Source organism: Pteropus medius, unplaced genomic scaffold (assembly GCF_902729225.1).
Source record: "Pteropus medius unplaced genomic scaffold, Ma_sr-lr_union100, whole genome shotgun sequence".
Lineage (NCBI taxonomy): Eukaryota > Metazoa > Chordata > Mammalia > Chiroptera > Pteropodidae > Pteropus > Pteropus medius.
In genome coordinates, this window is record NW_024351730.1 from 10974844 (window position 1) to 11119022 (window position 144179).

Below are 144179 nucleotides of genomic sequence, written 5' to 3' on the forward strand. Positions count from 1 at the left end.
AATGAGATCCCTGAGTTCTCTTTGCCCTTCCCTCTGGAGCAAAGTGGAGAGAGGGGCCAGAGAAACAGCCAGGAGCCAGGGCTCTGTAGACTACTCTGAGGACCTGTCAGGCAAGAAGCTGATGAGGGCACTCTCTCTTCAGACCCTCTGCTGAATTTTCCAAGATGTAGGAGGTCTTCATATTTCAAGATCTTCCTTTAATAGCCTTCATCAGCCAACTGAGATGTTCAATGGCGAAGTGTCTGTATTTTCTTTTACTCATTTCTCTGTTTAATCTGCACAGTTTTAAAATATATATATTTTATTTGGTAAGAATAATTACTATGAGATCTAGCCTCTCAAAAATTTTTATGTGGACAATACATTATTGTTGGCTATAGGTACAATGTTTTACACCAGATCTCTAGAGCTTACTCATCTTCTTTGACTGAAAATGTAAGCCCGTCATTTTTAACTCCCCATCTCACCTCCCCTCAGCCCCAGGCAGCACTAATCCACTGTAGGAGTCTACAAATTTAACTATTTTGGATACCTCATATAAGTGGAAGTAATTGCAGTATTTGTCTTCCTGTGACTGGCTTATTTCACTCAGCATGAAATCCTCAGGGTTTATTCGTGCCGTTGCGTATGGCACAATTTCCTTTTTTTAAAGGACTGAATAGTATTCCCTTGTATGAATATATCACGTTTTTCTTTATCCATTCATCTGTTGATGAAGATTTAGGTTGTTTCCACATCTTGGCTGTATAACACCAAAAGCACAGATAACGAAAAAAAAAAAAAATAACAAGTGGAACCAAAAAACTCCTGCACAGCAAAGGGAATGATCAGTGGAATGAAAGGCAAGTTACAGAATGGGAGAAAATATTTACAAACCATTTATCTGATAAGGATTAATAACCCAAATATAAGAGACTCCTACAACTCCACAGTAAAACAACAGCTACAAACCTAGTCTACATAGTTTTGATACACACGGATGGAGCAGCTGTTGTAGGTGGGAGAGTCTGTAAGACTGACTAGAGGAAAATTGTAGGCAGCACTAGTACACACTGCAGAATCACAGCTAAGGGCAGCCGACTGGGATTTTGTAGCATCTACATTTACCAAGACAAATATAAGAAGTTGGCTGAACAATGGCTATTTCAAGCCTCTCACTGGGCCATTTTCTGCAGCGAAGTTCTAAGTCCTTCTGGGGAATGGTAGACCTCGGCCAAGTAACTTCTCAAAGAAAGGAAAGTCACAGCCTAAGAATCAGACGCGTTCTTACACAGCCAGGATAAGACTTCTTTAAGTTATTTGCAGTTGTCCAGCTCCTTGGAAGTTTTTTGTGTTAAAAAAAAAAACAAAACCCCCATGCTTCTATTCCAAAAGAAAAAATTCTTTATGACAAGATAAAATGAGTTATAGCTTAAAGGGGCGGTGGGGGGTGGGGAGGGGAGGAAACAAACTTCTAGTGTTTTTAAGATACATGAAATACAAAGGGACAGGCTATTTCCATTCAGCTATGAAAATGCATGTAAGAAAACCTGATTTTTTTAAATTTAAAGTGTGAAGGAGGAAAAACATTTATTCTATCCTGTTAGTTTAGTGTCTGGGTACTGCAGGTTAAACCAGAAAAGGACAGATTGATAGGGGAAAGGGTTTATTTGTATGCATACAGAAACCAAAGAAGGAAGTAGCTGGCTCTTTAAATGATTACAATTAGAGGCTTATAGACCTCATTATGTAGGGACAAGGGAGGGAAGAGACTGCTCTCCCAGAAGAACAAATCCCTTCTTTAGGAAAGACCAACAGGATTTTAGGAGAACAAGTGGGAGATCAGAGAGTTTGTGATAATGTTTGTTTGTACAGGTGCAGTGGTCTTTCCATCTTCTTCAGGGCCTTGAAACTCCACCAGAGAGGGGATTTATGGCAACCCCATTTCCCAGAAGTTGTGCTCTTATCAGATAAGGAAAGCTCTGAGGAGGCTTCTTTCTGCATCTATTGAATTTCAAATGTCTTTAGCTTAAAATAATCTTCTTATTAAGTCCGAGTTCCACAGAAGTAGTGTGATATAAAAATATTGTCTTGCTGTTTAAGGAAATGACTTATAAATTTTAATCTATTGCTACCTAGCACCTGGCAGTGCCCCTTTCACTGGCAAACTGTAATTTTCTTCATTTTCAGTGTCAGGAGCACAATCATTATTTAAAGACACCTGAAATTCTGTGAGTAATTTTAGCATTTATTACATTGTTATTCTGATAGTGTTACTATGATTTAAAACATTTTATAAATTCTATAAAAATATTATTCAAGTGATATTGCTAAAACTAGGGTTTGAAAAATGCAACCATAAATCAGAAAGTTCAGAGTAAAAGTTAGGTATGATAAAAATGGTATAAATAAGGTCCATCAACCAAATTAAGAGTGCGCTATTAATTTAGGAGACAGCCCTAAGGGAAAAATTTTAAACAGTACTTAAAAATTCGATAGCAATGTTAAAGTAAAACTGTGCTCTATTCAATAGTTATAGATTTTTGTACTACAGGAATGCATCTCTCATATTTTTGGGATTTATGGTTCCTATAGGAAAATGAGTCTTGAATTATGAGAGATCTCTAAAAACTTGTTCCTTGAGTAAAACATAACCCTCTGTATAAGAGAATGGATAAAAGCTAGACACCTTTTAGTTCACAAGAATCAAATTGCAATTCAATGGCAATTGTTTATGTAGGAGAGCTAGAACTTGAACATCTCAAAACTAGAGCAATTCATCAGCAAAATTATGGCAATTATAAGGTAATCCATCCTTTAAAATTATGGCAAGATTAGAGATGATAAGTATGTGGACTATGCTTAAACATGGAGATAGATCTATGAAATAATGTTGATTGAAAACAATTAGAATTCAGAATAGTACACACGGTTATTACAGCTATGGAAAAAAATATAAGCTCATCTACTGATAAAGGTGGTAGGACTTAATTTAAATTGATGTAAATGGTACATATATAGTCATTGGATCTTCATTTTCCCCAGAGTTGTTTGTGTGAAGAATAGAAGCAAATTGGAGTGCTTGCCAGGTTTGGGGAGGAAAGGGAGGGAGGGATGAGTTGGTGGAACACAGGAAATTTCTAGGGCAGTGAAATTATTCTGCATGATATTGTAATGGTGGATATGTGTCATTACACATTTGTCAAAGCCCGTGGACTGTACAACAGTCCTAGTGTAATAAGCCCCAGCTTAAACTATATACTTTAGTTAATAACATATCGGTATTGGCTCGTCAATCAAAACAACTGTATAAGATATCAGTAACACTAGTGTAAGATATCAGTAAACAGGGGAGATTGGGTGAGTGTAGGGATGAGAAGGTATATGGGAACCTAAAACTGCTAAAAAAAATAATAAAGCCTATGAATTAAAGAAAAAAATGTAAATTGGTGGAAGAGGAGGTTGCTGCATGACACATTCTTGGGGAAACCTTGAATCATCCAACACGAATCAGGCTAAAACATGCTGTCGGTTCTCTGTTTATTTTGCATTGAGGTGCACAGTTTATTTTGCAAGGGCATAAAGATTAAGAACAAAATGAGAACAATAAAAAGTCTCTCACACCTATTGCCAAAATAAGCTTTCTCATTTGGTTGGCTATCATGAACATTAAATCAGTCTACTCAGATGAATAAACTTCACCTTTTATAGGGAAAGTTCCAAATCTCCCTCAGTTTATTTAGTAAGTAAACACTGTATCTTAGCAATTATCACTACAGGATTCACCACATCAACAAACATATATGAAGGTGCTTTACAAAGAGCTTTATTGTTAGTAATGTCTTATTGATAAGCAATCACACAGCTCTTGCGCAGGCAAAGAACTAGGTCTTTAACTCCCTCTCTGTGGCGGAAGTTTGGTAATCCAGGAGAATTCATACTCACTCTCCATAACCAACCCCAATCTCCCCCAGCCCGGGGGCCACTTACATCCTTCTCCCTCATGCCACTCACTACTTTCTTTGCCTTGAATCCTGGGCATAAACTCAAGTTTATGAAAAACATGCCTTCATTCTCTATAACTCAGCTTGCTTTTGACCTTGAGCCAGTGGAAAAGCAGCTTCACTCTTTTCTAGGGTTCCAGCAGCCTCCTGAGTGCCAAGATGTTGGGTAGGGGTATTACGGGTGAGGTAGGGAAGATCTTCTGAGTCTTGGCCCACACAGGGTACTGCTAAGACTTGTCATCTTTCTCCCTGTGTTCCCTGCAGGTCCTCCAGCCTTCTGCTGCTTCTCTGCCATGACTGGGATATGGTAGTCTTTGGCAGGACTATCTTCAATCCCTTCTGCCTAAACACAGCCATTTTCCCTCTGGGATTTTCTTTCCTTAGCAGTGACCGTGTTGCAAAGCTGGGCACAGATCTTTTCTGCTCCTGGAATCCACGACTTCTCATCTTCTCCTCCGTTTACTCTCACCTATGGAAAACTCTTTCCAGTCTGATGACAACACAAATTCTCTTTCTTTACTCTCCTTTACAATGCCCCCACCCCTAGCATTCCGTAAGAGCTTAAACTAGAGCAAAATTACTTTGAAACTATATCTGTTTTTTCCCATGCTACCTCCCTCCGTCAAGGCAATGAGGCCAGAGCCTGCTGGGATGGAAAGGAGAGAAAGGAGCCATTCAGAGAGAAAAAGAAGAAGAAATCCACATTTCAAAATATTATTGGTCATTGATTTTATATGTCTGTAGGTCTGATCTCCCGAAGTATATTTTAAGCTGCCTAATACCTGTGGAGAGAAAAATATGTCTCCGGACAATCTGTGGTTGTTCTCCCTTAAGCTTTGGACAGCTTTGAGGAAAGCTTTGGAGCTATTCTGTGGGGTCGTGATTGGCACATTCCTGCTGCTAAGTCATGAGACTTTCCATTCCCAGAAGTTGCCAACTATTTCATTTTTGGTCACCTTTGGTGACATTGGAGACCTATGAACACAGTTTATCAGAATGGAAGGAATTTTAAAAGATTTTGTCAAATGGAAAAGTTTTGATCCAAATCATTAAAGCCAGTAGTGAATATAAATCATCATATTACTATGGTTGGGGGAAGGGAAGGGTTGGAGACCTTAATACATTGAGTCTCCTACCCTCAAATGCCAAAAGTGCTTATCCAAAATTCTGACATCCAATATACCTTTAAGCTGAGGAACTGAAGGCCTACCTTAAAATGTAAACGCACTATTCGGTGACACCTTTAGATTACCTTGATAGTTACTCAGCAGAGTGTAAATTGGGAAGGAATGAGACACAAGACAGGTAAGGTTTTGTATTTTGATTTTTTTAATTTTAATTTTTCAATTAGAGTTGACATCCAATATTACTTTATATTAATTTCGGGTGTACAGCAGAGTGGCCAGACAGCCATATAATATATGAAGTGATACCCTTGACCAGTCCCCCACTCAACTCACCCAGCACTACACACAGTCACCATAATAAGGACTGGTAAGTTTTGATGGAAGAAGGTGGAGATTGGGAAAGGAAAAGGCCATAGTCTCCCATGGAAGATTAGAATCAAATGGAATATGAAAAGGTCTCAGAAACCAATCCAAAAGTTGATAATTTTATCCAGGATAGGTAGGCCTTGTGTCTGTGGAAAAAGGATGTGTGAACCTGTCAACTTCCTTTTTTGAGAGTTGTCCTATGAGAGCTTTATTCATTCTCCATTTAACAATGTAAGAAGCCTGCAGCTGCTGTATTTAGCTCCCCAGGGTTTCTGCTGTGTGGGCTGGGATTCTAGGAACCAAGGTCCATGACTCACTGCTGGGAGGTGCCACTCTGATGGAGAGGGGAGAATAAGCTCTTTGCTCCACCTGCCCAGTCTTGCTCTCCTGCTTGACCGCCCAGGGCTGAAGGTTTTCCCTTGAAACCCTAAACCTTGTCAAAGCCATTAACTCTTTTATTCTAAACCTTTCTATTCTTCTAGCTTTCCTTTCTAAAGAAAGGTCCATACCTCATAGCTGGACCAAGACAAGCTATTTCGGTGCCCAGTTTTCTGCTGCCTCCTGGGAATAGAGAGCAGGGTAGTTGCAGTGATCACCTTCCTCTCTCTGAATCCCATTTAAAGTGGCTCTGGGGTGTGCCCCAATCCAAAAATGGGGTAAAAACCACCTAACAAGGCCCCACTGGGATCTCACAACAGGGTGAGTTTACATACTTTTGTCTTTGCATCTTTTAAAAGCAAGGAAGGCAAAGATCCTTATTTAAACTCCATCCACCTTAACCTGAGTTAACCTGAGTTCAGTTCTGAAGACACACACAGACTTGAGGGGCAACTGTACTGTATAAGGCAGGAGTATGTGGCCCTTGGGAGCTCACCTGAAACACTGAGGCTGGACGCTGAGCATCCATCTAGTGAGAGCAGGTCCAGTCTCACTCATTTCTGTACGTCAGTGCCCAGACCTGTGTCTGCCACCTCTGAGCCAATCAGTCAATATTTACCGTACTGAAATGAAAACTGCATTTAGTTCACATTTGTGGAATTTGATTTTATATTACCAAGCTTTTCTCTTTTTTCTGAATTCTTTTTTTTTTTTTTTATGATCAGTTTATTTGAGCCAAACTGATGATATACTTGGGAGAGTAAGATCTCAAATGCTCCCTCCAAGCTTTTCAATATCCCCAAATAACTCTCAGGCTTAAAAAATGATAAATCAATTTTATTAATTGATTCAGAAAATTCTAATTCTTTGTCTTTGCTTTTCTTCTGGCTCTCTATGCCCACCCTACTCCACCCCAAGCACTAAGGAGTATATAGTGCAAAGGAGTAAAAAGTGAAGGGAACGGCCCCTTCTTATGGTCAAACCAGACACTCATGTGCTTTTATGGAATAAGTATTTTGTACCAAGACTGGACAACATAGCAGATTCCTTATGAGAGAAGATGAAAGGAATGACAGCGTTGGCCAGGGCAGCAATACCAAGTTCTCTCTTCCTCCGGCCAGCTGCTTGGCTCCTCAGAGCAAAACAGCCCTCTGTCTGGGATTCATGTTAGACTCGGCCCTGCTGTGGCTTTTCCCGCAGACGGTGTCAGGCAACTGCTTTGATAGTTACCCTTGGTTAGACTCAGCTAAATCCACAAACAGGAACTCTTAGGTTGCTGCTATAGTTTGAAAATTTCTTAGCTTCGGTGATGGTCTATAACTTATCTATTAATTCCAGAATTCTAAACTCTTGGTAAGGTTTTCACTTATTAATCTCCACACTCTTAACTGTTGGTGCAAATGGCCTAACCTAACTAAAATGAAATTGAATTATCTAAACACGCGAAAGATTCCAAATGGTACTGATTAACCCAGTGGTATATATTTGGCAACTCTATTTTCTGAACCCCAAACAGGACACACTTGGACCATGAGAAAGAAGATTTGAAATCAAGATGGTCTTGGGAGCAAGTTATATGGTCACTTTATATATATTGCATATTATATAGATAACTAAGTCATTTTCCTAACCCTGTTTTGCTTAGACTGATATTATAATTGCTCGTATTCTGTAACCTCACACCAGTTCGAAGGTAGTGCAAACAGCTATGGGTAAGGGGAAAGGGGAGGAGAGAATCTCGTTTAGATGTTCTGAATGAATGTTTTAGAGACAGGTGCTATTGATCTAAAATTAATTATATAGTTTATTATATTATTTCTATTATATAAAATATATAAATATGTTTATATTTTATTTATAGTAATATAGAACATATAAATATATGTATACATTTTATATTAATATATTGTGTTAAATATATTAATATGTAATATGTTATATTAAATATATATTATATACATATTTGATTGGTGATTCCTTTAGAAAATAAAACGACTTGTGCCTTGATGGCCCAGTGAATATCATTCAGTTAATCAGCTGAATTCTAGTTGTCTTACTTTTAGAGGCAAGGGTGCTCTGCTGCCAAGGCTTTAGATTAGTTTTTTATTTTCCCTCATTTTGCCTTTGCAAAAAGTCATCACATGAGTTGTCCACTGCTTTGTAACAGACTACCCTAAAACACAGTAGCTTAAAATAGTAAGTATTTATTATCTCGGTTTCTGGGGGTCTGGAATCTGGGTGCAGCTTAGGTGGGTGCTTTAGCTTCTTGCTGGTTGTCAGCTAGAGGCTTCTCTCAGTTTGTTGGCATGTGGGCCTTTCCCTAGGGCAGCCCACAAATTGCAAGCTGCCTCCCTCAGAGTAAGAGCCTGAGCAAGATAGTAGACATAAGTGATAGCCTTTTTGTAACCTAATCTTGGAATTCATGTCCCGTCACTTTTGTTATAGGGTCTAGCCCACATCAAGGGGAGGGGATGCCACAAAAGCATGAATATCAGGTGGCAGGGGTTGGAGCCACCTGATATTGCCTACCACAGCTAAAGAGACAAAAGTAATGATTTTATTTGTTCTCAAAATTAATATGACCTAGATATGACATCAAATATACAGTAGAAGAAAAAATAGATTAATTAGACTTCAACAAAATTAAGACTTTAATATATTAAGGAATACTATCAAGAAAGTAAAAAGACAACTCATAGAATGGGAGAAAAACATCACACACCATATTTGTGATAGGGTCTAGTATCTAAAATATATAAAGAGTTCTTATAACTCAATAATAAGAAGGCAAACCAATTTAAAAATAGGCAAAAATTTCAATTTAAAATTTAAAAAAAATTTTAGACCTGGAGATATTAAGCAAATTTAGAAAAATAGTCTTCAATTATTAATAGCTTCACTAATTAAAAATGTATACCCCTATATACATGTTTTTATATAATTTTTTATTGTTAATACATTTAATAAAAACATCATTGACAAATTTGCTTTCCTTAAAGCAAAGAGAGTAAAATTATAATAACTTCTGGTTTGTGTATAAATAAAAATTTTAAATTAAAATAATGGAGTTTTAATCTATTTAATTATTAATTTTCCAATATTTTTCAACTACTTCAGTGTTCTAGAAAAAATTATCCACTAAAATAAATACATAAGAACTAATATAAAGGCACATGTTTTTCCTTTTGCCTCAGGCTTCAACATGAGCTGGCTCAGCACTGTTGGATCCTGTCTCTTAAAAAATTCGTATATTTTGCTCATCAGGGATTTTCATTTGCATTAATTTTGATTTTTTAAAATGTCACCTTAAAATATTATATATTTTGAAAAAATAAATAACAAAAACAGGCAATGATGTAAAATAGACATTTCTCTAAGGAAGGTATACAAATGAAAAGATACTCAACATCATCAATCATTAGGAAAATGCAATCAAAACCACAATGAATATCACTCAATACACACTGTATTAAAAAAATAAAAAATAATAGGTGTTGTCAAGAATATGGAAAAATTTGAATCCTTATAAACTTGCTGATACGAAATAGTGAAGGCACTATAGAAAGAGTTGGCAGTTCTTCAAAAAGTTAAATATAGCATTATTACATGGCCCAGAAACGCCATTCCTAGGTGTACACCTAAGAAAAATAAAACTATACATTTAGAAAAAAACTTGTATGTGAATGCTCATAGCCACATTATGTATAATAGCCAAAAAAAAAAAAAAAAGGAAATAATGCAAATGTCCATCAACTGATGGAGAAACAAAAGAAATGGTGTTTCCATACAATGGAATATTACTCAACCATAACAAGAAATGAAGAACTGTTACATGCCACAACATAGAAGGACCTTGGGAACATTATGCTAAGTAAAAAGAGTTTGACATGAAAGGCCATGTTACAGTAGATGTTCATTTACATGAAATGCCAGAATACGTAAATCCATAAAGACATGAAATAGATTAATATTTGCCAGTGGCTTGGAGGAAGGGGGACTAGAGACTAACTGCTAATAGGTACGGAGTCTCTTTTGGAAGGCAATGTAAATGCTCTGGAATTATACAGTGGTGCTGGTTATGCAACTCTGAATATATTAAAACACTGAATTGTACACTTAAAATGGTGACTTTTATGTCAATTATATCTCAATAAAAATCTTTTTCTAAATTTTACTATAACTACAGAAACAAATATTTATCGAATGTTAAGTACCCAGCTAGATTCTAGATCGGTGGTTTTCAACCTCAGCTGCACGTTAAAATCACGTGAAAACAAAAATTATCTTGATATCCAGACCACATCCCAGACCAATTAAATCAGAATCTCTAGGGCTGGCTCCAAGCATCAGTGGTTTTTAAAGCTCCACATATAATTCAAACATACAGCCAAAGTTGAGAACCACTGGCCTAGAGCCTCCTTAGCAAGTTGGGTTCCCTCAAGAAGTGACAACTCCAGAGCCCTGTCTGTTGTCTTTCCATTAACAGTAACCGGAAAGGAAAGCTGTATGCCCTGAAGGAGAGGCTACTCTTCCAAATCAAGATAGCACCTTCGTTTCTCCTAATTTACTGCTGTTTTCCCTTCTGAAGGTGACTCAGAATGTTCAGCACTTTAAAGAAGACGTATTTTATGCTTTACAGTTTTTTCCCCCCTCGTTTTGGGTTAGGTGGCTGTCTTTCAACTCTGGTCAGAGAATCATTTGTTCCACTTTGGAACAGAAGTTGGATTCTGTCCAAATGGGTTGGTACTTTTGCCTTAAAAATATATGAAGTTTATAATTTGTGAAATTTATAGCAAAATACAAAGATATAAGGAGCTAAAAAAAAAAGGAGCACACTGGGACTGTGCTCTCTCTTTTGTATTTATCATCTAACTATAACACTTGGCTTTATTTAATCATCTTTAATACTGACCTTCTAAGCCTCTGATGTTGTAAACCTTCCATCGCTAGCAGATCACCCGGTTGCTTTGACACCACATTCACTCTGTTTGGCAAACCTATCTGGGCTTGTGTTCCAAACCACAGTGGTTTTAATTAAATCCACCAACTGAAGTATTAACTTTTTTTCATTCACCCCAGAGCAGGAGACAATTTATGAAGGGGAATGGATGAAGAAATAGAAATTAGAAGATTTAAAAGAGGCATAAAGAAAGAATCAGTAACAGCTACTTTAGGCTATAGAAGGGCCAAGCCTGCGATGTTCTGGCTAGGCAGCCACTCTGCTGGTAGGTGATGGGAATAAATATGCAGGATCAGCTCTGGCCCCACTAAAAGCAATAGCAGTGAGAGAAAACTCTAGAAGGAAGACTAAGCAGAGACTGACAACTGCAGGAAACTTCTGGTAAGTAAGAACACAAAAAATTGCAGAGGCCTGTGAAGCGAAGTTAGCCCAAGAAATCCAAGAAAGAGTAGGGAAGTAACAAGCAGAGACATGTGACTCTACCTCATGAGAGCAGTAGAAGCCAGTCATTTTTTTAAGAATTAAATAAAATAGAATGCACAAGTCTTAAGTATATAGCTCAATGAATTTTTTTATGCATATACTTGTAAAACCACCAGCCAAATCAATACTTAGAACATTTCCATCTTCCCAGAAAACTATCTCATGCCCTTTCCAGGTCAATAGCCCCCTCATTTAACTCAGAAGTAACCCTGTTCTTACTTACATCACTATAGACTAGTTTTGCATGTTCTTGAACTTCACATGAATGAAATCATATAGCACATATTCATTTGTATATGACTTCTTTTGCATGGCATAATGTTTTTGAGATCCACCCATATTGTTATGTGTTTAAACAGTTTGTTCTTTTATTGTTGCTCTGTAGTATTTCATAATATAAACATGCCATTATGCTTATCTGTTCTCCTGTTAATGGATATTTGGATAGCTTCAAGTTTGAGGCTGTTGTAAATAACGTTGCTATGAACATTGGTGCACGCATCTGTTTTGGACACACATTCATTTTTTATGGAGATATATCTAGGAGTAAACCTTCTGGATCGTAAGTTAAGTATATGTTTAATTTTAGTAGATATGGCCAAATAGTTTTCCCGAAGGGGTTGTATAATTTTACACTAACACCAACAGTGGGAATTCCAGTAGTCATTTTTGAGATAAAAAAGAAGTCAGCAACTACCTTAACCTGAGCCAAGCTCCTGGAGGCATGAAATTTGCAAGGATTTGTAAGATGGGAAATCAGTAATGCTTTGCAGCTGAGTGATGACATAAAAATGGAGGCCAGAGAGGGCACCTGTAACTGTCCCACCCCAACTAGTGCCAGCAGGAAGGAAACCCTGCAGCTATTTTGGGGTTTCCTAACATGGACATTAGCTAGTTAAAAGGGAAAGGAATTTGATGGAATAGGAGTGCTAAAATTGTTTCCAGTTAACTTATTAAAAACAATAATACAAAAAAAGTAGGATACGTAGCAATGTTTCTTATACTTTACTGAGCAAGAGCTGGTTAAAAATATGGAATATGCATTTTTAAAGAAATACCCAGGTGATGTCAGTGTTGTTTCAAAACCACCAAGAAACACTGTTTGGAGGTTTGGCAATGCTTGCACATAATGCGTGCTGAGGATAATAACAAGAATATTCCCATCTCAGTTGACTTTACATTATAGCACCTGTTAACGCTTTTTTTTTCACCTCTAAATGTTTTGTTGAGTGTCTTTTTAAACTCAAAAATTGGGAGAAAGCGGTCTAAAGCCATTCCACCCTGAACAAGCCCAATCCCGTCTGATCTCAGAAGCTAAGCAGGGTCGGGCCTGGTTGGTACTTGGATGACAGACCACCTAGGAAGTCTAGATGCTGTAGGCGTAAAAAATAAAACATAAGGGATTGTAAGCTGACAAGGTCCTTGTAATCTGCGAGGTCAACCAAGGGTTGCCTTGCCTAAAAAAAAAAATTAATTAATTAATTTAAGAAAATTGGGAGAAAGCTTCCACCATTCACTTTGTTCTCTGGGGTTCTTCTTCCCAGTAACACAGGTTCAAAAGTGAGGGGCAGCTATTTCCTTCCTTCCTTGTTGCCAAAGAGGACAATAACCTCAGCCACCTTTTAAAGGGATTTACTGTTAGTTTCATTGTTAAGCTATGAGGAGATATCAAAAATTACCAATACAGCATTACAAAGTTAAAGCTATTTTGGAACATAGTAGGTACATGTTGAGAGAATTATATTTATTTCATTTAAAAAATAAATCCCTATTATGTGACACTATGCTAGGGCAAGGAATACCATGGTGAATGAGACAGAAGAGGATTCTATTTTCAAGAGGTTTTCATTCTATTGGGCAACAGTATTTGTCAGGGTGGGATAATTATTATAACACATACACCTAATTATCAGTGGCTTACCTAGCACAAGAAAAAAAATGTACTCTTCATGTATTTCATCTCAGTCCAGTTCAGGTTGGTAAGAGATCAGGTATTCGCCATGTAGTCATTCCGGGTTCCAGGCTCTTTCCACATTCTTCTCTGTCAACAGAGCCCTCCATTCAGCCAGCAGATTGTAAGAGAGAGCTAGGAGATTGCATGCCTAGCTTTTATGGCCAAGCCTGCAAGTGGTATACATCACTTTATTCACATTGCATTGACCAGACTCAGATGGCCACAGCTAATAGTAAAGGCAGTTGGGAAATCTAGCTGAGTACATGGAGGGAAAGGAAACAGAGTTTGGTGAACACTTAGGAGCCTCTATTACAGCAGTGAAGAATAAATGGGAAATATAACCCGATTTGGTAAATGCTGTACTATGGAGAGGTAAAGAGTGCTTGGTAATATCCTGAAAGATACCTAACCAAGACTGTGTTTAGTCAGAGGGAGAATATCCTGAAGGAACTAATACCTAAGCTGGGGCAGAAAAAAAAAAAAGGTTTATTTCTCTTTAGAACATAGTAACTTGTCCACTAATGAGATGCCCCCTTGCATGAACAATTAAGTCCCCAAACCTTTTCTTTTCAAAGTTACTGTTAGAAAATAACAAGCCCTTTCCTGGGTTGCTCTCATTCTCTGCTTTAAGAAGAAATAGAGTAATGTGGCAGACACTGTTGGCTGACTGCCCCCAAATTCTTTCTTCCTTGATAAGAAAATACCATTTTTTCTTGAGCCATCAAGCGACAATGTGTTCTAGGAAAATGGATTCTAGGAGATGGACTGTAATCAGTCTAAGGCAACTATGGTAATCCAATTCACCTTTTCTTCATTCAACAAATATTTAATGAGCTCCTACTATGTGTCAGTCTGTTCTAAGTGTCGATTATCTTTGCCATTTCTAAGCATGGGGTGGCATATGTGGCCCAATTCTAGACAATGGAAGGTAAGGGGAAGACTCCTGGGGGACTTCTGGGAAAAGATTTTTCCTCCCTGATAAAAATAAAATGAGAGTTGTCCTGAGAGGGCTTTTCCTTCCTGCCATTTGGATGATGTTATGTGGGATGCGACGCTGGGAACTGGAGCAGTCATCTTGCGACTGTAAGGAGACAGAGAAGAAATCTCAGGGAGAATAACCTAGAGCTGTGGCCTAGTTAGGTGGTTGAATTAGCCAAGTCTGGAATCACCTACCTTTGTTATATGAGAAAACAGAAAGCCACTTTAAGTTAGATATTTAGTCATCGTAGCTAAAAGCATCCAAATAAATACACATGACATTGTTGGTGTTGTTTGTTTTGGATTAGAATGAGTGAATATTTTAATAAATGAAGAATCTAATATTTTTCATTTTCTTCTCAACTGTGTTGTTTGATCATAGAGAAATTTCTATCCTAGATATCTCTGTGGATAAAAATCATCTTCCATGATCTTACTGGTTCCTTCTTTGGCCACTGCAGATCTCCCATTGGAAGATGACATGTTTGGAAGCAAAGCCACATCTTCTTCTAGGTCTCCTACCCGTCTACCCATGGGGAACACCCCAAATGAGTTTTTCTAAAGTTTTGTTTTTTGATATAGAAGAGGCAGCTTCTCATTTGAGAAATCATCTTTCTCTTTACAAACATGATAGACAGGTTTCTTCCTCTCTTCTTTCCCCCAACCCCCACTCCTCATTCTCTCTCTATTTTTTCCCTCTCTCACCATGGCATGAGTTGAGCTGTAAGTTGTACTCTTCGTGGCCTATGAAATTTTTGGAGGCTTCCTGAATCTTGTTCAGACAGAAACTTGGCAAACTCCATGTTCTAATTCAAAACTTCCTGACTGAACTCAGTGGAACTCCAGCTAAGGAATTAAGTCGGTAAGCCAGTGATATTTAAAATGAATAACAGAGCTATTTGAGGATAAGCTTTAATTCTTGGATAATTATGTCAACTAGCTTTTGCTAGTCACAAATGTTTAAGATGCCACTTGGCTTCTTATCATCTTGATGATGCCAATAATGGGGATTTCTTTCCCATGCACTGTGAGATTTGGGTGCTAATGCCAATTTGCTCTGATTATTCTACTGTTGATCTAAAAGATCATCATCATCCTTTTGAGACTTTCATGTCTGCCCATTTCTTATGCCATTGGTTGTTCCGACTATAGCTATAATTTGAGGGAGAAGTATTGTATTGGTCAGGGTATGACAGGGAATAGATGGCAGAGGTTATTGAAGACAATTAAGTGTGGAGCATATTAAGGTAAATCAATAAAGGATATGGAAAGTTGGAGATAATAACAGTTACTACTTCTAGGCTTGGGATGGGTCAAGAGGAGGAAAAGTTTACTGGAAGCTGGAGAGACCTACAACTGTGGAGAGATCCTGACAGAAGCTGTGGCCTTGGCTAGAACATAGTCACTGTCAAACTGTGACTCTGGATGGACAACAAGAGGTAAAAAATACCCTGACCTTACTCTACTCTTGTGTTCTGATCTCTTGCTAGTGACTATCATTGACTATCAGAGGGCAAGGGAGACTAGTTGAGGTGATCTGTAAATGTCACCTTCCTTGGCCACAGAAGAGGGTAGAAAAGGATAGAGAGTGAATATGGAAAGGTAAATGGGACTATTCATTTGTGTACCTTCATTTTCCTTGTCAAGAACTTTAGCACCAGTTAGTAGATAGATAGGTCTTATATTCATTCTTTAATCTATATGCCTTTATTGCTTAGGATACAGTCTAGGCTCTAAATTAAGAGATCCCCAAACACCGCAACTTAATCAAGATCCAAGTTTATTTTTCTGTTAGATATCTTCCTGTCCAAGGCTAGTGTGATGACTTGATGGTGTTGAGTGCTTTGGTAGAAATTAGTTCTGCTGAAAAGTATTTCCAGTCTCCTTCTTCTAGAAATAAGGGAGGATTCTTCTCTGCCCTCTTGGGGTTAGATATGGTCATGCAACTTGCTTTAGCCAGTGAAATATGAGTGTGAGATGTATCACAGAAGCATTTAGTAGCTAATGCAAAGCTCTCTTGCTCTCGTTTTCCCTTTCACTGAACTTTGTGGAAGCACTATTGACATGAGGGACAGCCATCCTGAGAAATTTCTCAGAGCTGTACCAGATTTGTGGGAGTGAGAAATAAAGCATTGCTTTTAAGCCACTGAGATTGAAGGTTGGTTGTTATTGCAGCTAAACCTGGTGTTTTTTGGCTAATACAGAGACCCTGGTTCTTTTTGCTTGTTGCCCTCCAAACTCTAAGGTATTGCTATCGTCTCCATGATCTAAGACAGGTCACTGCCATAGTTGCATTCAAGTTTATGAGACAAGAAGAGGAACATACTTACTCTTTTTAGGTGCATGGCTCAGAGAGGGGCCTTAGTTCCTTGCGGATCTCCCCATAGGGCTGTTCCACATGGCAGCTGATCTCCTCCAGTCAGAGACAGGGGGAAAAAGCTGTAAATATTTTAGACCTAATCTCAGAAGCAACACACCACCATTTCTGCTGTTTTCACTGGTCACACGGACCAAGCCTGGCACAAAGTGAGAAAGGAGTATGGAAAGCTGTGAATACTAGGGGAGCAGATAGTGTTGGAGGCTGGCTAAAAAAGCTAACTATATGAGAATTGATAAAATTTAGTCTTTAGCTGGGCAGCCATCTTCTAAGATAAAATGACAGGAAAAAGGAGAGACGGGCTAAGGGACAAACAATTCTCTGCCTCAGCTCTCCCCTCTGGCCACATAAACATACACATGCACGTTCTCATCTGTGAATATCCAGTCTGTGTCCTCAAAAGATTCTATGATTTTGGATTATAGTTCCCATGCCCCTGAGGATTCTTATCCTTAGGGTCACTATCTCCAAAAATATGCCTTCTTCGCTCCCAGACAATGCCAAATTCCTGTATAAAAAGCTTTTTAAAAAAGGAGTGGGGAGAGGGAGCTTCCATCTGGAAGAAAGAGAAAGAAAATCCTTCTGCATTGCTAATGTGGAACTCTAAGGATGAGTCATATGAACTATGAGTCAGTGTGTCTTTGTATTTAAGTAGTTAGATGAGTTACGTAAAACAGATTCAAATCCAATGTTTCTTATGTTTTTCTAAGTGTAAGTGGTAAGCTCTTTTAAGAAGCCACATTGAAATGTATGTTTACGCAAGCACATTCTCAGTGCAGCAGTGCTCAAATATTTGTATGAGTATAATTGATGGTGAAGGTGAAGCAGAGAAGATCTAGAGAAAACTTTGCTTCTTCGTGCCTATAATTATTTATACTGTACACCACAATATCACAGCACTAGGCTTCATAAAACCAAAAAATCTTATTCTCCTACCTTGCCAACGTAAGTAGTGGCTTATGTCCCAGATCCTTGCCTGACTTATGTGCACTTCACCACCTCTTAGTATTTCAATCACGAGAAAAAAAATGTAAAGTTTCAAATTATTTTTCTTACTACCATTGTTATTGCTAGCTACTTTGGCATTGAGTTTGGGCAGGGATACATTTGAAACTGCTGGAATGAGGTTTTTTAATGACCTTTTAGTGGATACTGGAATAATGTGGAACGAGATTTCTAAATGGACATGGCAAAGGTTAAGGGAGTGTAGCAAAATGTCCTCGACAAGATGATAAACTCTTATCTACCATACATTTGTACTTACTTTAAGAAAGTATATAGTTGATGTCCATAAATTACCTACTTATCATCTTTCCTTTAATATGCAAAAATATATTTTTTTCTCAAGTCTCCATCAACTAAGAAAAGTCTGGTTCTCTGCACAATTATTTTCAAGGTTTGTTGGCCTATATATTCCTAGCTTTCTTTCACTTTAAATTTCTGCTTCTCCTGAATTCTTAATTATTATATTGGCTGATATTCCTCCTTCCGTGCCCTCCTCTCTTCCTTTCTTCATTCTGCCATTAGTCAGGACTCTCCTTGCTTCAAATAATAGAGATACTCCAAAAAGAGAATTCACTAGTTCATAGAGCCAGGAAGGCTGCAGTCCCCCAGAGGAAGAGTTAGAACCAGGGCCTCAGGATCTGGCCTCTCTCTCTTTCTCTCCAACTCCTATTTCTGCCTGGCTTTATTCTCTCATATTATAAGTGGCCTTCTCCATGTGGCTGGATAGATGGCTGCCTGCAAGCTAGGCCTCCATCTTCACAACTCTTCTTAGGAGAGGATAATAGAAAATTAACCCTAACTCCTCCAGGTCCAATTAGGAGAACTTTGGTGAAGGACTTTGGCCCAGCTGAGATCAAGAGCTCATACCTTGGTTCAGTCTGTGTGCAAAGGGCTATGCCATTTTGATTGGTCAGCCTGGGTCATGTGTCTAACTCTGAATAGGGTGGACAATCTAGGGCACTTAGATTAATTGCTCTTCCATGGCCACATGAGGTAGGAGGAGTTCCCCCTTTATAAGAAAAAGACAGCAGACAGAAACAAATGCTTCAGCAGTCCACTGTATGCTACAAACATGGCTCAAGCAGCTCCTTCCCCATCTCACAAAGCATCATCAATGCTAGGCCATTTTGTGTAAAAGAGCTTTCCTGAAGGCTGAGGATAACAGAGGACAGTGGCAGCATGGCAACAATAGGTCCAGTGCTGCACAGATGTTAACTTAAAATAGAATAATTGTCATTTTACAGTCCCTGAACCAACTCAATCAGCCTTCTGGTACAGCTGACATGTTGACCCATGACCTCTGGAGCCTGCTCTCCCTTACCAACTCATTCTCCTCCATCCCTCCTCTAAGTGCCCAAGGATCTCAGACATCCTCCTACTTAAGTTTCCACAGGACACAACCCTAAATTCCTGCTATATTAGTGTGCACAGCCACTAAATTCTTTATTGTTTTCTCTTTCTAGACCTGTTTTACAGCCAAAAAACAAAACAAAGAAATAAACATAACTCCTCACCACCGTGTTTTCATAAACTTTTAAGAGCAAATAGTCTCCTTAGGAAGACTCTTTCCTTCCTGTGACACCGTGATTTAGAATAAGAAATATATATGTTCAGTCTTTGTTCTATTCCTGGCACACAATTCCTAAAACCCTTGTAATTTCTAAGTGATAAGATGGGAGTATCTTTTGTTCTAATATTTGGTCTTTTGTCCTCAAATAGCTTCAGTTTTTGAAATAGCTTTAGAATGATGAAGGTAAAAGGGATGTCTTTTTATTCATAACAAGTCCTTTTGACATACCTGAGTTTGTGTTGATGATTTTTAGAAAGTCCCTGGAGAGGATGAGGGCTTGTTGCCAGGGGAACCAACCATGCGATTAGAGAGTTGAAAATTTCAGCCCCACCACCATCATTCAGGGAAGCCAGAAGCTGGAGATTGAATTTAATTTCGAATGGTTGATGATGTAATCAATCGTGCCTACCCAATGAAGCCTCCATAAAAATCCCTAAAGCACAGGATTCAGAGAGTTTCCAGGTTGGTGAACACATGGGGGAGCTAGGACGGTGGCTGCCCAGAGAAGGCATGAGAACTCCACACTTCTTCGCCCATATCTTTCATCTGGCTGTTTGCAAGTTATATCCTTTATAATAAACTGGTAATCTAGTAAGTAAATGGTTTTCCTGACTTCCGTGAGCTGTTCTAGCAAATTAATTAAACCCAAGGAAGGGGTCATGGGACTCTCTGAAAAAAAAAATCAAAAACATGTTTCCCCTCAATATGGTATACCATAATATTAAGATTAATATTAAATTTATCTCTAGGTGATGGGATCATGGGTAATTTTTATGGGTTTTGTTGATATCCTTGTACTACAGTCAAAAAAATTAACTCAAGAAGGTTCGTATTGGTAACAAATTCACATTTAAAAGGCACTGATTCTTTCCTTGCTGCTGTCCACCTGCACAGAGCAGAAGCTCAGGAACTTTCAAGATTTGGCTGCACCTGTAACCCACCTATTACCCACTCGTAACCCACTGGCTAAGGAAGGCCTTGCAGCTGGAGGTGTAATGGATGTTACTACTGCTTTACAAAAGGTGCTGAAGACTGGCTTCATCCATGGCAATCTAATGTGGAATTCACGAAGCTGACAAAGTCTCAGACAAGCGCCACGCCCATCTTTGGAGCTTGCATCCAACTGTGATGAAACTGTGGATGTCAAGCTGGTGGAGACACCATGTCAGCCTCATTGAGGTTAATGACAACAAGAAACTAGGGAATGGATGGGTCTCTGTAAAACTGACTGAGGGGAAAACCCCTTAAAATGGCTGGTCGCAGTAGTGTGGTAGTTAAGGGGCTTGACAAAGACTCTCAGGTCAAAGACATCATTGAGGAGTATTTCACATGCAAGAAATTAACAAATAAAAGACTTGATTCTTATATAAATAAATTAATTAATTAACATAAGATAAAAAGGACACGAATCCTCATTTCTTCCTAGCATATACCATTCAAACTCTTGACTCTTGGACCTGATAAGCACAGAAAGTGATCTTTCTATCATAAATGGTTCTTCTTGGCACCACGCTAAAGGCGCACTCTCTGTCCAGCTGGTTAACTCTTTTCGTCCTGGATGGATTGTTCTTGAATAATGTCTCTGGTATGCTAGAAGACTTCTCTGATCTGGGTCTTAGACCTGATTTAGCATCTCTTTCATTGCTTGACATGGGAAAATCACCAAGTTCTGGGTCTGCTTTGCCCACAGTCGTATTAGCAGCACATTTTTTCCTCCCTATCTGTTTGCCAGTGTCTAGTACATGCACACATTCCTGCCTCATCCTCACTTTCTCTCTGTCTTTCTGGAAAGTGATGTCAGCATCCAGAGCTGAGCGCTGACAGATGCTCAGACCACCACTAATGAGGGTACAGGACAGAGTGCCAGATTAGGCTGTTCTGTTCACTGTGTATTGTTTACAGAAGAAATGTTTTAAGGTAGAGGAAGAGGAAGCTTGACAAGGATGTTTAATTGGATCTTGTAAACATTTGTATTCTGGATGACCGTGTTTCTTATTTTGGGCTCTTTATTTTAAAGAACTGAAAAGACTATGTAGGTAAGAGTTCAGAAATATACACCAGCGTTATTCCAAGCTGGGTTGGCAGACAATGCTAATGGCCTTTCTAATATCTATTCCCATTCTCTCTTTCTTTCTTACCAACAGAACCCTGATTTTGCTCAAGGCAGCAATATGCCCAATTTAAAGTACCATCCCAGATGCCCTTGAAATTGAGTGGCCATGTGACCCAATTCTGTCCAATGAGATATAGGTAGAAGTTTCTGAGTGCGGAGCTCCCAAGAAATCTTTTTTAAAGGAGGGAGTCTTAGCTGGCATTTGCCTTTTTCTTTTTCTTTTCTTTTTTTTCTTGCTTAAAATGCAGATTCAATGCCCAAGCATCCCTTTTGCACCCTTGAATACAAGAGCCCAGAGCAAAGAACGAAGACAGAATGACCTAGGTCCTTGACAACATTAAGGAGCCACTGATGTCTTATGTAAAAATAATTAATCAATTAAATAGACAAAAAGTCTCTTTGGTTAATCTATTGTAATCAAGTTACTGTTCTATACAATCGAACACAATCTTAATTGATAGGTTATTGAGACATTTAATGTATTATGATACAAAATGAATGAAAAGTGACTTCAGAGTCCTTTATGACAGTGCTGCTCAAACTTTCATGTGCATACACACTATTTGGGGACCTTGTTAAAAATGCAGATTTCGATTTAATGCAGATTTCGATTTAATGCAGATTTTGATTTAGTAGGTCAGGATTAGAGTCTGAGATTCTCCATTTCTCACAAGCTTGCAGCTAATGCTGATGATACCAGTCCAGAACCATGCTTTGAGTAGCAAGAATTCAGAAAATGACAGCTCTTTTGTCAGTCTGCTCTCATGTTAGAGCTATTCTGTTTTCCTTTGATATGCTTATTATTCAGTTAAAAATCTACAGAGGACTCAGCACATTTTCAAAAAAAGTTAAGGTTTTATTTAGAAAATCATTTTAGGGACAAAAGCAGTTCATTTTGTTTAGCAAAATAAATTTAACAAATGCATTTAAATACAGTAAATTCAAGATGTTTTTGGATTTTTTTCTTAGTTACCTGCTTTTCTGTCTTGCTACTTGCAGAGTTTCTGTCTTTCTAGCCTAACAACGTTCTAAGTTAATGCAGCTTTAATCCAAGGAACTACTTTATGAAATCCGAGACTCAAATATTCCTCTGTATTCTCATTCAACCTCAATGTATTAAATGAAACATGAGGAAAACAACTTGGGGAAGTAGATTCAGAAAGAAATTTTGCTCTTCCTTGGTCAAGTTATCTTTTCAACAGAGACCTTGCCTGCTCTGAAATGGATATTGAAAGTAAATTGTAATTGGGAGGTGATGATCAAAAGCGAACTTGGATGGTTTTCACATAATCTGTCATCATGATCCAAAGGGAGAAGTAAGCCACACCACTTTCCTAGCCAGGCCATTGCTTTACATAGAAGCTGTGCATAGCTTCCTATTGTTAACTTTCTTTTCTAGTTATGTACATTAAAAAAATACAACATTGTGTTAAATACAGGACAGCTAATGGTGGAACATACACTACTACACTGAGAAAACAAAATAGCTTGGTTAAGCCGAGGCGAGAAGCAGCAGATGGTCTTCGTGGAGGGAAACTACCAACGCCCACCATCTCCTCAGTCCGTAACAGATCTGCATTCCGAAGGCAGGCCTTCCGACTGCCGCCACTGGGCCAGGCGCTGCTTAAACCACTTCTGGAGGAGGGAAATATGAAAAATTACCTGTCACATCCTGAAAACAACTGAAACATCCATTCTTTTCTAACAGGTAGCCTCTGTAGCCCAAATGGAAAGGAGGAGAGTGAGGAACGTGTCCATGGGGATGGTTCTTCTCACTTGACACTTAAACCTTTCCTGCCTCAGGACCTTGGCACATGCCATTTCCTAGGGTTAGAATGTCCTGCCTTCATTCTTTATCTGATCATCTCCTTCTCATCTTCAAGTGTCAGCTTAAATAGAAGCTTCTCAATGAGCCTTCTCTGACCACTATCTAAAGCAGGTTCTCCACCCATTTTAGTACTTTGTTACCCTCACAGGACTTTTTTATCTGTCATTGTTTATTTGTGTATTCACCTTTTAATTTATATTTCCTTCTAGAATATAAGACTCATTAAAGCAGAGACTATTTTCATTTTATCATCACTGCATCCTTATCCCCTAGCACAAGGGCTTAAAGTTAGAGAGTAATCAATGTTTTTTGAATGAACAAATAATCGAAGCATCTCCTCAATGCCCCAGAGATTTCATGCTATATCTCATCAATGTGTGCTGATTTCACCAAGGGTCTCCTTACTCATCAGTAGCGCTTAGTTAGTATTTGCTGAATAAAATCAATGGCTAACAGCACTGGACAGTCTTGAAGAACTCCTTCATGGGGATCCATGGAATAGGCTAACTCAATCTCTCCTGCTCCAGGGATTCTGGGCAATGAGAGAAGATAAAGTGGACCTACCAGTTTATTCAGAATCTTTTAGCTCTTTGTGACCCCAGTAGTCTCACCTCACAAAAGTGACCATAGATTTAGGGAAGATCCCAGATGGGATGTTTCTAAACATGGTACCATATGAGAGCAAAAACATGTTTATATATAAAAAGACAGTGGCTGCCTTTATTATGCCACTGAGGGGGTCGGGAATTATGCAAAGAGGAGATAAGGAGATCCATGCTGGGGAAAATAGTGGGGTACAGACCAGGTTGGCCAGGAGGAAACTGGGATTTTAAAAAATCAACAATTTTGAAGAGAGACTAGTGAGAAATAGAAGCAGCAAGCACTGATCCACATGGGAGAGTTAGAGAATGAGTGAGGGCTCGATAGAAGGTTGAAATCTCCAGTCTTTATTCTCTTTCTGTACTTCCCAACCTTTTACATATCATGGCATATATTGAGAATGACGATATTTTTATGTCCTGCTGGTGTAAACAGGCAAGCTGTTTGAGTAGGTGACCACTGCGGGCTCTGTAGTCCTGGGCTCTGCCAATAGGAGGCTCTATTGTATCTAATTGGCTATGAAAACTTGAGGAAATCCCTAAAAATAGAGCACCAGTCAGGTTAATTGTAAGTAAAGAGGTAAGCTCATGGAGTCTCTAATTGTTCCTTCTGCATTTTCTAAAATTTATCTCTTCTAAGGGTAAGCACATGAGAGGAAAGAAAGGAAGCAGAAAGAGCACAGCTAAGGGATGTCAGACCTGAAATGTGCTGATGGAGACGGTGTGGTGAGAAACATCTGGAGGGCTCTGACTTAGTGTAAATGGACACCTGCCCAGCTGCACATTTTAACCTCAGAACAAATAGACTGGGCCCTAGGGCCATGCTGAAGAAGATCTCTTCTCTTCAGAGACCTAGGGAGCTGAAACGCAGTTCAGCATAAGCCCAAGATCAGAAGAAAGGGTGAGAGCCACAGGAAAAGGAGTGTTTCTAAGGATCGTGCCTGTGGAGCTAGAAGGGAGTGAGGCCACAGGACAATTTAGGGCTCTGCACCAATGCAAATCCGACTGTGCTACATGAGACCACACCCACAACTCACTCCGACTGTTCTACAGCGTTTACACATGACATGCAGTACACAGCTGTCAAGATCGAATGTCTTATGTATCTTTGTGCTGTGGGGTGACAGCAGAGAAAAGTACTCTAAAGCCAGGAGCAGCAGACTACCCTTAGGGAAGCCTTCTGTTTGGTGGTTTCTCTCTTGGTTTCTCTCTTGGCCATAGTTCACTCTTGGGGATCACTAACTTTGAAGAGAAGAGCTCATGTAACTTTGAAGAGAAGAGCTCATGTAACTTCAGTGGCTTTAACCAAAGTTCTACTGCTAATGGTGGGTGCCAATTTTCTTCTGTAATCCATGTGTGTGTTTAGTTAACTCTGAATTCTAGTGTGAGAGCATCATGGCTCTAGTTTCATTAATGAGGTAGCTCTGTGGGGAGGTTTTCAAGGCTCTGAGGTCTGATTCAATAGGATTTCCAGTTACTAGAGCTGAATAAAGGGCAGAGTTTTAAAGACTGGCTAATTAAAACTTGGAGGAGGAAAATCTCATTTTCTATCAGGACTTATTTAAGACAAAATGATTGAGCTGGCCCTATTCAGAAGAGCCACCCACAATTTTTACATTCGTAATGAAGCAGAATATTAATGTACAGTTACTGAAAATAACTTCAGCAAGGACCTCATTTGTGAATTGGTGAGTTGGCATCCAAATGCTTAACAAGTTGAACCCTAGCATTGGGGGATGCGATGAGGTCCAAGAAAATCTCAACTATTTTGAAGATACATATTTTAAATAGAGTATGTACAATAATTTAGCAAACCAGTTGCTGTCCAACGAAAACCATTAAACAACTCGTTTGCTTTTTTCCTCTAGAGCTGCATCTTATCTCATCTCACTTACATCAATACTAATTTTACACTTGGCTTTATCCTTCTCTTCTCTGTTTCAGGCATCCTCTGAGAAAGACATTCATCCTTCGCTTGCTTATAAATGAATGCCCTCATTACCCTCACCCGCCAATAGAGATTTATTTACTCTGAGTGAACAGATGATAATTAGACACCACCATGGGGAGGGATTGAGGCAAAATAACATCGTTCCTGTCCTTTTCTCTAGTAGCTAACATCTCGTTCTTTTCAGGGGGAGACCTTTAGAGGTCTTTATTCAACTGATAAAACATCCAATAACGAAAACCACTGAGTTCTGGGAATAGTCCCAGGACATCGAGAGGAGATAAAAATACTGGAAACCTCTCTAAGAACCAACGCCAGTGATAATAGAAAATGCCAGATCATTTCAACCTCCCAAGGGGCTGATGAAAGAGCTTTCACAGACACTTCGAACACTGACTTCAAAACAACAAAAGATACAGGGTGGGTATTCTGTAAGGTTTATCTAATTTAAATGAAGGAGATATCTAATTACTGTCACAAGAAAAACCCATTCTAGGATCCCGGCAAAAGCAACTTAAAAAGTTATTTTATTTAGAGCACCCTTCACCTCATCCCAAGTTCCTATAGGTGATCCCCCCAATAGCAGAGAACATTGTAGAACAGTTATAAAGAGGTCGTCAAAGCCCCAGTTAGAGACTGTTTCAACCTTTTATTCGCTCTTGCCCCTGCCAAAGTATCAGCAATATGAATCAGCTCTAGTTTATTGTCTCACAGGAGCATCACATGCTTTTTTTCTTCTATTAACATATTAACATATTACTTGTTGTAAGAAAATGAAGAATATGATTCCAATTCTGGAGGTGGGGGGTATTAGGGATGAGGAAATCAGGCATATAAAATAAATATTATTTTGGTAACCTTTCCTTGTGGAAAGGGACAACACTAATGAAGAATAGAAAAAGGAATGCGCTGATACCAGACACTGCTTATATGTAGGCCCAACACACCTTGGCTTCCATGAGTTATTCAGAGTTTCTACAAAACCTGCCTTAAACATCACTGGGAGTGAAAGCTCCAGAAGATACTTTTATTTTCTTTAGGAGACACTTTTTAAAATGTAAATGTTTGAGAAGATTAAAGAAGAAACCATTCTCACCCACCAGTGCACACCAGGGTGGAGAGGGTTGTGAAGGGATTGAAGGGGGCAGGAGAGTGGGGTTGAAAAAATGAGAAGTTGGAAGATGAGACCCGACCCAGTAAGGGATGACAGAGGGTTACCTAGAAAGCCTTTCCCTAAACCTGCTAAATGTTGCCTCTCTCTGAGCTCTGGTGTCTCAGATGTTTCCCTGCAGGTCTGTGCAGGAAGACAGAGAGGCAAGCTCAGCTGTGGAAGCCTGAGGGAGGAAGGAGGTATTGGCCCCATGGCAGGAAAAGGAAGCCAGGGGCCCTGTTATGAGGCTGACTCACCCCCACACCCACTCATTTCAGGGCTGGGTCTACCATTTGTTCATTTAAAGGAGGTAAAAGAGGGGAAATGGGAGTAGCACTGCCTGAGAGGGGCAGATGAACCTGCTACGCGGGGGTCTGAATCGGCTGACCTCAATCACAGAAAGAAGCAGGTGCCTTTTTTCCTGCCTCTCACTTGATTTCATTCCAGTACAAGATAAATCCTTTTTAAAAAGTATAATTTGAATCTTGAGGAAAGATCGAACATAGCCTAGAATGACTATTAGTTAATGCATGGATTTTTTTTTCAGGAAGAAATATAAGTTAAATTTTTCATTTTTTCCCTCCCACCCAACTCAGTTGTTTGTATTCTTCCTCTGTGGAGATAACATAACATCCTGATTAGGAGTCTGGATTGTGCCCAGACTGCTGGGGTTTAAATCCTAGCTCTGCTACTTCTTAGTTGTATTCCTGAACAAGTTATTTAACCTTTCTGTGCCCTAGTTCCCTTATCTGTACAATGGGGCTAATAGTGCTTACTTCACAGCACTGTTGTGACAAATAGGTGATATAATATTTGGAGGATACTTGGAACAATAACTGCCAAATATTAGCCATTACAAAGGTCAACATAATTACTCTGCCTTTCAGGTGAGGGAATGATGGTAATTTACCGTGGGAGAATAAGAGGCTGAGGAGAGCTTAGATCCCTAGTTGGTGCTGCATCCACAACAAATCCACAGCCTTCTGCTTAAACGATGAGTAATTATTGTCTCTGTGATCACTCCTCTTTTCTAAATATATCATGGGGCTTTAAGTGATAAAACTTCAGCAGGCTGCCTCCTCAGAGGGTTCCAAGAAACAGGAGCTATAAGACTTGGATTACAGTAAATCACCTTCCATTAAGTTCTGGTTCTGGTTAGCCAGACAGTTGTTCCCTTTGCTAAAAACAGGTATGCCTGACTTTCTATTTGACCTAGGAATGAGAGGATTTTCTAGGGGTAAATTCTCCAAAGTGCTCCTGGCTTAAAGAGTAAAAATCATTTTAGACTTGGGGTCCAGGGTCTTGGTTCTAGGATCCATGGGAGGACCCATTACAAGCTTTTAAGCTTCAATTCGGTATGATTCATGGTGAGGAGAGGACAGTGTCTAATGCTCCGGCCTATACAATGGGAAGAATAAGAATGTCTCTGCCTTAGAGCTGAGACTAGAGGTATGAAGAGCTTTGGGTTCCCAAGGGAGAGATGCTACAGCAGTTCCAAGTAGTAGTATGCGTAACTAATTGTCTTTCCATGACCAAAGGGAAAATAGAAGTCAGAGTTTAAACAGGTTGTGTGTGTGTGTGTGTGTGTGTGTGTGTGTGTGTGTGTGTGTGTGTTGTTAGAGCAGCCAACACTGCACTTGAAGGTTAATAATCACGGAGAGTGCTGCATTCTCTACCCTAAACAATTTTCAGGATAATATAGGAGCTTTTAAAAACAGATAAGTAAATTAATGCATTTAAGGAAACATCTGCTTCCACTCCATTTAGCTGCAATGTCAGATGTCTACCTTCTTGGACAACTACAGAAAAAGACTCTAAACCTTAGAGCCAGGGAATTTTTTAAAATGTGAACCAACTCTCCCTGGCTAAAATATGTAATTTTAGCTCTGCAACTAGGAGTAGGCTGCAATGTGATGTAGTGGAAAGAACATGCTTAATGACCAGTGCCGTACTGGCAATTCCCTCCCTCTGGGCCTCAGTTTCCTCGTTTGCTGAACCCGAGGACCGAATTTATAGCTGATCATTAAGATCCCCTCCAACTCTGACATTTCCGCAGAGAACAGATTTGAGAGCGCCGGGCTCAGAGCGCACACGGAATCTCTCGGGAAGGTTTTGCTCACGGCCCAGGGAAGAAACTGAGCCCGGTAAAGCGAGGCAAGAGCGTGGGTCAGGGACGCTGCTCCCAACCCGCAGGGAGAAGAGAGCGTTTATCCCGGGCTGTAGTAGAGAGTGGAAAAACAACGAGAAGGAACGGTGAACGTGAGGTTTCTAAGCAGCTCCTGGGGAAGCCCCCGCGGGCTGGGGATGGAGGCGCAGATGGGTGTCCATGGAGCCAGGAACCTCGGGTGCGGCGGTGGGAGCGATGCAGGGTCTGGGCTCTCGGGATGGGGCCCCCAGGGTGCGGGCAGAGCGATGAAAGGTCGGGGGTGGGCGGCGAGACGCGAGGCGAGGGCGAGGGAGACCTCCGCATCTGCGAGACCGCCCAGGCGGGGGTGGGCGTGGGGCGCGTGCTGGGCTCACCTGGGTCTCCTCCTCGGAAAGGCCGGCCTCGGCCGCGATGAGGCACAGCGTGGTGGGATCCGGGTGCTTGTTGACCTTGTTGAAGTTGTACTCCAGGATCTCCACCTGGTCCTCGGTGGGGCCGCTCGCGGTGTCCGCCGACATGGTCCCGGCGCGGCTGCGGGGGAAAGAGAAGCCGCAGCGGTGAGCGAGGCCGCGGCAGGCGGGGCGCAGGGAGCGACAGAGATCGGGGCGCGGCCGGGCGCCCTCAGCCCGCGGGGCTGTCCCCTCCCGCAGTCGCACGGTCGCGCGGGTCTCCGGCGGCTGCAGGCTGCGGCGGGACTTACCCAGGAATTTTTACAGGGACTTTCCCCCGGGCCCCGGGTCTGGGATGATGGGAGGAAAATGACGCCTCGCGCTCTCCCGGCCCTAAGCCTCTAAGGAAAGGGCGGAGGAAGCACCGCGGTGATTTTGAAAAACCGCCTTCAAAGTTTCATCAGGGGATAGGGAGCTGCCCCAGCCACCCGCTTGACAGATGACGTGGGGGTGGGGTACACTAGAGTCCGCGGCGGGGATGCCTCACCCGTCCGCGTGGTTCTGCCTCTAAAGTGGTTTAGCACCTTAGGTCCCTGGCTGGAAGGGGCTGTGGCCCCCACACCTCCTCCAAAGAAATGACCCATAGGACAGAACTGACTTCTCAAAGTTAAGGAAAGGAGAGCGGCGCTTTTAATCTCCCTTTTTAAAAGATGGAAGATAGGTCCACACAGACGTGATCTACCCTGAGTTCCTAAGGCCGAGAAATGAGCGTCAGGAAAATTTCCACCTGAGGGCTTGTATGAATCACTGTGCAATCTGCGCCCTCCTCTTCCATCCTTCCAACTGGATTTTTCTACCTAAAGAGTCCGAGGCCCTGAGCCACCTACCTGGCTGTTCACTGCCCCCGCAGCACCGCAGTGTGGGTAGAGAGCCCATTGCACTATGTGCGCGCTGCAGGCGAGGACTTCCAAGACAGGGTCAAAACTCAACTGAGAAGAATCTACAGCCTCCATCTTTTAAATTCTCCTACTTCCACAGTCGGACCAGTGGAACAGAATTGAGAGTCCAGAAGTAAACCCATATTTGTACAGGCAAATAATTTTTGATAAAAAAGCCAAAAACATATGGTAGAGAAAGGAAAGCCTCTTCAATAAATGGTGCTGGGAAAACTGGAAAGCCACCTGCAAAAGAATGAAACTAGACTGTTGTCCATCACCACACACCAAAATTAACTCAAAATGGATTGAGGACCTGAATGTAAGACCTGAAACAATAAAATGCATAGAAGAATACATAGGAACTAAGCTCAAGGACCTTGAACTTAAAGAGGATTTTATGAATTTGACCTCAAAGGCAAGGGAAGTAAAAACAAAAATAATTGAATGAGACGACATCAAACTAAAAAGCATCTGCTCAGCAAAAGAAATCATCAACAAGGTAAAGAGACAACCATCTGAATGGGAAAGTATATTTGCAAGCAACACCTCCGATAAGGGCCTAATATCCAAAATATACAAAGAACACACACAACTTAATAACAACAAAAAAACACAAATGATCCAATCAAAAAATGGGCAGAGGACCTGAACAGACACACTTCTCCCCAGAAGTGGCCATACAGATGGCCAATAGATATATGAAAAGATGCTCAACATCTCTAGCTATTAGGGAAATGTGGATCAAAACCACAATGAGATACCATCTCACACCTGTTAGAATAGCTGTTATCAACAGGACAAGTAATAACAAATGTTGGAGAGGATGCGGAGAAAAAGGAACCCTCATACACTGCTGGTGGGACCGCAAATTGGTACAGCCGCTATGGAAAACAGTATGGAGATTCCTCAAAAAACTAAGAATTGATCTACCATATGATCCAGCAGTCCCTCTAACTGGGTATTAACCCCAAAGACTTGAAAATCCATATCTGTAAAGCATACCGATGTTCATAGCAGCATTATTCACAGTGGCCAGGACATGGAAGCAACCAAAGTGTCCTACGATAGATGATTGGCTAAAGAAGCTGTTGTGGTACATATACACAATGCAATATTACTCAACCATAAGAAGAGATGAAATACTGCCATTTGCGACAACATGGATGGACCTCGAAATAATCATGCTAAGCCAAACAGAAAAAGTTGAAAATCACGTGATATCGCTTATATGTGGGATTTAAACCTAAAAGCAACAAATGAACAGGACAGAAAACAGAGACTCATGGACATGGACTATAGACTAGTGGTTACAAGAAGGTAGGGCGTGGGGGAGAAGGGGTAGGTGGGGTAAAGGGGATTAAATACAGGGGGGTAGGGATAGGACAAAGTGGGTAAAGGGAGTCAAATATATGGTAGCTGAAGGAAACTGGACTTTGGGTGGTAAACACACAATAGAATATACAGTTGTCAAATTATAATGTACACCTGAAAATTATATAATTATATTAATCAATGTTACCCCAATAAACTTAATAAAAAAAATAAAAATAAAAATAAATTCTCATACTTCCCTGTGATTATATTAAAATATATTGTAAAGTCAAGAGAATGGGTCTATTACAAGCTTCAAGGTCTCTTGGATTTCCTTACTTTAGAACTAAACATTGCTCTAGCAGATTTTGGGCAACATGACTTCCTGCTGCGTCTTCTCCATTCCTAAGTAGCCTCAGAATGGGGGCAAAAAAAAAAAGGCAGCTGTGTACCCCTTCTCACCCTCCCCTCAATTTAAGATACATCAAAGTATAAGAAGTTAGAGCCTTCAAGATCTTAGCTGTGGATTTGGTACACATGGGTCAAGACTTGACACTGCTGACAGTAAAAGACAAGCACAGGTGTGGGAATCATGTCGGTTTGTTGTTTAACAAACAATTGCAAATTCATCTGGTAGAATCCTGAGCATGTTTTGATGTGGTTTATGCTTGGTGATGAGCCACCCTCCACTGAACTGCCTGCATAACATTACCTTTTCTACTGTGACCTGCATCCTAGGTTCCCTAATTATATGTCTTTACCTCTGCCCTAGGTCAGTTGAAGAGGCGTTCAGATAAGACAAGAAGCCATTCTATTGTGAGAGAGTCTTGGGCTCAAGCCACTTGTCAGGCCATTATATAATCTCCCTGTGTTTTTAGGGAGCTCTGTACTTCCCCTCCTAAAAATCCGTAGCAATGATTCTCGTCACAGTGTTGAGGCAGGACAGAGTCAAGCCAGTGTAAAAATGCTGTCTCTCCTTACTGGCACCTATCTCCCCCTCTCTTTGACACACAACTTCAGAGCTGGAAAGAACCTTGGAGAGTGACTCCTCCAGTCCTCTCTTGTAACAGCCCAGGAGAATGTGGCCCAGCTAGACTTACTTTCCTAATGTTGCCCAGTTAGTAACCAGCACCCTAGAATGGAAAGTCTTAGCTTCAGTTTCAGTCCTGTGCTCTGCCTGCTAGGCCCTTTTCAACAGGACATTCTATCTCTAGTTTTGCAGAAAAAAATCAGGAAGGCAACAGTCTAAATGCAGGCAGGGGCTGGTTCCCATTTTGACTGGGCACTGACTAGCCTCTTAGGATATCAATTCCAACCACAGCTGCCCACTGGAACCACCCACCATTACTCATTTTACCTAAAAGAACATGGGAGAGAGGAAACTGCTGCCTCTGATCTTATTTCTTGCCCTAGAAAGGTTCTAGCTAATTCTATTGATACTGTTATGCTGGCTCTTTCATGAAAATTTTTGCTGCTGCTTTGTGGAGTCCTCACTCCTTCAGAAATATTAATCAAATGTACAGATTTCTACTCTGAATTCAGGTTGAAGGAGTACATGTTATGCATGTACTTCTCTCCTTTTTGTTATTTAATTGCTATTATGTAATTCAAGGGCGACAAATGTTCTTTCATTTAATCAGGTGCACTTTTATTATTTCTTTTTGTGAATTCCTGTTACAGGACCTTGTATGAGGTTTTATAGATAGGCCCAAGTTCACTTTAAAGTACTCCTCAGGTTAGTCGGCTAAGGTCCATTGGACTTGGCTGACAGCTAAGGAGATTTGTAGGAGGACCATTGGAAAGCACCTCCTTCTCCAAGGTACATCAAACAAACAAACTTAATTTCTAACAATGAGGACGAAAGATCTAACCGCTACAGTCAGATCTACCTGTAATTTCTCCAAAAACTCAGTCTGTTATTTTAACCCTCTTTGGTTGACAAATGCTTGCTGCTGCTGCTGCTGCTTTGTTTCTTCTTTCCTTCTCACTCTCTCTTTTAAAGAAAACTTATAAACCAAATCACCCTAGTGACCTTGGCCTTATAAAACTTCTCAACTCTTTCCAGTAAGGAAACTGTTGAAAAGTTTCTCTGAAGGTAGTCTAAACAATTTCAGATGAAAAGAACTAAAAATATTTTAAAGCTTCTTAAACTTTAATTTTAGCACAAGTGCTATTATTGCTGTGGTTATTAATGTCTTATGAAATTTTCAAAGAGTAATTTGTCTCGTGGCCGTGTTTTCTTTTGTGGATGGGGAAAGACAATGCATAAATCTTTTCAAAGTGGTTAAATGAAAACTGGTGGCTTTTTCCTAAATTAATTCCAATGCTTGGGTAGACAGTTTACCTTTGTCTCCTAATTCTTTAGTTACTAAAGGTTTAAAGGTATTTACCCATATGAACTAGCTCACAGAGGATGTTACAACTGGTAACCTGCAGAGATGGCTATGGACTCACAGTTAGCATCTTCTTCTTCCTCTTTCAATCATTCCAACCTCTTTGTAAAGCCATTAATTTCAAACCAAGAGAAAAAGATTATCAGTGACAGATACTCCTCATAAAAAGAGCCCCACGGTGAGATGACCAAAAGCAGAAAAAGTAGACACATAATTCTTTAGGGCTATCTCCCAATTTTCTTTAGCTTGAATTTCCTTTACCTTCACTGTGGACTTCCTGGAAATAATGGGCTCCTAAAGCATTTTGTGTTTTCGTAAGAAAAATGATGTGTTGCTATTTTCCCAAGAGAAATGGCGGGTTTTTAGAAGAGGGTAGGGTTTCCCCACTTATCACTTACTGAACTATTCTGGACAGGGGGCAGGGGGATCACCGAAGCTGTCAGTGTTTCTCAGAAATTGACAAATAGGATTGGAATATTGGTCTGCCACCCCAGGCTAACACATGGCTGGTTAAAAGAGAGATAGTTTTGGTTTGGTTTGGTTTTTGTTGGTTACTGTTCTTAAGCTTAGAGCAGTAGTTCTCCTGCCTGGCTGGGCCTCAGAATCACTTGTAGAAAGGTCTAGGCCCACCACAGACCTCCTGAATCAGAGCCACATTTTCGGAATCCAATGTGGGACAGACACAAAATGTATTTTGGCTCTAATGAGATTTCCTGATGCTGTATTTCATCTCAATGTTTGAGTAGAAGGTAGATTGAGGTAGTTTTAAAGGACTAAGCTTTTAGAAATATACATTGGAAAAAATATTTAGACACCATGCTATTAATCTTTTGTATTTATGGTTAGGAATGGAGAAATTGCCTTTAAAATTAGGAATTATAAAGAGAAAGTTTCCCATGCTTTCAAAAACTTATAAATAATATAAAATTCTTTAAGAATTGTTTCAGAAAAAAAAATATATTCTGTGTTGAGACCAGAGTTTAAGAAAGCAGATTATGGAAAGAAAAATCCTTCCCATCCCATCATATGAATTTCCAAAATTGATTTACAAGCTAAAAACTACAGTGGAAAAGATTTGGTGACCTTGCGTGTGATCATCCTTCTCTGATTCCTTAAATTTTCCAGTGAGGGAAATGCTAAAATTTAAGTTATCATTTATATAGACAACATACATAATAGAACTTAAAACTGAACATTAGACTATACCGTGTATATATAATATCGTTGCTATCTTCAGGGAAACAAGATTCTAAACCTACATGGGAAAATACATTTTTTAATGCTATATTGATTCCAATTTTATATAACAACAACAACAAAAACTGGAGGAAAATATAACCAAACGTTAACAGTGGTTATATCTAGATCGTGGGGCTACAGATTACTTAACATTTTTTCTTCTTTATATTGTTCTGATTTTTCACATTTGTTACTTTGAAATTAGAAAAAAATTTTAAGACATCCTTTATCAGACCAATGGTCCACTTTCCACAGAGTTTAATCCGATTATTGGTACCAAATTACATTTTTAGGATAAGCATAGGAGTTGTTTTCTATCAAGTCTACTGAGATGATTAAGAAGTAAAAATTTTCATTTTCCACTCAAAGATCATTAGGTATCAAAGGATATATGTAATGTACATGTAAGTTATGAAGCATAAGTTAAAAAAACACTAGTGAACCCCACCCAATTTAAAAATTAAATCATTACCAAGGCTATGGAAGCTACTTGTATTTCCTTCCCAATCCCACCCTCTCACTTATCTGTCTCCAGAGGAAACCAAGATTCTAATTTTAAAATTAATTCTATCACATATGTATGGCTTCCTAAAAGAATGTCTGTTTTTTTAGTTTTGTATATTTTTGAGATGTATAAAAATGATATCACTATATATAATTCTTCTGTGAATTACTTCTTTCATCAATATGCTTCCATGATTCATCTATATTTCTACATTTAGAGAAGTTCATCCATATTTAGTGATGTTTCCTTTGTGAATATGCTATACTTTATTTATGTCTTTTTTTGTTGATGGATATTTGGGTTGTTTCCAGGTTTTGCTATGATGAACATTGCCTTGCTGGACATTCTCGTTTATGCCTCTAAAGTACATCTAGGAGGGGTTCTCTAGGGCATATGCAGGGAGTGGAACTGGTCATAAGCTATGTGGCTATTAATTTTACAACATAATATTAACTTGTTTTCCAAAGATGTTGAACAAAACTACATTCCTACCAGCAATGTATAGTATTTCTTTTGCTCCACTTCTTCATTAATACTTGTATTGCCAAACTTTCAATTTTTGCCATTATTTTTATATATTCCTTTTATCCATGAATAATATCTAAACCTTCTTGAAGCTATTTTTGTTTTCAGCCTGTTAAAGTTCTTGGGGCTAAAAGGTTCCATATGTTTACTGTTTACTGTGTAAAAGTATTTCCTGTTTCAGCCCAGAAGGAGATTTGAGGTATTTTTTGAGAGTTTAGACTCTGTCTCCAGGCTAGCTCGTTATTTCCATTGGTCATCAAGAACAAAACAAAAGATATATGGAAAACTAATTACAGCTGACCTTGTCTGTATTATGCTGAAAATGTTACTATTTTCCCTTCTACAGGGCTTCTGGGGATCAGAACTTGATTCTGCACTTTTAAAAATTTGTTAACTGTATCAATTATTTGCACTCACCAGAAGTGAATATCAAAGTCTCCAAATAAAAGCCACAGAAATGAATTTTAAATGATTGAATAAAGAAGAAGAAAGGATGTAGGATAGACAGGAAGTGTAAAAGAGACTATTAGGCTGTGAGTTTAAAATAGGATATAAACATGTAAAATTGAATAATGTGCTCAAGTGTTTGGACTGCAATACCATGATCACGGGGTGCTGAGCTCTGGTTTAAAAAGCAGGTTGGTATTAGTTCTTTTAGTTTCTCTCACAAGCCTTTGTGAGAAATCAGAATGGAACTGGCCCTGTTTTGCGGTCAAGAAAGTTTAACTAACTTGTCTACAGCATCAGAGGAAGACTCGGAATTCTATCTTTTATTCTAGCTATAGCAGGAAAGGAAGTTTGTGATGTCATGAGCATGATGATTGACTTATATCTACAAAATACTATATATTCTCCTTATGCTCTATTGATGTCAGAAATTCCAAGATAATACTGAATCACCTATTTGTATCATTGAGCTCTAATTTTAGTCATCCATCATCTGTCACTTTAACGAGAAATTGGGCCTGGAGTCCGCAGGTCTTTCTCAGTGTGGGCCAGCCCATTGCTGACCTACTGTGATCTCTCCAGCCTCATTTCCTTAGCTATTGCTACAGCCTTCTTGCAGACCTCCACATAGCTCCTGGGAAAGCCCTAGTGTCTACTTGTCACCAAAAAACAAAACCCAGAGATAATGTAATCACCTCTTTCAAGTTTTGTTCTGATTCCATTTTTTGAGGTGCAGATAAATTAGGGAAATATGTTCACGTTTGTCCAGTAAGACCTGAGCTCTTAATTTTTGACTCAGTATAACAGCAACAGGCTCACATAGAACCACCTGCCAGCTCACAACGACGAGCACACTCTTTCCAGAACATGCTGCACTTGACTCATTGAAGCAGGAAGACCGAGATGACAACTCGTACTTGAATTCATGCCATTCCAACTGGTCACCAGTGACCATATCCTTCCAAGTACTTCTTATTCCCCCAAGTGAAGTTGTCATGAGGTTGGTTTTCAGTGTTTCGGCCTGCTCTAGGTTATCTCTCAGGAGGACTTTTTTTTAAGTTCTGCATATCTGATGTGCACTTTATATGTGTTCTGTGTAGTTGCTAAATCAGCTAATTGCTTTCTAGTTCCTCCTCTTTAAAGTTGCTTTCCTCTTGCCTTCGAAGCCCCCTGTTTCAGGAAACAGAAACCCAACAGAATTAAGAGCAAAATGAAATTTGAGTTAATGTAGTAAAGAGGTCAAATAATTAGAAGTCCTGAATATTAATCATTCAAAATGTCACTTTGCTGAACCTCCGTTTCTCTCATGTGTAAAAGGAATTTGATGATACACACCTTTGCCTAGCTCACAGCTTTGTTGTAAAGTTCATATATTATTGTAAGGAAAGTGTTTCTAAACCGTATGTAAAGTGCTTGCTTACAGAGGATATTGTTCTTTAAATGAGTGTGGGACATCTCCTGGATGGCAAACTGGTAAGAAGAGTTTATAAGTTTCACTCTTTCAGGGTTATAATCTCTTTTTTCAATCTTTCTGGAATGGTAAAGCACAATGGTTGAAATCAGAACCTTTTTTCTAAATTCAAATGCTGTATATATTGCTTCGTCAGAAGATGTATCCCTGGATGGCACTCCAGACTAACAAGGTTGTGGGGAGCGAATGTCATATCTAAGCATGTTTTCTCATCAGTGCGTCTATATTATGCATTGATTTGACCTCAGTTGTTGGTATTTCATTAAAACAATGGTTTCTTTGCTCATTCCTCCATACCACTCCCCAATTTATCCTTTACTCTCGTCTATTAACGAGGAAGTATTAATAGGAAAGATGAGTAGCGAGAAAGGTAAAAATAAGCAGGAACAAATACTCTATGAATTGGTAGGTAGATTTTTCTAGGCTGTCTTGGTCTATGAAAATAATGACCAAGTGAAATTGTTTTGAAGTAATTTGTTCATGGGCTTGTCTTCTCCACTAAATTATATGCTCTCCTCTGGAGGTTATGCCATCTCTTATCCAGTTATATCTGTCCAGCATTCATTAGAAGTATCTGGCACTTAATAAGTAGGTACTCATTAAATGTCTGTTAAACTGAACTTAACTGATGTGGCATGACTAGATTTAGGACATAATTTAGGAAGACACTGCTCTGCATTTTCAACAACCAAGACTGGCCATGTTCAAAACAAAAATATAACGTTGGAAAAAATAACTTTCCAGCCTTTTAATATATTTTGGTCCTCACTACCCCAAACAGCACAGAAGTGATTCATATTTTTGAACTGCATACAGAAACCTCACCCCTGTTATAACAATAACAACATATTTATTAAGTACTATATACCAGGCACAGTCCTAAATGTCTCAGATGCATTAACTCATTTAATCATCAGAGGAACCAACATTCTGTGAGAGGCACTCTTATTGTCTCCATTGTACATGTGTGAAAACTGATATTTCCCAAGGAGATGTATATAACTTTCCCCAAATACAAATCTAGTGAGTAGCAGAGTAGGGTTAAAACTCAGAAAGTCTAGCTTTCACATCCATGTAGAGAGAAAAGCCTTGCTGGGTAGTTGTAGAAAGAGGGGCAGTAAAGCTAGGTGATGCTCCCTGGGACAGGAGTGAGGTGGCATCCTGTGTCTGCTCTGGTTCCCCTGTTGGGTGGGGCTAGTCTGGGAGCAGTGCCTCCCTCCCTGTGGCATGTTTCTTAACCTTAATAACCAGACACGGCTCTGACCCAACTAAATGGATTAGCCAGTGATTTCAGTTAATATCACCAGCACCACCAGCCAGGCTGGCTTTCTGTCCACAAATGCTCTTCTTTAACTGGTACAGATATAATTGAAAGATGACATTATATGAATAACATAGTATAATGTTATATACAATGAGAAGAAGTTACAGAACCTGATAGAATGAAATAGAAAAGTTGGCTTCAACCAGACCAGCTGGATCTTAGTGGCTGTTACTTGATCCCTAGATATACAGAGTTTGGTTGAATTGATTAAGGAACCTCCTGAAACTGTTGGTGGAACAAGTCTCTCAATGGTCCAGAATTTCTACAGCCACTTATAGAAAATAGCAAGAGATTATGAAAAGCTATTGGAGAGGAAAGTGTCTGTAAATGACTTCCAGCAGTAAATTAATCATTAATTAACCCCAGACATAATATTCTTTGGATACCCACTGAGTTCTTTTTATTTTATACCTCAATTTATGTTCTAATTCAAAGTTTTATATATGGAAATATAGGGAAATGATGAAAGGCAATAAAACCTTAGGCTTCTTTTTTGAGTGCGCTGTGAAATAAGCAGAGTATTTAGTCCACTCTCTTAGAAATAAATGGGCAAATGAAAGACAGCAATCTCATTTCCATAATCTCCTTACAGGAGATCTCCATATTGTAAACTGGTTGCTTTTCCAAAGATCTATCTCTATGATGATTGTTTTAAATTCAGAAAAAATTTTCTCTAGAAAATACATTATAAATTGTAGATAAAATCTCAGGCTAATACACAAAAAGGGAATGTAACTAAAATGCTACATGTGTTACTGAAAAGAAGTAGAAAATAATCTTGTTGAATATCCTAGTGAAATTTAATAAGAAATCATTTCATTTTGAAAGTACTTAAGAAAAAGCAGTTTTAATTAAAATTTGGCTTAGAGAAATGAGATTTTGGTGTAGATATTGCAGGGGTTTTCGGGGAAACTTTGAGGATGTTAGAGATTTATAGCAAACTCCAATGTATCCCAAGTGTACAGAATAGTCTCTGACATATTGTTGGATGTGCAGTGAATACTTATTGACTGCATGTAGATTGAACTTTATTTTCACTTCAAAAAATATGACTTCCTTTTATCTTATAAAGGCATAATAATTAGGGCTATATTTGTGTCATAGATGAAATAGAGAGGAAGAGAGGAATGTTGAAAAGTATTGATCTGAGAGGTACGTTGTTTGAGATAAAATTAGTGAACAATAAAGAGAAAGGCAGAGATTACTTTGCATGGTCCTCTCCTCCTCATCCTTCTACGCAAAGGACAAAGAAGAAGATAGGAGATAGTGTGCCTCAAATTTCCCGAGCCAGCCACCAAGTAGCACTGTCAGACAAGAACAGCTTAGTTGCTGTCCAGAGCTCTTTGTAGGTGGGAAGAGAAAAAGAGAAGCAGAAACAAAGTTCTTTTGAGCATATAGTATTGGTTACAGAGGGAATGTTTGTATATCTTCAAAACATAAATTATATGTAGGGGATACATTTTAAATCCTCATTATGAAATGAAAATATTAAACTGGTATGGAGTAATAGTGCACTGGGCAAGGAGTCAGACCTGAATTTCAATTTTAACTCCTCTACTTCATAGTCACATAATCATGCCCGAAGTTTTTAAACTTATTTGAAATGTAGTTCTCTTCTCTGTAAAATATAACTGAGAACTTCCTTCTGGTCTATTTACTGCAGTTGTGATCCAGTGACCACATGAAACAACTTAGAAAACTAAAATGGCATACTCATTTCCAGAAGTGTTATATTATTTCTTCATCCAGAAAGGTGAAGATGTTGAGCTAGATGATCTCTGAGATCACTTATCCTCTAAAACGCTGACGATCAGAATGGCCCGAGTTTTAAATCAGCAGGTTACTGATGTTACTGACCCGAGAGAGGACAGTGGTCCATTCTAGGCTATGTCCCTGATTTGCTAAACACTTTGTGCTGAGTTTCTACTTCAAAGGACAACTGAGGAGCCCATGAAACATTGTGAACCAAGGTGCTTTTCAATCTTCAGCCTATCAGTTAAATGAACATGACCATATATAATTTGTCATCCAACCTGAAACGCAAGTGGAAAAGGAGGCGGGCTATGAATAATTACACTAAGACACCAGGCATATATCAGAAGTGTGCCAGGCAAACATGTAGGTCTGGTCCCCTTATTATATGTAAGATGTTCAATCTCTCATTTAGATGTGAATAGTAAAAATGTTCCTGCTGAACTTGGGTATCTGTACTGCTGTCACAGATTAGCAAGATGCAGGTCTGTTAGATTCTTAGAGAACAGAACCACATATACCTAACCACAGCAAGAAATGGGAGGCTGTTTTTCGCTTTTTAGAAAGCATATTGTTTTAGTTCTGTGTTTAAAGGTAAGAGGATACATTATAGTTTCAAATTTCATGACCTTTCGCTTTTATTGCAGTTTGAATACGTAGGGTAGAAATTTGTCTGGTAGGATGAATAATGCTTGGGCCTCTGCCTGCTTTGGGTATTGTTAGCATGGTTGTGCTGATGCTTAGTAAGTGTGAATATCCTTTACATCTCATGCAGAGTTCAGTCCTATGATCAAATATAAACAAAGGAACAAAAACAGCGTATACTAGAGATTTCCATGGAGCACAGCCATGTGCCGAGGGCTTTTCAAACCAGATAATACAAGAGGGGGTGACGCTTGTAAAGTTAATTGAATTATCAGATCTCCTCTTTGAAAATGCTTAATGCTCTAATACAACAAGAAATTAGACAATAGATGTCTAGTATGGAAGGAAAAATCTCAATTTTCTAAAGAAAACCATTAAACATAAAGAAAAATTTGCACTATTAAGCTAAGAAACAAATAACAAAAAGATCAACTTTTGGAACAGTTTGTGGAGAGAAAAAATGGCACAAATAAGTTTAAATGGCAGATAAATATTCTTTTTATGTTTTAGAGTATGTTATTAAGTTTGGGTCACCCATTTGTTTCCTAATTATATTTTATTTTGGAGAGCATTAATTAGATTAATAGACTGTAGGGTAGGGTGATGTGTGTGTTTGTTGCATAGAAGAGAGGGGGTGCTCAAAAACTTAAATGCTGATGATAGAAATCTCTCTAATATTTTAAAAATCTAATACAAATAAGCCACACAGACAATTGAGAATCAAGTAGGTAGAATTGTCATATTGCTCTATAGCCATTCAGTCACTTGAAAATGTTAAAAAATAGAGTTTCTTTCTAAAAATGTTCTCATTCTGAATGCCTGACTCTGAAAAAGGCTAATCATTTGTAATTCTGGGGACATATCATCATGATTTATTTTTTTTGAAAATGTATGCTGGGTTCTGCAATATTTTTGCCCGATCCCTAATTACATAGTAAATAGTTAGAGACCTTCAAGATATTGCATGCACATGATCAGTAAGTGATTAGGCTGCCCTTTCATAGGCCGCTGTGACCTGCCTAATGCAAGCAGGCATAACGTCCTTAGGTTGTTTGTACATTGTAAAATGTACAGAAAAGACTCTTTGAGAGAATGGAATTATCTCTTTGTACAGATATACTTGAATCAATTATTATTTTTTATGATCCAACTACCATTTGCATTTTATGACTGTAATTAAGTAATGGATAAAATGACACACATCTGGTACTTTATAGCTCCAAATTATGCCAAAGTTCAACTATACATGCTGCTTGTTGCCATGCGACTCAGTTATATGGGCTTTATTTTCCCCCAGTTGAGTTGTTTTTATGAACAGGTGTTCAGCTAGTGAGACAGAGCCTGTGTGGCTTTAGCCTACTCATTAACACTGCAAAATTATTGAAAAGGACAGATACCCCAGAAAGTCTCGCTCAGGGGACTCTGAACCTACAATAGATTGTTTCTCTGAGCATCAGACATATTGTTGCAGAAAAAGGCTGGATGGTGCCTCAGAAGACCCACACTCTCTTTCCAGCAATATCACTTAAATCTCTAAGTGACTTTAGATAATTCACTTAATTGCTTTGAACAGTCATTTCTTCATCTACAATTGAAGCTATAATCCTACCCCTAACTATCTCACAGGGTTGCTTTAGTATTCAATGAGATGGATTATGTTTGAGTAGCACTATAAATTATAAACACTATACAAATACAAGGAATCATTATTAACATTCTAAGCCAGCTTTCTCAGTGACTCAGGATTTAATGCTGGTCAACTGAATGACATCAGATCTTGCAATCATTAAAATAGAGAAACATTTTAGAAATTTCACTCAACCTTATAACTACTAACATTTCTTAGAACATTTCATTTGCTTTGCCCAGGTAATCAATAACTAATACGGAGAACTGACATGCTTCTAAAACCGAGTGGCCCAAGTTTAGAAAATGACATTAAGAGGGGGTGATTATGAAAGATCACACTCTTTAAGTTCTAGAAAATTATTAAACTTATTAAAGTGTTAGTAAAGTACTGAGGAATCCAGAGAGGCTTCTAAATGGAATACTAGATTAGAACTTGTGATATCATGTGTCTCCATTTCTCATGACAATTCAATATTCCATATTGCTTAAAGAAAACATAGGCCACCTTGCCCATCCCTTTTCATTCCCCTGTATTCCATCAACCAGATCTAAAGGGTAGTCGAGTATACATATGAGTATTTGTGAGGATTGGAGGCAGCAGAAATGTTCAACACTAGAGTATTAAATAAGCAAAGTGTTTATATAAATAGCAGACTATTAAAAACCAGTTCGAAATAATGTATTAGAAAAAGAGATAAAACCAGCAGCATAGGTAGATCTTAATAATATGGTGTTGAGTTGAAAGAGAAAGAAGGAGAGTGGGAGAGGAGAAATAGATTGAGATGTAAAACTTAAGAAGAGCCTTGTGTGTACTATGAATTAAGGAGTATGTTAACTCAACATGAGCCTAAAGACACCCCCCAGCCCCCAAAAAAGACTTTAAAATTTAAAAGATTGTTGGACTGCCCCATCTTTCAGAGCTTGCCTGTGTAATGTCTTCCAATGTATTTTTTGCATGATAGGGAAATGGTTCATAGCTCACTTAATACCCTTCATGCTGCAGCCTGCACGAATCTTGGACTTGGTTTTTTAACTCAAAGGGCAAAGTGAATAGTGGGCCATTGACCTCTGTGACCACCCTCTATCCTTTTCCACACCACCACTAGATGGTTTTCTAGCCTTCTCTTATCCAAGTTACATAACGTCAGATTCTCTTGCCACTCCTTATATATTTGATTTTATTATTATTTAGTCACCTAAGAGCTCTTTTGAGCTAGTTCCAAAGACTGTCCTCCCTTTAAAATTATGGAACCTTGAACCAGGTACAATGATAATGAAAACAGGAGATGACCTCCCGCTTTCTTTACTCCTGCTTCATAAAACCCAGTTCTAGCCATCTCCAAAAGGTGCTATTCTACTCCTTAGGAAGAGGGTGAAGTATACCTAATAAAATGATAGATACTTCCAGGCATAAGTTATTGAATTAAAGTTTTTTCTAAAACAGATTTCACTCCTAAGTACCAATAGACTAAAAATTTGGAAAGGAGTGAAGGGATATAAGAGTTAACTAGGGAAGGTTGCTTATGTAAGTTTTCTTAGGAAGAAATCACACAGGAAGGAAATGAAAATAATATCAACAAAGACTGGATTATCTAAGCAGATTTGTCATGTCCTTAAGAATTCCAGGAAACTTCCATAGTAATCCATCTAGATCCAAATAGCTAGAATGACTGCCATTAGCTTCCTGCCCAGTGTACACCAAGAGATTAGAACTGATCAATGTCTGCCTCAGGTTGTTTGTGTTTTTGTTTTTAACATAAAGGGATAGAGTAGTTCTGAAAGATCAAGCAAGGCTTTCATGTTTGGTCACATTTTAGTAAAACTACCAGAAGCAAATTACAGGAAATTATATGAGGATGGGTAAAAATTAACTCCTCTACTTTTAAAAGAGCTTCTATCACTGTCTAAACATGGCTATAAGCTAACATTAGAACCTGAAGCAAATAGAGTAACTTGACCTTGTGATGAACAATTCCTTGAACCCTTAGCGTTCCTACTGAACCTCTTTTTGGCAAGCCAATATAAATATACCAGCTCTCCATCTAGGCAGGATGGATACAATGCTTCCCACAGGGAACCCGAGTCATGGGGAGAGTGAATGATTTGGCAGAAACGCCAGAATAAGACGTGAGCAGGCCTGGGTTCCAGAGTCAACTACCAACGAATGCTAAATCCTAAAATTTAGGGCAACTCACTTTATTCGCTTGTGCCTTCGTGAATTGTATTCATAGGAGACCACATAGTTTATTGCTCAGGAAAGGTATTTTTGAGAATGAAAGCGGGTGTCATTAATAATCTATGAGGGCAACTAATCTTTTGGGCTCCTTCTTGCTTTAAAATTCCATTACAGCTGAATTAGAGCCGAAAATAAAACCCAGGTTCCTGATCACCAGACCTGTGCTCTGCTCCCCAAGCCAAGCGATCTCTGCCAGGACTTATCTCCACTGGGCTTCTGTGGAAGGGTATTGAACATAAAGATCAATGAAGGCACTTTTCCAGCACATAAACAGGAAAAGCCAACCTGCACCTGCTTGGTCATGTACTCACATGCCCCAAAACACACGTGTCCAGAACCAACAGCACTGGACTGCCAAATCCATGTCAGGGTCACTGAAAGGCAGGGGTGGCCAAGAGAGCCAGGGCCAGGATGAGAGCAGATGCACCCCCACTTTACCCACTGCTGTGTCAGGAGACTCTCTTCTATTTGCAGCTTCAAGTCTGTTCTCCACCTGCTCACCTGAGGTGACCAGACAGGGTGGGTGTGGTCCAGGGGCTGCCTTGGGATCCTCAGGTGTTGGTCTTTAAATGAGCAGGTTAGTACTTTATAAACCACTCCAGGCCACAGGCCACCCTTCTGCTAACAATTTCATTTTTGCATAGCCCTATCCCCATACCCATTCACTTAGCTTTTTAAAAGTTTAAGGCAGTCATCAACAATTTCTAAAAATTAATCCAGGTTAGGTTATGACACAGCCTTTAAAATTGTCCAAGTGAACTAAGCCATTCACACTAAGAGAATTTGGAAATAAAGGTGAAGAGAAAAAGTGTTCAAAGAAAAGTCATCCAAAGAAGGCAGAAATTCTGTCACTGTTATACAAAACATTTTTACCAGCTGTGTGAACCTATCACTCATTTAAAAAAAATTATTATTATTATTATTATTATTATTATTATTATTATTTTGGTGAAACTTCAAATGGCAAGAAGAACCATTTGGCTTCCAAACGGCAGCATTAAACCAGCACTGGCCACCACCTTGATGTCAATAGCCTAATCCTTTTCCCCAGAGCTCGAATCTCCCGTCTTCCGGTCTCCCAGGGCTCAAGATGGTGCTTACCTTTCCTCTCCCCTCCTCACTGCTACTCTCACCACTGAAGACTCTGTGCCTTCTGACTGCCCAGCTGCCCTGCCACCTGCAGATTCTGCTTCCCGCCTGGCCACGCCCCTCTTCAGGGGCAGGACATGCCACAGGCAGCTGCCACTTGCAAACAGGAGCTGCAGCAATCTCAGCTCTCCCAATGGAAGAAAGGGCTGTCAAGGGTCCAGAGTCACAGGAACTGAGGGGGCCTCCTGCCCCACGCTGCAGGACTGGGTCCCTAAGAAAGGAGCTCCCTTGGGCAAACTGCTCTGCCAGTGGCAGCCTTGCGCTCCAGAGAAGGAACCAGGTAATATTTGTAAAGCCCCATGAGAAGAATTTCTTGACATTTTATCTCTTACCATAGTGACCTTAAGGCAGCTAGCTCTCCATTTTTCAGAAAGAAAAACAAAACGAAGCTCTCTCCAATTAAGACAAATGCATTTAACAAAAAACAAACTGATTCAGAAAAAAAAAAAATCTCTCAGGGTCCACAGTCTGCAGGTAATTCTCTATGGATGTGATTTGAGGAATTCTACTGAAAACCTCCAATATTGGTATATTATCCCCCAGGAAGTTGTTTGGAATTCTAATCAGTAGTGACTATAAATTTTGCCTGAAACTTTGATTCTCCTAATTGCCCCCAAATGGTAATTGTATTTATATAACATTTCAAAGAACTCCCAGATACATTATCTTGCTGGAACCTATTCAATATACCAGGGAGGAACAGAACTCATTAAACAATCATAACTTTAATTAGTTTTCCAGAGATGAGTAAGCAAAACTTTGAAGGGATGAGACCCCAGAAATTGGGCACATTTAGATTGGAGGAGAGATGGGAAACCACCTACAACACCGCCAGGTGGCCCAGGCACCCAACTGAGAATCCTTGTACCCACCTTACAGGTGCCAAAGTGAGGAACAGACAGAAAGAGCGGAAGCCACAAAGACAAACTTTACCTACACGTGCTTCTGCCAGGGCTGACCTGGAAATCACCATGAAAAGACCCTGTAGTGCCAAATAGGCTCATCTCAATGCTGAGAACTCACACTAGGTCCTGAAGGAAGAACTTGGCTGTCCCCCAGAGCAGAGTGCCCCGTGCAACTGCTGCTATTCTTTTCAATAATTAAAATCCTCTGGCTTATATATAGGTATTATATAGGGAACAAAAGGAAGCTTAGTTTTCAAACATCCCTCCTCACCAACCCTTCTCACACACTAGCATAATCTTTAAATAGCGCACTTTTGAGGCTCTGAGTAATTCCTCACACTGGCCACCAGAGTACTGGATTCCAAGGATGTGGTTGAAACACACTGGATGCCCTGTCCTAGCTAGAACTGGAAGTATGGTTTTTGAGGACCTGGAAGTGACAGTATCAGGGCCCTTCTTCCTCTAAGGTCCTATTGCTGTCCTTCCTGGGTCCTGGGGCATGATGATCCCGTGGCCAGGGGAAGACCGTCCCCTCTCTCTGGGCCTCACTATCCTCATGTGTGAACTGAGGTTTGAGTTTCACTGGTTTTCCTCCCTGGCTGCAAATCAGAATCGCTTGGGAAGTTTTAAAAACCAATGCCAGAGCACACACCCCGGAGTTCTGACTTAATTGGCTGGGGTGGAGCCCAGACCCTGGTATTTTTATAAACAGTTCTCCAGGTCCAAAACGAAGTTAGGTCTCTGGGACCCTCCCAGTTCTACAAAAGTCCACAGTCCTGATGGTCTGGTCTTCTACTTCAGCGGTCTCCAATCTTTTGGGTAGCAGGGATCAGGGCTCCTATGAGAATCTAATGCCCGATGATCTGAGGTGCAGTTGAGGTGGAGCTGAGGTGGTGATGCTAGTGCTGGGGAGCGGCTGCAAATAGAGATGAAGCTTTGCTCGCCCTCCACTCACCTCCTGCTGTGTGGCTTGGTTCCTAACAGGCCACAGACCAGAATCGGTCTGTGGCCCACGGGTTGGGGACTCCTGCTCTACTTTACATATTGAATTAATTTTTTTCCAGACATACCCATTTTTTATTTTCAGTATGTTGTGTAAGCTGATTTTTCAAAATGGTTTTAATTATTAAAAATATATATAATTGTTATTTGTTGGAGTATAATTGGCATATAACACTGCACATGTCTAGAGTATACAATCTAATAAATTTTTGCGTATGAGAAATGGTTACCACAATCACAATAGTGAACATATCCATCAGCCTCAAAGTCTCCTGTGCCCCTTGGTAATCCCTCCAACCCTCTTCTCCCTGCTCCCCTCCCACATGTAACAACTGATCTGCTTTCTGTTACTAAAGATTAGTTTGCATTTTCTATTGTTTTACACCAATGGAATCACACAAGATGTACTCTTTTCTGCTTGGCGTCTTATTAGTTATGTTCTTGTACTTTAGATTTCAAGCTCTTTGAGAACACGAGCCATCTTTTATTTCTTTCCTCTTCCTCCAGCCCCCAATTGATCTTTGTTTAGAGAACCCCCTTTATCATTATTTTCTTGGTCGAAATCAGACCTTTATGACCTTACAACTGAGCTTCAATTCGGTGGCCAAGAAGTGCCTGCCATGTTAAAGATCTCAACTTCCCACGACTTCTCTGTAGATTCCATTAGCAGCTTCAGCTCAATTAAAAAAATAATGCGTTAGCTTAAACCAGAGGTCTTCATTTAGGGTCATGGACTTCTAGGGATCCAGAAAATGAGCATCAAGGTGTGTGTTGGGGCCAGAGGGATGGGGAAAAACCTGCAAAAAGTTCTTGGCTTTTGCCAGATTCTTAATCTTAATCACAAGGTTCTTGACCCAAAGGGAAGAACCATGGCATTAATGTTGTGCTTCACCCCTTATTATGTTCCTACATGCATTTCATGAATATGATGTCTAATTATAAATCCTCCACTATCTGCTCCCCCTTCTCCTCTTTTCCCTCCTCCCTAGTACCTTTATTTTGTTCTTCACCTGCTCTGGTTATACTAACCCTTCTTAACTAAATACACTCCAGACCTTGTCACATGAAGTGCTACTTCATGGGAACCTTTTGCATTCCTCCTCTCTTTAAGATTATCTCGCCTAAGCTATGTGATATGTTGTGCCTTTTTATTCAATAATTCTCATTCCACTTTACTTAACAGCTTACCTGGATATCTGGACACCATTGTGCTCCAATATCACACACCTACATTTCCTCAAACCCCAGAGTATAGAATTCCTTTTCATCTTAAACAAGATCAGTGTTTTCACTGTCATAACTGATAAGTATTATGAGAACCAGAAGTAATAATAAATAGCACTACAAATTCACAATCGAGCCATTTCTACTCAATCCAGAGACACCTCCCTTCTCTACCTATGTAGTACACAAAAATATTTTTAACCGATATTATGTCTGATTTTAGACTGAGATGTAGAATAGCAATATTGGCTTCTAAATGATAAATTTGTATGCATCTGGCACAGTCATACAAGCACCAGTTCCAAAGTGCCTTTCGGAGATAGGAGAGAGCAAGAAAAACATCTTACCTGCTGGCCAAAAGGCCAGCACAGACACCCCTTTGCTCCAAATCCACCTCAACCCCATGCACATTTGCAAGGATCTGATATCTTACACCCAGTAGCATTTTCTGGCTCTGTGCTTGGGACTCCTTCACCTCCACAGTTTCCAACAGAATAGCAAATACAGTAACTATAGCATCTCAGTTCTTTATACACAAAGTTCTTTCCTCTGCATTAAAGGCAAAGCTCTGAAAGTTACTTACATGGAAGTAGCAAAGGCAAGCCCTGGATTCGGAAGCCAAGTTCTCTGATGCCAGCCTGCTTAAATAGCCAGGCTGACTGACGCAGGCTGTTGATAGCACGTTATTTATGCCTGTGAGTGCACACTCAAGCAAAGACCTGAAAAACCTGCAGTGTGGGCAGGAGGAAAACAACTGAAAGCATGCCGAGGTTACATCTCTCCTCGTTATTCAGGTTTGGTATTCAGGCGGTGACTTCTGAGAGTCTCGTGGAACTTTCTCGGCACTTCCTTCTTGTTTCTGATCTCTTTCTTAGCCAAGAGAGACTCTTCACCAAGATTGGATAAGAGAGATGTTGCCAAGAGAAGGAAGAAATACAGGACCCTGGACCCTCGTGCCAAGTTCCTTATTTTGAATGAGCTTACAGTTAGATGTTTCCTCATTTCAAAGCATAAGCTTGGTGAGGCTGATTTCACAGCTCTGGGGGCTGAGTGCCAAGCTAAGAGCCTGGACAATTGCCCAATCAATGAAAAGTTGTTTTCTTTTTCCAAGCACAGAATGTACAAATAAAGAATAGTTACAAGGGAGGTTCAGGCTTAGATGATACAATTTTAGCTCCCCTTCAAAAACTTTTATAATTTCTTTCCCCCTGCAACTGTACTTTCCTCCCAATTACCCCTCCCCTTCCTTTGTTAATGAAATTCCTATCTAAGAATTGAAACATTCCCCATGAGAGCTCAAATAAAAAGCCAGTGTGTGAACAAGCCTGTGGGAAGATGCTCTCCAAGTGTGAGACAGTGTTCAGTGGTTCGTGTGACCATCAGTGGAAATGTTTCTAAGGGTGAGGGTATGTGTGTGGGTGTGGGGACCCAATTAGTCGATGTTTATCTGTATTTCGTAGCTAGATAGGGCAGTTAATAGTCAATTGCAGAATACTAAGCGCATTAAATGGCTATGATTTTGAGAGGATGAAGAAGGGAGACAGGGTTTGGTGAGATTATTTATGGGAGTATCTGTGTGTATTTGTTGGTACATAGCACAGACTGCTAAGTGTGCCCAGATACACACATTCTATATTTTTCACTTCACTGGAGAAAGAAAAAGCCCATTTGATTCTCTTGGGAACCGTGGTTGTGAAAGAAGAGCAGCAATCATTCAGAATATTTCTTTTGCCCTTGGAAAAGAGAATAAATGGTTATAAAACATGTGTGGGGGAAAAGTAGAGACAGGGGGCCGAGCCTACCCCAACCTTGGTTACCAGAGGAATTCTTTTGTTTCCTGCCTAATTCATTGCCTAACTTTTGACTGTTCTATGGCCAAATCTGAATTCTTGCCTTTTAGATTTCTTGAATTCAGGGTCTATGTCTTGTTCATCTTTTGACACCCATAGTGCTTGGAGCAAATTATGATCATCATATCATGGTCATTACCATCATCATGTAGAATCTAGAGAAACTGACTATGTGCCAGAATCTAGAGAAACTGACTATGTAAAGCATTTTACAGAGAGTTTGTTAGTTTATTTAATCCTCACAACTCTATGAGTTAGTGTCTTATTATCATCATTTTACGGATGAGGAAACTGCTGCTCAGAAAGATTAAACGACTTTCCCAAGGTCAGAGCATATGGTAGAGGTGGAATTTCAATCCAGATCTATATGGTTCCAGAGTTTAGGTTTACACTCAGGACTAGTTTGAATCAATATTTAGAAAGTTGCCTAAGAATGTTTTCTTTAGTTGTTTATCTTCTATCTGTCTTCCAGAAAGTGACTTCTATGACCTTAATGACCTTGTCTACCTTGTCCACTCCTATAACTCCAGCACAGTGTGTGGCACATAGTAGTTGCTCAATAAATATGTGCTATTTGCTCAGTCTCTAAATTCCTTCGAAGGCTGTGTAACCCAACAGACAGAGAGGTCTGGCATTAGCAGAGTCTCATCTTGGTTCAGACACATTTCTTTTGCTCCTGCACAATGTGCTGGCTTCAAGTTATTTCTCTTTATCCAGTGTATCATGGAGATGAAACTAAAAGTGGCAAAAACCATAAAGCATGTTTACATCACATAAGAACTCTGCAGGTATGTGGTTTCAGGTTATTCAGTGGTGCAATGAGATCGCCAAGAAACCAGGCTTTTTTTATTTTTCATTCTGTAGTCCTCAGTATGACCGTGTTACCCGCCTCATTGTGGCAAGGTTGCTGCAATAGCTCCGAATATCACATTCTTAAATAGAAATGTCCAAAGGCAAGTAGGATGGGACATGAATTTTCTCCTTAGTATCTCTTTTTATTTGTTAAAGAGGAAAATTTTTCCAGAAGCCACTCGTAGACTTCTGGTTATGCCTCCTTGCTGAGAACTGGGTCAAATGACCACCCCATTGGCTAAACCCATCATTTGCAAAGAGGAAATGAATCAGGTTGATCATGGTTCATCCCATGCACCCCAGGGAAGGATCTACCTTCCCCAGACAAATTTCCCTGTTTTCTGAACAAAATCAGGATTCAGTTAACAGGGAAGAAGTAGAAAGTACTACCAATAGCCAATCCAAGAAATCTTTTAAAGTGTGATAACCTAAGCTGCTTTAGTCTTGGCCGCGGCTATTGGGTTTCATTGTATCAGTTCTCTATTCCGTGCACTTTTTTTTTTTTTTTTAAATAAGAAAATCTCACTTTGGCTCTCGCAAAATTAACACTATTTCAACAACCCACAATTAAGAGAAGTAGCTGGCCATAGTGATTTTTTTTTTCTACAAGTTTAGATCCTAGGTCCTTTTATCACTACTGATTTTCTGCATATCCAAGGAATAACACACAATCTATTAGCCTCTTGTCTTCTCCTATGTCAGATGGGATTGATGATATTGTTGATTTTTTTAAAACATTAAGTTATAAAAAGATTGCGAAACAGTCTATAAGTTTTAAGACTCATTGTCCTGCTCCTCCTCTTTTCTGTTGTATTTCAGGGGAATCCCATGAGCCCACATGTTTGCATCTGTATCTGCCTGGGACCTCCAGCTGCTCCCTGGGATATATAAACCAGAAACATATGGCTGATACAGTAACTCTCACATTGTTCTTTTCCTCCTGGTGGGTAGCAAATTTCAAATTAATACCTGCAGTTAGGTAATTATTTTCCTTCTCTTTATTATTTTAGGTCTTTTTCTTGAAGTGGGTTTCAGTAACTCTCTTGTACATTGTCACAGATTAACAGAATTAGGATGAAGGATGAGGTGAACTAGATGCTACACTCCACAAGGAAAGAGCAATGTCTGGTAGAGGTAGGTGCTCAATAAGTGTTTGCTGAGTGACTGGAGGAATGGTGGAAAGGAGAGTATGGGTTTCTGAATCATGCAGACTTGGATTCAAGACCTACCTCTGCCACTTACCATCTATATGTCCAGAGCAAGTTATATAACTGTTCCTAGACTCAGTTTCCTCATCTGCAAAATGGAAATAATGATGCTTCTCTCACAGATTTGCTGTAAGGACTAGAAATAAGATGTTAAGCACTTAGCATAATGCCTAGGACATAGTATACACTCATGAACGGTAGTGACTGTTAACAGTTACAACAAGAAGCCAGATTTTCCTTAATCATTTTTGTAGAACTCACGCTTGATAGGCACAGAATAGTTAAACCTAAAACCCCTAAGTGCTACAGCAAACAAGGGTGTTTCATAGAGCCACATGGAGGGCAGTGATATCTGGACAGAGGGGGCAGCTATTTTCTTCTTGCCCCGATATGGAGATCACTGAAGTGCAGAGGGTCACTTTATGAATAGGGAGCATATGAAACCAAGCAATGGAGCAGAGAGACAAAAGCCATTCATTAGGGGACAAAAAACTACCAAAAGCATTTAAGAAAATTCACCATGAAGGATATAAACCACCAAGGGCTAAAATCTGTCGTATAAAGAAGCAAATTAGGAAGAGGGGTAGCCAGAGTATAGAAGCATACTGGTTGAAAGTTCTGCCCCCAAAATATGAACTCACATAAAGAGAGATTGAGAATTGTCTGCAGATGGTATGGAAATTCTGATTCCTTGATTGCCCTTCCTGGTGAGGCCTGGCCTGGATGCAGAACAGTGTGGGAAGTAGAAGAGGATCGGCAGATGACAGAGAACGTAGACATGGAAAAGGATGCCAGCTGGCCTAGGCTGGAGATGTTTCCCTTTGCTGCTTCTGGAAGAGGGTTTTATAAGTTCTCTGGTGAAGGGATTGAACATTTTAACATCATCTCTCCGTATTCTTTGTAGTTTTTTGTATGCCTAGTAACGATTGGGTCAACCTTTTGGTGAACTGTAGGTATTTCACTCTAGGTGTGGACTCCATCACCATATCTAATCCATTTGTTGTCTTCATGGAATCCTGAGTCAGCTGATGACTGGGAGTTAGGGTGCTGAGCCCATAGCAACACCCATTACAAAGGTGCCTGGGGAAGGCTTTGCATCTGGTGTGACCTATATTCTTTGACTTAAGAACCACAGTTTCTTCTCATTCCACTTAATTTCACCCAGAGTCTAATGAACAAGGAGATCACAAGCATTGTTTCCCTTAGAAATCTTACTCATGCTATTGGTTGGAAGAGGGATAGGCCCTTGGTAACAGGGAGCATCACCCTATCTATGGAAGGAGGGAGGGGGACGCATCTTTCTTCACCATGAATGCCTCATTTCCCTCTCTCAACATTAGGACTTGCTGGCAGGAGCTGCACAAGAAGCTGTATGGCGACATTCTCAAGAGGGGCGAGGGTGGAACCTCACCCAAGAGGCTACCTCTTCCATGAATGATGGGGAGATATTGCAGTTTGGGGCCACCTCCACCTGATGGTAATCTCCTAACACACAGGGCAAGAACAGAGTGTCCCCGTATCCACTACTGAACTTTCAGGGATGGGCCCTGTGATTTTAGAAAGCAGTAGGGTGGGGAGATTTTCTTTTCTTTGAAAAATCCTCTGGTAGAAACCTTGCTTGACTAGACATCAAACTCGGGCGCAGTTTGTGCTCCTAATTGCTGCACATCACAACCTTTGTGGGCTCTTCTACAGTGACTCCTAGAGCCCTGGGAAGGCCTCACCCCTGCCCCACGGGTACCCCAGCCCAGAGTTCCATCTGTTTAAGATACCTGACTTCTGTAAATAGTTTCACTTGGGAACAGAGAAGAAGAATAAAGGAGGACAGAACTAACAAAAATATAAAGTTTAAAGACAAAACCAAAAAAAAGAAAATTACATGTTTGATACTGGAGAAAAAGTTGAAAATAATTTGGACTAAAATTATGAGTCAATTGAAGGGAGAGAAGGCATTTTCATTAGAAGCTACAGACTTTTTTCTCCCTTTCTCCTGCTCTTCATCTCAGAGGCACCAAGGGGGACTCACTGTGTGATTCTGGAAGCTCACATCTCCTCCTCATGCCTCAGCCCCCTTTATACAGGAGGGAGTTGCACTAGATGATCTCTCTGAGGTCCTTTCTGTTTTAATCTTCTTTCCTCCAAGGAGAGAGAATCGGGGGCAGGTAGATGGAGAGGAGGGGCCCAAAGCCACCATCAGGGTAGGTTTGCTCTCCCATCGTAGGGCTTTGAGAAAGCCTCAATACACAGGTTCAACTTCGTCAACTGTTAGGATATTGAAACACTACACTCCTTTACCATTGGCAAGTAGCCACCCCCCAAGGATCCTGAGTCCTCTCCCTCAAAATGTGGGCCTCCCCCAGACCTCCTAGGCTCCAGCAACTGGAGGATAACACCTGGCATGGGGTGTGTGTGTGCGTGCGTTCGTGTGTGTGTGTGTAAGGGCGGAGCAGCCAGGACAATGCTTCACATACAGTGTATCAACCAGGTGTTTGGGCAGTGCCTGGCTTTCTACTGCAGTGAAGGGAAACAGTTTGAAAGAGAAAAACCCTTGGAGGGGGTGGGAGAAAAGGGAGGAAGGAAGGAAGGAAGGAAGGAAGGAAGGAAGGAAGGAAGGAAGGAAGCAAAGGAAGGAAGGAAGGAAGGAAGGAAGGAAGGAAGGAAGGAAGGAAGGAAGGAAGGGAAAAAAATGTCTGAAGGTCTTGATTTCTGCTTTTGGCAAAAATATACCATGGTCTAATTTTGTTTACTAATTCAGTGCAATTCTCCTCTGTTTATTTCAGCAAAAACATGCCTCCTCCACGGCTGCCTCTGAGATTTCTATAGCAAGGCCCTGGCAATGCAGTAGGTAATGATTTGAGGTCTCTTGTAAAATGTCTTCTGATGTAGCGAATTACATAAATGGTGGCACGCACTCTTGCATCTGGCTTTCCCCTCTCTGGAGAGTCACCTCTCAGACTAGTCTTTCCAGTGGGTTCTGAGTAACCTGAAGAAGGGCCCGGTTTCTGGGTTAATCTCCCCGAGCTGACATTCCTGATTTTGTTCTCTGACTCAGAGGGAATGAACTCTGCATTCTTTATGGTGCTGCCGGTAGATGTCCATCTGTTCCAGGGCCAGATCTCAGACTGAGGACAAGTTAAGGTTGTATTGGGATCCAGAGGAAAGGCTTTGGAGACAGTGGACCTGGTTTAAACCTAAGGTGACCGACCTTCCTGGCTTCCCCAGAACTGTCCTGGTTTTAGCACCAAGAGTCCCGCGTCCCCCCAGGCCCCCGGTCCCGAACGGTGTGTCACCCTATCCTAGTTCTCTTACTTCATAACTAGTAATTTAACCTCTTTGAACCTTAATTTCCTCATATGTGAAATGAAGATAATGATAAATAACCTCGTGCAGTATTTGACGACTAGGGTTGATATCTATCCACACATTGTTCGGGAAGAAATGAGAGAATTGGGTGACGAAAATGTGTTTCTGCCTCTGTTCCAAGAAGGAGTAGATGTCTCCTCTCTCAGTGTGTTTTGACTTTTCCAAGTGGAGGTGTGAGGGCAGCATTTGAGGATTCTGGAACAGTCTTCAGAAAGGCCCTGCCAGGCTAATGCAGAAGGGTGGATTAAGGACTCTCCCAGCCCTGTGATTATCTGATTAAGTGTAAATGGCAGAAGCAGCTGCCTGCTTGCAGAAGTCATTTTCAGCAGTTACTACTTGGGAGCAACAAATAAGGGATTATGAAGCCTTTTCTTTTCAGTGTCTTTGTTGCCCTTCAGCTATTGTCTGCAGAGATACTTAACTAATAGCCATGTTCTGAATAATTATTTGCCAGTAACTAATGTTTCAGGGCTGAAAAAGGAAAAGAAGTCAATGTTTTCAAAGGACTCCCTTGCAAAGCATTTTGTAGTGCAAGGGTAGATTTCACAGGCATCTTAATCCCTGGAAGTAAAGGCTGAGGGCTGTCTTGGAGACCAGAAATTGCAAGAAAAAACTCCTATAACAAAAAGGGAGGGTTACTTATTCAAATGCCCTGATAGAAGAAGGCCTTAATCAAAGACACCAAAGAAAACAAGCCACAGGCTGATAGAGAGTATTTGGAACATGAAAGTGTCAAAGGGATCCAGGCTTTTTTTTTTTTTCTGAATGGAAGGAAATGACTGGGGGAAAATGGTCCTTCATAACCGAGTGGAGCTATGTCAGCACCAACAACAGGAAGGGGTTCTTAGAAAGATGCCAAGGGCTGGGGATTATTCAAAATGCAAATATCTTCACCATCGTGGCCTTCCCATCCCCATCTCAAATGAAACAGGAATCATTTAAGTTAGTGCCAGATTCTGGTTGAAAACAGAAGTGTTCAAAAGTTAGAAAATTCATTATGCAAGATCCTGGCACCAGTGATAACTAACAAGTTCATGCTGAAGGCAATTGGTGGCACAGTTTTGCACAATAAGGACACCTTCAGGAGCAGAAAGCAAAAAGGACTCTCCAATCCAGAATTTACTTATTTACATAAACATTGATGTGATCAGTAGTTTCAAATTCTGTGGTGTCTCCTTCACATTTACATTCTAAATTAACCACCCAGCAGAATGTCAAGGAGAGCAACACTGCTGGGTTTTGGTGGCACACAAAACTGCCTGTCAGACTCTGGAGAGATGTGCAAAGTAAATGTTTCTAAGTTATCAAATCACCTTTTCTTCTGTTCTTCCTACCCTTTTGTAAGGAAAATTAAATTCTGGAACGGTTCATTTAAAAGTCAAGAAATTTGATTATCAGAGTAATGCATTAAGGCATGCCCATTAAGCCATTGCTGCATAAGAAATCACCCAAAGCTTCATGACTGAAATCAAACACAATCATTTTATTACCTCTCCCCATTTCTGTGGTCAAGAATTTAGGGAGGGATGGGTAGGGAGATTCTGGTCTGGAGTCCCTCATGTGGTTGCAATCAGATAGTTGCTGGAGCTAGAACAGCAGAGGGGCTGGAGCCACCGAAGTCTTGCCAGGTATCTCTCTCCATAAGAGCTGGTCTGAGCTTCCTCACGACATGGCAGCTTCAGGGCAACTAAAGGTTCCAGTGCGAGTATTTCAGTTCCCAGAGCAGCAGCTACATCAACTCTTATGACATGACGTCGAAGTCATGTAGCCTCACGTGTACCACATTCTGTTGGTTACAAGAGAGTCACAAGTCCACCTAGATTCAAGGGGAATTAGTTTTAGTTCTTAATGGAGAAAGGTAAGGTTCTAGAAAAGCGATAAAGGATAGGAGATATTGCGATTGTCTTTGGAAGGTACAATATGCCATAAGGTATAAATAACTGATACTCATAACCTTTAAAGGGAATTTTGTATTTTAAGAAAATAATATGTTAAGCTAAGTAAATCTCTTAATTAGTGGAATAAGTACTGCAGAATTTTGCAGTAACTACTTTTAACCTCTTCTCCATGTTACCTCTGGTCCTTTAGGGTATGATGTGCTGTGTTAGTTTGCAAGAGCTGCCATAACAAAGGACCACAAACTGAGTGGCTTAAACAACAGAAATTTATTGGCTCATAGTTCTGGAGGACATAAATCTGAGATTAAAGTCTCAGCAGGGTTGATTCCTTCCAAGGACTTCGAGAGAAAACCTTTTCCATGTCTCTCCCCTGGCTTCTGATGGTTGCTGGCAGTCTTCGCCATTCCTTGTCTTGTAGACGCATCACTCCAATCTCTGCCTTAATCTCCACATGGCGTTCTCCCTGAGCGCATGTGTCTGTGCCAGAGTTCCTTTTTATATGGACACTGGTCATATTGGATTAGTGTAGTCCCCTATGCTAGTACAGCCTCATTTAAACTAATCACATCAGCAATGATCCTATTTCCAAATGAGGTCACATTCCGAAGTGCTGATGGTTACGCCTTCAACATGTGGGTCTTGAGGGGACACAGTTCAACCCATAATATGTTTCTTATTTTCTGAAGGAAGGAGCTTCTTTTGATTTTATTTCTGAAAGTATGAATAGGGGAGTGGGGCCCAATCTCAGCTAAAATTTCCAAAATTTATATCTGTCTTTTTTTTTCCCTGTGGCCTCTGCCATTCTCTCTTACCTAGTAAACACCGTCTTTAAAATTTGAGTACAGATTTCCATTAAAGCTTTTAATGCCATTAGAATAGTTTAGGATTAAATGTCCTTTTTCTTAAAATGAAATTATCAAATGTTGCCTATGATGTCTCATTCCCTCCCAAATTTTCTATAGTCCTAATGCCCCAAGTTATGTGATTTCAAGTTGCATAGGATTTTCCAAGACTTTATTTTCCTTATAAGCTGGGGCTCACCTATGCAGAAACCTAGTTCATTAAGGAGGCTTAAAGAGAACTTTATTGACTTTGGGGATTCAGGATTGTTCTCTCTCAACATTACATAGACATTTAAATATTTATTTCCTTTGGAGGTTTAAAGTGAAAAGAAAGAAAGACAGGTACATCCTGCTGCCTCATTAAAGAAACCACAAGTCTTTGGCGTTCTTGCCGTACCACTTATCTTGCTCTTGATATTTTCAAAATACTGTCCAATCGTTAAATAGTTTCAAGTACATCTTTGCAAAATGTGAGAATTCTTGCCATTTTTAGTAAAGGAAATTGAAGCGAAAAAGCACCAAGGTGACCTGTGCAAGGTGATATAACAAATCGGGAGCGGACCCAGGTGTCTGCTGTCTCATAAACAAAAACTTTGTCCTGTATCCCTTTCTACTCTTTCCAGAAGCCAAATACCCACTTTCCCCTTTGCTCTGCAGTCATTGGAGGAGCAGCAGGAAAGGCAAGAGTTAGCAGATGCCCAGCAAACAGGGATGATGCCCAGTAGCTACCCACTGGGAACGAGCTTGTTATTAGTGTTTGTAAAACACCCTGTAGAGAGACCCAGAAATCTTAAGGGGAACTTTTGGGATCTGAAGCCATGAGTCTAATCTTCTTGATCATAAGATCTATTAGAAACAAGCCCTCTGAAATTCTTTGATCTAGTCTTAAGCCAATAAACAGCAACAGCAAACTTTAAGGACTTAAAAATTCTAAGAAAGTGCTAAAAGAACAAATCCCAGACATCTTAAGTGACTGTCTCCCCAGGAAGACTGGGAGCCATCATAACGCCATCTATTATTTGCAAAGTTCTCATTTTTTTCTCTGGTGAGAGAAGATTACGCATAATTGGCTGGTCCTAAACTTGAGTGGAGGGGAATCAGTGGCATGCAAACTATTTTATTTGTGATAAATTAAGATGCCATTCACACTAGCATTTTACTCTTAGGCAAGCCATTGAAGCAAAAAGCAAATCCAAATCGCATTCTCCTCTCCTGAGGTACCAAGCATACTCTTTCCCTGCTTTCTTCTTTAGTTATTCACTCTGAAGCTTTTTACTCAGCAGAAGTACAGCTAGTAAGATATATATTCACTTTGATTTTATGATATTCACATGGAATAGCATGTGAACAAGAATAGAAGTTGAGGCTTTTCATTTTCATATCAAAATGCCATCTTGGTCTTGTATACCTAAATTCTAAGCATAGGGCTCTAAGCATTTAGGTCTATTTTCATCATCAGTTCTAAGAAATTCATTCTATTTCTCATTTCATCTTGGCTGCTGGAAATCTCAAAGCCAAATTTAGTGCTTAATTTCACTTTGTATTCTTAGCTTAGGTTTTCAAGTATAAAACGTTTATATTCACAATGTTTATTATTTACCCATGTCTTAATGATTTTTATCTTTAAAGACTTGTTTTACTGCAAGATACCTCAAATCTTTTTAAAAATAGTTTAAGCACGGTATTAATAATAAATAAATACATTTAAAAATCAATATAATATTCAACACTGATAATGTCCCTAAAAATCATAGTTTAATTTGTCCATGGGTTGACAGGAGAAGTAATGAATTCTGACATTTTGCTCAGACACATTCATACTGCCGCACCGGAAGTTAACATATTGAACTCTCTTCATATGAATTGTTTAAAGCCACTGCCACAAGCCTCCTGAGGACTTGCCACAGTCACTTAACTCTGCCCCTCTCCTAGGACCACTTTGTCAAGTACCTTCTCTACCATCCAGCAACCAAAGGGGCCTTAAAAGACCAGCTACAAGCTATGACCGGTAGCCATTCTCTCAGGTCAGTGATCTAACCATTCTAATTATGTGTTTTAATATCTCACTTAGAGAGAATGGTTTCGCTGTTCTTGCCTCCTTTTGGTGCAAAGAGTAGTGTTGCTTATTATTATAAAGCAGGGTAGTGGTGAAGATGCAGGTTCTGCAGCTGGACTTCTTGGGTTCAAGCCCTGGTTCAGCCTCACATTGTGCCCTAGTGAGTTTCGTATCTTCTCCACGCCTCATCTCTTCATCTGGGAGTTGGAGGTTATGGCAGTACCTCTCTCATAGGATTGTTTTGAGGAATGAATGAGTGAATGTTGCTAAAGCAGTTAGAGCAGTGTGTGTAGTAAGCTCAATGCGTTAGCCATTATTATGGAGCATCTATGTGCCAGGCACAGTGCTAAATGTTTTGTGTTTGTAACCTAATTCCCCAAATACCCCATCAAGTGGTATTATCATCCTTATTTTAAAGAGAATTAAATCTCAGAGAAATTAAGAAACGTGCCCAAGGTTACTGTGCTGATGACAGAGCAGATTTAAACTTCTGTCTCTTTGACCCAGAGCCCATGCTTTCCCCTCCATCCTAGAGTCTTCTCCGGTGGAGGCAGCATTTGTAGCAAAGAAGAAAGGGTGATGGCCAGCTGGTCAAGGTACCTTTGGTGTATGGTTTGCTGCTCAGTAGATACAAAGACCCAAGAGAGGATGGATGGCAAACAGAGTGCCCTTCTGTCTAGAAGAGTCGGAGATTGTTTATAACAATATTCTCCAGTCACCAGGCTTTGGCAGTCATCCCTGACCCCTGCTTTTCCCTCATTCCCAGATCTAGTTACCAAGTACCTCAATTCTGCTCTAGTGATGTCTCTTATATTCCTTCCATTCCTTTCATACCTTATGCTAACACTTCATTTGAAGTTCTCATTACCTCATGTCTAGATCATTTCAAAAGCCTCTTATATCTTCTCTCAGCTTTCATTTTGCTAAGTCACCCCTCCCATAACCACCACATTATTCCTTAAGAAACTGCTTCTGTCACATGACTTCACTTTTCAAAACCACCTAATATCTACCAAATGTGTTCAGCTTTTTAGAATGACATTAGAATTCCCTCTTAATCTAACTCCAATCTTCATTGCCAAACTTCTTTCTCTTGACTCCTCTGTGAAAATTCTAAGATTTAGACAGGATTGTTTCCTCGTTATTCTTTAACCATGCTATGTCCTTTCCCACCTCCAAGCCTTTACCTACTCTATTTCCCATGACTGTCACAGTCCCCTTTAGTCTTCTAAAACATGTATGTCCATTATAACCCAACTCAGTCACCCTCCCTGCTGACACCTTCCTTCCCCACTTCCAAGGAAGTAGAACATCTCCCTTAACTGAATTATTCCATTCATTTGACACTTAACCCTCACTGCCTTATATTACAAATTCACTTTTTTAATATGCTCTGCTTTCCCAGTTATATTGTGACTGTTTTACAGTCAAAGGAGTGAAGGAGACAGATGATGGGAAGGCTCTGACATGAGTAGGTGGTGGAATAGCCTGGTTAGGTTTTTGGACTCAGGAATCAGACAGGCTGGGTTTGAATCACAGCTCTGTACTAACTACACAATGCATACCAAGACACCTCATCTGTCAGTGTCCTCATCTGTAAAAAAAGGATAATGACTCTCCCCTCCTCATAGGGTTGGTTGTTATGAAGATTTGATGAATTAATACATATAGAGCTCTTACCTAGAGCCTAAAACATAAATAAAGCTCAATTAATATTAGTTATTATCACTTTCATTATCAAACAAGAAAAGAGAGTTTATGATGTCTAAATACTAAATAAATTACCTTATTTAATTTGTATGACAGCGCCCAGCTAGCTCAGTCGGTAGAGCATGAGACTTTTAATCTGTATGACAACGCTGTGAGGTAATAGGATCATACTCTAGCTATCTATGCTCTAGCAGTGGAGCCCTCTGACCAGCCCTGAACTGCTAAATCAGAACTTTTACATGAGAGAGAAGTACATCTCAGTCACGTTTAATCCATGTTTAATGTCCCTTTTGCAGCCGAACTTAATTCTAACAAGCACAATTCCTCTCATTCTGGTGCTGGGAACAGTAGCACTTCTCTCTAGTGGCCATCAGGAACTTCATATCTCGTATTTTACACAAATTCTATTAACAGAGAATGACCCAATTTAAATCTTTCCCACATTGGTCAGCTGTCTCTTTAGAGTGAGAAGGAGGATATCAGATTGAAGAATAAAAGAGAGAGAGAGAACGAGGTGGTGGCTGCCTAGGGTCCGCAGGTTCAGCCCTGTGCTACTTAGGGCTGAACCTACGGACCCTAGGCAGCCACCACCCATAACCCCCGGGGGTACTGGGGCAGGTGGAGTTTCACTGTTGGCACAGTCTCTTCAGAAAGTCATGTAGCTGGCATCAGAAGTGGACATTCTGAGCTATGTAGCTCTTAAGCCCAACATCAGATCAGAAACATGTCTGGAACTGGCTAAGGGGTTTTTTTCAGTCATGATTTAGCAATCTGCCTTCAGTCATTTGTGCATCTTCACCTTAGAATAAAGAAAAGTAAAATATAAAAACACTAAGTAGGTGGTAAAACAGTGGCACAACACCCCTCATTCCATCTCCTTCTTGCTAGAGGAGCTTGTCATTTCAATGGAGCTGTGAATTCTAGTCCCTCACATACTCAGATTCTCTTGCAGCTAGGGCATAGATATGAGACCTAATTCAATCCAACTGCCTGTAGAGTCTACTGAGCATCTTATGGAAAACATCTTCACGCATAATCCTGTTGACACGTGATGCCTGACTCTGCCGCAGCAACCTCATTAGCAGGAGGGAAATATGGTTGATAAACCTAGGAAAGCAGAGCCAAGAGATAGACAATATCTGGATCCTTGAGGACATCATTGATCTTATCTTTTAAAGTTGGACTGAATCCAGACTTATTGCTATGTGAAGTGATAAATGTCCTTATTGTTTAATTAATTTTGGTTAGATAGTCTATTACTTGTAGCCAAAAGCATTCTTACTGATGCAGTGGCCAAAAGCATTTTAACATTCTAAGCCATAATGCTATATCTTTATAGCCCACCCTGGTCAAAACAAATGATTCTTGTCCTCGCTAGCATGTTACTTTCCATTTTCTAATTGAAGACAGGCTGGGGAAATATGCTATCTCCACTTTATGGAAGATTATGTAACTAGGTAATCTGAGTTCAAAACCTGGCTTTACCTGAGTGACCTTGAGCAAATTACTTAACTTCTCTGTGCCTCAGTTTCCTTATCCTTTAAACGGGGACAATAATCATCTTGCCTCATAGGATTGTACTGAGGATCAAATGAGCTAATAACTATATAAAATACTTAGAACAGTACCTGGCCTATAGTAAGTCATTAAATGATTTACATTAGCTTTATTTTCATCCCCTCCAGCAGTGCACCCTTTTGCATGTTTCCAGGCATTTTGCTGTCACACTTTCCACCCACACTTCCCTTAGCCAAGCACTTCTGAGAATAGCTGAAACGTGGGACAGACGTGGCCAGCTCAGCCCTTTTGCTAGCATGCATACCACAAGATCATTAGAAGAGTTTAACAGAAAGTAACAAATATTTGGTCTAGAAGCACCATATAGAAGCCAAAATTCCCTGTGCTCCCCAAATCCCATGTCCTGGGTGTCCTTCACCCTACGCATTGAGACAGAAGGGGCAAGAACTTCTCAGGGTTGGTTTTTCCACAGGCTTCTGGAATGTGCCCTTAGCACTGAATGTGTCCCTCAGATATCTACAGTCTTAATGAGTTGAAACAGGAAAACCGCACAGGTCCTCTTACATTACCGTCACTTTTTACTTCACTGTCTGTCATTTCTCTCCCTCCTCAGCTTTTTTACTGGGTCAAAAATCTCTTCTTGTCTTCTCTTGGAAGACTCCTTTTCCCATCAATGATGATTATACTTCCCTGTCTGGCTACCACCCCCCAGGGACTGCAGAGGCTGTTTCGGCTTCTTATATCTTCATTATGCTTGTCGATCTAGGTTGGCCTTCAACCAATACTTCTGTATATCTTATCTGTAGAGCTCTTGGCAGCTTTCAAAATGCTTTGGCCTAAGTTATTTAATCCTCACAAAAATCTTGTGTGGTGCATGTTTTTATTCCAAACCAGACTCCTCGGGGCTTTTTCCCTTTCCTGTAGAGATGAAGGGTACAGGAAGATGAAACAAAAATACTTCACTTTCTTTACACAGTGTGAATCTGAGGCAATAAGGACCTCATCCAATTTGACCTCAGCAGTAAGTATTTCGGTTGGAGGGAGAGCAAGACCCCGCAGAAATCACCTAAAGTCCACCTGAAACTCAAGGACTTGGCTTTTGAAGGAAAAACAAACACTGGATACTTCTCTGGGTAGAGGGATCTGGTTCTGACTTCTAACTGCTGGTCCAATGTAAAAGAGAGGGAGAGGAAGAAAGTAGGCTCTGGAAACTAACTGGCTTCACAAAGTACTTCCTGGTATGAAATCTTTTGCCATTTGTATGTGTGAACCTCAAGAAAGAATATGTCAGTTAAAAAGGACTCCTCATAATTAACTGTGCCCAGATTCATAACCAGAAGCTAGTAGCCATTGCTGACAGAGACCTCTCACACACACCTCATTTTAAGGAAAAGCCGTAGACTGAGCTTTCAACCTCCTGCGCTGTATTCTTGCCTTCCGAGTTGACCTTTATAAGGGAGCGCATAGTATTGTCTTTCAACCAATGAACTGAGACCTGCCCCATCCAATCGAAACTATGCAGCTATATTCTCATTTGCATCTATACTGACCAATCAGAGTGGCTTCATAATGACCAGTCTGAATGCACAAAGCCAACCAGTAGGGACTGTGCTATTTAGATTAATCAAAGTTGTGTGACTTGGGTTCATCATTTGCATAAAAATGAACCAATAGTGGACCAAGGCGGGAACTTTTTCTATAAAAAGTAGCCTCCCTTTTGCCTAGGTAGAGGGCACTTTGTGTTTCCACCCATGGCTGCTCTACTCAGATTTGCAAACAGTTCATGTGAATAAAGTTTTTCCTCTTGTAGTACCTCAGACTGAGAAATTTATTGACATATGAAACCAAAGAAGCTCAATAATGGCCCTCTTCGGATTTCATTGCTCTATTGATTTATTTATTTGAGAGCCACACAAATACTTATATTGGAAACAAATAGGTTAGAAACTATTTGTTAGAGGAGCCCACCCTGACCCTTCAGGAGTGGCAGTTTGAAATTCTCTGTGAAGAGGTAATGTGCAGCTGAAATTTGCTGAAACAGGACTGCGAGTTTGTGGAGTTCTGGTTTCTGAGTTCTGGCAGGTACAAGGAAATGAAGGCTTCAGCATTTGTCTGAGTTGACAGACTTGTGGAAAAGTTCCTTTCATTTCTTCAGTTTTTATTCAATGCCTGGTTGGGAGGCCTGGAGTAGGGTCAGGGGCCCAACCATTGTGTTAACCAGAGCAGTACAAGTGACAAATGCTAGCCTTTCCTTTTTTTTTTCTTTTCTGCCTTCCAGAAGATTAAAAAAAAAAAAAAAAACACCACCTCACTTTCTACTTTCAAGTACACCCTGTTCCTTCACAAGGAAAAAAAGAAGTCCACAAAGCAACATTTATTCATAAAGTCTCTATTCAGCTTTCCTTGCTTGTTTTTGGCTCAGGGTTCAGCTCACTGGTTCCCACAGAGTGTAGACCAGCGGGGGAGGTGGGTTTCACAGTAAGGAACAGTAAAAAAAGATCTGCTCTTCCAGAATGCAATGGAAAACCACAATAGTTCTGGACAAGAGGCACAGAGCGCAGTGGTGACTTTATTCCCTATTTCCCCACCTTGGATTCGAGCCTGCCTACTTCAGGGCTGGCCAGGCTCATCCATTCATTCCTGCCTGTCAAGTTCACCCTCTGAAAGTGGCTTCTTTGGGGGTAAATGGTGCATCTTCCTTCACTGTCACTTGAATGGGCTCTTTCAGGTGACTTTTATGGTAGAGCAATTACTATCTTAGAAGGAGACAGGTGAACTATCCTTCTAGCTACTCAGGGTGAAAACTTAGGAATCACCTTGACTCCTCTCTTTCTCATATCTTGCTTCCAGTCCACCAGCATACTGTCAGCTCCACATTCAAAATTTATTCAGTATCTATATCAGTTGTGTCTATATCTATAACAATCTAAATTACAAGATTTATTCAGTGTATCTATATATGGTTCAACAAAAGAAAAAGAACCAGTAGAATACACATATTAAGAGATTTCTTGCAAGGAATTGGCTTACATAATTGTGGGGGCTGGTCAGGCAAGTCTGAAATCCATAAGGTGGGCCATCAGGAAAGGCAAGCGAGAACTCCCGGCACAAGATGAAGCTGCTGTCAATACACACATTTTTTTATTCATTAAGGAACCTTCAGCAATGCTTCAGCAATGATTCAACTGATTGAATCAGGTCCACCCTGAATCTAAGATAATTTCTTTTACTTAAAGTCAGTTAATTAGAGACTTTAATCAAATCTACAATATATCTTCATAGCAACACCCAGATTAGTGTTTAATTAAATAACTGGGGGCTGTAGCCTAGCCAAGTTGACCCATAAAACCTACCATCACGTTATTCAGCCTCATCTCTCTCCTCCACAGCCCCTCCCCTGGTCCAAACCACCATCATTTCTCCCCTGAATCATTGCTTTAGCCTCATTACCAGTTTCCCTGTTTCTTCTCTTTTCCTCCCTACCTCTTTTACCCCTCCCCCAAACTATTTTCAACAGAGCAGCTAGAGTAACCATTGCTCCATTGCTCAAAGCCCTCATGGTGGGCAGAAAAATGGTCTACCAAAGATTTTCACATCCCAATTCCCAGAATCTGTGAATATATTACTTTATATGGCAAAAGGGAATTTGCAAATGTGCCTAGGGTATGGACCTTGAGATGGGGAGATGATTCTCGATTATCCAGGTGGGTGCAATCTAATCACAAGCGTCCTTAAAAGTGGAAGAAGAAGGCAGAAGAGTAGGTAAGAGAGATATGCTGTGAAGACTTGACCCTCCACTGCTGGCTTTGAAAATGGAAGAAAGGGCCACAAGCCAATAACAAGGAAAAGAGGACCTCAGTCCTACAACTGCTTGAAACTGAATTCCGCTAATGAAACAATGAGCAAGGAAACAGATTCTCCTTTAGAGCTTTCCATAAAGAATGCAGCCCTGGCAACATGGCTAAATTCATGTGCTTTGTATTTCTAGCCTGGTGGGATATGTGTTGGACTTCCCATCTATAAAACTGTAAAATACAAATTTGGTTTGCTTAAGCCACAATTTGTGGTAATTTGTTATGGCAGCAATAAAAAGTGAATAAAGCCCTCCAGCAACTTCCCACCATACTCAGCTCAAAAACCAAGATCCTCAGAACTCCCACCTCCCCTTCTCTCTGACATTATTTTTTACTACTCTCTCCTACTCACCCTATTACTCTCTCATACTCACCCCTTCACCTCCTACATCAACTCCAGGACCTGGACTAGAGTGAAGCTCATGAGGCACTAGCCTTGAGATATCAAAAAAACTCAGTAGCCAAGAAAAATATTTTAATATAAAATCAAAATTAATGCAAAAATTCCATGATACACAAAATGTAACAATTTGAAAGAAAGGCGGGATCCAGCCCTGCACGTGCAGAACTCACCTTTCCCTAATCCCAACCCCGACCTTTGGTGCACTCAAGCTCCCAGGCAAGCTCCAGCAGCACCACTCTTCCACTTGATTTTGAGGCTTCCTCCTTCACCTGCTTCGGTCTTTGTCCAAATATCGCCTTTAAAAGGAGCCTTCCCTGACACTTTATTTAAAATTGTAGTCCTCACCAGCCCTCCCCGACCTCCCTCACTTGCTTGCTGTATATTTCCCCAAAGTACAATGCACATCTAAAGTTCTATTTTATTCACTTACTACTATAGAGGAGATAACATTTCTCTTCTGCCCTATTAGGGTTTCTTCCTGAAACTATCTTAACAAATTAAGAGGATAAAAGCATATATATTTTATTTTAATAAAAATTTACATGTACATGGAAGTCCTCAGAGGAAAATGAAGACTCAAGGAAATGTCTAGGCTTGAGTGCTTGTATACTAGGTTGAACAAAAAGCGGTAATTATGAAAAAGTAACTAAAATATATGGGAAGACTGAGGAAGATGAGAGTTATTTTAACAGGGTCTGTTTGTACACATTTCTCTCGGCCTCAATGCTTCATCTCTGAAGATAAAAATGTTGTCTTTCCTTTAGTACAGAGAGGGCTTCTTTTGCATGGGAGTTTCATCTCCTGTTTTTAGAAAAAAAGTGGAGGTCAGAGTGCACTTCTTGCACCTGTTGTTTTCAAGTGCCTTTAGCTCAAAATAATCATTATGCCAAAGCAGCATATTTTGGGGTAATGTGTTCTGAATGCCTTCGCTACTTTTTGTTTACTGTACCAAGGTCTGAGAGCTTGTGGTATGTAGTAGGTGTTTAATAAGTATTTATGGTGGGAATGAAGGAAGGAGAAAAAGAAAGGGAGTGTGGAAAATGTCAGTGGGGGAACAGGATGTGTGCATTCAAGGAAGAACTTTCCCATCGGTTTATTGTCTAAAATCCCTGAAGAACTGTAGTAAATTTCAGTCTGTCTGTTTAAGGAAACATCAATATATAAGGAGGGTTATTTTTTTCTCTCCCAAAGGGAAAAAAGCCATCAAGAGCCAGTGTGTTCTATTAGATTATTTAGCAGATTTGGATTAACTGTTTACTTTCTTTTTTAGGACATTAATTCTGTTTCCACTGAAATTCCGGGAAATGTTTGAATCTCATAGAATTTGCCCCAAATCCTTTGAGGTTGAGTCTCTGTAATTCTATGTTCAATAATGCCTAGAGATATTATTCTCTTCTAGTTTCCCTTCAACAATTAAAAATTCAATTTCAATGATTTTTTTTTCTGCAATTTTTTATGAGTGGATTCTAATAATACTATTATCGAACATCAGTGAAAACTTGCCTCATAGCTAAATTGATTTTTCTGCCACGGTAACATAAAAAGTTGTAATAGATATATTTCAAGGTTGATTGGGATGGAAAATAGGCCCAAGTTTGACCACCATCCATTGACTGACTAGCACCCATATGACTTAGAGGTTGCTTGGAATATATGAGCTGAGATTTAAGCAGAAGTTGCAGATAATGGTACATGCTAAACTATGTGGATTGTGTGCCAAGGTGGCCAATGTGGGCATGTGCAGGACAATTAAGTAGAGGAACTAGGTTAGGAGAGATAAGAGAAAATAGAGGTGCAAAGGGAAGCAAAGAGGAGGGAGGAAAGAAGGGAAGGAGAGAAGGAGGGAAGGGATAGAGGAGGGGCGTGGGGAGAGAGAGAGGGAAGCCTGAGAGCATTTCTTCCATTCCTGGCAGCTCTTCCAGTTCCTGTCCTTGATTCTTTGCTTCCTGTGCATGAATTCCCATAGACTCTCTCCATAGCCTAACTTAAGATAGTTTGAGGAGTTCTCTGTTCTATGTTTAGAAGAGCTGACTAAAGGATGATCATTGAAAAAGCAAAAAGTTCTTTGATCAGACTAGGAAAACCACAGCCAGAATTGTGCAGTGTTTTCTACTAGAATTAAAGAGTAGGTTTTGATGTTTTTAGTTTATGAAAGAAAAATGAGCTTCAACTAAAGGTAGTATCTTAATTGGATACTGGAACAGAAAAGAGATATTGGTAGAAAAACTGGCCAAATCTGAATAAAGTCAAATCTATAATAATAGTCATATTAATTTCTTAATTTTGACATTGCAGCATGGTTATGAAAGGTGTTAACATTAGAGCAAACTGGGTAAAAAGTATACAGAATTCGCAACATTTTTATAAGTCTAAACTTATTCCAAAATAAAGTGTATTTTTAAAATGCTTCAATTACTAAACAGAGAAAGAAGTAGAATGATATAATAGAAACAGCAATTATAACAGAAGTCAGAAATACCAGGGTCAAATCTGGAAAACCCTGGGTTCAAGTTTGTGCTGGCTTCTTTCTAGCTATGCAGACTTAACCAAGACACTTTACCTCTCTGATTTTCAGTTCCCTCACAAATTAATAGTGCTGTTTGAGAGGCAAACAATGACACCAACGATAGCATGGCATGATGAGCCAGGGTGATAGTATAGGAAGGAAAGAGAGCTGGTCCTACCCGGATGCCTGAACTGCATGTGAATGAGTTCAACTCTCGGCTTGTAGTACTTACTTTTTACACTTTGACAAACAAAAAAAATCTCTGTCATGCATACCACAAATGCAATCTCTTCCTTGCATTTGTGATATACATAGAAAATCACATATCACAGTGTAAACACATTTTGTGGGTCACCTTCAGGTAATATTCTCTCACTGGCATTTTTAAATTTTGTAATTGTCCTCATAAATATTTTAACTGTAAATTAAAACATATATATGTCTCTAGTATGTATATAAATACATTTATATATAAAAGATACTATAAATGCATATATAAAAAACATATATATGTACATATGCATATACCTAAAGCATACTATAGAAAAATCTACTGCTTTGTCATATATAACATATATATCAGTATAGCATACTGGTCAAGTCCATGGCTGCAGAGTCAAGCTTTGGGTTTGAATCATAATTCCATCAGTTATTGTGTGCTGCTCGTCATCTCTTTTGCCTCATTTTCCTCACACAGGGAAAACAATAAAACTTGCTTAAAAGATAATTGAGATAACTGATGAGGTAATGCATACAAATAACAGAGTATAATAAATCTGGCTGCAAATATTCAATAATATTTTGGCTTTTCTTATAACTAAAATTGTATAGTTTGTAATAATTTGAAAATTACAGAAATGTGAAAATCCTCCGTAATTTCACCCATACCACCCAAGATACCCACTACAACACTTTGGTGCTTGTTTCTTCTTTCTCCTTCTCCATTGGGGTCTTTGTGTTTTTCTTGTCCATTTGTATGGACTCCGCGTGTTAAAAATAATTGTCCTTTCTCTTCATATTTACTAAATATTTCTCCCGATCTATTTCTTATTTTTTTTTTTTTGTTTTGATTATTGGCCTGGAGGTCACATGACAGTTTGGTAAACATAATTTCATAGCCTATAGAAATGAGATTTCTGCCCAATCCCAGCCCAATTTCTTTTTCTTGTGGAAGTTCAGGGAAGTATGGATAGTATCAAGACTTTGAGGAGAGGGGCTGGGATTTGGTGCTCAGCGTCACCATCCATTGTGGTGTACCTTCTGAGATGCCCTCATTCCCATCTGGTCATCAGTTGTGGGTCCATGAAAGTGCCAACTTGAGGCCTCTTCAGGTCCACTATCTGCCAGTGACACATTTGGGACCCTCCTGACCACATCGATGATATTGTACTATGCTAGCAGAAGCTCAGGCCTATGGGAAGTGCTGAGGCCAACTCGGGCCTTCCCAGCCTACATAAACCACACCTCATTTCTCCTCTACCCTCCTGCACTAGGCTGAACTTCAGGAACTCTGGAGCCTCTCCAGTTTTCTTCCAGTCTTTAATTTTCAGATGTATCATTCCAAGGCCCCATCTGAGCAACTTTCTTAGGAAGATGCATATTTGTGTGCAGGAAGTTGGTAGGAAGTGGGAGTGGGGAAGCTTTTAGGAGCAACAGATATAACTGAGCCGAGAGAGAAACTGAATTGGTGCAGTTGCAGCAGAAGCCACCACCAACTCCTCAGGGAGTTCTGAAGCTGAATGGCCCCTCAGAGTTATCCTAAATTGAGGCAAGGAGGCCAGGACCTTTGTTCTTCCACACAGAAGAATCTTCATTACTGGTTGTCTCTAGGGAGAGGGCATAATCCTAGATAAGGCAGCCCTTTGCAATTCCCAGGGAGAGACTCAGGTGACTCAGGTGAGAGCCATCAGCTATCAAGACTTTTGGAAACTGGAGTAAATGAGTGTTCAGTCCTGAAGTAGGGATGAGAACAGCCTCTACCACTGCGGCCTATGAGCTTCTTTGGTCTGTGGCTCCTCTGACTTTTCACTCCTCAGGCCCCAGAATCTTTATCTGGTCTGGAAGGGTAGCCCAGATTTTTTATATTCTTTTTAGTTAATCGAGTTTGCCTTGAGGCCTAGGATTTTGAAACACCAAAGCCAAAAATGAAACTCCTTTATTAATCATGTTCTGCTGTGTCATCCCTTCCCCAAGACAACGAAACAATGCCTAACTACCTAAATGTGGGACTGAGCAAGAGTAACAGGAAATACCAGGACAAAGGTTCAATCTATTACCTGCCACATTTGGAAAACAATACACAGCATGTATCTAATGTTTAAATGATGCTCCACAGAGTCTTTTTACCTAGTGAGTACACCGAGCAGAGAGAGGGATTCTCAGAAGGGCATCAGAACACACCTTGCTGGGGAAAACATTTCAGATTCTCTAGAGTATGAATTGATGAGATCTTTATATTTAGCTAAAGAGAGTATAATTTATTTATAAATTTGAGAACATTGCAGAAGAGTGAGATCTTTTCAGAGGCTAGAAGAGATAAGGTCTAGAGAACAGGATGATTCTTGACAGGAGGAGGGAAAGCTCTTCCATTTGAAATGGTGGAGAAGAAGAGAAGTAGGAGGTGCGTAGAAGATACAGTAAGACACTATGGAGTCCCCTTCAAGTGGCGTCTTTTTCTGAAGAGCTGGAGGCAAGTGTTATAGAACAGAAAGTGTTCATCCATCCAGCACTAGCAGACCCAAAAACTAAACGCCGAAATTGCAGTGTAGAAATATTGGCTATTTTATTGATGAATAGCACCATACAAGAGAATGGGAAGCTAATGCTCAAAAGCTCAAACTCCCTGATGACATATAGGCTACAGATTACATAGGGAAAAATCACAAGATACTAGGGGTTAGAGGTTCAGGATCATGCTGGGAGCAGATTCGTCAGAGGTGAGATAAGAATAATAAATCATTTCTTCAGGTCTTGAGGACAGATCTGAGGTCTTTCCTGGTATCCCTCTGTCTGGTCTCATGGGAAAGTAGCCAAGGGGGCCATTCAAACTTAGGACTCAGGAACTGAAATGTAACTTAGGTCAAGATGTTATCTTGAGCCTGCCAGAGGTCAGGGCAGTGTGATCATTAGTCAAGTCAGGCTTCTGTTGCCTCTCGGTATGATGATTATTCAGGGGGTATACAGAGAAAAAGAGAGGGTTATGATTTTTAGAGTTAGCATTTAAAACTAAATTTAATCTAAGTCATAAGGACTCTCCATTTCACAAGATCATTTGATGAGACCAAACGAGGAAACGCTCCCATAGAATGAATTTTGAGATGAGAAGAGAGCTTTGAAATAGCCCAATGAAGAGCAAGAGAAAGGCTTTCTCAGGGATGTATAGAAGGATCAATGGCAGCATGGGAGCCCCAGAGACAAGCACCACTCACTGAAGTTGGAAGCTTTTCTCTAGCAGCATTGAACAGCACAGGTATGGGCTCAGATGAGGAAGAGTGATGATTTATTGCCTTTTTTTTTTTTCACTTTTAATTAAAGTATAACATGGACTACTGTAGCAAATTACCACAAACTGGGTGGCTTAAAAAAGCAGAAATTTATTATCTCACAATTTGGAGGTAGAAGTCTGAAATCAAGATGTTAACTCTAGGGTAGAATTTTTCCTTAATTCTTTCTACCTCTTCCTGGCTTCTAGTGGTTCCTAGCAATCATTGGGGCTCCTTGGCTTGTAGATGCATTGCTCCAATCTCTGCCTCTGTTTACACCTGGTCTTATTCCCTCTGTGATTCTCTGTCTTTTTGTCTCTCTGTTTTCACATAGCTTTCCTATAAGGACATCAGTCATCCAGTATGATCTCATCTTAACTAATTACATCTACAAAGACCCTATTTCCAAATAAGGAATTTTCTGAGGTCTTGGGTGGACATGAATTTTGGGAAGACATTATTCAACCTAGTATATCTTCTTTGTATCTCTTTCCAGTCACCAGAGCCAAGTTTGTTTATTTTAAATTGTTTTGGGTTTTTGCCACAGAGTATAATGGAAGAGAAATGGAACAAGAAATTTGAAAGTGTGAGCAAAGCATTGTTGAGATGATGAAACATGGAGTCTCTATTAGGATGGGAAGGAAGTGAAGACAATATAAACAGATAGGGATAGATAGAAGAAGAGGGGTCAGGGATTCAAGGTTTTGATAAGGTTGAACAAGAATAACTAAAGGAGACAGATGGAAGGATAGGAGATTGCAGCTGAGACAATGGCCATTTGAGTTTCTCTGTTTCTACTCTTGATGGTTCTACTTGTTTATTTCAGAATTATTAATATACTGTTTTGATCACTGTAACTTTGAAATAATTTTGCTGTTTAAAATGTCTAGACCTTCAGGGATTTTTTTCCCGAGACTTTCTTTGATATTCTAAAATGTTTACTCTTCCAGATTAATTTAAAAATAATGTCAAATTGCAAAAAAAGCGTATTGTGATGTTGATTGGAATTGCATTAAACTTATACATTTATTTAAGAAGAATTAAGATTTTACTCAATATTCCTATCTAGAAACAAATTTTGTCTTACTATTTACTCAAGTCCTTCACAACTCTCAATAAAGTTTTATAGTTTTCTTTGTATATACTTTGTAATAGAATGGAAAGTTTCCTTCTGTCAGGGATCCCAGACACCAAGAAAGTTCTGAAAACCTGTATCTTGGAGGAAGGAGGCTACATGGTCCCAGGGAAGTAATTGTGCCTTTTGGTCACATTCTCAAAAAGTGATATCTTTCAAATGACAATTAGTTAATATTTTAAGAGTATGATAAAATATATTCAAGAGGGCAGTCTAGGGGAGGAAAACAAAATGACGTAGATAATAGAGGCTCTGTTCATCCCCCTGGCAACCAAATCCAAGTTGTGACAGAAACAAGGAGCAAGGAGCAAGCAGCAAGGAAAAATCGCCTGGAATCTAGATGAACAAGCCATACAACTGGGGAGAAATCCAAGAAATCACCCTGCAGCGGCAGAAGGTAGGATGGGGCAAGGACATGGGACTGCCTGGTCCCGAGCAGCTGAGTGAGCCAGATGCTGCAGAAGCGGCAGACACCTCTTAAAGGGGCCGCGTCTGTGAGTGGATTTTCGCAGTGACTGACTTGCTCGCTCTGAGCACCAGTGCTGATTTGGCTGCACGCAGGAGGCACCAGGAATTTACAGAAAGACATTGTCGGAATGAGGGCCAAGGTGAGACTTGCTCTGTACAGAAGTGCTGGTGGTACCCTTTGTTCCTTGTTGAGCCCTCCATGCTACCAGTGCACCGCCATAGCCGTGAAGTCATCAAACTGGATAACAGAGGTCGTTCCGCCCAGAGGTTTCCCTGAAACCCCCCCTCCCCCAACTCGGGCCCGCACTCAAGCCACATCCAGGTATATCCTCAGCGAGTCAGGTGCTCCTTGCTGAGCAGTGCCTAGAATCACACTGGAGGCAGCCAGCTTCAGTTTCTGGTATGGCCTTTTGAGGCAACTATAAGCACAGCATCTATAGATTGCTTGCTAAATCTTAACAGATGGCCTCGGAGGGACAGAGGCTTAGGCTAAATTTGGCCTGCAGCTAAGCCCCTCTCAGGCTGTGCCACTGGACAGCTACTTCACAAATCCACATTAATAAGACCAAGAGACTTAAGACCTTTGCTTAGTACATAGAAACAGACACAAAAAGGCAGCCAAAATGGGAAGACAAAGAAGCAGAAACCATATGAGAGAACAGAACAGATATCCAGAAATAACGGAGTCAAGCAATCTAACAGATGCAGAGTTCAAAACACTGGTTATAAAGATGTTCGATGAACTTTTGGGAAGTGTAGAGAACTTCAACAAAGAGATAAAAAACATAAAAATGGAAATGGAAATTATAAAAGGAACCAGTCTGAAATGAAGAACACATTATCTGAGATGAGAAGTATATTAAATGGAATAAACAAAGTGAATAAAGAAGAGGATAAAATGACCTATATAGAGTATGGGAAAGCCAAGGACACTCAATCAGAATGGCAAGAGATAAGATGCCAAGACTATAAAAAAAAAATTTAAGGAGCATATGGGACACTATTAAAGGTCAAAATATCCATCTGATTGGTGTATTGAATGGAAAACAAGATGTTGAACAGCTATTTGAAGAAATAATGATGGAAAATTTCCCTCACCTGGTGAAGGAAATGGACATACAACACCAGGAAGCTCAGAGAACCCAAAAAAAACAGGGATTCAAAGAGGCCCACATCAAGACACATCATAATTAAAATGCCAAAGGTTAAATACAAAGAGAGAATCTTAAAAGCAGCAAGAGAAAAACAGATAATTACCTATAAGGGAACATCCATAAGACTAGCAGCTGATTTTTGAAAAGAAACTATACAGGTCAGAAGGGCTTGGCAAAAAATATTTTACATGATGAAGACCCAGGATCTACAACCAAGAGTACTTTATCCAGCAAAGCTATCATTTAGAGTTGAAGGACAGATAAAGAGCTTCCCAGACAAAAATAAGCTAAAGAAATTTATCACCGCTAAGTCAGTATTACAGGGAATGTTGAAGGGACCTTTTTAAGAAGAAAAAGCATGTATCAAAAACAGGAATAAAGAATGGTAACAACATTCCTATCCATAAGTACCTCAAATGGAAAAGAATTAAGAGCTCCAACCAAAAGATAGAGTGGCTGAAAGGACAAGAAAACAAGACCCCTACATATGCTGCATACAAGAGTCTCACTTCCAATTAAAAGACACACGCAGACTAAAAGGAAGGGAATGGAAAAAGATATTGCTTTTGGGGAATGGAAAAAGATATTGATGGACCTAGAAGGTATTTAAGTCAGATAGAGAAAGATAAACACTGTATGATTTCGCTTATATGCGGAATTCAAGGAATAAAAAAAAACCAAACTAATCAAAAATAGACTCACAAATATAGTGGACAATTTGGTGATGGACAGAGGGGAGGGGCGGTTGGGGGGCTGGGAGAATAGAGTGAATGATTAAAGAAGTACAAATTAGTAGCTGATGTATGATCACGGGGATGGGGAGCATGCATAGGGAAAGCAGTTAGCATTAATATGTTGGCAAGGTGGAGGGTCAGGGGAGGGAGGGAGCAATTGAGAGGATCATTTTATGAACTATATAGATGTCTAACCAACGTACTGTATACTTGAAACTAATTAAAATAAATAATTTTTTTAAAAAAAGCAATATGAAGACAAGAATGTGAACATGAAACAAAATGAAATATTAATACATGCTACATCATCAGTGAACCTTGAAATTATTATGCCAAGAGAAAAGAGCCAGACAAGAAAGGCCACATATTCCATTTATAGGAAGTGTCCAGAATAGGTAAATCCATAGAGAGAAAGCAGTGATTCCCAGAGGTTGGAGGAAGAGAGGAATGGACAGTGACTTCTTAATGGGTATAAGGTTTCCTTTTGGGATGACGAGAATGTTCTGGGAGTAGATAGTGGTGATGGCTGTGCAACATTTTGAATGTACCAAATGCCACCGAAATGTACATTTTAAAATGGTTAAAATGGTGAATTTTATGTTATGTGCATTTTACTGTGTATGCACACATGCACTCACACACACAAGACTCAGGCTGTAGAAAAAAAAACAAAACAAGAAAAGCAGGCAAAGGGTGTTCCTTTATTCCATAATTGCTCTCCCACTCCATCACCACTCCCTGCCCCGGACACAGGCCCAGCCCCATACCCTGGTCAGGCTTCTTCCCTTGATCCTTGACCTGGCTGTACCCCTGCAGGAGGAACTCATGTGTCCTGTCCATGAGTGTGGACTAGATGACCTCTAAGGTGCCTTGGAGATTACAAATTTGAGATTCTCTGATCTTATGATTCATTTGTAGGACACTCTTTCATCTTATTTTTCCCACAGACTCTCCTACTTAGAGATATACCAGTATGACATACAGAGGAAGGAGCAAGAAATCTGCAATCTGCTGGATCCACATTCAAACCTCCACTTTGTCAATGCACTTGCTGTGTGACCGTGGGCTCGTGATGTCACTGAGGCTCTCTGAGCTTCTGCTTCTTTGGCTGCAAAGGGAATAACATGGCTATCACCTTGGCAGGGCACTGAAAAGATTAGCAATAGTGAGTGGGACTGGCATGGAGCAATAATTTATTCTTTTTCATTACCATGTAACATTCCATTGTGTGGACCATCATCCGATCTGCTATTGGACATTAGAATTGTTTCCAATTTTTGGCTATTATAAATAAAACTGATATGAACATGCATGCACATGTCTTTTGCTAGACATAAGCTCATTTCTCTTGGGTATATACCCAAGAATAAAATTGCTGGGTCAACATATATGTAAATACTTAGCTTTAATGGACACTGCCAAACAGTTTTCACTCCCACTCACAGTGTATGAGAGTCCCAGTTGCTAAATACTCTTGCCAACACTGGATTTTGTCAGTCATTCTAATTACCTATTCATCTTGATTTGTTGAATACCCTCTACAAAGAGATAGAGATATGTGCTAGTGGACTGCAAAACTCCCAGCCATGGAAAAGGTTTCACAGACCAACAGTTAAAAGCTGAACTTAAATGTTTGGCTCTGACCTTAAAGGCAACAGGAACTCAGAAATTGGAGAGACCAGTGTGGACATGAAGAGATATCAACCTTTGGAGAGGTTAAAATGTGCAGGGTGACCTGTCAGTGGGATTCGAATAAAGGAAGGGGAACAAGGAAGGCATCCTGTCAGAGTGCACAGCTTGAGCAAAGACAAAATGGTGGGAAAGAGCTTAGAGTAGAGACCAGGAAGAAAGCTGACCTCATCTGAGCAGAGAGTACCTCTTGAGAGGAGAAGGTCACGTGGGTGGATTGTTAAGGAGGGGCCAGGCAAGGGGCTTTGAAGTAAAGAAGTGGGCTTGGGATTTGGGTGATGGGAGTGGTGGAGGTGGGCGGGGTGTTACTGAGTGTATACAGCCCTAAGTGGAAGTGAGATATATTAGATGAGAGTCAGCAGGTCTCTGCATCAGTTGCAGCCAAGTGCATCTCACCAAGGTGAAAGTGATAATCGCTTTTGTTTCAACAGGGCCCCTGAATGTAAGCCAACTAGTTCATTTCGTTCTCAACTAAAGAAATAGGTCTGTTCCTATGCTGGAGAGAAAACCAGATGTACTTGAATGAGAAGTAGTATATCTGTATACTGTACTTTAGAGGCATTACAAGGGATTTTTAAGGGGCTAATTTTGACTTTATGTGATTTACATCTTATGGGCTGACTTCACTAAATTAGAAGGTTCGTGGCAGGTGCATCTGTATAAAGTGATAAACACAGCCTACAGACCCTGAGAATAGAAAGGAATAGTTCCATTTCCCCTATTCTGCTAGAACTCCCCATGTCTGGGTCCACTTAGCTCGCCATCTGCAGACTCAGCCCTGCACTGGCCAGTTGATTCATTTGTTCATTCACTCACTTATTCATTTAGCAGACTTTCACTGGATGCCTAGTGAAGACCAAGTATAAGAACTAAAGATAGAAGCACAGTGTTTCTGCCCCCAAGGAGCTTACAGGCAGGCAGAGAACACTGACATGAAACAATTGCATGTAAATAACAAAAGTAATGCAAAGGACAGTAGGGGACATCAATTCTACCGTAGGGGACATCAATTCTACCGTAGGGAAGTCAAAGAAATGGTTGAAGCTGAGTTTTGAAGGATGACTTGGCATTCATCTGGTAGACAAGATCAGGAGAGGGCATGCCAAGCAAAAGAGAGCAAGCCACATCATGGCAGGAAGACTGCAAATTATGTGGCTAGAACATAGAGTTTGTTAGCAGGAGTTGCTGGATACGAGGCTGAGAAGTATATTATGAGTCATATCATGAAGAGCTGCAAACACCAAGCTAATGAATGATGACTTTACCTGTGGAGAATGGGGAGCCCTTGTAGGGTTTGAGTCAGGACTATATAGTCCAGCAATTAGAAACATCACACTGGCACCAGTGTGAAGGATGAGGCAGAGGGAGTGAGCATAGAGACAGGAAAACCAATGTAAAGATTATTGCATTAGACCTGGTTTAAAAAAAAAAATGATACAAGCTTAAAATGGACCCATCTCAGATATGATGGAGAACAGAAAATGGGCATTTAAGAGATAAGGTCTATAAGATTTAGTGAGATTGGAGGAGAAAAGGGGAGGCCAGGAGAATAGATTTTGGTTAACTCCCATATTCTGTCTGGGTGGATGATGGTGCTATTATTTAGGAGAGAAAATGTTGGAGAAAAGGAAGGTTTGGGCAGGGTAGGAGAGAGAGAAGGGGTAGAGGAAATGAGTTCAATTTTGGTCATTTTGAGCTTGAAGTGTCTGTGGGATATATGTAGCATGTACTGTTGGATGTATAGTCCAGACTTAAAGTTCTGAGCTATATAGATTTAGATTTAGTATCATCAGTACTGTGACAAATAACATAAATGGAGCCACTTCAAAATGGGGTTGAGGAGCTGCCATCCTGGAGGAATTGCCTTGCACGTTTTACTCCTCAGAACTTTGGAATGTTTAAACTGGGCAAAATAATCTTTGGGCTGGACCAAAAGCAGCATTGTATTCCAAATAACTGCTAAGCTAACAGTAAAGCAGACACTCTGATTACTGACCTGAAAATTAAAAGATATTCCTTAGAACTGGCACAACCACAAATAGCTAAAGAATAACTTAGCTTATGTGCACCTATACAAATTCCTTCCTTGATAAACACCAAGAAAAATTATTTTTTTTCTATTCATATAATTATTCCCATTCCCTTTCTCATAAAAACCCCTTGCCTTCATTCCCTAGTTGGAAAACTATTTGGGTTTCTCAAATAGCTAATAGTTAATAGATCTTTTGGATCTCAAGTAAATGCTTATTGCCTCTCATTTTGGCCCTTTATTTTCAGATTAACAATGCACAGGTGATAAATAAACCCTGGAATCATTCAGAGGGACATGTAAGTTGAGAAGAAAAGAGGGACAAGAACAATACCATGGAGAACGCCAGGCTTTAAGGGGTACGTGAACAAAAGTCACCCCAGTGAAGGCACAGTTAAAATGGTGGGAACAGTTAAAAAGGTGGGAAGAAAGCCAGAAAAAATCATAAACACCTTTCTTCTTGTTCACGATGTATTCATACCACATAGAAGTGTCCAGCTCATAGTTGTTTCATGAATAAATAAATAAATAAGTAAATGGAGTGGTATCACAAAGATAAGGAGGCATTTCCAGAAGAGTACACCCTCAAATTCTGCAAAGAGGTCAATGTCAGTCACAAGGTGAGAACTAAGTGTTCCCAGACCGATCCGCTCTTGAAACAGAGAGCATAGGACAGCCTCAGCCACCCTAAACTGAAGGACTCAGCCTGAGCTGCTCTTCTCCCTACATAGACAAGGGCATGGTTTGTCCAATGCTGACTATAGGATGTTTCTTCTTTAGTAGGTTTTATCCTTAAGCCCTCCCCAATTTCCACCCTAATGTTTTAGAGCTGAATTGCTCTAGACTCAGGTACATTGCTATATTAGTGATCTATTACTATGAAACAAATTACTCTAAAGCTGAATGTATTAAAACCATACACATTTATTACCCAACAGTTTCTAGAGTTAGGAATCCAGACATGGCTTGGTTGGGATTTCTACTTCACGGTCTCTCAAAAGGCTGCAATCGAGTTTCAATTAGGGTTGGCTCCATCCATTTCCAACTCCATGGTTGTCGGCAGTTCTTCATGGGTGGCTAGATTGAGGGCCTCAATTTTTTACAGGCTGTTAGCCACGGCTTCCCTCAGTTTCTTAACATATGGGCCTGTCCAGCAAAGCAGCTAGCATCATCAAAGCCAACAAGAGAGAGTCTGCTAGCAGGACCAATGTCACAACCTTTTGTAACCTAATCATGAAAGTGATATCCTGTCATCATTGTCATATTTTGTGAGTGACAGGCAAGTCACCAGTTCCAGCCCACACTCAAGGGGAGTGTATTACACAAGGGTGTGAATACATGAGGTGGGAATTATTGGGGTTCATTCTAGAAATCTGCATATCACAAATGCCAGAAACCTCCATTCTTTCTCAAAACTTAGGATCTGTTTTGCTAACAGTTCTTTTCTGACAGTCATCTTCACCATCTTGGTTGAACCAAGGCAAAAAAAATCTCATGACCTTAAATTTTCCTATACTAATAATAGCTAATGTTTATATAGTGCTAACTATATGCCAGGCTTTACATGAGCTTTACATGAGCTTTAAAAATATTAACTCATTTAATCCTCACAACAGCTCTCTGAAGTGGATACTCTTGTTAAATCATTTTACAGACAAAGCAACTAAGTTACAGAGAAGTATGTATCTTGCCAAAAGACACACAGCTATTAAGTAGTAGAAATGAGAGTTGAAATCCAAGAGTTTGGTTCCAGAATTCCTGCTGTTAACCATTATTCTATTATACAACCCGAATATAAGCATGTGTGGAGACAGTGTTATCCAGTGTCAGTGTGATATGACATTGAAACAAAACATTAAAAACATAAAACATTAAAACAATGAGCAACCAAAACAGAATTTCCAATATTTTATTAGCATTAAAAGAGATTCAATCCAAACCCTACGGCAACATATTTTGCTTCTCACAGCTTTTGATTTGCCAAGTCTCCCCTTCAAACTTTCCTTGAAACCCAGCCCAGACTATTTTTCTTTTTTTTTTTTTCCCCCTCCTTCTCTCTTAGGACTTCATTATATAGGTTGACTTGGTCTTCTGGTTTCATTCTTTAGCATTTTGTCTATTTAGTCCATGACCTAAAGGATAATCCTGGCATTGACTCAGCCATCAAGAATTTTACCCTTTTACTTCCTATGTGTCCAGTCTGGTTTCTCTCTCCCTATTTCTGTATCATAGGAAAAACTAGACCCAGTAGATAGAATGCTCCTCAGAGAGGAGAGTAAGGGAGAAGATGAGCAATAAAGAGAAAATTCTCTTTAGCTGTTGGGGAGGGTAGAGAGGAGAAGGGACAGTAGGATAGGAACACATAAGCTAATAATCCTTGTTTTGTCACTTCTGGGAGATGCATGACTGTTGTGCCATGTCCTTGTTATGACAGATGAGGTTGCTAAGCAGAGTAAGGCAATTCCTGCAGAACTGAGGGCCTGGGGCACAGCGAGGAAGCTTCTTTCTCAGATATTGCACATTTAGTTCTTTTCTCTGAAGCTGTGAATTGGGGTAAAGCACATGGAGAACAGGGAAAGTGAGAGGTGTTTCTAGTTCTCCAAACCCTCCTGCCAACCAACAGACCCAGCGTTCATGCTTTGCTTCTGAGCCTGGGTTCTGTTTACTGGAATGTTGTGAGAGCTGATTTGAGAAAGATGAAGTAGCCGGACTTCATTTTTTCTCAAAGAAAAACAAGGGAACTGACTCTTTAAGTCCTGTAGTAGCCACTTCAGCAAAGCCTCTCCAATGAGTTCCTCTTATCTATTCCTGCTCCCAACACTCTCATTTATAATTTCTGCCTTGATCCACTTCGACTCTCCCCTAATTCACATCCCACTTCCTGTCTTTCTCCACCTCTATTTCATATACCACTACCATTTTAATCTTCTCCAATACCAGTCTGATCACAACACTTCCCTGCTCAAAATCTCCGTTGTTCCCCTTGCCCTGTAAATCCTCACCTAAACCTTCAAGACCCTCAAAACCCTCTTTCGAAACATATTCTTCTAAATGTATTACATGATCTATCTAAAACAGATGGCTCACTTTTTTGCTCCATGTCTCTCACTTCCATCATGCCTCCTATCTCTAAAACCTTCCATTTTCCTCTGCTCCCCCTGCCCTCCATGCAACCAAATTCAAAGACCATCCGACAAGCCACCTCCTTTGAAGAACACATTCAGATAGTTGCAACTGAGTGTGGTTTAGCCCTTCTTTAATTTCCCATATTGTTCCTTCAATTTTTTATGGCACTTTTCTTATACTGCCATATCCATATGCCACCCATTTATTAGAAAACACATGCTTTGAGAGAAGAGGTGTTTTCTCGCTGAACTTCGAATAGCCAGCAGTGCTCAGCAAAGAACCTTAAACATACCATGTTAAACATTCAATAAATAGTAGTTTAATTGAAATGAAATTTGTAGGTTGATATATCTATCTCTTATCCTATTGTTTTTAATCTAACTTATCATTTTACATCTTTTGCTGGAGCAGGTGAAATACATTCCTTGGAAGAAGGAGGTCGTGAGGGAAAGCACGGCAGAGGCTCTTGACCTGGGCAGTCATGGTCATGTACATTCCACAGCTTGAATATCATCAAAGCCAAATTGCATTCAGTCTCTGGGTGTTACCTAGCAGGCAACACCTTAAACCAGCCTGACCTCATGCTTTTCACCCTTGTCACCTACCACCGTCAGAGGGAGTGTGGCACAGGGCATGTCAAACAAGAAAGACAATTGTATCAATTCAAGGCTACAAATATCCATTCAAAACCTACTATGAGCCAGGCACTCTACTTAAGTACTAGAGACGGAGGAATAAACAGAAATACATGACATGGGCACCTCCAAAATATAATTCCAGCAAGAGTAGCTACCATGTACTGATAGCTTACTATTCCAGGCCCTGGATTCAGTGACTGACATGCATTGTCTCACTTAATCATCACAGCAATCCCTATCATTACTCTCATTTCATAGATGGGAAAACAGAGGCTTAAAGAAGGTAAGTATTTTGCCCTGCATTAGCAGGTAGGAAGCTAGGATTTAAAGCTAGGGTTCATGATCTAAATCTTCTTAAAAGGACTAACTTTGCTTCCTCAACAAGCTTTTATTCTGCTCAAAATAGATTCCTGCTCCCTTTAATTAATTAATTAATTAGTTAGTTAGTTAGTTTGTTTGTTTTTAATTTCGAGTCTTGCAATGTGGCTTTGGGTGAAGGTATGTACAACATGAACAATTTTGCCTTCTTTTTCCTCTGATGACTCCACATGTCCATAGCGCAGTCTCCTCTGGATTTCTCCAATATTCCTTCATCTACAATACTCAGACTGAAATAGCCTGTGGGCAGAGGCCATGTCTGTTCCTATATCTTAAAGGTATCCCTCCCGTCTTTCTCTGCCCTGATACTCTCCACTATGTGTTTTATCCTTTTCTATTGTATGAGGTTTTGCAAATCTCCTCAAATCTTTTGTGGAAAAGGTAATGCATAAGTAAATCAAATATACCTTGAGCCTTTTGGCTGTTCAACGTGTCACATGAATGTAGAATAATAGCTGCTTAACATGTGAAAGACTTGGCAAAATGAGTAGCACAGTAGGGAACTGTGAACCCAGAACTTTTGGCCATCAGGGCTTGGCTGTCCCTGTTATAACATACTCCGCTCTCCCTGGGATGAGGGGTCCAGAGGAGACCCCAGGGAAACTCTGGAGATCATCACCCTCTATAGGCAGGAAGTGTTTGCACAGCAGTCCTTCCCCTGTCTGTGGCCTTGCTGTCTTCATTCCACACTCCTCTTCTTTTTCTCCCTGAACGAAATGCTCTTGATGATCAAAGCAGGCAAGGTCCTCATGGCAAGGCCCTGGAGAAGAAAATGCAAATGGAATGGGCTCCAGTGGAAAATACATATGTAAATGGGAGTTTTCCTATTTTTTTCCTGACTTTCTTGGCTCTTAACTGTTGAGATTTCATTCCAAGTGTAATTTCTAGCCCTAATCTGGCTTCTAATGCAAAAGACTTGTTTTTCCAAGTGCATCTCTCCTGAACTTACTAGCTGTCTCCCATGGATGCTGCTGGCTGCCATGCTCCCATGGCTCTACCTATTGAACTTGAACAATACCTCTATTATCGGAGAAGCATGCCCTGGCAAGCTCTGAGAGCACGTCCTGTCCAATCTGAAAGAGGGCACACCCTTGGGAAACAGGTTGTTTCACTCACTGCAAAAACATCTGCTCTCTTAGTGTGCTCAGTGTACCAGGGGAGAGGCCTGAGAGATCTCAGTCAAACTTTCATTTGGTCTTCAGATCCTAAGGGACTAAAGGCTTAGCCTAGGTTAGGAAGGCAAAGAAAGGTGTTGAGAGTGAGAACTAAGATGAACCTTCCACAAACAGATCAGCTAGTACTCTGAAGGGAAACAATTTTTTCAATCTTTAGTCAACAAATATGTATTGAACACCTACTATGAACTAGACTGTGTTAGGAGTTGGGAATGTGCTGGTGAATAAAAAAAAATAAGTCTGCCCTCATTGAGCTTATAGTCTAGTAGAGGAAGCAGATAATAAGTAAAGAAACAACTAAATAAACAAGAACACTATAGATTGTAAGGCACTAGGGAGGAAACAGTGAGATGATAGCAGGGAAGTGTGGTAGGAGGAAGCAGCTACACTGCTTCTTTAGATAAGGTTGTTAGAAAAAGCTACACTGAGAAAATGAATCTAAACCAAGACCTGAAAAATAATAAGCCAAGTATATGAAAAGCCAGGGGACTGACATATGCAAAGGCTATACGATAGAAAGGGGGCAGCATGTGTAGGGACCAAAGGTCCACAAATGTGGCTGGAGAATGGGAAGTAAAGGAGAGATGAGAGGGCAGGACGTACAGGTCCTGGTGGACTACAGTAAGCAGTTTGTCTTGTATTCTAAAGGGAGGAAGGAAGCCTTTGAAGGTTTAAATCTAGGTGGAAATGATTCTGAGCAGACTTCATTTCCATGGCTGAGACCTCCCTATTCCGACCATTCGACTCTGCAAATTAGCCCCAGTTTTAAATAAGCCCTTCTCTATCCTCATGCTAAAGAGCAGAATTTAGGCTGTCAGAAATTCAGAGGTCCAGGAGATTCCTTAATAAACTGGGCCATGTTAAATCAATTTTCTTAAGTTTCCATTTTTTGTCTGCTTTTAAGGTGTTGGAATTCAGCATTAAAAGCCTCCTCCTGTCTGAGGCCTGACAAAGCAGAAGAGAAGCTCAAGAGCATATCACCCACCTCATAACATTTGGAATAAAGATCAGGCCAGCTGATCTTTAAATTAAAAGTGCAGATTTCCTTTCCTGCCTCCTCTTGCTTAGTGACCTAAGTTAAGCAATAGGAATAGAACTGGTGAACGACATCTTCATCAGAAATTATCTAGGCATATTTTCTTTATTTACCAAAGCTATAATTAACCCTAATTAAGACTTACCCATTTGCTCCCCACTGCCCCACACCCATCTATAGAGGAAAACCCAACCCACTCGCAACCTGTAACCCAGAAAAATAGAAACTGTTTTACGAGAGCGGTTGGACCCAAATGCCTTTTGCAGAGAAATCATCTATGCTCTGTTCTCCATAACACAGGACTGGGTGACGGGGCACAGAGAACAGGTCGACATCTGGAAGAGATGTAGGGAAAGTATCTGTCCCAGCTGGAAAGATGAAGTTCAGGCTCATTTGCCTTCCCAGTGAAGGATTGTCTTTCCTTGGTCACTTAAATTATTCCTGGCTCCTGCTTTCCTTTCTTTGCTTTCATTTGTTCCACGAATATTTATTGAGCAGTTAATATATGTCATGCAAAAATGTCTTTTGATGCATTTGAATCTTTTTCTCTGTGATGTAGTAGAACGAGCATGAATTCTTAATGCAGAAGTCCTCAGGTTTGAATCTGGGAGGTTTTGCTTGCCTGGAGCAAATAATTTTACCTCCCCAAATTTTGATATCTCTTTAGCAATCAATCTAAAGGCAGCTCTGAGGATCCAATATAATCATGAGCATGGAAGTTCTGTAAATTATAAAGTACTTCAAAGTATAGTTGGGTTTTTTTTTTTTTTTAATTGTTATTTATGCTTACAGCACCTGGTCTTCCTAGGTAGTCTCCCATCCAAGTGCTAACCAGGCCCGACCCTGCATAACTTCCGAGATCAGACTTCAGGCTTATTCAGGGTGGACTGTGGCTCCACTGGAGTGGGAACCCAGGAACTTCTGCATGTAAAGCAGACGTACTAACCACTACACTATGGAACTATGTCCAAAATATAATTGGTTTTGAGATGGATCTTTTGAGATGGAAGGTCACTTACAAACTCTAGCTAGGAGAAGCTAATGGAGGTTAGGCTTCGCTTGTATGTGCCCCATCCAAGGCACGCTGAGCAGCCCTAACAATGTACTCTGATGGTCATACGCTTTTATAAAGCTTGGAAAATAAAGATATTTTAACAGTAATTGGTTAAGACTACTATGTCTTTCCTCTCCAACTTTCTTGCTATCATTCTTTTTCTATTGAACAGTGATGAGTGGCAGTAGGCATTTTTGGTATCTGGCTAAAGAGAAGTTGAGTTGAGGATACATGAAGTTTGGACTGAATGGCATAAATTTCTGTGGTTTGCAGTCATTTTCATGTTTAGTGAGGTTATTTTTAGGCCTCCTGCTATAGGAATGGCTCTCAGGAATACTCCTTTCCCTACCATGACAACTCATCTGGCACCATAACATAAAAGTTCAAGGCCAAGGGCAAAATTGTGATATGAACATGTCCCAGCATGAGAAATAGATGTAAGTAGTGAAAGAGAAATAAGGTGTGAAATGTGTGAAGCCAAAAGCTAGCCTTCAGAAAGTTCTCCAATTATCAGATGTGTACAATTGTGAATGAAAGATTCAGCTCTCATTGACCCCTAACTTAAAATAAAAATTTGCTACTCTCAAAAATATACTTAATAGTACAATGTACACGATTATTAACAGCTATTTTTTTATGAGAATCATGCAAAATAGAATTAATTACAATTCCTGGATTTATAGAACATAAACTTGTAGCAGTATTACCAAGGAGAAGCACATCTCTGTGTGAAGTCCCATGTTTATGCATCATTTCAGACCAGATTATCTCTTAGCATATCTGATGTTTCTTGTGTTGACAAACTCTGTTATCAATGAAAATGAAACCACATTGCCATAGATACAGCAAACTGGCCTGAAGAAACAAGTATTCCTGTGTCAAAACTTTCACACATATTCATTAATAAACCAATGTAAGCCATATAAAAATAATTTGATTACGTAATTATGTAGATTGATTTAAGAAGCAATTTTAAATTGTTCTGTGTGCCTTAATTTCAGATTAATTTCGTATATTTCTTAGAATTACTGATCACATAAAAATTATTCAAAAACTGTATAGAGGCATGTTAGACAGTTAATGAATAAAAATAATATGTCATTTTTTTGATTTGGTGACATTGGTAATATTAGCCAACTTTTTTACATTCGAAAATTGCTTTAATTTCTTTTCTCATTAAATAAGTTTTATTTATTTTATGTTCTTTATACATAATTTTGCATCCTTTTTCTTAAAGAGTGCCCCCAAATCATATAAACTTCAGGCATATCAAAGTCTGGCTCTGTCCTGCCTGATTCAATGCAAAATGTGGTTATCCCACTCTGCTGTAAATGTGAGTCCAGAATCCCTGCTCCAATTACTGCTCTACTCTACCAAGAGCTCTAAGTACACATTGCAGATCTCAGGGTTTGCCATCCAGGACAGGAAGCAGAGCATCCAAGAGCCTGCTGATGAAAAGATTCTCATTAATGGGTTTCTGGAAGTTAGGGTTGGGATAGGATGTCAAGAGAGACTGAAGAAGGAAGGAAACTGCAGAGGTTACTAAGGCAAATACCTTTCAGATAAAAGCCATATAGACCCAGCTCACAGTGAAGATCTTAAGAGTATGTTTACACATCTCGCCCACACTAGTATTTCAAGCATCAATAACCATAGGGAAATATCTGTAATGGAGAATGCCAGAATTTATCTCTTCTCCTTCTATAGACATAAATTTTAAGCCAAGTATATGGACACTTATCTAGAGATTACACTTCCCAGCCTCCTTTGCAGCTGCTTGTGGCCACATGATTAGGTAAACCAATGGGATGTGAGTAGAAAAAAAGTGTGTGACTTATGCCTGGCTTGCTTTTAAAAAGAAATTTCTTCTCCAGACTTTTTTTCCTTTCCCCTTCCTGCCTGCTGGAAAGCGATAGGTCTCACCTCGAAACATGCAGATGAGAACAATGCACAGAACCTGGACTTTTCAGTTCATAGTACCCTTAACGTCTTGTAACTTTATCACAGTGCTCATTGCCAAAAGAAATCACTAATAGCTCTGCTTATTAAGTAGTTTTTCACACACACAAAAAAACATTATAAGTACTTATGTTCTAACAACTTAGTGTCAAGAACTGTGAAGGGTCTGAGGTTTTATCCCATTTGTAAACTAATGAATTAGCCTGCCATGGTTTCATGGATGCTGTCAAAAGACATGAGACTCCTGGGACAGAGATGAGGAAATGCATTACCCATAGCAGTAAAAATAGTCGGTGTCAGTATTAGCTCTGGTTTCCTGGTTGCCAGTTCCTATGGGGCTATGTGAGGAGGACTGTGTGACACCTGCACATGCAGTGGGTTGTGTTACAGGTTACAGGAGAGGTAACCTGAATCTCAGGTTACCAAGCTATAGCAACCTGAATCTTTTATAATGGGCAGTAAACCTGCCCAATCTTTGCCCTAGAAAGAGACATTATTTCTATTATGCTAGACAGTAAGTAGATCTGCTCTTTGTTCCAGAGAGTCACTACCTCTGTCTTCCACGGTTATTAGCTACACAAACATCCTTGAAAAGATAGTCTGAATCAAAGACAGTTATTGCCCCTGCTTACAACATATGTAAAACCATGAGAGATCCATGGAGAATTGTCCCCCAATGTTTAGTAGCTATTTGCAAAAATGTATATATTATGCATAAATTAAAAGAAATAATATTTTATTTTACTTTTAAACAACTGCAATCATTTGGTAATGGGAAGTGTGTATCTGCTGGGCACTGCACAGCAACTTAGACCTTGGAATCAGATCGGGTACCACCAACTCACCCTCTGTTCCATATTCATTTTCTCATAGTACTTGCCTTTATACTGTAACAACCGCCAAAAAACTAGCTTCATAAAGATACGATATCATCAAAAAGAAAATAGTGATACTTAATGTTGAAACTGTGAACTACCTCAGGCTAGTAGTTTATGTGGTGTCTGTCAGATGTTGAGAATCTGCATTATCCTCAAAAATTTCACATTTACTGTGGTGCTCTTGTGAGTTCTCTGAGGCTCCCCGGGACAACTTTGTGCGTGGTTTGGGAACTGCAGTCTTGAGCAATGGTGGAGGAAGCACTTGATTCTGAATGGCCTTGAAGAATAATGCTGTCTTGATAGCCTAGACTAAATAGATTGTTATATCAGAGAGAAATAAACTTCTGTCCCCTTTAAGTCAATTTTGTGGGGTTTTTTGTTGCAATAGCATAGCCTTTATCTTAACTAGTACAATTTCCCACAAAATTTTGGCTATATCTCACAATGTAGTATTTGATGACATATATTCTTATATTGTGAAAAATAAACTTTCCTATGGGTTTCCTTTGTCTTTCCAACCTCAGTCATTACCTCAATCAACATTGATCGAGCCCTTACTATGCCCTGATGCTAGGCTAAGCATCCTTTCAAAATTCAAGTCCACACCTCTGTTCCTCAGTCCCTTCAGCTGCAGGCTCAGCTCCTGACCCTTGAACCAAGTCTAAGCAAGCCCCTTCCTCATTTAGCAAGTAGGGTCTGGAAGTCAGTCGCTTTGTTGCCTTTCTCCCAGGAGTAGCTGGTGTGACTTTGTTGTTGACTGGGCTTGGGCCTGGAATTCAATGGGGAGAACTTGGTTGAGCTGAACTGAACTACATGGATCAGTTTTTTTTTAGCCAATCCAGTTAGAACTAAAAATCTCAGACCAAAAACCAATCTGACACATCCAGCAAGACACAGAGGATGTATCTAGAGGAAAGTATGTAAACAGGAAAATAGCAAGTACTTGTTTTCACTGCCTAGTGCTGAGCTGGTTCGGACTACTGTTTGGGTGGTGAACCCTCTGTGTGTTTGTAAGAAAAGGGAGCAGGAAGGAGAGCAGGCTCTACCTGTCAGTGATAGATGGGCTGGTCTTGGGTAGTGTTAGAAGCAGGTCCTGTATTGACTTACTACTTCTGCAACATTAGTGAGATAAGGAGCTGAGAGAGGAATGGGCCTTGACACCCTCCTGTTCCGCAGCATGGAGAGAGAAGAGAGTGCTGAAAGAGCACCAAGCCTTCCGCACCCCGAATGAGTGACATTTTAATGCACACTGATCACTAGTAAACCTAACCAAATAAATGTCTTAGAATTTGAACATGCCAACTTTTCTTCTTTTTTTCACATCTTACTTTATTTTATTATTATTTTCAAGTGTACCGTACATTGGTTAGACATTTATATAGTTTATGAAACAATGCCCCTGATTACTCTATCACCCACCTGGCTCTACACATAGCCATTAAATTACTCCTGACTCCATTCTCTGCGCCACTCTCCCCATCCCCGTGACCATCTATCAACTACTAATTTTGCTTCTTTAACCCTACATCCCTTTTTCCCAGCCCTCCAAGCCCCCTACCCTCTGGCAGTCACCATATTGTCCTCTATATTTGTGAGTCTGTTTTTGATTAGTTTGTTCTTTTTATTAGATTCTGCGTATAAGTGAAATCATATGGTATTTATTGTTCTCTGATTGATTTATTTTGCTTAGCATAATAACCTCTAGGTCCATCATGTCATTGCAAATAGTAAGATTTCATTTTTTATGGCTGAGTAATATTCTATTGTATATATGAACCATAGCTTCCTTAACCAATCGTCTGTTGATGGGCATTTATGTTGCTTTCATACTTCGGCTATTGTGATTAGCACTACCGTGAACATGGGGGTGCATAGATTTTTATGAATTATTGTTTTGGTTTTCTTTGGATAAATGCCCAAAAGTGCAATTCCTGAGTCAAAAGGTAGGATACATTTATGATTTTTTGAGAAACCTCCAGACTGTTTTCCACAGTGGCTGTCCCACCAACACTGTATAAGTGTTCCCTTTTCTCCACATCCTCACCAACACTTGTTTTTTGATTTATATGATAGCCATTCTGACAGGTGTGAAGTGATAACTCACTGTGGTTTTAGTTTGCATTTCTCAGACGTTTAGTGACCTTGAGCATCTTTTCATATGTCTATTGGCCATCTGTATTTCCTCTTTGGGGAAATATCTATTCCAGTCTTCTGCCCATTTTTTTAATTGAATTGTTTGGGGTTTTTTGTTGTTTTTGAGTTGCATGAGTTATTTATATTTTTTGGAAATTAACCTCTTATCAGATATCTTCTCCCATTCAGTAGGCTCTCTTTTCGTTTTGTTGATGGTTTCCTTTCCCGTACAAAAACTTTTTAGTTTGATGTAGTCCCATTTCTTTTTTTCTTTTGGTTTCCTTGCCCAAAATGATGTATCTGAAAGGAAATTACTGTTAACAATATCAGAGAGTTTACTGCCTATGTTTTCTTCTGGAAGTTTTATGGTTTTGAGTCTTACATTAAAGTCTTTAATCCATTTTGAGTCTATTTTTGTATATGATGTAAGAAGGTGGTCCAGTTTTCCCAGCACTATTGATTGAAGAGACTGTCTTTTCCCCATTGTATAGTCTTGCCTCCTTTATCATATATTAAGCGAGCGTGTAGGCGTGGATTTATTTCTGGTATCTCTATTCTGTTCCTTTGATCAATGTACCTGTTTTTATGTCAGTACCATGCTGTTCTGATTACTGTAGCCTTGTAGTATAGTTTGATAACAGATAGTACGATATCTCCACTTTTTTCTTCTTTCTCAAGATTGCCATGGCTATTTGGGATCTTTTATGGTTCCATATAAATTTTTGGATTATTCGTTCTAGTTCTCTGAAAAATGCCATTGGTATTTTGATAGGGATTGCATTAAATCTATAGATTTCTTTGGGTATGGTCATTTTAACTATGTTGATTCCTTCTACCCAGGAGCATGGAATATCCTTCCATTTATTTGTATAGTCTTCATTTTCTTTTTTCAATGATTTATAACTTTCTGAGAACAGGTCTTTTATCTCTTTGGTTAATTTGATTCCTAGGTATTTTATTGTTTTTGATGCAACTGTAAATGGGATTGTTTTTTTCTCTTTCTGAAAGTTCATCATTGGTGTATAAAAATGCAACTGACTTCTGAATATTAATTTTGTATCAGGCTATTTTACTGAATTCATTTATCAGTTCTAACAGTTTTTTGGTGGAATCTTTAAGGTTCTCTCTACACAGGATCATGTCATCTGTGAATAATGACAGTTTTACTTCTTTTCTAATTTAGATGCCTTTTATTTCTTTTTCTTGTCTGACTTATGCGGCTAGGACTTCCAATACTATGTTGAATAAATGTGGTGAAAGTGGACATCCTTATCTTATTCCTGATCTTAAGGAAAATGTTTTTCCCCGTTGAGTATGATGTTAGGTATGGGTTTGTCATATATGGCCTTTATTATTTTGAAGTATGTTTCCTATATTCCCCCTTTGCTGAGAGTTTTTATCATAAATGGATGCTGGATTTTGTCAAACACTTTTTCTATATCTCTGGATATGATCATATGATTTTTATCTTTCGATTTGTTAATATGGTATATCACATTGATTTGTGGGTATTGTACCAATCTTGCATCCCAGGAATAAATCTGACTTGATCACGGTGTATGATATTTTTAATGTATTGCTGAATTTGATTTGCTAATATTTAATCAAGGATTTTTGCATCGATGTTCATAAGGGCTATTGGCCTATAGTCTTCTTTTTTTGTCTGGTTGGAATCAGGGTAATGGTGGCCTCGTAAAAAGAATTAGGGAGACTTCTCTCGTGAATTTTTTGGAATAGTTTGAGAAGAATAGGTGTTAATTCTTCTTTGAATGTTTCGTAAAATTCACCTATGAAGACATCTGGTCCAGGACTTTTGTTTTTTGAGAGTCTTTTAATTACTGATTTGATTCAATTGGTGGTAATTGATCAGTTAAGATTTTTTGTTTCTTCTTGACTCAGTCTTGGGAGATCGTATGTTTCTAAGAATGTAAACATTTTTTCCAGATTGTCCAATTTGTTGGCATATAATTGCTCGAAGTATTTGCTTATGATCCTTTGTATTTCTGTGGAGTCTGTAGTTATTTCTCCATTTTCATTTCTGATTTTATTTATTTGGGTCCTCTCTCTTTTTTCTTTATGAGTCTGGTTAAAGGTTTATCAATTTTATTTCTCCTTTCGAAGGACCAGCTCTTAGTTTCATTAATCTTTGCATTGTTTTTCTAGACTCTATTTCATTTATTACTGCTCTGATCATTATTATTTCCTTCCTTCTACTCACTTTGGGCTTTGTTTGCTGTTCTTTTTCTCGTTCTTTTAAGTGTAAGTTTAGATAGTTTATTTGAGCTTTTTCTTGTTTCTTGAGGTAGGCCTGTAATACTATGAATTTCCCTCTTAGGACTGCTTTCACTGCGTCTCATAGATTTCGAGTCATTGTGTTTTCATTTCCATTTGTTTCTAGGCATCTTTTGATTTCATCCTTGATCTCATTGTTAACCCATTCATTGTTTAGTAGCATGTTATTTAACCTCCATTTGTTTGTGTATTTTCCAGTTTTTTCTTGTAGTCAATTTCTAGTTTCATACCATTGTGATCATGAAGACATTTGATACTAATACAATATTCTTAAATGTACTGATACTTGTTTTGTGACCTAACATGTAGTCTATCCTGAAAAAATGTGCGCTTGAGAAGAATGTATATTTTGCTGCTTTGGGATGAAATGTTCTGAAAATATGTATTAAAATCCATCTGGTCTAGTGAGTCATTTAAGCCTGCTAATTCCTTGTTGATTTTTTATCTAGAAGATCTGTCCATTGGTATCAATGGGGTGTTAAAGTCTCCTACTGTGAGTGTATTACTGTTGATCTCTCCTTTTAGGTTGATCAATAATTGCTTTACATAGCTCAACTTTTCTTCTTAAGGAGAGAAAAGAAAGTAGAATAATAGAAAAACTTTGCCTCTCCTAAAGCCTATACTCATGGTTTTATTATAGCAGGAAGAATCATTTACTAAAGATTTCTGAGAGAGTGAAATAAAACAAAATTTTTGATAAAAATTAAATAAACCAGAAAATTTATCTTAATCTGAAACCAGATTCCTGTTTTCAAAATTAACGGTAATGTTATTTACTTGTAGATTTGCTTAAGCTATTATTTTATTGAAAATAATACTACTATATTACACATAGTAAAATATATACACATAGTAAAAAGAATCAAGCAGTACAATTCTTAGCCAATATGATGGGTGAAAAATGATACTTGTTTTTATTTGCATTTCTACAGTGATGAATGAAGTTGAGCATCTCTTTCAATGTTTGAAAGCTTTTTCTATAAACTGCCTATCTACATTTTTCATCCATTTTTTTTCTTTTTATGTTGCAGTTATTTTTCTTATTGTTTTGTAAAAGTTCTTTGTATATAAAAGATATTAGTGTTTTGTCTATCATAACTGTTTTAAGTATTTTCCTGAGGTCTTTTTACTTTGTTAAAAATATTTTTTATGCAGAACTTTTAAACCTTTTAAATCTTTTTAATAAATTGCAGGTTTCATGTTTTTTTTTTTACACTCTGAGATTTTAAATAGTTTTTCAATTTTTTTCCTAACAATTTATGCATCACTGTTTTTAGATTTACATCTTGTCTCCACTTGAGATTTGTTTTAGTATATAGAATTAACTAGAAATCCAGCTTTGTGTTTCTCTAGATGTCCAGCCAGTTTTCACAAGACCATTTAACAAATCCTTGTTCTCCAATCTGAAATGTCGCCTTTATCATACCCTAAAATTTCGCCAATTTTAGATTTATTTCTGAGTTTCCTTTTCTTAGTCATTGGTTTAATTGTCTATTCATGGTCCAAGACCAACCATTTTCATTGAACCCTACACAATTACTGATTTTTAACTGTTTTTCATATGGCTTAACCTGAGATATTTAAGTAATTTTCTAAACACTTTACAAATATTAATTTACTGAATCCACACAACAACCCAGCAGATAAATATTATTATGATCCCATTTTAAAGGTGATGGAACTGAAGTACAGAAAGATTAAGTAATTTGCTCAAGATCACACAGCTAGAAAGTGGCAGAGCTATGATTCTAATTTAGGTACTCTGATACCATAGCTTGTACTCCTAACTACCACACTTTACAGGCTCTGCAGAAAAAGAGTGGGGAGGGAAGCTGTCAATGAGCAATGCTGGCAAGAATGTAAGAAAATACATGCATTCTTATAAACTTATAAACTCTTAAATATTTTCCAGAAAATAATTTGTTGATATGAACCAATATTTTAAATACATATTCTTTTGAGAGCAATTCAACTTCTAAAAATTTTCCCTAATGATCTTGGAGTACAGAAACACACAATAGTGTCTATTAGGATGTTCACCACTGCATTATCTATAATGGTGAAACACTGGAAGTAACCTTAATGTCTAGCAAGAGAGAAATGTTAAATAAATTTCACTACATCTATACAATGTGGCCAAGAAAAAAGATCATGGATATCTAAATTCTCTGACATGCAAGCCACCTGGGTTCATTACAGAAACAATAGGATAAAGCTGACTTTACAAGGACATAAAGTTGGTGGTTGCCTGATAATGACATTTGAGACTCAGAGAAGATCTCTTCCCACCTTCACTTTAAAATACCACTCTCACTCGTACCCAATATTCTCCCACACATCCCTTTAGGCTGACATTTTTCCCACTCTCCCACCTCCCCCATGCAGTAATATTCTGGGAAGTTCTAACCAATTATCTCTAACTGCTTACAATAAAGGTTTGGATGCTTTCCTTTCATAAGCGATGAGAATGGTAATATGAGAACATCAAGCACTTTAGTAAAAGCCTAAAACATAGAAACAACTAAAGGGAAAAGGAAGAAAGGGAGCTAAAATTTGCTGAGCACATTCTGAGGACAACAGAACCGCATCTCATGTGCGGACGAGATTCCAAAGCGCAAAGGTAGAGCGAAAGTTATATGTGGTCAAAGTGAATCTTGAAAATTCCTTAAATCACTCAGAAAATACTATATACACAGAGTCATGTATATATTCTTTTATGGTAATATGTATATATCAATGTAAAACATATTCTTTGTAAATATGGTAAAAATTACATATTAAAAGAATATTTTAAGATGTTTAACTATATAAACAGGAAAAGTGGGAAAAAAGGAAGTGTTATTGAATTCATGTAAGTTAATCATGTGTGTGATATAGTGCTCACTGTAATTTACATGACTTAATTTAATACTTTCAGAAACATTGAGCTGCTTGGTTCCTGAGTAACAGGCTCAGAAAGATTAACTGATTTTCCCAAAGGCACACAGCTAGTAAGTGCCAGACACAGGACTTGAACCCAGACTTGCCTGGCTTCAAGGTCAGTTTTCTCCACTTTACCACAGTGTAGTTCTTCTTGATTCTTGCCCCAACAAGGGTCGGACGTCCCTCAACTTATGAGCTTCATGATTTTGCCCTAAATTGGCCATGGCCTTGACCATATGAATGTTTAACATAAATGTTTAAATGATATGCAACAAATAACCTCATAGAGTCATTTATAGGGAGAGAATGAGAAATAATCTCTCCAAAAAGACCAGGTTCACATAGCATTTCAAAACTAGCATTTAAAAATAAAATAAAAACCTTTTAAATATTCCTTTTGAGTTTAGTATTTCTCATCACTTGCTTTCCATCCAAAATCATTTTGGATGGATTGTAAGCTCAAATATGAACTCTATAAACTAGACTAGAGATGGAAAATATAACAACTTTTGCCCATATGAAATAGGAGAACTGGAACTTAGCCACTGAGTTAATCTTGGAACATTAAGAGCTGTCCTGTCCACAAATCATGACCTAGAAAACTCTACCCAATGGCATGGAAAAGTAGATATGGCAATTTGCCTTTTGTCTGAGACTTTGATTGTTAAAAATAATATATCACTTGTGAGAAACCAAAGCCCAAGACATAGGCTTTATATTATCTATGTGCTGCAGGAATCCTAGGCATATTAGGTAATGAATTAATATAAAAACTAGTTAGGGCCATTGAAACACTCAGGGGTCTGATAGAACCAAACAGGAAACTGCTCAGTAGAGACGCTTCCACTATCCAGAGCCTGAGTGATTCCCAGCCAAAACAACTTCCACTGAAGATGAGTTTACAACTGAAAATTCACATCACATTTGATTTGTATTGCTCTTAGGAAGAGTTGGAAGCCACAATAAACAGGAGATTCACTATTTCAGAACTGGAAATAGTTAAACAACCTGAAGGATGATGAGAATTTGACTGTTGCTTTCACATAGCATTTTACATAGCCTCATTATGGGACTAATGTTTCAGCTAACTGGGTTTCTGTGATTTGTGTAGACTCGCTGAGTTTATATAAGTGGGAAAATAAATCACAACTCCCCTTTCAAAATAGGAGTACAGCAGCTATGAATCTGACTGGCCAGGATAACTTAACTCCCACAATTTGGAGAGTAGAACTAAGGGTGTTTCATACTCAAGAATTATCTAAGAGTCAGAAACAAGGGTTTCAGCCATTGCTCCAAACAAATGAGAGGATTATGATTACGAAGGAGTCCTGATGAAGGAGGAATGAAAATTTTTTCTCTTTATATTTCCACATGTTATCAAAGGGAGGGGAAAAGTGTATGTTCCAAATTCATTTTTTATTTGGTAAAATAAAACAAATCACAGACCATTTTTCTGTGATCTAGAAAGAGAATCAACAAGTATTCAAACTAATGGTTTATTTTTATGTATAAAAGACATTGTTGGTAAAAAACACTTGGTTCACTTGGCCAATTTTAATCAAATTGTTTATACATGATCTCAAAAAATTTTGAAACATATTGTTGGCCGTTAATGAATTTAAGAGCAAATACTTTGAGAGCAACTGACAACTAAACTCATAAATGAACATTTCATTCCATACTGATTCTTTGTGCTTAAAGCATAAGCGCACCATTAAATTACTCAGTTGTTTCCCACACTGACATTAAAGGATTAGAATATGCTATCAATGTTACTGGAGACAATTATACCTCATGTTGCTGTTGAAACGCTTATGACCCAATTCCAGAAGAATTTCAACTTTTCTTCATTAGCTGGAGGCAGCTTAAACAAATTTTCTATTCCTAGTTTTTCAGTGACAGAAGCTTGAAAATTATTAGGCTTGGCAGGCAAAGTAAATGGCCATGGAATTGGTCCAGGATAATGGTTCAGCCATGGGATCGGAAGGACTAACTTGTTTTTCAGGCTCTGTACCACCCCATCTATCCTCTTCCCTCAAATCCTTGGGTCATTCACACTGCTTCTCTGCCCTCGTGGAAGTTTGCTGAATCTTGTTTCTCTATAAAACAAATACATTTATTGTTACAAGTAAATATATGCTTTTAAAAATAAGATATTTTAAAATAATTTTTTTATTGAAAAATATTTCACTAGTGTACTGAGAATATTATGAAATTAGTTTTCACTTTTTACAAACAAGTATTAGTTTTAAAAATAGGTTGCCACTAAATGTCCATTTTAAATAATAAGTTTTAAAAAATGTTGCATTTACACAATGGAATGCCAATACTAACACAAAGAAAAGATAAGAACACTCTTAATGCATAGATATAAAGCCTCTCCAAGATATATTGTAAAACAAAAACAAAACAAAAGCAAGTTGCAAAAACAGTGTGTATAACAATGGACTATTAATATCAATGAGAATGAATGAATTACAACTACATTTGTCAATATGAAAGAATCTCACAAACATGATATTGAGCAAAAGAAGTCAGACTTGATCCTAATGAATCATACCATTTATATAAGGTATACAGATTGCAAAAGTAACCTATGCCATTAAAAGTCAAGATTTCCTCTTATATAGAAAGTATAAAGATAGAAAAAGCATGCTGTCAGAATGATGGACACCCTTGAGGGATGTAGTGACTGGAAGGGACATTGAAGGGGGCGGCCTGGGGTTCAAGTAATGATGTTTCTTGATCTGAGTGCTGATGGCACAAATGTGTCCAGCATATGAAAATTAACTGAGGTGTGCACTTTTATGTATGTTATACTCCAATTAAAAAGTGTATGAACTATGCATAGGATGCTATTATTTGTGCACATCTCTGGAAGTCTAATAAGAAACAAATCGCCTCTCTGTTTCCTGTGAAGTAGGAAGAAAGACTGAGTTACTGGAGAACAGAAACAAGAGGAAGTTTTCATATTATATTCTTTTATACTCTTTAACTTTTGAATCATTGGATGTATTACCTATTCAAAACATTAACTTTTCACAAATTTTTTAAAAATTATTTTTAAGAGTAAGTTTATACTGAGCATGCCACCCAGTACAATCAGATTTTTATAAATACAATCCATAGTTTAGAAATTTTCTACAGCTCCAAGAAGTATATCATTCGAAACTGTGGCTTGAAGTACCTTTACTTAAAAATTGCTGCACTCTGATGTGACTGGTTCTCCAAATAAAGAATATACTACGATACAAATTGCCAACGTAAAAAAGATTCTTACAGCAGAGTTTTCAGCATCTTGCTGCAGTTGAGGAAGAGAATGTTTTAGGCAATGCAGATCCCTTCTAGAAGCTGAGGAACAATTGGGATGCAGTTTGTAATGGAATTTTATTTTATTTTCTCTATAAAGTTAAGCTTGTCCTACTCTGCATATATTTTTGAGTCTGTTAGAAACCCTGACGACAAGTTTTGTACATTGTGTGTACGCATGCCTGTGGATCATACTATTTCCAATCTGAGTTCAAGCTCTTGCCATCATCAAGAGCATCACATGTCATAGGAGTTGGTGCAGTTGTCTATCCAAAGTCTCCATGACTTCTACGAGGGGCTGAGGAACCCCTTGGAGAGAACTTTTCCTAATAAGGGAAGAGGGAACCAGGCTGAACAAGTTCGTGTAAAAGAGAGACATGATCTGAAGTGGAGTTTGGTGGCTGTCACTCAGCTTAGTGTCTCAGCCCAGGATCCCCCTATATTCATGTCTGAGTCCTAGGGGGTACAATAACTAAACGAGCTTTTCATTAGAGAACACTCACCCAATTAAAAACCAAAAACAAAATAAAACCTCTGTGGGACAGTGGGAGAATATAAGCAACAGTATTTGTATTAGTTTCCTGAGGCTGCTGTAAAAAATTACCACAAAATGGGTGGCTTAACACAACGGTAATTTATCATGTCATGGTTCTGGTGGCCAGAAGTCTGAAATCAAGGTGTCAGCAAGACTGCGCTCCCTCTGGAGGCTCTAGGGGACAATCCATTCTTAGCCAATTCCATTTTCTAATGGCTGCTCTGGCATTTATGGGTTTGTTGTAACATCTTTCCAGATCTATCTTCATGTCACTTTCTTCTCTGTATATCTGCGTCTTCTCCTCTGTGCGTCTGTCTTATAAAGATACAGATAATTGCATTTAGGGTCAACTAGCATAGTGCAAGATAAGCACCTCCTCTCAAAATCCTTAACTTAGTCACATCTTCAAGGACCTTTGTCCCCAATAAGGTTACATTCACAGATTCTAGGGATTTGCCTGGATGTCTTTTGGAAGGCCATTTTTAGGCCTACCGCATGACCTTAACACCCTAATAACAGACTAAATTCTAGAGTGGAATGGAGGTACTCTTCCCTTAATTTGCCCTGCAAGTCAGCAGCACAGGATGACAGTGCAGGACTCTGGTAGCAGAGTCAGGGACATAATATTGTAAATGAACTGATTTAATCATAAGGACCCAAGAGAAACTCCTTGTGGGTATCCAGAATTATTGAACATGAGGAGCATAGAGGACTTCACAGGGGGTAAAATCCTGCATTAGCAAGAGGGGACAAGAATACTCTATGACCTCTTTAAACAGCTTTGTTTGTAACAAGACCAGTAAACAAAGCCTGGAGCTGGCTTAGAGGAAGTTTAAAGAGACTCCCTGTACCCCCTAGTTGCAGCTGTTAATCTGACAGTTCAACCCATTCCAAGGGACACATCTCCCGGCCTCTAGTGTTGCAGTGGGCCCCACCTGGGGTTGGTGCAGGACAGGCAGCCTAGTGTTTGTCAAGGTTTCACCACTCATCTCCGGGCCACTTAATCCCTCAGGCTGATTCTGGATCTGGATGGATGTTCCAGGCCCAGCCTGGGGCCAATTTCAAAGATCACCCCTGTGGTACCTCAAACCAGCTTGGGTTCTGGGAGATATAGGGTAGAAATGGTCAAATGTTCTGAATGTACACTAAGCCAGAGACAGAATCCTGGCAATTCGAAGGTATGCAGTAGGTACATACTAAGGCGTGGCCAGCAGGGTCTTCTATACCAAGGGCTTGCAGGCAACACCAGCATATCAAACAACATGAGAGCTGTAGCAGGGGAGAGAATGCAGGTAGGGCTGGACGAGACTGGGGCACTGTTAAACACTTAGCTGAATATCTGTGGACAAGTCTTGAGATCGCTAAGCAGAATCTGAGCTTTGTTTGTGTTTTTTGTTTTGCTTTGTTTTCAATAAAGTGTAAGTACAAAGTATGTCATTGTCTTTTCCCTCCTGGACTTCCTTACTAATCTGCTGCTTGATGAAACCCAGTACATCTCGCTCAAACACTCAAGTAACCAGAGTGTCCTGCCCCCTCAACCATTTTATACCACCCTGATAATGTGAAACCCCAGCTCAGGCCATGGAGGAGTGGGGAACACAGAATGAAGTCTGGCATCTCTGGAGCCTTGGGCTTGGCATTAAAATGGAAGAGTCCATTACAATGAAAAGCCTGGGTTTTACTTGTTGGGAGCCTGTTTAACACCTTATGGGCTGAACCTAAGTGCTATTTTTTTTTATATATATATGATTGTTTGTTTTAGGCTCCCACTTCCTGCAGTATCAGTTTCTGTCAGACCAGTTTGTTAAAAAAGCACTTTGAGTAAATACCAGAAGCCAGGATGAAAGTAAAATAGGGAGACTTAAAAAATAATTTGTTTTTACATAACTTGAATTTCATTCCCACTCAGGGTTAAACAAAGCCCTCTTCAAAATAAAAAATGCTCATTGGATGAGAAAGAGTTTCTGAACTGGGGGAGAAACGGTGATAGCTTTGGAGTTGGAGACTGGGCCCTATGTTTTCGGAGGCATCTGATTGCACCTATGGCTTTAAAACACCAAGAAGCAAAATAAAGGAGATCTATACCATTTGTCATATACTAGCTATGTTCCTGAAAATTTATATGAAAAATTTCTAAACTGATTCCTATTCACCATGCAGTAAGTATGCTCAATGAAGAACCCTTACCAGGAAGTTCTCTAAAATGAGGCCCCTGCAGGGCCAGGACTAGGGTGAGGCAAGTAAGGGGATGCCCGAAATCTCAGCAATCATGAATAACATGTTAATCCAATACTGTAACAAATCAGAATTAATGCAAAAAATCCATAATAAACAAATAATCAAATTTTTAAATAATGAATTCTGTCCCTGCTTCATTCTTCTCTGAGGTTTCAAGCATCAGCAATTGTTTCAGATGGAGCTAAGGCCACTTCTTTTCTGAGTGGGAGATGGAGAGAAATTTATAAGTAACAACCTACATGATGCCTTCATCATTCACCACCTTGCTAAAACTGACCCCATTCTTTTGCCTGCACCACATGTAAACATCATAGTCTTTTCAAAAAATTGTTTTGGGACAAATGGATATCTACGTACAAGTAATAAATTGGACCTCAACATCATACTATATATAAATATTAATTCAAAATTGATCAAAGACCTAACTCTAAGAGCTAAACTATAAAATTCTTAGAAAAAAAAAAGATGTAAATCTCCTTCGCAATGATTTCTCAGATACAGCCCCAGAAAATATAAATAATGAAAGAAAACAATAGGCAAATTTGCCTTCATTATCTTAGATTTGGCAATGGTTTTTCATATGTGACTCCCAAAAACACAAATGACAAAGGAAAAAAAAATAGATAAATTAAAAACTTCCATTAGTCAAAGGACAGCATCCACAAAGTGAAAAGAAAACCTATAGAATGGAAGAAAATATTGGCAAATCATATATCTGATAAGGGACTGTATCTAGAATACATAAGGAATTCTTATAACTCAATAACAACAAAAAAGACAAATACCTCTATTTAAAAATGGGCAAAGGATTTGAATAGACATTTCTCCAAAGAAGATATACAAATGACCAAGAAGCACATGAAAAGATGCTCAACATTATTAGTCATCAGGGAAATGCAAATCAAAACTACAATAAAATACCACTTCACACCCATTAGGAGGATCATTATCTAAATGACAATATCAAATGTTGATGAAGATGTACCTTCCTCCAAGTATCTCCTTTGAAATTTGTCTTCCCCAAACTCTAAAAACTCTATTTCTCCTTAGGAAAACTCAGGCTTTAACCACAAGGGGGGAGCTCACTCCTGGAGTGGTTTGCCGCTCCACATTCAGTTCATAAAAGCGTCCTGCCTCAAAATGCACCTTGTAGTGGAAACTGCAATGTGCTATCTGGGTCTCCTCCTGGAATAAAGGACTTGGTCTCTGAGCTGCTGGAAATATGGCCAGAAGACAGCTCTCAACTGCCAGCCCTCTTTGGGGACTACTTTTGGTAACAAAAAATGTCTTGCCCAAAGTTAACCTCTTTCCAAAAGTAGCCCACATTCAGTGACTGACCAAAATAGGAATGTAAAGGCCCAAACACCTCACTCCAATTTGGGGCAACTGTGCAGGACCATTTAAGATCCAAGTCTCCCTGTGGGGTTGGTTGGAGTCTTTGCTGGATCTGCATCACAATTTAACTTCTCCCTTTATTCAATCCTGCTCCTTCTCCTTCTCCTTCTCTTTCACAGGCATTGCCCGCCCCCCACCCCACACACACAGCTTTAACATGTGGCCAGTGATGCTCCTTGCCCCTATTGCAAAACATGAAGGGCATTATGGGGTAGGAAGCTAGGGCTGCTGGATCCCAAAGTGAGTAGGACCAAGGTTCTTCTTAAAGAATTTTCTCTTTCAATATTCCATCACTGTGAGCTACATACACACTGATTACTTTACCAGTGAATACATTAAATTAAATCGATAACATTTCTACCCATGCTACAAAGAAAACATTCCTCTTTCAACAACTTTCCTCATTGAGGTCCTTATTATCAGGAAGGAAACGCTTTCCTCATACTCTGGAAAAGAATTCTTTCCTCATCTGTAAATGCGAATAAATAACCTCTTCGAATAGTTGTAGATTCAATGAGTATATGTGAAGGCACTTAGAGCAGTGCCCAGCATGTGGTGAGTGCTATGCTTACCAGAATAACAAAGAAATGAGAGTATTTCTGAATAGCAGCTCCCTTTGTTACCCCAGAATGACTCCCAGTCTTAACGGTTAAGGTTCTGCAGCTTCTCTCTGTAGGAGGAGGGTTGCCAATTCTTTCATCTTCATTTGAGACATTTACCTTTATGTGTGGTTGGGGCTTGCTCCCGTAAATGCGTCAGAACACTCTCTGTGCTCATATAAGTATTACATTCCTCCATGATGGGATCTATTACAACACCATCATAGAAGTATGTGCCTTGTGAATCTTCAAAAGGGTGGATTGTGGTACATGATGTGTCTTAGGCTTATTTGTTTATGAAACTCACTTCCTCCCTTCATGTTTGAGTCATACCTAAGAATTATTTCTTGAGTAGTGTTCTGTGGAACACATTTTTTTGGAAATTCTGATATCTCTGGGATAATTATATTAATTTAGGAGGATATTTTTCCAAAATAATAGCAGGCTAGGAGTTAAATAGCGCTTTCTTATGGCCAGTTAGTGGCATGACACTAATAGTCATAGCTGCTCTTTATTGAGCACGTATCAGATGCTGAACATTGTCTTGAGAGATTTACAAGAATCACTTCATTTAACTCTCTTAACAATCTTCTTAGAGATGGATGTTTAGAGCCTCATTTTAGAGATTAGGAAATTTAGGAGCAAAAAGGTTAAATAGCTTGCCCCAAGTAACACAACAAGTAGTGGAGCCAAAATTCAAAAGCCCACAAATTTCTATTTCTGGTTTGATCATAGTGATGTAAAAGTAGCATTTCTCTTCTTCCTTTCATTGAAATCTACCCAAAACAACAACTTGATAGAGAAACAAAGACTCAAAATTCCTTTTTCTAGAAAGTAGGAGATAGCTAAAATCCCAGGTCCCCAATTAGTTGAAGGGCTGCTAAAGACAGTAAAAAACAAGAAAGAGGGCATGTGGGAGCAAACAAAGAATAGAACCTACAGCAAGGGAATGCAGTGGCTGTGTATCTCATAAAGAGCCAGTTACATCAACAAAATTTGAAAAAGCAACCTATTAAATGAGAGAAAATATTTTCAAATCGTATACCTGAGAAAAGGTTAAAATCCAAAATACATGAAGAACTCATCTAGCTCAATAAAAATATGGACAGAGGAACTGAATAGACTTTCTCCAAAGGCATACAAATGGCCAACAGGTACATGAAAAGGTGTTCAACATCACTAATCATCAGAGAAATGCAAATCAAAACCACAAAGAGGTAATCACCTCACCTGTTAGAATGACCATTATCAAAAAAATAAGAGACAATAGGTACTGGTGAGATTATGGTGAAAAAGGAACCCCTGTGCACTGTTGGTGGGAATGTACGTTGGTGCAGCCACTGTGGAAAACAGTATGGAGATTCCTCAAAAAATTAAAAGAACTACTATATGATTTAGAAATTCTACTGTTGGTATTTATCTGAAGAAAACAATCGAAAAGATATGTGCACCCCTATGTTCATTGCAGCATTATTTACAATAGCCAAGATACGGAAACAACCTAGGTATCCACTGACAGATGAATGGATAAAGAATTTGTGAGATTACATAGATAGATAGATAGATAGATAGATAGATAGATAGATAGATATTTATATTTATATATATTTCTATATAATTCAGCCATAAACAAGAAGGAAATTCTACCATCTAACATGGGTGAAACTTGAGGTCCTTATGCTAAATGAAATAAGTAAGACAGAGAAAGACAAATACTGTATGACCTCACTTATTTGTGGAATCTAAAAAAAAAAATGAACTCATAAATACAAAGAACATATTTGTGGTGGCCAGAGGCTGGAGGTGGGAGATAGGTGAAAGGGGCAAAGGTAGTCCAAAGCTACAAACTTCCAGTTATAAGATAAAGTGTTCTGGAAATGTAATGTATAGCTTGGTAACTAAAATGAACAATACTTTACCATATATTTGAAAGTTACTAAGATAGTATATCTTAAAAGTTCTCATCACATACAAAAAAAATTAACTGTGAGGTGATGGATGTTAACTTATTATGATCATTTCACAAAATGTACATATATCAAGTCATCATGTTTTATACCTAAAACTAATTCGTTGTTATATGTTAATTATATCTCAATAAAACTGTAAAAACTAAAATAAAATAGTTGTTCATAAAAAAGAAAGAGCCAGATGCAATTCTTAAAACTGAGTGGCAAAACCTAACTCTCTTTTTTGCAATTTGCAATATTGGGACAAGTGTGCATCTGCCAGTACCAAGACTTTCTCTGGATTCTGTTTGGTATCAAAAGACAAAGATGAGGTTTCCTAGGAACCAGAGACTAGCCATATTTGCAAGAAATGCTGCCTCTGTCGCAACACAGAAGAATCTTTGGGTTGTAAAAACTTTACAGCTGATCATCTTTATTGCTTAGGGAAAAGCAAAAGCTAAACAAACTCACTTAAAATCCAAAATCAAGAAAAAATTCTAACCATCAACAAGGTAAAGAGACAAACATCGGAATGGGAAAATATATGTTGCAAGCAATGCCTCCAATAAGGGCCTAATATCCAAAACATAAAGAACTTATATGACTCAATAACAACAAAAAAAAAACAAACGATCCAATCAGATAATGGGCAGAGGACCTGAACAGACACTTCTCCCCAGAGGACATACCAATGGCCAACAAATATATGAAAAGATGCTCAACATCGCTAGCTATTAGAGAAATGCAAATCAAAACTACACTGAGATACCATCTCACACTTCTTAGAATGGCTATAATCAACAGGACAAGTAATAACAAATGCTGGAGAGGATGCGGAGAAAAAGGAACCCTCATACACTGCTGGTGGGACTGCAAATTGGTACAGCCACTATGGAAAACAGTATGGAGTTTCCTCAAAAAACTGAGAACTGATCTACTGTATGATCCAGCAATCCCTCTACTGGGTATTTACTGCAAAGACTTTTAAAATCATATCCATAAAGATATTTGCACACCGATGTTCATAGCAGCATTATTCACAGTGGCCAGGACATGGAAGCAACTGAAGTGTCCTACGGTCGATGATTGGCTAAAGAAGCTGTGGTACATATATACAATGGAATATTACTCAGTCATAAGTAGAGATGAAATACTGCCATTTGTGACAACCTGGATGGACCTCGAGATAATCATGCTAAGCAAAATAAGCCAGACAGAAAAAGTTGAAAATCACATGATATCACTTATATGTGGGATATAAACCTAAAAGTAACAAAGGGACAGGACAAACAAGCAGAGACTCATGGACATGGACTATAGACTAGTGGTTACAAGAGGGTAAAGGGTGGGGGAAGAGGGGGTAGGTAGATGGGGTAAAAGGGGTCAAATATAGGGGATTAGGAGGAGGGTGAAGTGGGTAAAGGAGATCAAATATATAGTAGCTGAAGGAAACTGGACTTTGGGTGGTAAACACACAATAGAATATACAAATATCAAATTATAAGGTACACCTGAAAATTATATAATTGTATTAACCAATATTACCCCCCAATAAACTTAACTTAAAAAATTAAATAAAACGAAAAAATCCAGCTAGCCTGACGCTCCTACACACAAACGTGCTGTAAATAGCTCATTAAGGAAAAATTCTTCTCCTGCAATGACAAATAATATAAAAGAAATGAGCACAGGAACCTATGCAAAGGTACGATAAGGAAAAAAAATGAAAAAGAGCAGGAAACCAAGTGGTAAACAAGCAATATACCCTGGAATAATATTGCTAGGAAGCAGACAATAATTGTGATCAAATATTTCATCTTGAATTTTTAAAACATGATGTAGCAATTGCCTCTATGAAACCAGAACAAAAAGCAAACCATGATAAAATTCAGGAAGGATACAGTGAGATGATGGGATGAAGTGAAGTGGCAGAGCTCAGATGTCAGTGCAAGCCCAAAAACAAAGCTCAGCCTTCAGCTACTCATAGTACTAGTAGAACACAAAAAGGATAACACAGACAGGAGGGGAAATTTGAGCGTGATTATCACTAGAGCGTGATTAGAGGGGCTAGACAAGCTTGCCTCCAGGACTCCAAGGTGGTCTGCTATAGTTTTCTGTCCAGCTTTAGGGCTAACTCTGACTACAACTTTTAAAAGCTATCATGTATTCAGGGAGCTCAAAGTTAAAAACAATAGATTGTTGACCTCCCAGGATTGCATCTGGAGAGTGGCTAATATTCTTCCAGTTTAGGAGATGGGAGGGAATACAAGCCTGGCGGAGGTACCCATTCCATTCCCGCTTGCTCAGTAGCTGGTGATTGGAAGACACTCTGCAACAACACTTAAAGAAAAAACAAAAAACAAATAAACAAAAAAACAAAAAAAAAAACAATAGATTGTCTCAGAGTCTCTCTTGGCTGTCAAATACTTGCATGGGGGATTTAATTTAAAGGAATTATGCCAAAAAAATAATTACTATAAGTAAATATCTTAGAAATTCTTAAATCCCTTTACATACCAATACACATATATACTCTTAGATAAGTAGATGATAGATAGATAGGTAGATAGATGATGATGATAGATGATAGATGATAGATAGATAGACATATATACTGTAAATTAAGTGTATTAGCCTAGCTCTTTCTACTAGAGACTACAAATAATGCTACTTTTGCTTCTCATTGCCAAATTACATTGGCTTAAGCCCTCAATTAGCTTGCTTTTAGAAAATCTAGTTCTGTTTGTTTGCTTGTTTGTTTGACTGGGTTTTTGTTTTTTTGTTTTTTGTTACCATGTTTTCTACACTATCACTGGAAATTCCTGGAAAATGCTTCCTTGCTCCTAAATCCATTCCAGTTATGCCATGCCTGCTCAGTAGTGATCACCCACGTCTGAGCCATCCTGAGCCACCATTTGCTTGGCCACATCTCTCCCTTAGAGGTTCCTAAAATGCCCTCCCTTATTTTTACAGACTACCAGCTAAAACCAGGTTGTAATGTTTAATGAAGACTTTCTAGAATCTGGTGGTTAACATAGGGGAATTATAACACAGGCCAAGAAACTCCCCAGGTTTAGAAAATTCCACAGTAGCCCTCCGTAGAAAATAGCTTTGTTTAAATCCCATCCTGAAATCATGTAGTAAAGCAACTAAAGTTTATTTCTCTCCTAACCCAATGAGTGAATCTTTGCACACATCTTCCCTCCAGGAGTTCAGACCCAAGCAGAGGAAGAAATTGCCTACTCACAACAGTATAAAGCCCCCTTCCAGCTGCCTTGTCTCATGTTGCAGGATCTAACTTTTCCCAGAATGATTGACAGCAGAAATGTCCCATTCCCTACCAGCAGGGAAGGGTAACCTTGCCCCAAATGGGCAAACAGTTTCTCAAGAAGTCTAGGTAATTCATTCTTCTATAGGATCACAGTCTAGCACAAGGTCAAGCACAGCAAACCCAATCTAGTTTATTTCAAGAGAACACCCTCCAGTCATTTTTAGTCTTGTGGCTTGATCACCTATGAACAACTATTTTCAAAGCAATACATATGCATACCTTTTCTAAAACTAAGAAATAACGTGCTGTCTATAATTTATACATTATCGTTCAGGTCGGTTTAGCTTCTTGGACCATACATATCAAACCCATCCATTCTAGAATGAAGTGTAGCCATTCTCTGAAGAGAGCCCCTGGTGAACCATGCCTCCTGGTATTAAACCCTTGAGTAGTCCTTTCTAACACAAAATCTGGACTAGTCTTATGACTCACCAAATAGTATGTGGCAGAGGTGACATTATGCCAGTTCTAGGCCTAAGCCTAAAGAAGTCCTGGCAGCTTCTACTTTTGTACTTTTGGGAGCCCTGAGCTGCCATGTAAGAAATCTGGCGACCCCACTAAACAGACCACATAAGGTAGAGGTCATGTAGAACAAGGTCCTAGCCTTCCGCCCATCCCTACTCCAAACATGTGAATGATGGCATCCTGAAGGTTTCAGCCAGGCCACTGTTTGCAGCCACCTGAGAGGCCCCAAACCACTATGTTTTGGAGTACATTGTTATGCAAGTATAGGTAGCTGAAACAGAGCCTTTGTCCTTCATGAAATTCAAAGGAAAAAAATTTACCTCAGAGGCAAACTTTCTACCTTTCATCTCTTACCTACTTAAAGTTGTAAAATTGTTTCCCTTTCAACATTTCAAATACATTAGGGCCAGTGTATAGTTAAGCTTCCAGCACAAAGTATCATTACTTTCTTATCCTCTTAGCAGTCTTGGTATAGCTCAGAGCCTTCGCAGGAGAGCTTGGCCCTGAAATTAGATCACAGGGAAACTCTTTCCTCCTTCCATGCTTAACTCTAAGGATTGTGGTCTTTCTCTATTACAGTAAGACAGTTGGTTAAATTAAAGAAGCCTGCTCAGGAAAGAGAATGCATTACATTAAAAGTTTTGTAAGCAGACTTACAAGTATATTTGTAATGTACAGCATAGTGACTAAAGTTAGTAATACTATATTGCATATTCGAATTTTGCTAAAAGAGTAGATCTCAAAAGTTCTTACCACAGGAAAAAAATTTTTGTAACTATGTATGGTGATAGATGTTAACTAGGCTTATTTTGATGATCATTTAACAATATATACAAATATCGAATCATTATGTTATATACCAGAAACTAACATAATGTTACATGTCAATTATACCTCAATTTTTAAAAAAGGAATCAATGCAATAACATATAAAAAGATATTCCACAGCACTAATAATAAAAGATGTGTATTAAAGTATCAAGAAGAAAAAAAGTATCAAGAGACCATTTTTCACATAACGTATTGGTAGAGATTCAAAAGGCAGATTATGCTGTGTTGGTGAAGGAAACAGCCTCCTTATATATAAATACTGTGGGTGGAATTTTTTCAAGTTTTGCAAATGTAAAAAGAAAGAAAGAAAAGAAGCACACACATATAAAAGGTTAAAAATTAAACTAGAAATATGATTATGAAATAAAATATAAATGTAGCAGAATAGAGTATATTGTACTCCTAGATTTAAATTAAAATTTTATTCTAATCTGATCTTACAACATGGTATAAGGCAAGTTCATCCTGACCAGTACCTAAGGGAATCATTACTGGGGCAATGGTTACATTGTGTGACTGTCTTACCTAAGATATGTTCTTGCAACATAGAGCAAGAAGATAGTATTCTATCTGCATTTACCCAAATAAACACATGTATAGCCATTTTCCAATTACTCAAAAGCAATAGCAAGGGTATATCACTTGTTGCTGATAAACCATCTTCTGACAATTAGCTCCCTCTCATCATGCCAAGGTCCATTATCTTGATCTTCACACAGGCCTTCTACTCCTGGTCCACAACTCACAAAGTCTATAGGAAGACAATTTCTGTCTATTCGCTCAACTATCCATTCATTCACCAAATATTCACTGAGAACTTACTATAGATAGGTACTCTTCAAAACACTCCGAACAAGGCGAAAACTCAATTCTAGCTGCCCTATTGCTGCTGCAACAATCAACAGAGCATTTTGTAGTTTACAAAGTATATTCAAACACATGACATCTTCAAGAGGAAAAAAAAAAATGGCATAGATAATAGAGGCTCTGTTTATCTCTCTGGCAAACAAGGAGCAAACATCAAGGAAAAATCGCCTGGGATCTAGATGAACAAAACATACAACTAGGGAGAAGTCCAAGAAGTCACCCTGCAACAGCAGAAGGTAGGACAGGGCAAGGACTCAAGTCTAGGACATGAGGCTGTCCAGTTTCCAACGACTGAGTGAGACGAAGCTGCGGCAGAAGCCTCTTAAAGGGGCAATGTCCGTGAGAGGATTTTCGTGGTGACAGACCTACTCACTCTGAGCACCAGTGCCGATTCAGCTGCGTGCAGGGGGCACCAGCGACTTACAGGGAGACACTGTCGGAGTGAGAGCTGAGGAGAGAATCGCTCTCTACAGAAGTACCAGCGGTATCCATTGTTCCCTGTTGAGCCCTCTATGCTACCAGTGCATGGACACAGCACCGCCATAGCTGTGACATCATCAAACTGGATAACAGAGGTCGCTCTGCACAGAGTATTCCCTGAAACCTCACCTCCCCCAACTTGGGCCCCACCTAAGCCACATCCAGGTATATCCTCAGCGAGTCAGTTCTTCTTGTTGAGCAGCACCTAGAATCACTCTGGAGGCAGCTGGCCTCGGTTTCCAATGTGGCCTTTTGAGGCAGCTGTAAGCACAGCATCTGTGGATTGCTTGCTGAATCTTAACAGGTGGCCTTGGAGGGACATAGGCTTGGCCTAAATTTGGCCTGCAGCTGAGCCTCTCCAGGACTGTGCCACTGGACACCTACTTCACAAATCCACATTAATAAGACCAAGAGACTTCAGACCGTTGCTTAGTACATAGAAACAGACACAAAAAGGCAGCCAAAATGGGAAGACAAAGAAGCAGAAACCATATGAGAGAACAGAACAGAGATCCAGAAATAATGAAGTCAAGTAATTCAGTAGATGTAGAGTTCAAAACACTAGTTATAATACTAGTGTTCAGATACTCAATGAACTTTTGGAAAGGGTAGATAAATTCAGTGAGAACTTCAATGAAGAGATTTAAAAAAAAACAAAAATGGAAATGAAAATTATAAAAGGAACCAGTCTGAAATGAAGAACACATTATCTGAGATGAGAAGTATATTAAATGGAATAAACAAAGTGAATAAAGAAGAAGATAGAATGACCTATATAGATATGGGAAAGCCAAGCATACTCAATCAGAATGGCAAGAGATAAGATGCCAAGACTATAAAAAAAAAATTTAAGGAGCATATGGGACACTATTAAAGGTAAAAATGTCCATCTGATTGGTGTATCGAAAGGAAAACAAGATGTTGAACAGCTATTTGAAGCAATAATGATGGAAAACTTCCCTCATCTGGTGAAGGAAATGGACATACAAGACCAGGAAGCTCAGAAAACCCAAAAAACCAGGGATACAAAGAGGTCCACACCAAGACACATCATAATTAAAATGCCAAAAGTTAAATACAAAGAGAGAATCTTAAAAGCAGCAAGAGAAAAGCAGATAGTTACCGACAAGGAAACACTCATAAGACTGGCAGCTGATTTCCCAAAAGAAACTGTACAGGACAGAAAAGCTTGCACAAAATATTCGACATGATGAAGACCCAGGATCTACAACCAAGAATACTTTATCCAGCAAAGCTATCATTTAGAGTCAAAGGACAGATAAAGAGCTTCCCAGACAAAAATAAGCTAAAGAAATTTATCACCACCAAGTGTTGATATGTTGGAGGGACTTCTTTAAGAAGAAAAAACATGTATCAAAAGCAGAAATAAAGAATGATATTAACTACATTCCTATCAACAAGTACCTCAAATGGAAAAAAATTAAGCGCTCCAACTAAATGATAGAGCGGCTAAAAGGATAAGGAAACAAGACCCTTACATGCTGCCTACAAGGGACTCACTTCAGATTTAAAGGCACACACAGACTAAAAGGAAGGGGTTGGAAAAAGATATTGCTTTGATGGACCTGGAATACTTAAGTCAGACAGAGAAAGATAAACACTATATGATTTCACTTATATGTGGAATCTAAGGAATGAAAAGAACAAACTAATCAAAAACAGTCTCACAAATATAGTGGACAATTTGGTGATGGACGTGGGGGGAAGGTTAGGAGGCTGGGAGAATGGGGTGAAGGGTTAAAGAACAAATTAATAGCTGATGGATGGTCATGGGGATGGGGAGCACAACATAGGGAATGCAGTTAGCATTAATATGTTGGCTAGGTGGAGGGTCACGGGGGAGGGAGCAATTGAAGGGATCATTTTATGAGCTCTATAGATATCTAACCAATGTACTGTATACTTGCAATTAATTAAAATAAATAAATAAAATAAAATAAATAATTTTAGAAACAACAACACATTACATCCTCTGGTGTATCAAAGTGGTCACTAAACACTTAAACTTCTCAACAAAGATGAGGATAATTCTACTCAAATATTTCTAGGTTGGTAGTAGTTTCATAACTTTAGCACCATTTAATGAGAATTATTGTGGCCATGAATTATTCCAAACATAAAGAATGACAGGAATATTTCTGCAGATAGAGATCTAATAGAATTTTCTTATCGATAAGTGGTCACTATGTAGGTGATGATGCCATTGCAAATCACGATTTATAAATAATCCAATGTACTTGAAAACTAACTGCACCTCTCAATAATAGAATGACTCAAGCTGACATAGAAAAACAAATGAAAAGCACACTATGATGATAAATGTTTTATAAATATCTACTTATATTAAACTTGGGTGAAAAATGGGGAGGGGAGAGCTACACTCACATGTTTCTTTCTAGTTCCTGAGTATTTCTCAGAATTTTTCTCATGAAGTAGTCAGACAGTTTTATGCTTCATGCCTTAGGACAATGTCCAAATTTCCCTAGGTGTACCTGCTAAATTATTGAATAAGCCCAGACAAATGATAATACTTACTAAATATTTTAAGACCAAAAAAAAAAAAAAAGCATTTGAACCTGTGGCAATGTTTTCTAAAAATTGATGAATTCTAGAAGCTGCAAGGCTAGAAATCAAAACTATTCAAAAGATAGTATGGATTTCTCATATTTAAAATGTGAGCATTAGCATTGTATTTGCTAAAACGTGGTTGTCTATTTCATTATGTGAAAAAAAATTTGAACACATTTGATGTGGGTGGCTGAATGATAGTGGTCATTTGAAACTTGTTCCTCAAAGGTTATATCTAGGAGTCAAGAAACTTAAGTTCTAGTTTTGTTTTTCAGTTCAGAATGAAGATAATAAATGTTAAAGTTATTAATTTTACAGATAATGAAAAAATGATGAGAAAGAAAATGTGATTGCCCTATTTCCCTATGACTTCAAAGATCCTGTAGACACAACTTCATTTATCTAGAAAAACAACCCTGCTAATTATATTTCATATAATTATATTATTATATATAATAGGCTAATCTTATAGTTGTCTGTTTTTATGGAAAGAGAATTTAGGCCTTGGGAGAACTGTATAAAAGTGGAAAAACCAGAATGAAATCCCTAGATCTTCTAACTCTGGCTCAGACTACAATCTCCTTGCACCCTGAGATGCATTTCCTCCTTGTTTAACTGGTTCAGTGGATTGTAAGCTCCTCAGTAGTGGGAATGTGCCTTTTTCATTTACCCTGGTTTCTATGTCACCTCTCACTCTTGATTCTCTTCCTATCTCTCTGGTCATTTCTCAAGTGGGTTTTGTTTTTGTTTTTGTTTTTGTCATTGTTTGGGTTTGTTTGTTTGTTTTGTGGGCTCCTTTCTACTACATACCCAAGTCTTGCAGCTATTGGCCTTCTTTGGCCTCTTTTCCTTTTGATGCTATTCATTTCCTGAGAGTAAAAATTTTTTTGCTGTCTTCACCTACCAACCATACTTTAATCTCCAATACCAACCTCTCTCCTTAACTACAAACCTACTATCCAACTGTCTACTGCGTGGTTCCCAGTGAATGACTGTAAGTACCTGTGGTTTAGCATATCCAAAGCTGAGCTCCTCATCTTCCCCTGAACACCTGCTCTTCTTTGTTTTCACCTATCTCAATGAATAGCATATCCATCTACTCAAATGTTGAAACAAGAAAACTGGCAATCATTGAGGATTCTTTTCTTTCCCACAGACCCTACATCCAGTCAAGTTCTAGCTATAAGGCTCTAAAATCTTTCTCAGAACTACCTTTGCTTCTCCATTCCTATTGTTGACTGCCTTCTTTTCTTCAAAAATTTTTATCACTTTTCTCATGAACAAAACACCAGGCCCCCTTTACTGATATCCCTGACTTCAGACAGCCCCTGACCACCCATTCACCACAATGCCCCCTAAAGCAGCTGTGTATGTCAATCCTTCATTAACTTTCAGTGGATCCCCATTCAGGATAATATGATGTGGTCTTTCTCTACCTATCTTACACCAATTTCATACTTTTATAAATTCTTCCTTGCTGCATTTATGCTCCAGAAATACCCAACTCTTTGTAACTCCAAGTATACTAGGCCACCCTGCCTTTGTGTGTTTGATTATCTCTGATGCCTAGTGGGCAATGCCTACCATCCCTTCAAGTCCTGGTTCAAGCATTCTCTTCTCTGATTCCCCAAGGCAGGTTTTGTCCTTCCTCCTCCATGCCCATTGCATCATCCACATACTATTGTTAGAGCATTGACAGCATAGATTGTGAGTCAGGATCATATTTTGATATATTAAGTTATATATTTTTTCTTTGATAGTAAGTTATATTTTATAGATAAAAAAGTGCACAAAACAAAGTGTGCAACTCAATGTGCACTACTGCAGTAGTGCACTACTGCAGCACCACTATCCAGCACTATTGGATAGTAAGGAGGTTCTTTTATGGCCCCTCCTGTCCAGATAATACCCTCCAAAAGTAACCTCTAATCTTTTAATACCGCAGATTAGTTTTGCCTCCTTTTGAACTTCATGTAAATGAAATCATATAAAATCACATCTTTTTATATCTAGCTTCTTTTGCTCAACATTATGTCATTAAGCTCTATCTATATTGTTACATGTAGCTGTAGTTTTTTTCTAATTGCTGAGTAGCATTCCATTGTGTGACTACCATCATTTATTAATTCTACTATTATGGACATTAGGATTTTTCCCGGTTTGTTTTTTGTGTGTTTATTTGTTTTTTACTATTATGAATAATACTGCTAGAAAATTCTTGCACCTATCTATCAGTGAATTTAAAGACCCAGTTCATATTGACCCAAGAGTGGAATTGCTGGTTCATGAAATATGCTCGTGCTTAGATTTAGCATAAAACAATAAGAAATTTTCCAATTAATATTCCCCAAAGCAAGCAAATATATAGATAAATAGGTAGATATTAAATAAATAAATATGATAGATAAATATCATATCTATCATTTATCTATTCTCTATCTATCTATCTATCTATCTATCTATCTATCTATCTATCTATCATCTGTCTGTCTGTCTGTCTGTCTATCTAACGCCACATCCTTGGCAACTCATTATTACCAGTCTTTTTAATTTTAACTTTTCTAGTGCAGATGTTAACAGATCAAACTGTGATTATCCAACATTTTCTATTCCCAGAATCTTGTACTGCCTCCACTCTACTTCCATTTGGGCAGTAGTGAGAATATTCTGTATTCACTGTCCTTGGCATAGAGTTGGTAGAGCAGAAATGCAGACAAGAAAGGACAGAATCAATGCCTCGGTTTTTTTGTTTTAAAAATAGACTGCAAAACTCATGCCAGAGGCAGTAGTTTGAGAGGAAATGTCTTTAGTCTCAAAAGCCTTTCTTTTAAGCATCATCAATGTCTGGATTTTTAGTATCTGAAGCTAAAATCCCCACAAGTTTGGGGCACTCGGATATTTCTATCATCAATAAATTTGAAAAAAAAAATGTATGCTTGTGTAAGAATGAGTTTTTCCCACTCTAGCAGAGGTAAAGATCCTCTGGACAGAGGTAAGGAGCAAGAACAAGTATGATGAGTCTGAGGGTGAAGTGAGGGGAAATAATAGAACCTCCAAGTTGTCTGGCATCTCTCAATGGAGAGAGAACCTGCTCCTGAATGGAACACATGTCATAACATCTGCCTGCACCCAGCATGGAATGGGCACAGAATATAAATGGCTTGAAGGTGTATCAAAGCCAAGAGTACTTGATATAGCCCCACTGCCTTTCCCAGAGCCACAAAGTCAGTTGAACAAAAGCCAAGAATTCCCCATGTCCTAAGAGAGATGTGAAGGTAAGCGAGAGAGCAGAGGAGCCTGAAGGGAAGTCTTATCATTGGAAAGATGTGACATAGCAGCAGATAATTATCTGGACCTCCTGACCAATGATCTGATAAGAAAATAAAATCACCTCAAAAGATTCCAGTGGGAAAGATGAAGAACAACCAAGAACCTGGTAGAATGTGGCCATTAAGTCCCAGACACCAACTAATCTTCTCCTTCCTCATCAGAATGTCCTGAAACAGCCCTCAGAATTGATATACAACCCTAGAGTGAAGAGGAGAGAGACAAAAGTCTGATTGGCTGAGAAAACCCAATTGATTAAGATTATATTTCTGTCATCAGGCAGAATTTGGGTTCAAACTAAAATTTAAGCTTACTTATAGCAAAAATTAGAAAAGTTTTGTTTCTTGCACACTCAGAAATGTGAAATTTGTCTGGGCTATATATTAGTCTGGGTTCTCCAGAGAAACAGAACCAATAAGATATATATATAATGATTTGCTAAAAGAAATTGGCTTATATGATTATGGAAGTTGAGAAGTCCAAGATCTGCAGTCAGTTAGCTGAAGACTCAGGAGAGCCAATGGTATAGTTCCAGTTTGATTCTGAAGACCTGAGAACCAGGAGGGCTAATAGTGTAAGTTCCAGTCTAAATCCAAGTTCAAAAGCAGGAGAAGACCTACATTCTAGCTCGAAGACTGCCAGGCAGAGAGAGAGAAAAGTCTGCCTTCATCAGCCTTTTATTTCTTTAAGCCTTCAATGGATTGGATGAGGCCCACCCACACTGGGGAGAACAATCTGCTTTGCTCAGTCTACTGATTCCAAAGCTAATTTTATACAGAAACATTCTCACAGACTCAGAAATAGTGTTTAACAAGACATCTGGGTGCACCACGGCCCAATCAAAATAACATGTAAAATTAACCATCACAGTCTACAATGTCTTTTATCTGTTCTCATATCTGTGTACACACTAGACCATACATTCCTTGTGGTAAGGACCATGACTTTTTTTTACCTCTGGCTCCCCAGCACTTATCATAGTACCTGAAATACAGAGGGTCTCAATAAATATCCAATGGATCTAACCATTTGATGCTTACTTGAGCTTCATATTCAATTATCACAAATCCAGAGTGAGGTAAGCTGATCCATGAGCACAATCCATTTAGTGGGTGCTTCATATGTGTTTGAGACAGAGAAGAGGAGAAAATGGAGGTAAGGGGAAGGTAGCCTTTGGAAGAGCTTAGTAGGCACATTTGTTTGTTAATCACTAGAAATTATAAGGTTATAAGATCACAGAGAACTCCTTTAAGGGCTGTGGAATCAGTGTAGGATCTAACCCAAAACAAAGTCAGGCATTTTCCCCCAAAGCCTGCAGATAGGTATGGTTTTGGTGCAGGTAGGTTATACCTTTGCCTCCACGGCATAATTATAGGGACCCAAGCAGTTCCCTGCAGATCCTTCTCATCTGCTCCTGCCGGATGATGTTGGTATTCCATTGTCAATACTCCATTCCTTTAACCTGAGATTTTGATCATCGCTAAAATGGATACATGTTTAGGAGAAATAATATTTTGAGTTGTTATCATGCTTGGGTGACCGAAAGAAGGAATAAGATCGAGCAAAAGAAAGTAACAAGTACCTGGAGATTGGAAGGGGGACTCCCTGTATAGAGAAAAGCAAATAGAGAAGTCTGGGTGCAGATTCTTTGTGGACTTTGCAGTTCTGCCTAGGACCTCCTGTACTTGTGCAAAAACAGGATCTAGTCTAGCTCTGGCAAGACTGGAGAAAGAGAACAGAGATGCCCTCTCCCCTCCCACCTATTCCTTGCAGTAGTTATTGGTGTTATGAGAATTGTCCTGGCCTGCTTGGCAGTGGTTTTCTGTCCTGGATTAGTTGGTGCTTTTCTAGGGAAGAAGGGAACTGAGATGGACTGCAGTAGAAGTAAACCTTGGAGCATGTGCCAACTCATCAAATTGCTTCCTGGGATTGTGATGCAGAGAACTATGTAATTATGTGACTGTAATACCTATAAGTTGGCTAGAAGAAATTACACCCAATTGCCAAGAGCAATGAGAAAAGACAGATTTGTTGGAGCCAAGCCATTTGTATGGAGGCAAGCCATGTGGAAGCTTGGGTTTTCTGATGAGAAGATAACACTGAATTAAATCTAATTACTGCAGGAAGTCACTTTCACTCTCCAAAGCAAGTGATGGCTCTAGCAAGGCTGGATCTAATTTTCTGCCAGAGCAACCCATTGTTCTCTTCATTTAATCAGGTCCTCTTGAATGGATTGAAGAGGATCCCAATTTCTGACTTCATCTCAGCTCTGCTCTGTCCCAGTTATTGAACAAGTTATGTATGCCCTTGGCCCTTGGTGTAGCTTAGAAACAAATATATAGTCATTGGTTGTACTTAGGTGTCTTTGGAAACTTAGCATCTCAAAATGAAATGGATTCAGGAAGAAGACATGTGGTGTAACATCCTACTTGTACTTCCTCTTTCAACTTCACCTTTTCTGCCAATGGCTCTGCCAATTTCTCAGCCTGTATGTTGGCATGGTGAAGTAAGCTCTTGCCAGGAGGTGAAGAAATGCTTGTTGATATTATATCAGGGAAACAACTTAATCACTAGTTCGTCTCGATATAGAGTTAGCAGGACTTTAGTGCCAGAGCTTGAAATGCAAGTTTTCCCCCAGGGTTTTCACAGTGGGAGAAACTGGGCAGGGGTGAAATGTCCCTTCATTGTGCCTGAGAGACAACTGCAGGTATGAGAATAAATAGGTGTGAAAGAATAAATCCACACTGTCTAGACTGGGAAAACATTGAAAAGAAATCAAGAGTCTTTTGTAATGCTGCTACTGACATCTTAGAATCAGGACAATGAAAACAGCAGTTCCCTCCAAATATCACTGTATTAGGTTCTCCAGAGAAACAGAACCAATAAGATAAATATTAGAGATATAGATACAGACACAGACATGGACACAGACTCAGACTCGGACTCGGACACAGACACGGACACGGACAAGGACACGGACATAGATTTGTGGTGATTTCTTATGAGAAATTAGTTCATATGAGTGTGGAGGCTGAGGAGTCCCATGATCTGCTATCTACAAGCTGGAGACCTAGGAAAGCCAATAGTGTAATTTTGTCTGAGTCTAAAGGTCTGAGAACCAGGGGAGCCAGCCACTGGTATAGATCCTAGTGCATAGGCGGGGAAGATGAAATAAGATGTTCCAGCTCAATGGTGAGGCAGGAAAAAAAAACAGGGTAAATTCCTCCTTCCTCTGCCTTTTGTTCTATTCAGGCCCTCAGTGGATTGGATGAGGGGGTGAAGCCCACCCACAATGAGGAAGGCAATCTACTTTACTGAGTCTACCGATTTAAATGCTAACATCCAGAAATACCCTCGCAGACATAACCAGAAATAAAGTTTAATCTAGGCAACGTGCAACCAGTCAAGTAGACACATAAAATTACCATCACAATCACAATCGTACCAGCGAGTTTTTCTTGTTTTTTTTGTTTGTTTGTTTGTTTGTTTGTTTTTCAGTTTAGAGCCTTGAAATGTTTAGCTCTTTTCTCCTTCACTTGGGTTTACATGGTGACTTTTATAAAATATTCATCAAAAATTCTTCGTTACCTTTAAGTTTGAGTTTAATTTATAAACATTTTTATTTAAACAACATGCTGGGGATATTTTTCAAGTGAAGTTAAGTTGCACTTATAAGGAAGGTAGAAAGAAAATGAAATGTGAAAGATAAATCCCCACCTCCCCCTCACTTGTAGTTCATGTTTACAAGTTGTCCATCCCTACCACTTCCCTGCTCTTCCCTTGCTTCTAAAATTATCCCGAGATCATCTGGCTATGTTCCCCCTAGGGTGAAAACACATTTATAATGAATGTCCCATGTGGTCACTTTTTATGATTTCTGCTTTTAAGGAAATGAATGCAGATAGAATGGACCTGAGCCAGCCTCCTTTCTCCAGCCTTCCTGTTTCCTTGCCTCCATCTTTGCATAGGGACTCCTAGAGACCAGGAAATCTCTGCCAGTCCCTTCTTCATTCTTATAGGTGACAGAGGCAGCTAGATGTCTACCCACAGCCACTTCCTCCTCTTCCTCACTAATAAACCTTTATTTTACTGCAAATTTCAATATGTTCAGTAAATACAGTTACTTTTTCCAGCCTCCCAGGTGGAAAAGAGGGGGTAAGTGGCAAAGTTTTGGCTGACAAGGTGGAAACAGAAGTTGTTGAGTAGGATATCTGCAAAGTTCCTCAAAAGAGAGAAACAGCTCACCTGGACTTTCCCATAATACTTTCCTCTTCCTCTTTCTTGCTTATGTATATTAAGAACAAACACAGAAGAAAGCTACATATATTACAAGGATATATATATTCAAGAGTACATCTCAGTCACATCAGAATGGGGTCCCTCAGTGGGCAGGAGATGGGAGTGAGTGGCTGATGTGAATGAGGAAAAGCACATTTTAAAAAAGAGAAGGGCCCTGCACAGACTATTGATGAGAATGTGTTCTGAGGTAGGTGCTTGTTTAAAACTCAACTCTGTACCTGCTGTCTTGAAAAAAGGAGGATGAGGGGCGAAGGAAGGCAAAGGAGAGCCAAAGTTACTGTCAAAAAGTTACTGTCAATAATTCTATGAAACTCTCAGTATAACACATGGAAAAATTCATCTTGCATCAACTGACTCAAGAAATCATGACAACTCTCCTAGCCTCAAATATTCCCAATCTTGCCAGAGTCTGACTTTACTCCTGGGAGCTCTCAAATGTCCAGCAGTACAGCAGCCAGTAGTACAGTGCTCTGTGGATGACTAAGGCAAATTCTCTGCTTCCAGTACCTTTTCCTCCAGATGTAAGCAAAAATCCTGTTGCACCCCTGCCAGAAGGACATGGGCAGCTATCCAGCCTTTATGTCTCAGATCCAAACACTGGATTCCCTTTCCGGATACTCTGTCCTGGGCTTGCATACCCCCACCCCACCCCCATCCTGCTCCCCACAGCTTCAGAACCTAACTTTCTGTTTAGGTTCTGCTCTCCCTATGGGGAGATTGCTGGCTGCCTTCTTCCGCTAAGCAGAAGTGCATGAAATTAAATGTTAAGTAAAACCTCTGTGTCGTGAACAGGTTTTTGACTGAGGAGCCTTACAATAGAAACCGAAAAAAGAGTGTGGGAGGCTGTCACTAGTAACCTCATGAGCCATGCCTTGACTCCTGGCATTCGCACCCTTGTGTATGTAGTCTCTTCTCTTTGACTCTCGATGGCTGTGACATGCATTAACCAATAGAATGAGGCAACAGTGATGCTGGGCCAGTTCGGGGCCCAGAACTTACGAAGGCCTGGAAGCTTCTGCTTTCGTACTCCACACTCCAAGGGAAGCCAGCTGCTGTGTCGGAAGGCCTGCTGCGCTGAGGAAGCCCACAGGAAGTTTTAGGTGGTTTGTTACCAACACAATCGAAACAAAGAGCTACTATACTGTTTTATGTTTAAGGTTTGGAAATAGAAAGATTTAGGGAGAAAGGTAGTATTTCTTCACGCCAGGGAAAGAAAGTTGACAGTCCTCCAACCCATGCGTAAGAGTATATTTGCCATCTTGGAACTTTGAACGAATACTAACTTTATCCCACTGCACGTCTTCCTCTCTCCTTCCCCCTCCTCCCTGTCCCCTGGAATTGCCTTATGTTTCTCCCAGTCCTGGGGATTTACTGTGCTATGCCATCTGCCTGTAGTGGCTCCTCTTTTCATCTCTATATCAAGATCCCACACTTCTTCCAAACCAGTGTAAAGTAGAACCACTTTGTAAAGTTTCCTGTAAATGTTCTAGCCCCAGTGAGGACTCTTCCTTTCCTCTGAACTCCATTCCCATAGCAATTCTAGAACAGAAAATTGATTTGGCCATTAGCCACTTTGTAACATCATTTCTCTTATTGTCTCTTAAACTGATATGTGAATGTATTTTGATTTAACTTTCTACTGTTTTTTTTTTGTTCCCCTATTGGATTGTAACTTATCAAGGACAAGAACACATGTGTCTCTTCAATAAAAAGTCAGTGTGGGTAAAGGAGATCAAATATATGGTAGCCGAAGGAAACTGGACTTTGGGTGATAAACACACAATAGAATATACAGATGTCAAATTATAATGTACACTTGAAAATTATATAATTGTATTAATCAATGTTACCTCAATAAACTTAATTTAAAAAAAAGTAAATGCCTGTTGATTTCTACTATACTTTCTAGTAGTCTCCAATCCAAGGGGCCCAATAGTTATATTTCTTTTTTTATGAAGCCTAAAATTTTTTGACATATAGCATATTTGTTTTATATTTTCTTTTAAAAGCTTCCATTTCCTATCAAAATGATAGTAATAATTTAACACTTTTGTGAGGGGGTTCCTAGCAAGTAAAACCCTCAGTTTTAGAACAGGGAATGTCTCATGCAAACCGGAATACGTTGTCCGCCCTACTTCTAAGATTATTGCCACATCTAATTCAGTTGGTGCCCCACCTAGGGTTTCACCTGCAGAAACTGCAGAACAGTTGCCCAGTCCTATTTTTACATAAATTGCCCCTCCGCCATATGAAGTTCAACCAGGTGGTCTCCTAAACAAGTTTCACTATCATTTAAGTTTGATAGGAAGGCCTTTGAAAGTCATTTATGGTAATTATATGTTAACATCCTGGAGGTTGTTTTATAGTAGGAGCTATAAAAAGGAAGCATAAAAACTTGCTGGATTTTCTCCAGCGTGGTCCTACTGAGGGAAGCTCTATGTGACAAGCACATGCCATCCAGCCCCAGAGAGTTACCATACTCTATTATGCAACAAAAAAAGCCCAGCAGGTCACTCATGCCTTTATAGAGCACTTATTACATTTTATTGAAACTTGCTTTCTTTAGGTATCACTCTTTATATTTTAGCATTGTGAGCTTCTCAAGGACAAGACTGGTGTATTTATATGATAACTTTTAAAAAGAATATGATATAACAGATAGTGTTCTCTCCTTTTTACAAATGTTAACTCGTTTAATTCTCATACCACTCATATCAGATAGGTGCAATTATTATTCCCATTTTACAGATGAGGCAACTGAGGCACAAAGAGTTTTAGTAAATTTCCAAGCTAGTAAGCGACAGAGTTGGAATTTGAATCCAAGCAATATGGCTCCAGAATGTGTTTCAACTAGTCACAATCCTGCCTACTCCTTACTTATTGCCGTAAACACAGCACCTAGTCCAATCCCTGGCATGAGACTCCACATGTATTTATTAAAGAATGAATAAATGAATGGCTTATATATAATACAATCATATGTCCAGGACGTTCTTGAAAGAGTTTTAATTTAAAACATACTGTTATGTTTTCAAAACATGTATTAAACCATGTATCAGATGATACATCTAGATTTGGGGATCACAAACTGTGGCATAGTTCCCATAAAATTATCAATTCCATTTACTCTGTTTCTATGTTCAACAAATTACCTTCCAATCAATCATTCTTAGTTCAAAAATGTTTTTTTTTTACTTTTAATAATTTAAAAATTTTTTAATTACAGTTGGAATATGATATTATCTTAGTTTCGGGTGTACAGCACAGTGATTAGACATTATATAACTTACAAAGTGATCGCCCTGATAAATATAGTACCCATCTGACACCACACATAGTTATTACAATATTACTGACTATATTCCTTATGCTATACTTTACATCCCCATAATAATTTTGTAACTATTAATTTGTATATCTTAATCCCTTCCCCTTTTCACCCACCCTTTAACCCTCTTCACATCAAAATGTATCTCTGTATCTATGAGTTCGTTTCTGTTTTGTTTGTTTATTTTCTTTTTTAGATTCTACTTCTAAGTGAAATAATATGGCATTTGTTTTTCATTCTTTTTTATGGCTGAGTAATATTACATTGTATATATGTATCATCTCTTCTTTATCCATTCATCTATTGATGAACACCCAGGTAGCCTCCATATCTTGACTATTGTAAATAATGCTGCAATGAACATATGGATTCTCATGTCCCTTTGAAGTAGTATTTTGGGTTTCTTCAGATAAATTTCCAGAAGTGGGATTACTGAGTCCTTCTTTGTCCTTTGTTATAATCTTTGTTTTAAAGTCTATCTTGTCTGGTGTAAGTATTGCCACCCCAGTTTTTTGTTTGTTTGTTTGTTTCCATTTTCATGAAACATCTTTCTTCATCCTTTTACTTTCTTTCTTTGTGTGTCTTTCAATCTTAAGTGAGTCTCTTGTAGGCAGCATATGTAAGGGTCTTGCTTTCTTATCCATTCAGTCACCCTATCTTTTCACTGAAGTATCTTTTAATCCATTTATATTTAAAGTAATTGTTGCTAGGTATGTAGTTATTACCATTTTATTATTCATATTTTTTCTCTTTTTTTCTCTTTTCTTCTTCTTCTTCTTAAAGAAGTCCCTCAAGCATTTCCTGTGATACTGGCTTGGTGGTGATGAACTCCTTTAGCTTCTTTTGTCTGGGAAACTCTTATCTGTCCTCTAATTCTAGACAATAGCTCTACTAGGTAGACAAATCTTGATTGTAGGTCCTTGCTTTTCATCACTTTGAATATTTCATGCCAATGCCTTCTGGACTGCAAAAGTTTCTGTTAAGAAATCAGCTGACAGTCTTATAGGAGCTCCCTTGTATGTAACTAATTGCTTTTCTCTTGTTGCTTTTAAGAATCTGTCTTTATTTTTAACTTTTGGCATTTTAAATATGATGTGTCTTGGTGTGGGCCTGTTTGGGTTCATTTCATTTGGGATTCTATGCTTCCTGGGCTTGCATGTCTATTTTCTTCACTAGGTTAGGGAAGTTCTCAGTCATCATTTCTTGAAATAGATTGTTGCTTCCTTGCTCTCTTTCTTATCCTCCTGGTACCCCTATGATGCGAATGTTGGTACACTTTATGTTGTCCCAGAAGCTCCTTAAACTATTCTCAAATTTTTGGATTCTTTTTTTGTTGTTGTTGCTGTTCTGATTGAGTCCTTTCTGCTACCTTATCTTCTAAATCGCTAATTTGATTCTCTGCTTCATCTAATCTACTGTTAATTCCTCCTAAGTTATTCTTCATTTCAGTTATTGTATTCTTCTTTTCTTACTCATTCTTTCTTATGTTTTCTATCTCTTTGTTAAAGTTCTAACTGAGTTCACCTACTCTCCCAAGTTCCTTGAGCATCCTTATAACCAGTGTTTTGAACTCTGCATCTGGTAGATTCCTTGTCTCCATTTTGTTGAGTTCTTTTTATGGAGCTTTGTTCTGTTCTTTTATTTGGGGCATGTTTCTTTATCTCCCCATTTTGGCTTTCTACTTGCATTTGTTCTATATATTAGATATGGCTATTATATTTCTCGGTTTTAGTAGAGTGGCTTCATGTGGTAGGTGTGCTGTGATTCCTAGTAGCACAGTCTTCACTGGTCATCTGAGCCGGGTGCTCCAAGTATGTCCCTTGTATAGGTTGTGTGTGCCCTCCTGTTGTAGTTGAGCCTTGGTTCCTGTTTGCACATCAATGGGAGGGATTGACGCTCAGTCTGATTGGTTGTGAGGACTGGACACGTCTAAAGTCAAGGAGTTGTAGAGCAGGGACTGACCCTACAGAGCAAAATTCGTTTTAGCAGAGCTCTGGTACCTGCTCAGTCTGCCCTATGGGTGTGTCATCCTCAAACATGACCCCAGGTGGTGCTCCGGCTCAGACCAAAGCCAGCCACCAAGAGTGCATGCCAGGGCCTCCTGGGAGAGGCCATGCTGCAGGGCCCTGCATGGAGCCACCTGGCATGAGCCACCAAGCACTCTACAGATGGCCACTACCCACACTGGGTAGTATGCCTCAAGATGTGCCTCAAGAGGCCAAGCCACAAACTGAGGCTTGTTGCTGCTAGTACCAGGTTTGGGGCTACTCAGCAAGAGGTAAGGGGTATGCTGAGGCCAAATGTTGCTTGCTTAGATTTTGTAAATCTTTGAGAAATTTTAGGTAGGTCCACAACATGAGCCAAGACAGGTCATTTGTATGAAAAAGTCACTGAAAGCAGCTTGAGTGGGCCAGCAAATTAAGTAGGACGAGGTGTCAGGGAATCACCAGGGCTGGGTGACCAGTGTTAGCCTGATTGATGGAGACTCAGATATGGTGGCCTCCTGCATCTGCAAGCTGGGCAGAGGAGGGCTCAGCAAAGGAACTATGCTCTTTGCCAGCCCTTCTGTGTGGGAGAAATCTGCCCCTCCAGCCCTTGCCCCAAAGCCAGACAACTCAGTTCCTACCCATATGTCTCTGGCGCCTCCCAAACTGCTGCCGTAGCACTGGAACTCAGAGCAAATGAATCTGTCAACAAGTAAGTCTTCACATGGGCCCCTTAAGAGGAATGTCTGTGACTTCAGAGGCTCTTCTTCTCACTCAGCCACAATCCTTGCTGTTTTTCACAGCTAGAAGTTGTGGAGACTTCTCAGCACTGAAACTCTGGGCTGGGGAACCCCGTGTGGGGCTGGGACACTTCACTTTTCTGGAGGGATCTCCTTAACTGAGATATTTTTCCTGATTCTCAACCACCACACACAGGAATAGGACCAGCCCCTTTCACGTCTCCGCTCCTCCTACCAGCCTCCTACTGACCTCTTCTGTGTGTCCCAAGTTGTAGGACTTCTGTTCAGCTAGACTTCAAGCAACTCCCAATGATGGCTATTCTATAGTTTTGTTGTAATTTTGATGTGGTTTTCAGAGGAGGAGAGTGCAGCATTTACCTACTACACCTGAAAATATTCATTATACATGATTTTATAAGGGTGTTCATCAAATAAAGGATTTGAGGGTGGACATGAGAAGGAGTCTTCTTAGACTTGTTATTATTAGATGTGAAAATTTTTGGAAAATCTTAGAAGGGCTACCTAGTGAGGAATGCACCTTATTAAGATACTCTCTTACGAAAGGGACTGCTATCTCATGTGACAATCTCTAGAATATTTTCAGCTAGAAACTATCAGATCCAGAAAATTATCTACAGAAGTGATTCTCAAAGTATAGTCCCTGATCAGCAGCATCCGCATCCTCAAGAAACTTATTAGAAATACTAATTCTCAAGCCCATCCTAGACTTACTGAACCAGCAACTCTGGGGTTGAGACCCAACAACTTGTGTTTTAACAAGCTCTTCAAGTGATTCCGATGCAGGCTGTGGTTTAAGAATCACAAATCTACAATAACTAAGTTTGTTTTGTTTTTAACTTTATTCTTTAAAAAAAGAGAGATGATTTGAGAATAAGTGCACTGATGCTGTGAAATGAACTAAATATAGGATTGTTGAATTAGTAATGTAAATGTATATACACACTCATGTATGACCAGGGTTACCCAAGTTTCAGAAGTCTCCCTAGAGCTGAGGGGGTGTTAGTCTCACATTTAATCAGAGTCTGCAGCAAAAGCTTTCCATCTGTTTCAGTGGCCCTATTCACGCCACTCCACCAAGGGGTAAAGGGTTCCCAAGATAGAGCTGGTAGCCCCTAGTGACATGGTTTTTTTCTTTCCTTTACACCATGGCTCTCCTCTTCCCAGGCACACATACTGTCTCTGAAGGGGCTGGAAGCCAAGGTGGCCAAGGTCAGCTGCCCCTAGAAGTCTCCTCCCTCAGGACAATCAAATCTTCATGCTCAGTCCAGTTGGCTCTACTAGAATGTCCTACTGACTCTGGTTTCAATCTCTTCTTTAAGGGTCACAGTCCATAAGTTCAATTTCTGCATGTCTGAACTGTAACTCTCGAATGGATTCCACTTCTTTCTCACAGGACTTCTGGACCCTATGTGAAGCAAGGAGTATGTTTGGATATCTGTGTTTGTCAGTATCCCTGACCATGGCAAAATGATTTATAAGCTCTCAGAATATTCTCTAACAATCAGGAGTCCGACCTGTATAAACCTCCTAGAGGTATTGTCTAACTTCACATGCTAGCCTCACCTGACCTTACCCAAATGATCTGTCAGACATATCCATCCATCCATCCATCCAAAAACACACGTAAGCACATGCATATGCAGGTGCTTTAAGTCCTTTCTGGAATAAGGCAGAATGTGTGTTTGTGTGTGTATATATAAAAATTATAAATACCATCAAAAATGACTCAAAAATATAATTTTATATATTATAAAATATGACACTCATTACTAAGTAATAAATGTAACCTTAGGTGAAGCTAATGTAAACATTTATGCCTTGGTCTAATATGAGCCCATCCACTTTTCCATTTCTGTCAACTCACTCTGTACTTTTTGCTAATACTCTTCAGTGGCTACATCAATCTTTTTTGGAAGGAAATGAGTCAAGACTTATGTTCACCACTGAAAATTTTGACTCTCTGCAATAGGTCAAATGTCAGACCAAGAACAAATTAACCATACCTTCATAGCTTAACTACTGCTGTTGTTATCTATTAGAAGCTTTGTTCACTTTCAAGGTGCTTTCTGTAATATGCCAGCTACAGCTGCCACTCTCTTAAAATGACTTCTCTCTTTCTGTATGATTTTTGCTCTGCTTTTATATTGAGGGAGGGGACGTGTTAACTGACTTGTTTAGGAAAAGAACAAATTCTAAGTAGTTCTTAAAGCAACACCAAAGGACCTGGATGGTCTCCCCCAGTGTACAGGAAACAGTGACATAATTGTTATTTTCTGAGCAACACTATCAAACTCCCTTTGGCATTATCTGCTCAACATTTTTCCATTAAAAATTTCAGGCCCCTAGTGGTTACCAGAGGGTAGGGGAGGAAAGGGGAAGAGTGAGGTAGATGGGATAAAAAGGCTCAAATATGTGGTGACAGAAAGAAATCTAACTATGGACAGTGAACACACAATGCAATATATATATATATATATATATGCCTTACTGTTAAATTGTACACCTGAAACTTGCTGGATTTTGTTAACCAATGTCACTATAATAAAAAAATTAATTAAAAAAAATTTCAGGCCCACTATGTGCAGACTTCCCTTGGCTTAGGGATAGAATATCTGTGTGCAAGTCTTGATGAATGAGCTAGTTGGAGGTGGATAGTTACCCATTTAAGAAGGTCTGAAAATATTCCACTATTATAAAGTAAGTGTTTCTAAAAGTATAATTTTGTAGATTAACCACCTGATTTCTTATTTCTGACATTAAAATAGTATTGGGCAAAGAATCTAACGTAAAAATGTGATATAGAGCAAGCTTGGCCTTAATAACACCTCTCCTTATGCCCGTATCATCCAGTTTCCTGGTTTGTAGAACCCTAACCCAGGGAAATCATCAGCTCATTTGAATTACACTGCCAATATAGGGATGCCAAACAGGCGGCAATTCATGTGCCAACTTTGATTAGCCTGTATGGGCTGCCAGCCGCACAAGGTCACTTAACCAATTTCAGACTGTTTCCTAAACCATAAAGTCGAGACACAACAGCCCCAAGTTACGACCAAATTATTTCTGGTTGATAGCCAAAAGGGAGGCCATCAGGAATTAAAAAATGCTATTTCCTATCACAAAAATTATAACGTTGATCACAAAAGTGGAACAAAAAAATTTCCAACTATATTTACGAACATTTATTAAGCCCTAAAAACTATGTGGCAAATTCTCCTTTTGAGAGATTTTTCTGCCTGACTTAGACTTGTTGTACCTTATTAAATATATGATTTAAAGACAACTTTTTCTAATAAAGCATCCTCTGGCAAACAAAGGATTTCTCCACATCTCTAAAGACTAACATACCACATTAAAAATAAAGTCATCTGTCTCACAAATATTCATTGCTGATTTCATGTGCATGGGTGCCTCTGAAAGTCTTTGAGTGGTAAATGCTTTTCCAGTGCCACCTTGCTTTTCTTTTTTCAGAAAGATATTGCTGAATTCGATAACTGAGATCCTCAAACTTCCATTCTGCCCACATGAGAACCTTTAACCAGCAGTTTGGTCCATGTTGCCAGGCCAATGTGATGTCCTTGACACTTGGTCCCAGATATTTATTGGTTTATCTATTAGCTTTGGTATCTGTGGTGGAGTTCTTATTTTCAGTAATAAAAGTCATATAAAGTAGAGGTCAAAAGTCAAAGCATTTCAAAGTACAGATGAGAAATATACATGAAAGTGCTTTATAAAATATAAAAAAGACTTTGTAAATGGTAAATAACCAGGCAAATAGTGGATATTATGCATTATCTGAAGTAATGCATATACTCACCAGGGCAGAAGTTTTAGTTAGGGTGAAAGACAACGAACCAGAGGGGGACTGGGATGCAGGAAAGCCAAAGAAAGGTTGGAAGCTTCCTCATAAACTTGCCCTGCTACAGAGAAGCCTTCTCCTCTTGGGCTGGTCACTAGTCCCAGCATCAGAGCTGTTTGCTCAGGTCAGCAAAGCCTAAACCTCCTTCTCTGGCAGTTTTTCAAATCCCAGCTTTTCCAGTCACAGTCTGAGAGCATTGCCTAACCCCTACTCCAGAGGGTAAAATTGTTTCTATTTTTTCATTTCCCATCTTTTTGCCTAGGGCCTTGACCCCAGGTTAATTCCAGCTGGACCATTCGTTCAGTTTTACTCATAGAAATGGTGTCTTCAAAGAATCAGAGCATAATAGCCTTTATTTAAGAACAGTTTGAAATTGAATTGGGACACTCCCAGGTTTGGGACAGTGACAATGAATTAGAGCTGCATCACTTAGCTGGTTTCAGGATGAGCTGTTTGAGCTGCTGACAGCAGAGGTTCCCAGGGAACCACTGCCCCCTTGTGTCCTTGTCTCAGTGCTGGCCAGGAATTATTCCATGACGGGGAAGAACTTTTGGCAAAAGTCTGTAAAAGATTATTGGTGGGCTATTTCTGGCTCTCAGATTTGTTGGTTCAAATAAAATTTTCTTTCATCTCATAGCTTTTGAAATTATAACCTTTCTTCCTCCCGCACTGGTTTCTAAAAAGGCATATTTTATTATAATTGTTGAAATAGTATATACTCCTTGAAGAAAAAATTGTGTATGATAATTAATTTTTTTTTCTTTCTCCATATAAGGAAACCTAATTTTACTTGAGGACAGGAAAGAAAGCCACAAGAACTATGAAATCTAATTTTATCATAAATGTCATGTAAACATGATATCTTTTCCACGATAAGAAAATTAACTTTTGAATTCGCCAGAGTACTAGGAAGTAGAGTTGCCTTTTTCTCCTAAAAAATATAAAGTATAAAAGATAACACTTTAGATCCTGGAATCTCATAAAATTTGCCTGTAATTTCCATTCTGTGGATTAAGGATACCGTAGTGAATGCAACTATTAGACACATTAAATTGAATATCATTTTCCAGACAGGAAAATAAAACCTCCTGCTATAAAGATGACCTGTGGAAGTTAGGAAATTGGGCAGTCTAAAGGAGGCAATTATTGACAACTGCTTTCAAATGTGATTAGCCTTGTTTCTAAATGTTGCATAGATATGTTACTCTTCCCCAAACTATGGAGAATATAGAAACAAAGGCTTAGATCTGGGCATTATAGGAGAAGCTGAGAATGAGTCGTTTATTTCCCCAAATTCCTTTTCTTCTGTATGTTATTTGTTGTCTATATCATCTAGACATGTAGACTATGCAATATAAAAATGGATGTATAGTGTCAGAGAAAGTCAGTGGACAAGAACTGAAATGGGCTGGAAGTTTAACATAGTGTTAGCTGCTTTATCTGATCCATTATTTTCTTTGGAGACCTGTGACTAAGAAGATATTTTGGTGGAGGCCAGGATTGGATCCTGATGAGGGGTTTGGGGAGCAACAGGTGAAAGGAGCCCTGGAACAGAATTTCTCAATTTTTTTGATCCTCAGATCACTTTAATTCTACAGGAAAAAAGCTCCACAGACCACCTCCTGTATATCACTTTAAAAACTGTATATGGACATTTTACCATTTTCAACACAGAAAAATAAAGCTTCCTTCTGTAAAGGTAGCCTATGAGAGTTACATAATTTGGTAATTTAAACGATCCAGTTATTGGCAATTGCAAATAACCATTATTATATATATTACATATAAAATAATGCTGTATAAACTTAAACAACTTTATCCACCAAAAATCTATTGAGTATTAAACTGTTAATAATAACTCCTCAAATTCTCTGATCATTGTTATTACACATTTCTGTATGCTAACATACTTGTAGTCTGTGCCATTTTTTGTGCTCTATTTTTTAAATCTATTTCTATTCTTTAAAGTATGTAAGATTCATGTCATGGTAGAAGATATATATCTCATATATTTAGTGGGATTTTTATTTTAGACCAGTCTATGGAGATGACCTGAAGAGTCCAAAGAGATCTACTTCACCAGCCTTTTATAAAAGCAATAACATAGAGTGCTCAACTCTAGGGCATATGGGGGCAAAGAAAAAGATGGGGCTCACATTACTCAAGAGACAGCTCGGCAGGGCTGAGGATGCAGAAAGCCAGCCAGGGTCACAAGTACGTGTATCAGGTTCACAATTTTAATCGTTCTGATGGGTGGTTTCTCTTATCATCTCAATTGAGTACCTCCACTCTGATAGACTGTTTCATCCTCCCCTTCCTGGGGAGGGTGAAAAAAGGCATAGATGTGAGAGGCTCTGTTCATCCCTCTGGCAAACAAATCAGAGTTGTGACAGAAACAAGGAGCAAACAGCAAGGAAAAATTGCCTGGGATCAAAATGAACAAGACATACAACTAGCAAGAAATCTAAGAAATCACCCTGCAACAGCAGGAGGTAGGACAGGGCTAGGATTCAGGGCTGCCTGGCCCAAGTGGCTGAGTGGGATGGAGGCTGCAGCAGCAGCAGCTGCAAACACCTCTTAAAGGGGCCTTGTCTTCGAGCGGAGTTCCGCAGTGACAAACCTGCTCACTCTGAGCACCAGCGCCAGTTTGGCTACACAAGGATTTACAGGTTGACACTGAGTTGTCAGAGTGAGGACCATGGTGAGTCTCTCCCCTGCAGAAGTGCTGGCGGTATCTATTGTTCCTCTGTTGAGCTCTCCCCGCTCCCAGTGCGCAGACTCAGCACCGCCATAGCAAAGACATCATCACACTGGATAACAGAGCTCGCTCTGTCCAGAAGATTCCCTGATACCCTGCCTTCCCCAACTCCTGGCCCATCCAAGACACATCCAGGTGTATCCTCAGCAAGTCAGGTGATTTTTGCTGAGCAGCCCAGACTCACACTTGTGGCAGCTGGCTTCGGTTTCTGGTGTGGCATTTTGAGGCAGCTATAAGCACAGCATCTGTGAATTGCTTGCTAAATCTTAACAAGTGGCCCCAGAGGGGCAGAGGCTTGGGCTAAATTTGGCTTGCAGCTGAACCCCTCTCAGGACTATGCCACTGGACAGCCACCTGCTTCACAAATCCACACTAACAAGACCAGGAGATTTAGAAGCTTTGCTTAGCACATAGAAACAGACACAAAAAGGCAGCCAAAATGGGAAGACAAAGAAGCAGAAACCATATGAGAGAACAGAACAGAGATTCAGAAATAATGGAGTCAAGCAATCTAACAGATGCAGAGTTCAAAACACTGGTTATAAAGATGCTCAAAGGGTAGATGAATTCAGTGAGACATAAGAAACATAAAAATGGAAATGGAAATTATAAAAGGGAACCAGTCTGAAACGAAGAGCACATTATCTCAGAAGTACATTAAATGAAATAAACAAAGGAATAAGCAAAGTGAATAAAGAAGAGGATCAAGTGACCTATATAGAGTGTGGGAAAGCCAAGGACACTCAATCAGAATGGCAAGAAAAAAGAAGCCAAGACTATAATAATAATTTAAGGAACCTATGGGACACTATGAAAGGTAAAAATGTCCATCTCATTGGCATATCAAAAGGAAAATAAGATGTTGAACAGCTATTTGAAGAAATAATGATGGAAAACTTCCCTAACCTGGTGAAAGAAATAGACATAAAATTCTAGGATGCTCAGAGAGCCCCAAAAACCAGGAACCCAAAGAGGCCCACAGCAAGACACATCATAATTAAAATGTTTTGGGGCAGGAAGGAAATTCAGGGGAGTTAGTGGTTTTGTTGTCATTATTTTGTGAGGCCTGCTAGGCATTCTTTCAGTCAACAAATATGCACTGAGTTAAGCATTGTCTCAGGTATTGAAGATGCCATGATAAGCAAGATGGGCAAGATCTCTATCCTCTGGGAGCTTCTATTCTAGAACTCTCCACAGACTATTGGACTATTCTTTCTACTATTTACTTTGGGTAATTATAATTACTACATGTCACTTTTAATATAAGGAGAAAAGCAGGTTTATAGGACAGGGGTGTGTGTGTGTGTGTGTGTGTCTGTGTGTCTGTGTGTGTGTGTGTGTGTGTGTGTGTGTGTGATTTTATACTTAGGGAGAAAGAAAAGGAGCTTATGTTCCAAAAGGTTAATATTGGTCACCTCTGGAGGCCAGGATGGGCAAGACTTTTACTTTTTATTTTTATACACTTGTGTATCTTTTAATTTTCCAAAGCAATCTTTTGTAAAACTGTTAGGCCAAAAATAACTACAGGACATTACTTGTGGTATGTTTATGTTATACAGCTTCCCACTTCATTGCCTGTCTTCTATATAAGAGCAGAGGACTGGGACTGTGGAGTCTTCTGGTACAGACTGTTTCAAATGTGTTCTAGCTTTCACAGTGCTTTGCACAGCCATGGCGTGTAGTCCCAAGAAGCATCTGCAGTGTGCAGCAGCTCCAAAGCATTAAATGCTAGGTAAACTAACCAATGTGTTTGCTCCTCATCCATCCACCAGTCCCCTACAAGCTGAGAGAATGTGTGCCTTTAATCATTTTCCTGAGAAACAGACTGAAGTATGCCTTATCTAGAGATGAAATAAAGATCTGTATGCAGTGGTTTATTAGGACTGATGGCAAAGTCTTAACTGATACAACCTATGTTGCTAGTTTTATGATGTCATCAGCATTGACAAGATGGGAGAGAATTTCCGTCTGATATATGATACCAAGGATTGCTTTGCTGTTCATTGTGTTACACCTGAGGAGGCCAAGTACATGTCGTGCAAAGTGAGAAAGATCTTTGTGGGCCCAAAAGGAATCCCTCATCTGGTGACCTGTGATGCTTGCACCATCCACTACCCTGATCCCCTCATCTAGGTGAATGACACCATTCAGATTGATTTGGAGACTGGCAAAGTTACTGATTTCATCAAGTTTGACACTGATAACCTGTGTATGGTGACTATGATGCAAGACAGGGCAAATTTCCCCGAGTTGGTGGTGGGGAGACCAACCCCTGCACCGAGAGAAGAGGGTCCTTTGACAGATAGTGTAGAAAGAATTCAACACACACGCTAAAGTTAGAGTCAAAGGGAAAGTTTACTAAAAAGGGGGTAACTCCACAGACAGAGCGTGGTCTCCTCACAGAGGCAGAGAGTGAAAGGGACAGTGCAAGAGATAGTGAGAGACAAAGTAAAGGCACTGAGAATGACCACAAGAGACTTGGAAAGACAGCGAGTAGGGAGCCGGGTGTTCAGGGAATTCAGTTTATATATCATTCTTTCGTTTCGGTGAGTTATTGTTTAAAAGTCTTGATGAACCCATTTCCTTTGTTATGGACATACAGTGATGAAAGGGAAGGGTATGTAATGTGAAAAGATAAGAATATGTAGAGTGAAAGGCCTGCTGGCAGTTCCTAGCCTTTAATCCATAGGTTGCCCATGGTTTTTGGGAATGACTCTTGGTTCGCTTCCCCTTCACAGGTGTGGAGAATGGGTTATTAGCAATCCCAGCAGAAATATTCCTTTTTTTCTGAAGGTGTCCTCTCGGCCTGGCTACAGGGCTGATCAGCATATTGCAGTCTGTGGCTTGATTAATATTTTAATTCCTTTGCCTCCTCTCTACATTAACTGGATGTGCTGAGGAAGAATTGGTGTGACCACTAACAGAGAGACACCCTGGTCCTTTTGATGTAGTTCATGTTAAAGATGCCAGTTACAACAGCTTTGCCACCTAGCTCTCCAACATTTTTGTTATTGACAAAGGCAATAAGCCATGGATTTCTCTTCCTTGTGGAAAGATTATCAGCCTCACCATTGCTGAAGAGAGAGAAGAGACTGGTGGCCAGACAGAGCAGTGGGTCAAATAATCTCTAGGTGACATGATTGGAAGAGTCTTGTACTTAAAGAGAGCATAGCATGAAAAAAAAAAAATGTGTTTTATAACCTTGAGCAAATTGGCCTCCATCGGCCTCAAGTTCTTTCTAAGACAGGTGCTTGAAGTAACAGTAGCTACTATTTCAGTGGTTTTTATGTGCCAAGCACAGTGCTAAGCAGTTTCCTCACAACAGCTCCATGAGTTGAGCATTATCCCCATTATCCAGAGAAGAAAACTGAAGCACAAATAAGTATTGGAATCAGAATTCAAATTCAGGTTTAGGTGACCCCAAAAAGCCATATTCCTTCCACTGCACACTTATCGACCACTTCTTACTTCATGTCTCACGGTTTCCTGTATTAGAATGCAGTTAAACCCAGGACTTGACTCAAAATCCTCTACCTGGAAAATGTTATTTTAAATTAAAATAGTTGCTTTTATTCTTTATGTTGTATCAAACTCTAAAACGGGTATCTCAACCTCAGCACTACTGACATTTTAGACTGAAAAATTCTTTGTTTGAGCTGGCCTATGCACCATAGGGTGCTCGGCCACATCCCAGGCCTCTCGCCACTAGATATCAGAAGCACCCATCCTCCAGCTGTGACACAAAAATGCCTCCAGACATATTGCCAAATGTCCCTTAGGGTTGAGAAACACTGCTCTTAAAGGAAGAAGATGCCAAGTTCCTAAGTTAACCAGAAGGAAAACTGTGTTGAAAGGAGATATTGAATCTACTGAATATTTTTAACCTGACTGAATTATTTGACTTTACCAGCTTGGCCTAAAGTCAGCTCCAAATATTTCACAGTTACTCACCATGTGCAAAGCACTGTATCAGTTACACAGAATTCTCCAAGATTCAGGGAAATGGGGAATTAGAATAAATCTTGGCTCTCAACGATGACTCTACTTCTCTCAGAGTGAAATTCACTTTTGCCTGAAAGGAGAAGAGCCACCCAAAGGTTGCAGAGTGAGAATAGATATTCACCAGAGAACAGCCGTAATTGAACACAATGCTGATTTTATTCCAACTCAATAAAGCAAGGCACAAGTCATCGGGGCAATAAGCTTAACTAAAGGGACAAAAGCCAAAAAAACAAGTTTTTTTTTTCTTTATTTCTGTTTTAATTATTAGTCACTGTACATGGCTTTCTTCCACACCTCCTCTCAGAAAATGTGGGTTAACAAATCTCATGCAAAGAAACATAACAGAAGAGAAAAAGGGAAAATGAAATTCATCTAGTGTGTAGTTGATGGTGGTTTCTCCAATTTCTCTTTCGTAAACCGCTCCATCAGCACGGTCCGCTTCGGATTATTTTAATGTCATGACTATCTTCCCTGCAAATTGAACAACCATAAAAACAAAAACATTTTTATTATTTACCATACTGACACTGTCCCACAATTGTATTAAAAAGACCCATGTCATTGTACATTAGATTCTGTCTAGGGTGACATTTGCATAATCATTTTTTAAAGCTAAATCAATGAGTCACAACTCAGTCATTTTTTCCCTAACCCAAGGGCACAGGTCACTAACCCCAAAAAATCATTCTGAGAAGACCTACGTAATTCAGGGTTGATTAAAGTCAGAGAATGGACCCCTGAAATACAAAGCAGCATACTTAGAGGAGTCACGATCTCCTGGTCAGGTGTGTTACATGAAGGGCACCAGGTATAAAACACTAATTACTTAGCATTCTTTCGGTACAGTCATTAAGACCTATTTCCCAACTAGTACTGCAGGG

General features: G+C 39.3%; 2 protein-coding genes, 1 long non-coding RNA gene, 1 other non-coding gene and 2 pseudogenes across 7 annotated transcripts in view; 4 read left to right on the forward strand and 2 right to left on the reverse strand.

The window, feature by feature from the left end:
* Nucleotides 1–19941: 19941 nt before the first annotated feature.
* On the forward strand, nucleotides 19942–20517 carry LOC120588126 (40S ribosomal protein S12-like; annotated as a pseudogene).
* A 1612-nt stretch (nucleotides 20518–22129) lies between these two features.
* HOPX (HOP homeobox) lies at nucleotides 22130–51020 on the reverse strand. 4 transcript variants are annotated; one of them, XM_039845290.1, is made up of 4 exons: nucleotides 35060–35063; nucleotides 31581–31585; nucleotides 29340–29496; nucleotides 22130–22929 (listed from the first exon to the last, which is right to left on the reverse strand). In XM_039845290.1, the coding sequence occupies exons 3-4, from the start codon at nucleotides 29481–29483 to the stop codon at nucleotides 22852–22854; spliced, it is 222 nt and encodes a 73-aa protein (XP_039701224.1). In that variant the 5' UTR covers nucleotides 29484–29496; nucleotides 31581–31585; nucleotides 35060–35063; the 3' UTR covers nucleotides 22130–22851. The 4 variants fall into 4 exon arrangements, with proteins under 4 accessions (XP_039701224.1, XP_039701221.1, XP_039701223.1 ...); XM_039845287.1 differs by lacking the exons at nucleotides 31581–31585; nucleotides 35060–35063 and adding an exon at nucleotides 50633–51020; XM_039845289.1 differs by lacking the exons at nucleotides 31581–31585; nucleotides 35060–35063 and adding an exon at nucleotides 46871–47609.
* Nucleotides 45026–63951, forward strand: LOC120588109 (uncharacterized). The gene is made up of 3 exons (XR_005649143.1): nucleotides 45026–45280; nucleotides 53935–53938; nucleotides 63941–63951. It is a non-coding gene; the product is annotated as an uncharacterized LOC120588109 (long non-coding RNA).
* A 48666-nt stretch (nucleotides 63952–112617) lies between these two features.
* LOC120588701 (small nucleolar RNA SNORA7) lies at nucleotides 112618–112756 on the forward strand. The gene has a single exon (XR_005649285.1). It is a non-coding gene; the product is annotated as a small nucleolar RNA SNORA7 (small nucleolar RNA).
* A 28211-nt stretch (nucleotides 112757–140967) lies between these two features.
* On the forward strand, nucleotides 140968–142420 carry LOC120588373 (40S ribosomal protein S4-like; annotated as a pseudogene).
* Nucleotides 142421–143641: 1221 nt separating this feature from the next.
* SPINK2 (serine peptidase inhibitor Kazal type 2) overlaps nucleotides 143642–144179 on the reverse strand; it is a 5535-nt gene continuing 4997 nt past the window's right edge. The window contains exon 4 of the mRNA XM_039845842.1: nucleotides 143642–143769. Coding sequence (XP_039701776.1) covers nucleotides 143724–143769 — 46 coding nt within the window. The 3' untranslated portion in view covers nucleotides 143642–143723. The remainder of the gene's footprint in view (nucleotides 143770–144179) is intronic.

Bases quoted from the DNA above. Each gene is read 5' to 3' on its own strand.
- HOPX (XM_039845287.1), bottom strand. From the start codon at position 29,483: ATGTCGGCGGACACCGCGAGCGGCCCCACCGAGGACCAGGTGGAGATC. The intron at 22,930-29,339 runs GTGAGCCCAGCA...TCCCTCCTCCAG, and splicing joins TTTCCGAGGAGGAGACCCAG to AAGTGGTTTAAGCAGCGCCT.